At 36.0% G+C, this 144,179-nt stretch overlaps 10 protein-coding genes, 1 non-coding gene and 1 pseudogene across 11 annotated transcripts; 6 read left to right on the top strand and 6 right to left on the bottom strand.

The window, feature by feature from the left end:
- The first annotated feature begins 5,913 nt into the window (after nucleotides 1–5,913).
- Nucleotides 5,914–18,898, top strand: LOC116119112 (annotated as a pseudogene).
- A 13,115-nt stretch (nucleotides 18,899–32,013) lies between these two features.
- Nucleotides 32,014–32,505, bottom strand: LOC116119111 (uncharacterized mitochondrial protein AtMg00810-like). Its single transcript, XM_031405063.1, has one exon. The coding sequence runs from the start codon at nucleotides 32,503–32,505 to the stop codon at nucleotides 32,014–32,016; it is 492 nt and encodes a 163-aa protein (XP_031260923.1).
- A 6,587-nt stretch (nucleotides 32,506–39,092) lies between these two features.
- LOC116119110 (cation/H(+) antiporter 15-like) lies at nucleotides 39,093–41,888 on the top strand. Its single transcript, XM_031405062.1, has 3 exons — nucleotides 39,093–39,155; nucleotides 39,373–40,401; nucleotides 40,548–41,888. The coding sequence occupies exons 1-3, from the start codon at nucleotides 39,093–39,095 to the stop codon at nucleotides 41,886–41,888; spliced, it is 2,433 nt and encodes an 810-aa protein (XP_031260922.1).
- A 2,783-nt stretch (nucleotides 41,889–44,671) lies between these two features.
- LOC116119109 (cation/H(+) antiporter 15-like) lies at nucleotides 44,672–47,573 on the top strand. Its single transcript, XM_031405061.1, has 3 exons — nucleotides 44,672–44,887; nucleotides 45,176–46,189; nucleotides 46,293–47,573. The coding sequence occupies exons 1-3, from the start codon at nucleotides 44,672–44,674 to the stop codon at nucleotides 47,571–47,573; spliced, it is 2,511 nt and encodes an 836-aa protein (XP_031260921.1).
- A 1,806-nt stretch (nucleotides 47,574–49,379) lies between these two features.
- Nucleotides 49,380–57,347, top strand: LOC116119108 (cation/H(+) antiporter 23, chloroplastic-like). Its single transcript, XM_031405060.1, is given in 6 exon segments — nucleotides 49,380–49,595; nucleotides 49,884–50,897; nucleotides 51,001–52,257; nucleotides 54,911–55,055; nucleotides 55,058–55,902; nucleotides 56,211–57,347. Coding segments are annotated over 6 exon segments (4,614 nt in total).
- A 3,454-nt stretch (nucleotides 57,348–60,801) lies between these two features.
- LOC116119130 (5'-adenylylsulfate reductase 3, chloroplastic-like) lies at nucleotides 60,802–62,646 on the bottom strand. The gene is made up of 2 exons (XM_031405078.1): nucleotides 62,296–62,646; nucleotides 60,802–61,607 (listed from the first exon to the last, which is right to left on the bottom strand). Exons 1-2 carry the CDS (start codon nucleotides 62,325–62,327, stop codon nucleotides 61,145–61,147), a joined length of 495 nt encoding a protein of 164 aa, XP_031260938.1. The 5' UTR covers nucleotides 62,328–62,646; the 3' UTR covers nucleotides 60,802–61,144.
- Nucleotides 62,647–63,377: 731 nt separating this feature from the next.
- LOC116119125 (arogenate dehydratase/prephenate dehydratase 1, chloroplastic-like) lies at nucleotides 63,378–69,063 on the bottom strand. Its single transcript, XM_031405071.1, has 11 exons — nucleotides 68,582–69,063; nucleotides 67,827–67,894; nucleotides 67,584–67,676; nucleotides 67,149–67,349; nucleotides 66,048–66,128; nucleotides 65,857–65,952; nucleotides 65,189–65,266; nucleotides 65,018–65,107; nucleotides 64,865–64,932; nucleotides 64,331–64,412; nucleotides 63,378–63,699 (listed from the first exon to the last, which is right to left on the bottom strand). The coding sequence occupies exons 1-11, from the start codon at nucleotides 68,823–68,825 to the stop codon at nucleotides 63,643–63,645; spliced, it is 1,158 nt and encodes a 385-aa protein (XP_031260931.1). The 5' UTR covers nucleotides 68,826–69,063; the 3' UTR covers nucleotides 63,378–63,642.
- A 25,509-nt stretch (nucleotides 69,064–94,572) lies between these two features.
- On the bottom strand, nucleotides 94,573–95,248 carry LOC116119107 (putative germin-like protein 2-3). Its single transcript, XM_031405059.1, has 2 exons — nucleotides 95,227–95,248; nucleotides 94,573–95,093 (listed from the first exon to the last, which is right to left on the bottom strand). The coding sequence occupies exons 1-2, from the start codon at nucleotides 95,246–95,248 to the stop codon at nucleotides 94,573–94,575; spliced, it is 543 nt and encodes a 180-aa protein (XP_031260919.1).
- A 2,783-nt stretch (nucleotides 95,249–98,031) lies between these two features.
- LOC116119097 (putative germin-like protein 2-1) lies at nucleotides 98,032–99,986 on the bottom strand. The gene is made up of 3 exons (XM_031405049.1): nucleotides 99,881–99,986; nucleotides 99,041–99,056; nucleotides 98,032–98,548 (listed from the first exon to the last, which is right to left on the bottom strand). Exons 1-3 carry the CDS (start codon nucleotides 99,984–99,986, stop codon nucleotides 98,032–98,034), a joined length of 639 nt encoding a protein of 212 aa, XP_031260909.1.
- A 1,421-nt stretch (nucleotides 99,987–101,407) lies between these two features.
- LOC116119096 (putative germin-like protein 2-1) lies at nucleotides 101,408–102,432 on the bottom strand. Its single transcript, XM_031405048.1, has 2 exons — nucleotides 102,275–102,432; nucleotides 101,408–102,054 (listed from the first exon to the last, which is right to left on the bottom strand). Exons 1-2 carry the CDS (start codon nucleotides 102,387–102,389, stop codon nucleotides 101,519–101,521), a joined length of 651 nt encoding a protein of 216 aa, XP_031260908.1. The 5' UTR covers nucleotides 102,390–102,432; the 3' UTR covers nucleotides 101,408–101,518.
- Nucleotides 102,433–134,170: 31,738 nt separating this feature from the next.
- Nucleotides 134,171–134,277, top strand: LOC116119136. Its single transcript, XR_004126325.1, has one exon. It is a non-coding gene; the product is annotated as a small nucleolar RNA R71 (small nucleolar RNA).
- Nucleotides 134,278–142,338: 8,061 nt separating this feature from the next.
- On the top strand, nucleotides 142,339–143,259 carry LOC116119106. Its single transcript, XM_031405057.1, has one exon. It carries the CDS (start codon nucleotides 142,339–142,341, stop codon nucleotides 143,257–143,259), a length of 921 nt encoding a protein of 306 aa, XP_031260917.1.
- Nucleotides 143,260–144,179: the final 920 nt, after the last annotated feature.

Below are 144,179 nucleotides of genomic sequence, written 5' to 3'. Positions count from 1 at the left end.
GATCAGATTGGGAGAGAACACACACGGCTCTCCTTCCCCTCTTTTTCTTCTTCTTCTCTTTTGAGTTTTCATAATGGCCATGAGCAGCTAAATTTTCATAACTTGGTCGAAGGAAATGGAGGCCTCGAAATTAATAAAACTATGAGATCTAATCTGTTTTTAGTGTTCAATATATGCTTTGAGTATTGGATGTTCTTCTATGCCTATTTTCATGATTGTCTCATTTAATTACTATGAGGCCTACTAGTTTATTATTTGTTGCAATCTATCGCTAAATTAGATATCAAATCCGTAATTGTTTGATCCCTCTAATTTGTGAATAACTAAGAGTTAAGAATTTGCTACGTCTGGAATTATTAAATCTTAAGAAGAACATTCAACTAAATTAAATACAACCGCTTGTGTTTGTGTTGTTCAGCTTCATCGATCTCTTAAGGCTGCCACTAGATTAAACCTTTAGCGCTTGTCTTAGGGTTGTTCAGTAGTAAGATTAATTAGATCGCTTGTTTCCTAATTAACTGCAACTAAGGAGAGATAGGAAAATAGTTCCAACGGTGAATATTCAAAGTATGAATTGAAATATACTTGCATCGATGATCAGTTGTAGAATTCCGATGGTGGATGTTGACTTAGACCAAGGTTTGTTCTTTTGATTGATTTCGATAATTTCATTTGAATTGTCCCTTGGTTGTTTTTCCTGAATTTGTTTTCGTTAGACTCAAATTCCCCCCCCCCCCCCCCCCCCCATCCTTGTTCACATAGCATAAACTAGGCTAGACACTCTCCGTGGGTTGCACTACTACATGTATTCTTAGATTTTAATTTTGGTTGCCTACGAAAGCACACCAATATCATAGTAGAAGTATATTGAATCTGCGCTTATACAACTTATCATTGATAAGTGTGTACCAAGCTGACTTCACGCTGAGTGTTCTAGCTTTAGTTCTTTCTTCTGGCATTGTACCATCCCTTAGGTAGGCAAAAATTGCATCTATCCAACTGTATCGATGGCATGTTGCTAAGACGAATTCTTGTGGGGCAGAGATGCTTGGACTTGGGAGAAACTTGACTGGTATCGAGTCAGTCTTCTTTTGGTTCACTATACAGGCTAGGTGGGCTAAAGCATTAGCTATCGAGTTCTTCTCCCTTGGAATCTGAAGAACTGTGAAGGATCTAAACTGCTCGAGCTCGGATTTCACCAGCTGGAGGTAGGACGCCATCCTATCTTCCTTCGCCTGGTACTCCCTGGTAATTTGGTGGACTACAAGCTGGGAATCATTGTAAATTTTAATGGATTCTACCCCTATTTCTTTGGCGAGGCAGATCCCTAGGAGCAATGCCTCGTACTCAGTCTCGTTGTTAGAGGTGGCGAACCATAATCTTACTGCGGCTCTGATCAAGTTTCCCTCTAGACTTTCAAGCAAGAGCCTTGCTCCTGCCCCCTTCTTATTCGAGGAGCCATCCACATACAGAGTCTATTGCCATAGGTCATCGAGCCTTGGCTTCTACTGCTTGACTTCTTCCAAGGTATTTGCCCTTGGCAGACTTAATTCCCCTTCTAACTGATAAGAGAATTCTGATATGAAATTCGCCAAGGCCTGACCTTTGATTGTTGTTCTCAGGATGTACTTGATATCATGTTGACTCATTTCCATTGTCCATTGGATCAATCTACCCAATGTCTCGGGAATCTGCATTATTTTCTTCAAGGGAAAGTTGGTCAACACGTGAATGGAGTGTGCCTAGAAATAAAGTCGCAGCTTTTTAGCAGCGGTGACAAGGGAGTAGGCGAGCTTCTCCATTTTAGGTATCTTGTCTCCACATAGAGCAACCTCTTGCTCACATAGTATACCGGCCACTACACTCCTCCCTCTTCACGTACCAATGTTGCGCTGATAGCAGACTTTGATACCGATAAATACAGTAGTAGTGGCTCACCCTGGATGGGCTTTGATAATAAAGAAGGTTGTCCCAAATGTTTCTTTGACTCTTGGAAGGCTCTCTTGCACTCCTCTATGCACTTGAAACCTTTCCCTTCAAGGTCTCGAAGAATGGTAAGCATCTGTCTATGGCTTGGGAAACGAAGTTGTTAAGTACAGCCATGTGCCATGTCAAGCTCTATACCTGCTTTATGTTGGTCGGGTTTTTATATTTAGAAGAGCTTGAATCTTCTCTGGGTTGCCTTCAACACCCCGCTGATTTACAAGGAAGCCTAAAAATTTTACTAAGCTCACTCCGAAAGCACATTTTAGGGGATTTAGCTTCATTCTGTATTTTTTGAGGATGTCGAACATTTCCCCCAGATGCTCAATGTGACTTTCGGCGACATTTAACTTGGCAAACATATCGTCAACGTATACCTCCATAGTCTTTCCGATTTAGTCGGTGAACATCTTGTTCACCAAGCACTGGTAGGTCGCCCCAGCATTCTTTAGGCCAAATTGTATAACCCTATAACAATAAATCCCACGATCAATAATAAAGGAGGTATGCTCTTCATTGGGTTGATACATTGGGATTTGGTTATATCCCGAGTATACGTCCATGAAGCTAAGTAGTACATTTCCAACTGTCGCATCTACTAGTTGGTCAATCCGTGGTAGTGGAAAGTTGTCTTTTGGACAGACTTTATTCAAATCCATGAAGTAAACGCAAGTCTGCCACTTACCATTCGACTTCTTAACTAAGACTGGGTTGGCGAGCCAATCCGAGTACTTCACTTCCCTAATGAAGTTGTTGTTCAAGAGTTTGTCAACTTCTTCCTTCAACGCTTTAGAGTGCTCTGCATCCATAGACCTTCTTTTCTGTCTTATTGGCCAAGCTTTTGGGTCGATGTTCAGCCTATGACACATTACATCAGTGCTGATTCCCCTCATATCTGCATGCAGCCATGCGAACACGTCAAGGTTTTTCTTCAAAAATCCTACCAGATTATAGGCCATGTCTTTGCTCAAGCTACTGCCAATTTTCAATACATGAGTTGCATCTTCATCGTTGACACATCTTTCTCGTAGCTCTTCTGTCGGCCCTGCTGTGAGCTCTTCTCTATGGATGCAAGGATATATGGTATCCTTGAGAGACCTGGGGTTTGGCTCAGATTCTGTGATAACCATTGTCCTCGGGAGCGACCATTTTTGTGCAGCATTTATTGCCCGGTTGTAACATTGTATGTGGTCGAGCAGTCTACCACTAGGAATTCGGCCATCACCATCCTGATTTTGGGCTCTTCCTCTAGAGTCACAGGGAGGTCGATCATCCCCTTGGGAACCAGGCTGTTAGTGGTAAATCCATAGAGCGTCGAAGAGCACGCCCTTAGGTATCTCTCTGTGAACCTCATTCCTCGGAAAGCTCCCAAGAAAATGATGTTCACTGCACTCCCATTATCGACCATCACACTCAGATTTTGGCTGCCATTACGATTACATCATGATTATGGCAAGGGGATTCTTCACATTCTTCGATCGTGAACCCCACCACCTCGCTCTATTGTCTAGGCCGCTTTGGCAGCTTTTGTTCATAGCTCATTATCCAAGGGACCGAATATGTTCTAGCCTCTCGAGCATATTGCTCGCGAGCGCGCCTTAAGTTGTTCGCTATGTCAGGCCCCCTATAGATCATGCCTAACAGGACCTCATTGTTGGTGTTTGTCAAGGCTTGCTCGACCTGGTTCCAAACCTGGTTGTTTTGCTCGCCAATATTTTCGCAAGCTGGTGCCTCCTTGAAAAATTCCTTTAGGTGGCTCCTTCATATTAGGTCTTCGATGGCATCTTTCAAAGCCTGACACTCATTGGTGTTGTGCCCGATGTCCTGGTAGTATCAGCAATATTTTTGCTGATCATTTCTACCCGAAGCCCCTCTCATCTTTTCTGGAGCGGGCAATCTCTTTGCCTCATAGGAGCCTTTGTAGATGTGGGCTATGTCTTGAGCGTAGGTTAAGATTGGCACGCTGATGTTGATGATTCCGCTAGGAAGGTCAAGCGTCTCATGGGCAACCATGACCTTCGTTTTCACCCGCTTGTTGTTTCCCTAGCAGCCCGCGGAGTGCACCCTTTAACGTCGGGGGTGTCAATCGCCCCTTGGCACCAATGAGCCAAACTGGTCCCTAGCTAAAGTCCGACTCATCGAGGTGGGATCAATGACGCATGGCTAGTCAAAGTTCTGGGCAGTTGGTTGCTGATTTCTCATCTCAACCACATTATGTTGCATCGCCTGTGCAACCATAGTCTTGATCATTTTCACCAGCTAACCGTTTTCGGGGTTTGACGCTCTTACCCCTAGTTATTCGTGACATGCTGAGATGGCAACAATGGTGGTCAACACCTAGGGGCATCCTATTGCACCTCCTGATGGGTGGCCTACACATCTTCGTGGTTTCCAGTGGTGGTTTTTGATCTTGTAAGCACCATCGTGGGCTTGAAGTGGTTAGATCACTGTGGTTGTTTGCCGGAATTTCTGAGATGTTGGCAAAGGCCCTCCTTCTAGCGCCAAAATGCTGATACATAAATCTACACCAACTAGAGTGATCCGATCGACCTTGTCGAGATCGAAATTGATGTGTGCATGATTACGAATAACCAGCAATTGATGAATAATGAATGCAGTAATGTAAATGGCAAAAAAGGATTTTAAAGTGGTTTGGCAAGATGAACTCTTAAGCCTACGTCCATTGTTTTTTGTATTTGTTGTGTATGCTTACAATAGTAATTTTGGAGGATTTTTCAACCCTTTCCTCATCGTTTGAGCTGGTTTATATACAAAGTTTGTACAAAAGAAATAGAAAAATTAAAGGTATTACAATTAAATTGAAATGCAACTCCGATATTCTCGCGATTGGGTGTTGTGATTGCACAAGGATTACTGTCAATCTGATCCTTCCCGAGATATCTGGGATCTGAAGTTATCTGAGAATTGATTGAATGATCATTCGGATTGTTCGTGACTAGCTTATGTTGGGTCGAGCTATATCTCGATGAGCTTATGTTGGGTCAAACAATCAGTAGAGTAGGACTGATTGTAGGTCGAGCTATTACCTCGTAACTCTCCAAGCTTGATGGAAAAATCACACACCACAACAACCCAACATAAATTAATAAATACATTCAATATCAATTGTTTAATATTACAAATGAATATGTTGGTTTTTCTATTAGATTTTGAAAGTAATCGTATCAATCACTCAAATTTGACAAATTTATTTAGAATTATTTTAAACAGCGTTGTATTGTATCTATAGATGTGAATACTACGTTTTACCTCTGTATTAATAGATAATATTCTGCAACTTCAAGGACATGAGACACCTTTGCTTGACAAATAATTCTACCCTTAAATTAATGAGATCTCTTTTCTTTTCACATTACAATATTCTATATGTTGATTTGTCAGCATATACCCTCAGGCATATCATCATCATCAATATGCCGGCATCCATATTCCACAAACAAGAAGTCTTTGCGTGGTACAAATTGTTTCTCTCACACTCACCCCCCACCACAATTCAAATGCATTCGCTGGCGTTTTTTCTTCCCTTTTTCAATTGTTTCTATTTTCTTGTTGGAGGTTTAATCATCCATCACTCTTGTAAATATAACTTTTCTTTCTCCCAAATATCTATGCATTTTCACAAAAAAAATAGTACCATTTATATGAAAGAGAGCAATCAAAATCAATTTTTGTTGACTTCTCTTAATAATTAGTGCACACCACGAATAATATAATTAATTAAGCAGCCCTTTGAGTGAGTCCACAGCAGTTTTCAACAATCAAAAAGCTCTTTAGTCTTCGCTCTAGTTTATAATATTGCCGTGCTGATAAAATAAACAATGACCGATAACCACTGCATGAACATGTTATAACTTAAATATAAATTCACTTGAACATCTGCAATTTTTCAAGCTATCCTCTCTCCCAAAAATGGCTGTCTACAAAGCTAACAATCAGCTACTTCTCTATTTCTTTATGGTAATTATCTTCCTATCTCCCAAAAACCCTTTTACAAATGCTTTATCCTTCAATTTTTCCAGTTTTAGTTCTAATAATGATAACATTACTTATGAGAGAGCTTTCCCTCAAAACCAAGTTATTCAACTAGCTTCAAGAACCCCCATGATTGGCAGGGCAACATACTCCCAACCTATGCGCCTTTGGCACAACGCCACCGGAAGACTCACTGACTTCGCCATTCATTTCTCTTTCGTCATTGATTCTGATAACAGAACTGCATATGGAGATGGTATCGCCTTCTTTCTAGCGCCGCAGGGTTCAAAGATTCCAATAAGCGTCACCAAAGGAGGTTCTCTTGGTCTTACCAATGTTGGCGAGGAATTAAATTCAACATCCAATTCATTCGTTGCAGTGGAATTCGATATCTATAGGGAACACTTGGGATCCACCTGGGGAACATGTAGGTATCAACATCGACTCTATGAGATCAGTGAGCAATATAACATGGTGGGGTAATATCAGCATCAGAGATGGGCGAATGAATGAAGCATGGATCAAGTATAATGCTAGTACTCAAAATTTGAGTGTTGTATTCACTGGTTTTAGAGATAATGCCACTGTGATGCAATCAGTTGATTTTAAAATCGATTTGAGGCTTCATTTACCTGAGTTGGTTACTTTTGGCTTCTCTGCGGCAACTGGAAATGCATCTGCAATACAGACTATTAACTCTTGGGAATTCAATTCAAGCTTAGAAACTGATGAAGATTCCAATAGTCCATCACCATCAAGAAGCAGAACTACTTCTACTACTCCTAGTAGAAGTAGAAGATCTTAGTAGAAGTAGAAGATCTAGAAGAATTAAAAAATTAGGACTCGCAGTGGGATGGAGTATCGGTGGTGTTTTGGTTGTGGCGTCGATATCGGTTTGGTTTCTTGGCATTGGTAGGAAGAAAGAAGACGAAGAGGAAGAAGGAGAAGATGATAATGGCCTCAACGACATGGATGATGAATTCGAAAAAGAAATAGGACCCAAGAAGTTTTCCTACAAGGAACTGGCAAATGCAACAAATGATTTCAACGATGAAAACAAGTTAGGACAGGGATGTTAAGAATCAAACAGCAATACAACCAATTGCTCTGATACCATGTTAAAAATCGGAGGAGTAAAACATAAAAATAAAGAACAGCAATAACAATATAAAAAAGGCACACGATATTTTACGTGGTTCGGCATAACTCGCCTACATCCACGGATGAGAGGGTTTTCACTATAATAATATGAATACGATACAAGTGTTTTATCACACCATCAACCTAGTACCTTTACTTAGGCGGACATCCAGTTCCTATGGTGTTTAATACCCTTTGGTATTTACTCAATACCTGTAGTACCCTTACCTCAAAACACCTTGTATCCTCACATTCTCTCTTTCTCTTATTCCTCTCTCATTACCTTGAATTGGTTCTAACTCCCTTATTTATAAGTAAAATAAGACATTCTTATTCTACTATGATTCATATTCCTATTCCTAATAGAACTCTTATAATTTAAATCATTCTCTTATTTTAACTTAAAAAAAGTCCTAAACTAATTCTTCTTTCCTAGTAAAACTCAAAGTGAAAGGAAAACAAATATTCTTCAATTACAAATTCCTAAACTAGAAATTTGCCCAAAACTTAAATTCCTTTTCTTCTTGTTTGCCTTTTCTTCTTACTTGCCTTTCCTTCTTGATTGCCTTTTCTTCATCAATTACCAAAAAGTGTTCATATTCCAACAAGGGAGGATTTGGTGGAGTTTACAAAGGATTTTTGAGGGACTCCAACTCTTATATTGCAGTGAAGAAGGTGTCCAAAGGGTCTCAACAGGAGATAAAGGAGTATGCATCAGAAGTGAACATTATTAGCAGATTGAGGCATAGAAACTTGGTGCAACTTCTTGGTTGGTGCCATGAAAAAAAGGAACTCCTGCTTATTTATGAATTCATGCCCAATGGCAGCTTAGACTCCCAACTTTTCAAAGAAAACAGCTTATTAACATAGGAGATTAGATACAGAATCACTCAAGACTTGGCCTTAGGATTGCTATACTTGCACGAAGAATGGGAACAATGTGTGTGCATGGAGATATAAAATCAAGCAACGTTATGTTGAACTCAAATTTCACTGCTAAGATTGGAGATTTCGGGTTAGCGTGGCTTGTGGAACACTCCAAAGGGTCACAAACCACAGTTTTGGCAGGAACAATGGGCTACATGGCTCCTGAATGTGTCACAACCGGCAAGGCGAGCAAAGAGTCGGATGTTTACAGTTTTGGAATCGTTGCTCTGGAAATAGCTTGCGGGAGAAAACCGATCAACCCAAAAGCGGAAGAAGGGCAAATCTATATGGTGCAGTGGGTTTTTGATCTCTATGTGTTAGTAGAGCAAAAGAAACAAAGGAAAGCTGAAAACTGGGGCAAAATCTTGACTGACTTTATTGAATAAAAAATGGTTTCTTATATACAAGCAATAACTCTAGTTATATTTGAACTGAGTTGAAGTAAGCAAAACTAACTACTAACCAACTCTAACAACTAACCAATCTGATTAACCAAAATAACTTACAACCTGTTTTGACTAAACTACCCTCATATTTGCAATACCCCCTCAAGTTAGAGGGTGGTAAAGATCTAGCACCCCTAACTTGCACAACAAATGATAATGAAGATACTTGGCAAGGGCTTTAGTCAAAATGTCAACAGGCTGTTTAGAGGAAAAGATATGGGCAGTGCTGATGAGTCCCTTCTTAAGCTACTCCCTGATTATATGGCAATCAATGTCAATGTGTTTGGTTCTTTCATGGAACATGGGGTTGGAACCAATGTGGTTGGCTGCTTGATTGTCACAATGTAGAGGAATAGGAAGCAAACTAGACAGACCAAGTTCGTTGAGTAGCTGAACAATCCAAAGAATTTCACAAACCGTAGATGCCATAGCCCTGTACTCAGCCTCTGAAGAAGATTTGGAGATGATGTATGATTCCCTTACTACTTAAAAGGTCATGACAACCTTACTGAAGAATTCTAAACCATTATCACTTCTAATGCATTTAAGAACCAAGTGGTATTGTGTTTGAACCATTTGAAGGAAGTGTTTAAGAGTGATAAAGGTATCGGATTTGAATTGCATGAGAAACAACCTAGTGACCCTAGAATGATCATCAACGATTGTGAGAAAGTATCAGGCATTCCCATGAGTAGGTGTTTTATATGGCCCCCCACACATCCATATGTAACAAATCAAAATTTTGCTTAGAATGTGAAGTGCTATGAGGAAAAGGCAACCTGGTTTGTTTAGCTAGAGGACACACGGGACAATGAAATGAGGGTAATGCAGTGTGTTCAATAGACTTAGACAATCTAGGATGAACAAGTGGCAAGGTTGAATAAGACACATGTCTTAACCTTTGATGCCATAATGCAAATTTGTGAGATAAAGATGTAGTCATAAGTGAAACAGGAAAAACAAGCTTTTTATTCAATTGCAAATCATGAGGTACAGCTTGTGATGAATGTAAAACATTACAAGCGGATTTATTCAACTTTCCTAAAGACATAAGGGATGAAAATGACAATTTTGGATCATAAAAGTAAAGGCTTTGACTATGCTTACCAATCCCCTTCAACTTGCCATTGCAAAGATCCTGAATGAGACAAAAATCGGGATAGAAAGTAACGAAACAATTGTTAGAAACAGCAAGTTTTGAAACATAAAGTAAATTGTGATGAAAATCCGGGACATGTAAGACATTTGAGAAGTGTAGGTTATCATCTAGAACAACAGATCCTACATTTCTAACATATGTTTTTGTTCCATTTAGTAAACCTACAAGGTATTTGGAAGAAGGTTCTACGGCAGTGGAATATTTCAACATAGACTGATTAAAAGTCATGTGATCAGTTGCTCCAGTATCAATTATCCAGTTATTTTCATCAAAATAAGATAACAAGGCCACAGAATTACCTGCAAATTTTGCAGTTGAAGGCGATACATTCTCCTTCCCAGCAACTAAAGAATTTGAGTATATTGTTCAGTAGTCAGAATTGGTCCAATTGCTGCATCAGTGTTTCTAGTATCAGATTTCCCAACATCTAACGACTCAAAGCTCTACACTTGATAAGCCGAAGCTTTTGATTTAGAAGTCTTTCCCTTTGTGAATTGATAGTCAGGTGGATATCCATTCAGCTTATAGCAGGTTTCATGCTTATGTCTAGGGATGTGACAAAACTCACACTCGATATATGGTTTTTTTCCCTTATACTTTTGTCCTTGACTTTGCCCTTTACCATTTCCATTATTATGTGCATAAAGTGCAGTAGACACTTCTGAATTCAAATTCACTCCATCCATAATTTTTTTATTCTCATCCTGATTGACAACAGAATAAGCTTGTTTCATTGTCGGTAAGGGATTCATAAGCAAGATTTGACTTCGAACCATGGAGTAGGAATCATTCAGCCCCATCAAAAATTATAAGACCTTTTATTGATTCAAATGCTCCAAATAGGCCTCTGTCGAAGCACTATTAGGTGTACGTGAGCTCACCAAAGAATCAACCTCATCCTAAAGTGACTTGAGCTTATTATAGTAAACGGCTACCGTAGTGGTTGCTTGGGTTAAATTCACAATTTCATGATGAAGAGCAAACACTCTAGTTCCATTCACTTTGTGGTATTGTTCTTTCAAATCTTGCCAAAATTGTGCAACACTTGTTGAATAGACTATTCCATCAAAGATTTCCTTTGACACCGAATTAAAAATCCAAGCAAGGACCAATGAATTACACCTCTCCCATTGTGGAATCAAGTGAGAGTGTACAGATGACTTAGTGCCGTTCACTTTGTGGTATTGTTCTTTCAAATCTTGCCAAAATTGTGCAACACTTGTTGAATAGACTATTCCATCAAAGATTTCCTTTGACACCGAATTAAAAATCCAAGCAAGGACCAATGAATTACACCTCTCCCATTGTGGAATCAAGTGAGAGTGTACAGATGACTTAGTGCCGTTCACTTTGTGGTATTGTTCTTTCAAATCTTGCCAAAATTGTGCAACACTTGTTGAATAGACTATTCCATCAAAGATTTCCTTTGACACCGAATTAAAAATCCAAGCAAGGACCAATGAATTACACCTCTCCCATTGTGGAATCAAGTGAGAGTGTACAGATGACTTAGTGCCGTTCACTTTGTGGTATTGTTCTTTCAAATCTTGCCAAAATTGTGCAACACTTGTTGAATAGACTATTCCATCAAAGATTTCCTTTGACACCGAATTAAAAATCCAAGCAAGGACCAATGAATTACACCTCTCCCATTGTGGAATCAAGTGAGAGTGTACAGATGACTTAGTGCCGTTCACTTTGTGGTATTGTTCTTTCAAATCTTGCCAAAATTGTGCAACACTTGTTGAATAGACTATTCCATCAAAGATTTCCTTTGACACCGAATTAANAATACAAACTTATGATATTTTATTTCTTAGGCTTTATTTCCATTAATCCTATTGATTCAGGGGGCATAAGGTTTTGGAATGAGATATGGAATCTTAAGACTAATGGAAAATAAAAATTCCAAGTGTAGTATAATTTTAAACTGAACAATTTGAAAAAAAAAAAAAAAAAAAAAAAAGTTTTTACAATTAATAAGTGCTTTTTTTTTTTTTAATAAAAGCACTTTTCATGACACTGCATACAAGTATTTGTTTAGAAAACATTTCAAAAAGATTTTGTGAGTGAAGAATCCTTTTTAGAAGATAAACCGGCCCGTATGGCTTATGATACTTTAAATAAGTAAAAATAATTTTAAATTATTGGGTGACTTAAATAACTAGAGTTCTCGTTTTATTTGATTATTGAATTCTTGAAATGATGCATAGTTAATACAATTTCCAACTATCTGTTATAAACTCTTATGTCAAGATCATCGATACAATATATCTGGTTACAAACGAATCTTACAAATCCAATATAACAGTTGATAATCAGTTTATAATGAATTCATTATGAAGAAAAATTCATTAAACACCAATTGTCATATTGAATTTGTGAGATTCGTTTGTTAGCGTATTATTGCTCTAAATCTATATACTTTAAGTTTTTGATTGTTTGTTTGTTTTACAAATTATCACTTATTTTTAAATATTCACTTACAAAAAAGAAGGAAAAATTTTTGTAACCTAGATCTAAACACCGAAATTTTTTAAAGAACACATTAATCAAGTTTAGACCTGGCAAAACGGGTGGGTGGGCCGGGTCAAACGGGTACGGATCTTTATACGGGTTGATATATATGGGTCCAATATTTTGGACCCGTGCCCTACCCTATATGGGTATGGGCAGACCTGTTTTTCCCTCTCCAGATTTTAGTTCTTACATTTCACCCCTAATAGTTTTCAATTATAACAATTACACCCTCAAAATTCCCGTAATTTTTATTTTTTACATTTACACCCCCTAAATTAACTACTCTAAATTCAGTTCAATTAAGAATATAAACAAATAGGAACCAAAATAAACAAATAACACATAAACAAACAATAACATATAATACAAAACTACAAATACCAACCAAAATAAACAAATACAAAATCTCTAATACAGTGAATCAACTCAGGATCTTGAATAATATTCAAAAATCCTAACTGATCACTCACCACCGTGGTTATTTGATGCCACATTGATTATTTTATTCAATTGGATAGTTTAATTAAGAGCATTAAATATCGACAAATATGATGCAAACTAATATACTCTTTTAAAAACATTTAATCTATTATAAAATTAAGTTATGAAAGCAGTAATTAGTATATATTACTACTCTAATAATAATTATTGAAATTAAATATTGACTAATGATAATAATAATAAAAAAGTTTTAATTAGTTTAGTGGTAATTGATGAGTGAGTAACCAATAACCATTTTGAAATATGTAACGTAACGTAGTAGATTATATAACAAAAGTGAGTACAAAACTCACACAAAATTTCATTTCTCTTCTCAAAATTTGCGGATTCTGAACGAATAACTTCCTCGTTCTCTGCGCCGCTTTTATCGCTTCCCGATACAAAACTCATCGCTCTCACTGCTAGTATGCTACAGAGTACAGACACTGACTCCATTCTCTTCTACACAAATAAAACTTTTTATTTCATTGAAAATATCCCCCGAAATGCGCCTTTATTTCTTGCTTGTACTATCAGTTCTTGTTTTTTTTAGAGTTTTTGATTGCTGTGCGCTCTGTTCTTGAGTTATATAAGAGACTCTTGAAGAGTTTTCTAGGGTTGTTAATGATGGATTGTGCTTTATTTCTCAAGTCTTTGACTCAAGGGACTGATTTCGGATGTGGGTTTTTGGTGTTTGGATGTTTCTCCCAAGTTTTTAAACTTTTGGGGTTGGTTTTGATGTTCTGTTTGGGGTTGAAATTTTTGCAATTTAGTTTGCCTGGGAAGGGTTTGGTTCAATTTTTATGTGATATTAGAGCGAAATCGAGTGAAAGAAGTAATGGGTTGTGTTCACAAATTGGTTTTGGTGAAGAATTTTATGCAAAGATTGTGTCTTGCAAATGTGGTCCATTGAAGTTCTTGGACGACTCAAACTCAAAGTCAACAATTAATATTGTTTCAGAATCAATGGCTGATGATCAAGAAAGAGAATGTTGTGAAGAAGATGAAATATCCGATGAAAAATCACTAAGAAAATTGGTCAAAATCGACAGGCAAAGAGCCAATGTGGCTTATATGGAGCTTGAAAAGGAAAGAATGGCATCAGCATCGGCGGCGGATGAAGCCATGGCCATGATTTTGAGGCTACAAAGTGAGAAGAGTTCAGCAGAAATTGAAGCCAATCAATTCCGGAGACTGGCGGAGCAGAAACAGGAGTATGATAAAGAAGTCATTCAATCGTTGCAATGGATTATAATGAGACATGAGTCTGAGAGGGGTTTGTTGCAGGAGAAATTGAAGATTTGTAAAGAAAAGTTGAAGCAATTTGTGAAGGATGATGATGAAATGGATGAATTTGAAGGAGTTGATTGTGCAAGTACGAGCATTTTCAAGAATTGTGTTGTGGATGATGAGATGATTGGGTCATTCTAAATTGGAATGGATTGTTGAGTATAGTAAGTTTGTTGTTGTCCATAGTAAATTCAATATGTATTTGATGTACATTTTTTTTTTTTTCTTTTTTTTAGCCGAAGTGTCTAGGTTGTTCATCTCAACTAATTCTTTGGACCTTAAAATTAAAGATCGAGTAAGACTCAAGTGTAGGGATGTATACGAGCCGAGTTGAGTATCTCGGTACTCGAGCTCGGCTCGTGATGAATAGTATCAAGCTCAAGCTCGAGCTTAATTGAACTTCAATACTTGAGCTCGAGCTCGAGTTCAAGCTCGCGAGTGTGAAGGGGTACTCAAGCCTGATCTTTTTCACATTTTTAGTCTTTCAAAATAATTTTTATTAAAATTACCTTTTGGTTTTGAACCATTCAACACGCATGTTACTGGTGAGCACATGTCATCAGAAATTCACATTTCACACCTTCTCTCTTCTTCACTCTGCTGTAGAGATTTCTAAATTTCCTTCCTTTTAATCTCTCTCTCTCTCTCTCTCTCCAAACAAAATCCGACACCAGATCTTTCGTTGGTTTGCTTGAAATTACTTCGTATCTTTTAATCTGATTCTATATCCACTGTTTGAATTTATACTCCTTCAAAGAAACACTTCGCTTTATGATCTCGTTGCGTCACTATTTTTTTTTTCCTGTTTTTGCTCCCCTGTTGTCCTTTAGTTTTCTCTGTTTTGATTCAGCTTTATTATTTGTTCTGAAAATGGCCGAAATAGTTGCTACTGTCGTGAGTGTTGTGAGTGCTGTTATCGATGTTGGCAAGTGCTTTGGGCGTCCATTTATGTACTTGTACAACTACAAGACCAACTTTAGCAAACTCAAAAAAGATTTTGGGAGGCTCAAGGTAGCAAGAGATGAAGTTAAGCTTAAGGTTGATGCTGCTGAAAACAATGTGGAAAAGATCAAACAGACTGTTACGGACGACGGCGTGACTCGTGAGTTGTGAGTGATTGATTTACGTCGAATGGCAGAGGAGAGTTAGTACGAAAAATCGCAAATGCCTTTTACTTTTTGAGTTTTTGTTTCAGCTTTGAAAAATTGAAATGGGTTCTGCACTTCTGCGTTTTTGTCTATATGGGTGCTATTTACAATTTTAACAACTTAAAAATAAAAAAACTTTTGGCGCCCCAAAATATTTGGATCCAGATAACTTATTCTTGGAATCATTTTGACATCCATACTTATAATTGTTTTATCCAAAGTTTAAGTTATGTACAAGACTGAAATTATAAAGTATTAAATTTATCAAATAATAAGTCAAAGACAGCAAAACCTTCTACTTTCTAGGGAGGGTTAAATTGAGATCGTGATTTACCAATATTCAGAGATGAGGAAAGCAGTTTCTTCATATATAAATATAAATCAATGAGTGTTTTCGATTGGGATCTAAATAGAAATAACTCCACTCTCTCACATCTTACGGCACTGAATTTCCTGCTACTCTAACCAAGTTGGCTGTCAATACTTTTTAAATTTTTCTTAAATAAGAAAGTCAGAAATATTAGATTATAATGAAAACCTATTAATTTACAGTAAATGTTTTGCACCGTTACAAGTTCTGTAAATGTTTTATACTCATTTATTCTTACATATATATCTTGCCCCAAATGCAACTTTCAACAATACATTATCATATTGTAAGAAAATAATTTAATTGTTAATTATTTAGTCTGATCTAAATTGTTTAAATTTATGACAATAAATGATGTTATCCAGAGAAATAATGGATTAATTAAATAAAAAATGTGAAATATTGGCCACATGAACTCAAATTACGTAAATGTTAATGTATGTCGAATTCATATACATGATAGATGGGTTCTCAATGTATTACAAAGATGCTTTTAAATTGTGAGAATGTTTTTGTGCTATATAAAGTAAAACATCAAAGCCTTGTCTCTTAACCGATGTGAGACTTTAACACCAACACTAAATTTTGGATATTATAACAAAACTGAAGACTTCCACATCTTCTAAATTTGTGTATATTTGGGTCAGGCAAAAGCATTAATAACTGGTTCTTCAATTAAGGAGTTTCCTAAATCAATAACAATATGAAATGATGAATAAGTTCCCTTTCATTATTTCTACTCCAATGCTTAGTTATAAAGGAATTATAGAGTTAAAATGAAATTAAAACCCACAAAGCAAAACCAATATGACTTCATTTACTACTCCGATCCGGTACAAGAAGACTTAATTTAAAATCCTAAAAATTGTATGAAATCTAAAAAATAATAATAATAAAATAATAACAGTGGCAACGATATATATATATATATTGTAGCTAGATGTGGATCAATCACTTTTTTCTCTAACTTTTATTGATTTTTTTTTTTTTTATATAGGGTGCTTGGGCTAGTTTACATGTATCTCATTTAATTTTTCAAAACTTTAGAATATCCATCAAATAAAAATTTTAATGACCTTATTATATTCGAAAAGAACTCAAACTCAAAACTTTTTTAAATATCCCAAAAAATTACAATCAAACTACTTTTAAGAATTACAAGGTTGTTAACTTTCATTGACTTTGATGTTAACATTATCCGTTTAATTAATCTACATAAAGACAAATTCAGGTCACGTGCTAGCTCCTTGCAGTTGAAGCCATTAAGCCAAGATTACTTTCATGACAAAAGTTAACAGGGATAAGGTTTTATAATATATATGCACAGTTGCACATGTTCATTCTCTGAGAGAATCTCTCATCTCTCTTATTCCAGTAGGCAACAACTTTGCACTATCAATATAAATAAGGAAAATAACTAAAAATATTTTAGTAAATTTACATATTATGTTACATTATTAAAGAAAAATCATCATGTTATATTAAAGATATTATATTAAAGAAATATGAATATCTTTTAGCTTATACTAAATAAAACTTAGATCTATAGATAGAATCTATAAGCATCATTTGTAACTTTATTTAATGTTTTATAACATATTTATGTAAACAAGAAACTCCAATCCCATCAAAATTTCTCACATTTCTCACTTAAACTTATATAGAAATAAAACAAGTAAATCTCAATGTTCGAAAACTGGACCTGGCCTTGACTCGGTCAAGGCCTTGATTCACCGTTTGACTAGTTAAACCGACGGTTTTCGATGGTTCAAAAGTTTGAAATCATACAAAAACACTCCTTAAAAATACGTATAGTTTCTGAAGGTTTGAAATCTAGCAAATACACTCTGTGTTGTTTGGGGTTTGACTTTTCTAGCCAAATTCTGGCTGATTCCAACAGTCAAAATTCAATATGACACCACCACATGTACCACTGTCTCCTCACTCTACAAAACCCTCTAACCCGAAAATTGGGCCCCCGTTCGTCAGTTATGACTTGCGAACACTCTGCGATTGGATTGATTTTTCGGCTAAATTTCGAATGATTCCGACATAAAAAATTCAATTCAACACCAAACTAAACAACCGGCCTCCAAATCTACAAAACCCCTTTAACCCTGACACTTGGTGGCACCTCGTGCGTCAGTGATAAGATTATGGATTAAGTAAACAGTAAAAAATATATATATATATATATATATATATATATATATATATATATATATATATATTACCTGACAAATCTGATTGAAAAGAGAATATATAAAAATTAATTATATATTTATGGCAATTATATTCTTAAATAATACTAATTATTCTCTATTGTTTAGAGCATTAAATATCGACAATATTGATGCAAACTATGTTCCATCAAAGATTTCCTTTGACACCGAATTAAAAATCCAAGCAAGGACCAATGAATTACACCTCTCCCATTGTGGAATCAAGTGACAGTGTACAGATGACTTAGTGCATGTACCATTAACAAATCCTAGCTTGTTCTTAGCACAGAGAAACATTGTCATTGCCCTACTCCAGATGCCGTAATTTTCAGAACCAATCAACTGTTCTGAAACCAATACAGATCCTGGTGTGTCTGATGGATGTACGTAAAGCGGTGAGTTGGAGTCAATTGAGGGAATATTTACCCCTTCTGTCGAATTCACCATAATATCTCTTAAACTTCAAAACTCAAGTTGGATCAACTAAAGACTGTGAAATGTGAAATTTAAGAACAAGAAGAGAAATTGACAAACTCAAAGCTTCTTCGAATTCGTCTAAGATGCAGGAATGGGCTTTAATTGACCTGAGTTTTGATCTGAGAAGCGAAAGTTCGATGCTCTGATACCATGTTGAGAGAGCAAAAGAAATAGAGGAAAGCTGAAAACTGGGGCAAAATCTTGACTGACTTTATTGAATAAAAAATTGTTTCTTATATACAAGCAGTTACTCTAGTTACATTTGAGGTGAGCTGAAGTAAGCAAAACTAACTACTAACTAACTCTAACAACTAACCAATCTGATTAACCAAAATAACTTACAACCTGTTTTGACTAAACTACCCTCATATTTGCAATACTATGGAAGTGAAAAGCCAGTTGAAGCAGCTGATCCAAGACTGAGTAAAGAGTTTGATAAGCAACAAATGAAGCGGTTAATGATTGTTGGGTTGTGGTGTGCTCACCCGGATGAGAATCTCAGGCCTTCATTAAGGCAGGCCAATCATGTGCTGAATTTTGAAGCTGAATTGCCGACTCTCCCTCCGAAGATGCCTGTGCCAACGTATTTTTCTCCTCCGTTTAATGAGAAGATGATTTATGGTGCCACTGACACTTCAATAAGCCAAAACCAATCTTCAGGCTATAGTTACAGCACCAATTCATCACAGTTTACCTCATCTTGTGCGGCGTCTGCTTCAGCATCCCTTTTGTGCACTCGCTAAATTTATTGTATATTATTTGACTATAAATTCTTCCTTTATTCATCAACCAAAAAAACGACCTTCATTCTTGGTGTAATGAAATTTAATTTTCTGTTGTATTATTACAAATTATTATTTCATGTATATTTCAATAAGATCAATTCGTGTAAGTTTTTCTCGATCGGTTCCAATTAGGATACACATATTACAATTGTGAAGGGCTTAATGTTGAATTAATGGTTGGAACTCATTATTAGGCATTAGCTTCAACTTTTAATTATATAGTTTCTTCCTTGATTATTTAATTCCTTTCCTTTTATCTTTTTTCTGTACACTTGGGACCCCATTTGAAGCTTCAATTTGCTTTCTATCTTTGTCCTTCCTGGGTAACTGTATAGTCTGCACATCATGTTTGAGCGGTTTCAAAGTCTGTTTTTTTTTTTTTTCTAAGCTTTGTATGGGTGACTTTATGTAAAGTTTTTGTAAGTATAGTATTACTTTTAATATATTTCATTAAGAGAACCTCAATAAAACGAATTAGTTATACCCAATCATGGACAATCTCAAATTATACTGTCTCATGTATTGATATCCTATATATTACATTATAATAATTACATGTGCATCAGATTTTACATCAAGAAAATGGTTAATTTATTAGTATCTTGATTTATTTTAGAACTATTTCCAAAAACTAAAATCCAATTCAAAAATTCGAGTTACATTTTATAGGTTTTAAATTTTGAAAATATAGTTGACATAATATTTAAAAATGGTTTTCCATAATATTCTATGTTTATAAGTTTCATGCTAATTTTTAGGATTGCATCCTAAAACTAGTTTATAACTCATTTCAATCAAACTTATTCCAAACTTGATATTTCAAGTGAGAGAAAATATCAAATAATTTAGCAATAACATATAAGTAAAGACATGATACATTAAATAATATAATGACGTCAAATATAGATGGTGATGCATCAATTACAATTAGGATGTAAAATTTAGGATAAGTCCTGGAATGAACAGGAGATCTCTTGTTTTGCAAAAATAAAAAACTTTTAAATTTAATATTGTACATGATTTGGTCATATTGAGATCTCTCTTGACTTTGATATAGAATACGTGTATGTTTCTTTTATTTTAGGTAAAAATTAAATTAAAAGGGGATCATGGTCTTCTTTTATTTTTTTGACCTCTTATATTATTCAATAATCGAGGCTTTAAAATTTTTCATAAACTTATCTTATTTACATATCTTATTTTCAAATTCATAAGTGAAGAAGCTGATAAAAAAATCAATTTGAAGTAGTTGTGGTGGTTAGGGTTTTCTTTTGTTTTAAACAAAAGGTATATATTATATGCTTATATAATCTTGGGCGAATGGGGCAAGTCATGGTCAAAGCTAGCATTCTCATGGCTGCCCCAAAATATTTTGGATCCAGATAACTTATTCCTTGGAATCATTTTGACATCCATACTTATAATTGTTTTATCCAAAGTTTAAGTTATGTATACAAGACTGAAATTATAAAGTATTAAATCTTCTAAAATAATAAGTCAAAGACAGCAAAATCCTTCTACTTTCTAGGGAGGGTTAAATTGAGATCGTGATTTACCCAATATTCAGAAGATTGAGGAAAGCAGTTCTTCATATATAAATATAAATCAATGAGATGTTTTCGATCGGGATCTAACCTAGAAATAACTCCATTCTCCCTCAATATCTATACGGCACTGAATTTCTTGCTACTCTAACCAAGTTGGCTGTCAAAATACTTTTTAAATTTTATTTCTTAAATAAGAAAGTCAGAAATATTAGAATTATAATGAAAACCATATTAATTTACAGTAAATGTTTTTGCACCGTTACAAGTTCTGTAAATGTTTATATCTCATTTATTCTTACATATATATCTTGCCCCAAATGCAACTTTCAACAATTACATTATCATATTGTAAGAAAATAATTTAATTGTTTAATTATTTATGTCTAATCTAAATTTGTTTAAATTTATGACAATAATATGATATTATCGCAGAGAATAATGGATTAATTAGAATAAAAATGTGAAATATTGGCCACATGAACTCAAATTTACGTAAATGTTGATATATGTCGAATTCAAATACATGATAGATGGGTTCTCAATGTAATACAAAGGTGCTTTCAAATTGTGAGAATGTATTTGTGTTATATAAAGTATAAAACATCAAAACCTTTGTCTCTTAACCGATGTGAGACTTTAACACCAACACTAAATTTTGGATATTATAACAAAACTGAAGACTTCCACATCTTCTAAATTTGTGTATATTTGGGTCAGGCAAAAGCATTAATAATCTGGTTCTTCAATTAAGGAGTTTCCTAAATCAAATAAAAATGATGAATAAGTTCCCCTTTCATTATTTCTACTCCAATGCTTAGTTATAAAGGAATTATAGAGTTAAAATGAAATTAAAATCCCACAAAGCAAACCAAATATGACTTCATTTTACTTACTCCGATCCGGTACAAGAAGACTTAATTTAAAATCCTAAAAATTAATCGTCTACAGAGGCTGAGTATCGATCACTTAGTCAGGTTGCCACTGAAGTAGTGTGGATTCAAAATTTGTTTAAGGAGCTTGGAATTCAAATCAGTAATGTTCCTATCATTTGGTGTGATAATATGAGTGTTGGGCACTATCATCCAATCTTGTTTTTCATGCTTGAACAAAGTACATTAAAATTGATGTGCACTTTGTGAGAGACATGGTTACAAGAAAGCTATTGTTTGTGCAGTATATTGCTTTAGAATATCAAGTTGCTGATGTGTTGACCAAAGCTCTTCCTAGTGCTCGTTTTGCAATGTTAAGAGACAAATTAAATGTCACAGATAGATTACCAACTGATGAAGATAGTACTAGAATTATACAGCACAATGTGGATACAAAATAAGGTCTTCAAGTTGCTGCAGATGATGTGTACTGAAGATGGTTGTTTGAGTTACTGAAGTTGGTCTATAATATTGAAGTAAAGTTACTGGAGTAGTGATATGTTGGCTGTTGGACAATTGTAGGGCTTGCAGTGCTTGAAGTGCAGGATTTGCAATATTTTGAGATGGTTTATGATGGTGAATCTCTGTTGTGTCTAATGCTGTAAGTATTTTTGGTGGTGTCTTTCTTATAGTCTAAGTTGAAATGTTAAGGGGTGTTATTGCATTGGTTTGCAATGACTGGTGTATTGAAGTGTTGATTTGCAGTTTTGTAATGATTGAAGTATTGGAGTGTTAATTAAACAAAATGTGTAGTTTGGTTAACAGGGGAATGTTAGTGCAAGGTTGTTAAATGCATAGTTTGGTTTACGGAGGAATGTTAGAGTAAGGTTGTTACTTGGTTAAGTAGTTTAGGTTAAGGAGGAGTATTAGGCATATTGTGTTAAGCAGGAGTTTTTTTCTAATATCTAGAAGTAATGAGGGGACACAAAAACGATGTCCCTTTGCATTGTGTATATAATAACAGAGTTACTATTATTTTGTAACTGACTCAGTTAATACAAACATAATTTTTCTTCGTATTTTCTCTCTGTTTTTCACTGAATTTTTCCCGACTTTCTCTAGAATCGTCACTTTACAATTGTTTTAATGAGTGAAAACACAAGAACGCCGAGTTTGTGTACAAAACAGAATTGAGACTCCGGAGAAATCAGAGGATGGGTCTAGAGTCTTAACAGAGGCGAACATAGTAGACTGTAGTCTGTAATTACATGGGTATTTCTTGCGTTACAGGACATTAGAATTATCCAATCCATGACCGGCAACTGCAGGACCCCATGACCATGAATCACTTTTTCTTGTCCTTTTAAAACTAAGAAGAAAAAAATGAGTGGCTCTGGGCCGCCCTCAAAAGGCAAAGGAGTCAGTCAACAGGGTATTTTCTGTACAGATATTTCCACCTCTCTTCTCAAACTCTCAATTATTATTCTTATTCTCTCATCAGGCTCTCAATTATTCTTTTACTTCTTCAAAACTATTTTTTTCCCACGTAAATTACTTTACTTATCAACCTAATTAATTTGTATAAAATAATCACATATTAATTATTATTCACGTGCTCATCAGGATATTATTTATACAGATCTATGGAGAGAATGTAAACATGGAGTTGACTGAATTCACATAGAAGAACGAAGATTAGGATTGGACTCGTTCTTTATTTTTCAAAAATGAAGACTAAGAAAATACAAGCTTAATTAATTAAATAATCGGTTTTACAAAGGGTATCTTTTTCCATAGTTACATTTCGATGCAATAATCCATGCCAAGTTACCGATGAGTTGGCTTGACTTAGACTAGATCCCCACACGGCCACACCCATCCCCTCCAGTAGCACCACTTTGGGTATCTTTTAGATTCTATTTACTTAAAAGAGAATATTATATTATTGGAAATTGAAGATTATGGAGAATATTAAGGGAAATATATTTGATTAATTAAAATAAATTGATAGATATATTATATTGATATGTTTGATTGAGAAGAATATATTGAATGATATATTATATAGATTACTTGTCCTTTTTTAAAATATTAATATAATATTATGGTTTATTATTAGTATTTTTTTAACCCCTAATATTTTGGAATTTAGCTAAACACCCCCATAATAAATAAATAATAACAAAAGACCTTAGCCATCCAAGCCACTGCCCATGGTTATGGTCGTAACAGTGCATGATTGACTGGATCTGACTAGTCGTGTGCCGTTATGGCTGTTTCTAGCCATATCTCTCGTAAAAAAACAACTAGATTGGCACACAATTAGCCAAATCCGTCAAGTTGTGTGCCATTGTGATGTCGATTGACAGCCCTTGATGATTGTGGCCAGATCTGACCACCACCCTTATGTAATTTTTTTAAAGTCCAAGGGTATTTATGTTCTAAAAATTTGTATATAAAGATAAAATAGTCCATAAATATATTTGTAAATTGTTTTCAATAAAGGATACTATTATTCAAAAAATTTAATAGTTAAAGGTAAAATTGTAAAAAAAATATAATTATCAAATAAAATATCTAAGAAAATGAGAGTAATTAGATTATTTTTTATATAATCAATGTAATTATTATTAATTTTAAAAGATTATTAGAATCTTATATTATTTAGTATAATCCAATATAAGATGATATTATATTAATAATTATGAGATTATCGCAATCACACCCTTAGTTTAGTTTCCTACTGTAGACTCAACCTTAAATCACATCAATCATTCAATCAACACTCCATGGTTTCAATGAATCATGATGGGCTATAAATTCACTTGGGGTGGGTCTACCGATATTTAGCCTTTTTTTTATTTAATATTTTTTTAATGTTTTGAATAAAAGTTAAAGATAAGTGTTGTGTTTCCTTTTTCATTTTTTATGCATTTTTTGTGTAATAAATGTAAAAGTCTATAATTAGTCTTCCTTTTCATTAATTTGTATAAACTTTTGCGTGGTTTTATCTCTGGTTTGAGAGTTTTATTACTATACATTTATTATTATTTTTTTCTGCAAATTGTGAATAGACATACATCATATCAGGTGACATTTGTGAAAAAATAGAGGACCCTGTGCAATAAATTTCATGAGACACTTTGATCTTGATGAATATATCTAGCAGTAACAGCCCGATTGAATTCCAGATTGGGTTTCCTTCTTGTGTTTTATACTAATGAACCCTTAAAATAATTTGCTTGTCCTTTCCTTCTTGTGCATTATATACTAATGTATTCCTTTCTTCTTCTCTACTACAAAAACAAAGGGTATACTTTTTGAGAAATTTCCTTGCACCTTCTACACTAATAAATTCCATTTCGTCCAAAGAGACATCTTATTTTATGTTTCAATAACAAGAATAATGAGTGTTGGCCCGCCCTCAAAAGAGTCAGTAACACGGTATTTATTCTCTTATCTCTCATAATCCGCTTACCAACTCTCTCTCAATCTCTACTCTTGTTTTTTCGGTGTCAAGGTAAGCTCAATACTGGAAATCTACTTCTTTTAATTTCATATTTACATTTTGATGTATGTTTATAAGCATCTTCATACCATTTTATTCATTTTCCATTAATTTACACTGGATATAATAGATATAGATTCTGTTAACTGGTCTTCAAACCATTTTACACTTCTTTAATGAAAGGATAATTATTGTAAAACATATGCACCATCAATATATTATTTTTTAATTTTTAATTGGGCTTATGTTCATAATTAAATTGATAAATCACATTTTTCATGAGAGATATAATTAAACAAGTGTAAAAAAAAAAATGATAGGAAAAATGTTAACAAAATGGGGTATCCTACTTCTTTATTTCTTCAAAACTATATTTTCCCATGTTATTTCTATAAAAATTATAACTATGTCTCTACTTATTCTCTTATTCTCTCATAACACCTCTCAAATTGTCTCGAAAGTTCAATTCTTAATGTTCTTGGTTTGTTGATTTGGTTTTCAATTTCATAATAAAAGGAGGGTTTTACAAAGGGATATATCTTTTTCATATTTTAATATTTGGTTTGTTGATCAACTTTACTTTCCCTCAAGATTTATGAAAATGTTAAAGGAATCTGTATCAATTCTCACAAAGGGTATATATCTTTTTCAATTCATTTTGATGTATTAATTTATGTTTAGCAGTATCTTCATATTTCTTATTAATTCCTATTATCTGTTGATTAATTACATATAGATATAACATAATATCATGAGTATAATCAAGCTCTCCGTCTGTCTCATATTCTTCTCTTTGTATGACAGCTGTAGGAGAATTCATGGATCGAAACTCGCTCAGTGCGTTTCTCTGTAGGTTAGTGAACAGACTGGAAGAGCCATCCCGGAGTTGAAGCCTAGCAGCAGTTTCAGGGCAAAAGGGCTTATTTTTAAAGCTAAACCAGTGGAGTACTATGTTGCGGATTTTCATGGAAGCTAACGACTTTGAGGAAAACGAGAAGCTACGTCGAACGTGGATGTGAAAATATGGCTGGATATGTCAAAGAGTTGGTGATGATGTGGAGGAGATGCTGGATGATATTTCAAAACAAGCTCACGCCTCAAAATGTGGCTCAAACTCAGAATACATGGGCAAATAAGTTTATTAAGGGCCTCATTCCTACTTGTTTCACAAGTTCGAATACAGTGCTGTTGTGTCGTTTGTGATGATAGTCTGATTTCCAGAATAATTGATCTAACTAGCCGATTGGAAAAACTCAATACCAAAAGACATGCCGCGGGACTACCAGTGTTTTGTACAGCTGTAGGTTGCTCTATGCCGGATTCCATAACCAAAACTATTCATGGGCGAGACAAAGATAAAGAGAAAATACTAGAAATGGTGTTAAGAGATGAAGAGGTGATCATGCCAACTTTAGAGTAATACCATCATTGGCACAGTAGGAGTTGGAAAAACAACACTCGCTCGACTTGTGGATTGATAAGGCAGTGGAAGACTTCAAACCAAGAGCCTGGGTTTCCTACGAAAGTTCCAATATTTTCAGAACTGCAAGGCCATTCTAGAGTCAGTCACTTGTAAATCGCAACCTAAAGGATTTAGATGAAGTGCTTGTTCAAAGAAAGAAGCAATTTTTGGGAGGAAATTCTTGTTGTCTTAGATGATGTTTCGACAGAGAATTATGGTTTGTGGGAGACTCTAAAGTCTCGTTTATGGTGGAGCACCGGGAAGCAAGATAATAGCGACCACTGCAGAGTAAATATTGAATTCCCAGTCGATCTCAATACAACCTTATACATTAGAGGTAATGTCAGATAAAGCTTGCTGGTCCGTCTTTGAAATGCATGCATCTGATTGGAAGTGTGTTTATTTACGATAATTCGTGAAAAAGTTATTCATATGTGTAAAGGCTTACCTTGGCAGCGTGTATTCTTGGTGGCCTTATAAGATTTAAGGATGTTGATGAATGGGAATGTATTGAACACTAAAATATGGGATTGACAGATAGTGAGATTCTTCCGTGCTAAAGTTAAGCTACCAACATCTTCCTTTATGGTTAAAAAGATGTTTTGTTTATTGTGCAATTTTGCCTGACGATTATGAATTTGAAGAAAAGGAACTTGTTCTTCATGGATTGCAGAAGGTCTTATTGGCGGACAATCAGAGGTGAGCAAATGGTGTGTGAGCAATTGGAAGATAGAGGCAGTAGATTTTCCAAGATCTATTGAAAAGATCTCTTTTTGAACATTCAAGTACTCATGGTTCTAAATATAGAATGCATGACCTTGTGAAAACTATGGCCCGATGGATTCATGGAGAAACAGATTTCCGATTAGAAGATGTGTTGGGTCAATGAGCAACCAGAATGTGCTAACAAAAATACATTTGAATCATCTTCATGATGTTGACAACTTACGAACATTTATGCAGGACTCCTATGTAATGATGACAGTCATCACATCACTGATGCGCTTCTTTTTATTTGCTACCAAAGTTTAAAAGATTAAGGACACTATCTTTGGAGAAACATAATATTATGAAGTTACCCAGTTCCGTTGAAGGTTTGAGATATCTAAGATATGTTAACCTCTCCAGCACCATGACAGAAAGTTACCTGATTCAATATGTTCATATTGAGTTTGCAAATTTTGCTATTAAGGGATTGCTCTCATCTGTAAGTTGCCTTCCAATTTGAGGAAATTGATCAATTTATGGCCTCTTGATATTACCACGTGTCCATTTACTCAGAGAAATGCCAACACAGGAATGAATTGGAATGTCTTAGAAATTACCAATTTTATTCTAAGCAAAGGGTTAGGCTCTAATTTGAAGGATTTGGAAAACTTTAAGTTTCTTGTGAGCTTTACATTTCAAGGTTGCACAGTAACTGGTTCACAAGATACAAAGGACTCCATATTAGTTGATAAGAAGGGCCTAAAAGTGTTGGTACTAGAGTGGGGCTCTCAATTGGATGACACACCAGATGGTTGGTGGAAGAAAATGTACTGGCCAATCTACAACCTCACCAAAATTTAGGGAATTTACAATTAGAGGCTACGGTGGCCTAGATTTTCATCTTGGGTGGAGATCCAATGTATTCTAATTTAGTGGTCTTAACATTGGAAAGATGTGAAAAATGTACAGTATTGCCTTCGCTGGATGGTTGGGCTCATTGAACACCTACCATCAAAGAATGAAGGGGATTAGAAGGATAGGTTCTGAGATTTTTGGAAAAGATTGTTCACGCCTTTTAAATCGCGGAGACTCTTTGTTTTGAAGATTTGAAAGAATGGGAGAATGGATCCGTTGAAGAAAATGAGCATGTTGAAATATTCCCTCGCTTGCGTGAGCTATCCTTATGAAATGCCCAAACTCCTGGAAAACTACCTAAACATCTCCTTAGGTCGTTAGAGAAACTTAGAATTCGGAATGTGCACAGTTAGAGGTTTCGTTCCCAAGCCTCTCCCCGTTTTGCAACGCAGAGGTAGATGGATATAAGATGCATTGCGGATGGATGGCAAATCTAACCTGGTAAGGTTGCATTTTCTGGAACGATTTATATTTTAATTTCATGGCAATATACGCTCTTTCTTACTAAATAACATTTTATCTCTTGTCTGTTTGAAATAACTATCCTCAAAAGGAGCGGTATGCTGTCTACCTATTGTGAAGATGACTCCTCGACTTCTGACTAAGGTCGGAGTTCACAAGTTCTTAAGGTAAGGTTTTCATTTTCTGAACTTTTTTTTTAATCTCAATAAATGCTGTTCCTATTGAATTGAATTTTTGGTTTATATGTTAGTTACTGGAACATCTACTTAGAGACTTATTTGATAGATTGACCAATGATTAGTTTGATATAGAAGTTAATTACTAAGTGAAATATCCAGAAATCTGCTTGCAAATCGGAGGGAATGTGACTTATATCACAAGTTATTCCAAAACAAGTTTTGTATTTACACTCAAACTTTTGATTTTAGTGAATAATGTGTTACTCTACTCTAATGAATCACATGCTTTTTTGAGGAACACAACCAGTAAAAGACTCTGTTTCCTTTTTCATTTGTCCATAGCATTCATTATGTGATAGCCCTTTGGCGATTATGCTGCTGTGTTTGTTGCTGGCTTAGGAATGTGTTTGGTTTTTAAATTTTCATGATGAATATTCTATTAGTCTTTTTAGGGGTTGTTTTCATTTTAATTTATCAGTTCTAATATGTTGATTGAACTCTCCGCTGGAAATGCTGACTAAGTTGAATGAATATAATAACTTGTTGTACCAGAAATTTGACAGCTGAATATAATACAAATGGGAGGGCACTTGTGCTAAATCTAACTTGTTTCTCTATCAAGTCTGTTCATCCATCCGCTGAAAGGCGGTTTAGTGAGAGTCAGTAATGTGCCTATCATATGTGCTAATGTGATGTCCCATGAGTGGTTGATTGTCTGTTTATCAATTATAGATTTTTTTTTTTTTTTTATTGGTTCTTATTATTTGGACATGACACTGTACATGTTAGTATTACTTTGTCTTTGTAAAGAGTGTTTTCCCTCTATTTGGCTGAGTTTTAACACTGAGAGACTTGAGAGTTGTGCCATAAGAGATCATCACCTTAAATGTGTGATCAGGCCGGATCCAGTCATTACATTGTGGTCTCTTCAACCATGTGTTGTTTCTAATTTTCTCAGTTCTCTTCGACCTTGAAATTAATGGCAATGATTCATATCTTATATTTTAATCCATCATCTGTAATTTAACTGTCTTATTACTGTTTATCTATGCAGGCCTATCTTATTGGAGACACAAAGCTAGGATATGAACTTCAATTGGAGCAAGGCAACTAGTGATGGCTATTGTCTGTCTGTTTTTCTATTTGATGAATAAATCAACAACACACTTGTGATGAAATATTGTCTATTTTTGTGTTTGTCTTAATAATGTAAAACACTCTGTTGTTCATTTTCATTTCACCTTCACGATTATATATCTGCTTGTTTTTGTTTATGGATAAGAAGTTTTGATGATATTATTTCAGTCTTTTTTAATATTAATTTATTAGATGCTATGTTAATAAGGCAAATTTACTGTTCTGTGATTACTAGTAACTTCACGTTTTCTTTGTTACTATACATTTGCAGCACTAATTTTTTCTGCAAATTATGAATGGTTCATGTATCATTAAACATTTTGTGAGAGTTTGTGCCATAAGAGATCATCACCTTAAATGTGTGATCAGGCCGGATCTAGTCATTACATTGTGGTCCCTTCAACCTTCTGTTGTTTCTAATTTTCTCACTTCTCTTCGACCTTGAAATTAATAGCAACGATTCATATGTTATATTTTAATCCATAATTTGTTATTTAACTATCTTATTATTGTTTGTTTATGCAAGCCTATCTTATTGGAGACGCACAGCTAGGATATGAACTTCAACTGGAATAAGGCAATTAGTGATGGCTAATATCTGTCTGTTTTTCTATTTGATGAATAAGTTAACAGTGCACTTGTGATGGAATATTGTCTGTTTTTGTGTTTGTCCTAATAATGTAAAACACTCTGTTGTTCATTTAATTTTTTTTATCAGATGGTATGTTAATAAGGCAACTTTACTGTTTTGCGATTACTGGTAATTCACATTTTCTTTGTTACTATACATTTGCAGCACTAATTTTTTCTATAAATTATGAATGGTTCATATATCATTAAAATTTTTGTGGAGAAACAGGGGATCCCCTAAGCAGGAAATCTTCCATAATGAAAAACTAGAATCGGTTTTAATGCTTTTTACAGCTTCTAATCTAAAAAACAGTTTTTAAATTTTATATCAGACACATTTTCAAATATTAAAAATATTAAAATAGAGCTAAAAATTTTGAATCGTATTTAAGTTTTCGAAAATTATTTTTGAAACAAAAATCAAATATAAGAAGTTTTTATGAGCCCAGACTTCAACATACACAAATATAATACAAATGGCAGCGGATTAGCACTTTATGTAATGTGCTAGTTTAGATGGTATTTAGATTTCTTAGTGGCAGCTTTTTCCTTCTTTATTATGAATATTGTTGCTCTCCCTCCTCCCGTTCTTCCTATCATACATTTGCAACACTAATCTTTTTCACAAATTATGGATGATTTCCACTTTGGCAATGGACGTTTGTTAGAGATCCCACATCCACTAGGCACACTCAAGCCAAGCTATCTAGTTTATAAAAAGGGGTAATCCTCCCATTCAATAAGATCTTTTGGATAAGGAGTTAGGCCCAAAAACCAACAAGTGGTATCAGAGCCAACCCAGATGAGCTGAGTGATTGACCATTCAAGGCATGACCCACAGTATGAGTTTGACCTCAAGCTATCTAGTTTATAAGAAGGGGAATCCTTCCATTCAAAAAGGTTTTTCGGTGAGCAGTTAGGCCCAAAAACCAATAATGTTTTGTTCATTGTTCATATTATATTATGAAATTGTTGAGAGAGCAAAAGAAACAGAGGAAAGCTGAAAATTGGGGCAAATATCAACTGACTTTATTGAATAAACAATGTTTTCCTTATATACAAGCTTAGTAACTCTAGTTACATTTGAGTTGAGCTGAAGTAAACTAACTATAACCAACTCTGACAACTAACCAATCTGATTAACTAAAACAACTTACAACTTGTTTTGACTAAACTACCCTTATATTTGCAATACCTCCCCTCAAGTTGGAGGGAGGTAAAGATCCAGCACCTCCAACTTGTACAACAGATGATATTGAAGATGCTTGCCAAAGGCTTTAGTCAAAATGTCTCTAGGCTGTCCAGAGGAAGAGATATGGGCAGTGCTGATGAGTCATTTCTTAAGCTGCTCCTTGACTATATGGCAATCAATGTCAATGTGTTTGGTTCTTTCATGGAACATAGGGTTGGAAGCAATGTGGTTGGCTGTTTGATTGCCACAATGTACAGAATAGGAAGCAAACTAGACAGACCAAGTTCATTGAGTAGCTGAACAATCCAAAGAATTTCACAAACCGTTGAGGCCATAGCCCTATACTCAACCTCTGAAGAAGATTTGGAGATAGTAGCTTGGCGTTTGGATTTCCAAGAAATCAATGTAGAACTAAGAAACACACAGAATCCAGTAATGGATTTTCTAGTCATCAAACAAGACCCCTAATCAGAGTCACTATAAGCTGATAAATTCAAGGTGTCAGTAGCAGGGAAAAATAAGCCTAAACCTGGAGCTGATTTCACATACTTTATCACCTTGAGAGCTGCCGTCATATGTGATTGCTTGGGTTGGTGCATGAACTGACTTAAAATGCTAACTGAATAGCTTAGATCAGGCCTGGTCATGCACAAACATAAAAGTTTTCCAACCAATCTCTGATAAACAAAGGGGTCATTAAGCAAAGGATCAGTACCAGAAGGAAATTGACTACCATATGCTACCGAAGTAAGTTTCAAATTGGACTCCATTGGAAGAGCAGAGGGTTTTGAGCCAGCCAAACCAGATTTAGAGATTAATTCAAGTGCATACTTCCTCTGACATAGGCTGATTCCTTTAGAAGATCCAGCCACTTCAAGGCCTAAGAAATATCTCAATACTCCCAAGTCTTTTAGCTTAAATTTGGACTTGAGAAACTCCTTAGTTTGATCAATCATGGCGTGATTATCTCCAGTTATTACAAAGTCATTGACATACACTAATAAGATGACAATATGAGATTGATCTTGTCTACAAAACAATGAATAATCTGACTTGGATTGTTGGAATCCTCCATCCAAAAGGGCTATGGTTAGTTTATAATTCCAGGCTCTAGAGGCTTGTTTCAAACCATATAAAGACTTATGAAGCTTGTATACCAGGTCTTGCCCCCCTTGCTTTGTAAAACTCTGTGGCAATGTCATATAAATCTCTTCTTGCAAATCACCTTACAAGAATGCATTGTCAACATCTAATTGGAAAAGTGGCCAATTATTCATGGAAGCCAAGGCCAAGATGGTCCTAATTGTAACCATTTTCACAACCGAAGAGAAAGTTTCAGCATAATCAATACTGGCCTACTGTGTATATCCCTTAGCAACCAAACGTGCCTTGTATCTTTCCAATGTACCATCAGCCTTGTATTTGAGTTTATAAACCCATTTACAACCAATAGGGACCTTGCCATGAGGCAAAAGTACTAAAGACCAGGTTCGATTTTGCTCTTAAACCTAGATTTGTTTATCCATGGCTATCCACTTCGGGTCCTTGGAAGCTTGGGAAAAGCTTGTGGGTTCAACCAAGGATAGTTTGGATAAAAAAGCCTTATAAGAGGGTGATACATGATTATAAGAAACAAAATCAACAATGAGATATTTGGAAAGATGTGCTGAAGTATTTGGAGGTAATGTAGGACAAATAAAATCATTAGTCCAAATAGGAGGATGAGACTGTTGGCTGGACCTTCTTGGAATAGAAGAAATTGGAGTTTCAACATGATGAGATGGATCTGAATGTGAAGGATCAGACCCTAAACAAGGAGTTGAAGGAGATACAGGGGAAACAATAGGAGTTGGAGGAGTTGATCCTTGATCATCAGGGGAATAAGTGTCTAAAAAAGAGGACTGATCAGACTCTAGAACTAAGAAATCAGATTCAAGAGGAAAAAGAACTTGGGAAGACTTAGGTAAGGCAAAAGGAAAGATGCGTTCATAGAAAACTGCATCTCGGGTGACAAAGATAGTATGAGAGGATAAATTGTAGAGAATATATCCCCTTTTTGTAAGAGAATATCCTAAGAAAACATTAGGAACAACTCTAGGGGATAATTTGTCCTTAGAAGAAAGGATTGATGCATAGGCCAAAGATCCAAAAACTCTTAAATGATCCAATGTGGGAGGTTTTTTAAAAAAATGCTTCAAAGGGAGACAAACCTTTAAGAACAAGTGTTGGCAGTTATTAATAATATAGACTGCAATTTGAACACAATAACCCCAAAAATGAGTGGGAATGTGAGATTGAACTTTCAATGCCCTAGCAACCTCTATAATGTGTCTATGCTTTCTCTCAATAATGCCATTTTGTTGAGGAGAATATGGACAAGAGCTTTGATTTACAATTTCCTTACTACTTAAAAGGTCATGACAATCCTTATTGAAGAATTCTAAACCATTATCACTTCTAATGCGTTTAGGAACCAAGTGGTATTGTGTTTGAACCATTTGAAGGAAGTGTTTAAGAGTGATAAAGGTATCAGATTTGAATTGCATGAGAAACAACCAAGTGACCCTAGAATGATCATCAACGATTGTGAGAAAGTATTAGGCATTCCCATAAGTAGGTGTTTTATATGGCTCCCACACATCCATATGTAACAAATCAAAATTATGCTTAGAATGTGAAGTGCTATGAGGAAAGGGTAACCTGGTTTGTTTAGCTAGAGGACACACGGGACAATGAAATGAGGGTAATGTAGTGTGTTCAATAGACTTAGACAATCTAGGATGAACAAGTGGCAAGGTTGAATAAGACACATGTCCTAACCTTTGATGCCATAATGCAGATTTGTGAGACAAAGATGTAGTCATAAGTGAAACAAGAAAAACAGACCTTTTATTCAATTGTAAATCATGAAGTACAACTTGTGATGAATATAAAACATTACAAGCATATTTATTCAACTTTCCTAAAGACATAAGGGAAGAAAAAAACAATTTTGGATCATAAAAGTAAAGGCCTTGACTATGTTTACCAATCCCCTTAAACTTGCCATTGCAAAGATCCTGAATGAGGCAAAAATCAGGATAGAAAGTAACGAAACAATTGTTAGAAACAACAAGTTTTGAAACAGAAAGTAAATTGTGATGAAAATCCGGGACAGGCATGTAAGACATTTGATAAGTGTAGGTTATCATCTAGAACAACAGATCCTAAATTTCTAACATATGTTTTTGTTCAATTTGGTAAACCTACAAGGTATTTGGAAGAAGGTTCTACGAGAGTGGAATATTTCAACATAGACTGATTAAAAGTCATGTGATCAGTTGCTCCAGTATCAATTATCCAGTTATTTTCATCAAAATAGGATAGCAAAGCCACATAATTACCTGCAAGATTTGCAGCTGAAGATGATACATTCTCCTTTCCCAACAACCGAAGAATTTGATTATACTGTTTAGCAGTCAGAATTGGTCCAATTTCTGCATTGGTGTTTCTAGTATCAGATTTCCCAACATCTAACGACTAAGAGCTCTACACTTGATAAGCCAAAGCTTTTGATTTAAAAGTCTTTCCCTTTGTGAATTGATAGTCAGGTGGATATCCATTCAGCTTATAGCAGGCTTCACGCTCATGTCCAGGGATGTGACAAAACTCACACTCAATATATGATTTTTTTCCCTTATACTTCTGTCCTTGACTTTGCCCTTTACCATTTCCATTATTGTGTGCATAAAGTGTAGTAGACACTTCTGAATTCAAATTCATTCCAGCCAGAATTTTTTTACTCTCATCCTGATTGACAACAGAATAAGCTTGTTTCACTGTCGATAAGGGATTCATAAGCAAGATTTGACTTCGAACCATGGAGTAGGAATCATTAGCCCCATAAAAAATTGTAACAATTTTTGTTGATTCAAATGCTCCAAATAGGCCTTTGCCAAAGCACTATCAATTATAGGTAAGCTCACCAAAGAATCAAGCTCATCCCAAAGTGACTTGAGCTTATTATAGTAAACGGATAATGCAGTGGTTCCTTGGGTTAAATTCACAATTTCCTGATGAAGAGCAAACACTCTAGTCTCGTTCAATTTGTGGTATTGTTATTTCAAATCTTGCCAAACTTGTGCAGCGCTTGTTGAATAGACTATTCCATTAAAGATTTCTTTTGACATCAAATTAAAAATCCAAGCAAGGACCAATTAATTACACCTCTCCCATTGTGGAATCAAGTGAGAGTGTACATATGACTTAGTGCATGTGCCATTAACAAACCCTAGCTTGTTCTTAGCACAGAGAGAGATTGTCATAGCTCTACTCCAGATGTCGTAATTTTCAAAACCAATCAACTGTTTTGAAACCAATACAGATCCTGGTGTGTCTGAACTCTGATGGATGTACATAAATCGGTGAGTTGGAGTCAATTGAGGGAATATTTACCTCTTTTGTCGAATTCGCCATAATATTTCTTAAATTTCAAAACTCAACTCGAATCAACTAAAGACTGTGAAATCTGAAATTCAAGAACGAGAAGAGAAATTGACAAACTTAGAGCTTCTTCGAACTCGTCTAAGATGCAAGAATGGGCTTTAATTGACCTGAGTTTTGATTTGAGAAGTGGAAGTTCGGTGCTCTAATACCATGTTGAGAGAGCAAAAGAAACAGAGGAAAGCTGAAAATTGGGGCAAATATCGACTAACTTTTATTGAATAAACAATGTTTTCTTATATACAAGCTCAGTAACTCTAGTTACATTTGAGCTGAGTTGAAGTAAACTAACGGTAACCAACTCTAACAACTAACCAATCTGTTTAACCAAAACAACTTACAACCTGTTTTGACTAAACTACCCTTATATTTGCAATACTTATAATATGGAGTCCAAGAGTTATGATGCAGATAGATATAAAGGATTCAGCAAGTTAAAAGAATCTCGTTCGACTTTCAATCTCAACACGGTTTGCCAGGATGCCCATCATCCAATACACAGGAGAGGTTTTCTTTTTCTTTTTTTCATTCAGTTCTATAACTCTGTTTGCTTTTAAGTATTTAGATTTTCTTAATTTTCTCAATGCCATAAAATTGTCGATGGTGTTTCATTCCTTGATTTGAGAGAAGATGATAGTTAGTACAGAACAATAGTTTATTATTTAGAATTCAAGGAACCAAAATTGGTGTGTTTTGATGGTGTGTAATTTATGCTTATAGTGATTTTTTTTTTTTCTTTTTGAAAGAATCCCTAGTCCAACATCTCTCTGTCCCTACAACATAACTTTCTCATCATCATCCTCTTCATTAGTTGCTAAAGTTGATGTATGTAAGAACAAACATATATTAATTTCATTTCAATCAGCTCAATTCTCGTGCCATATATATTATCATAGTTAATATGGATACTTTCTTTTTAATGTAATTATCATATAGGCTACCATTCTCTCTCTCTCTCTTTTAACCGGGGGGGGGTCTCCAGACAGATTACTTGCATCTCAACTAATTCCTCGGACCTTAAAATTAATGATCGGGTAAGCTTCCAGTTGTCATCCTTATTAGTAGCTAAGATGAATCGAACTTAGGATCTCTTGAGTAATACATCAAAGAGTTCTAGTTGACCATTGGGCCACCTAACGATAGTTTAGGACTTTAGGCTACGATTATGGTTGGCCTGACTGTATTTTGGGATATTAAATATTTGGAATATGGAGTTTGAGAAATGGAGTAATCATTTGCTTATTTGGGGCTGAATTACTAAATTTTTGTTTGAGGACGTCCACCGTAAGCACAGGGAATAGAAGAATTATTATTCCATTTGATGTTGGGGGGCACTCATATATTTAAAAACACCAATGGGGTGCAGGTGCTTTGCTTTGGGTTATAACCTTAACGATTACAAGCTTTCCTTAACTATTTGAATCACCGTTTATTTATTTATTTTTAAGAATCACTAAAATAATATTTGATATTTAGTTTAATAACATTTCTGATTAGGAATGTTACAGGAAGGTACATGTTATTGACAATTACCATTGTAATAACCTTTCTAATTATGGATGTTATGGGAAGGTTTATATTACGTGACAATTACTTGAAATTTATATATATTATTTTTGTACAAATAGTTTGTACATATAATATGTAGCTCCATAATTTTTGTGATAGGAAATATAACTTTATCCAATATAATTCAATAGATAATGATAAAAAACGTGGTATAATGCCATAGAATTTTGAGGAGATAGTAACAATTGCAACCAACTGCAGTATTGATATCAGCAGCTTAAAAAAGCACAAGCGCCTAGAACCATAAAAGCTTCAAGTTTATTTAAGAGTTAACGAGTTTTTTCCATCTAAATAATGGTTACCTATAGACTTTTAAAATATCATTTTATTATCTAAATTTATATTCTGGAGATGAACAGAGAGAAAATTCGGTCTAGACTGTTAGGGCTTTTGAAGAGGAGAGATCGATGAGTCTTTCAGTGGTACAATATTAGATTTTGGTAGTTGGGATTGGTCGGAATTTGACTAGGGGGGAGTGACTACGTAAACCCTAATAGCTTGATTGCTGGTGATTTGCGGGGCCGACAGGAGTGGGTTTTGAGGGGTTTTGTAAGTGATGATCGAGGAAAAGAATCGTGGAAGTATAGGGTGACAACGATGCCAAAATCGGAAACAGAATATAAATTTAGATAATAAAATAATATTTTTAAAGTCTGTAGGTAAGAAATTGTCATTGAATCATTATTTGGATGAAAGAGCCGATTACTGTTTATTTAATTACTTTTATTTTTTATTTATTTTTTAAGGTAACGTTTCAACTTAAAAGTTTTCATTAATTAATTTTAAAAAATTAATTAGTTGGATTGAACTTGATGAAGTATTAAATTTCTTAAAATATATTAATTTGTTATTTTAAAGTCGGGATATATTTTAAAAAATAGTAAAAACTACTTGTAGAAAGTAAATAACTTTATCTAAAATAAGTGTCTAGATTGTATCGGGGTGGTTGAAATGTAAGGGTAGTTCGAGTTTTTTATTTTTTAATGGTGTGACAGATAATTAAGAAAATTACAATGTGTGGAAGATAACATCTGATGTATACCTACCACATGTAAACTGTAAAGTGAAGAGTTCACTTATAAACATGGGAGTATGTTGTATTTGTACCAGTTGTATTCAATACTCCTTCAAACGTTTTTAACTTCTCTTGTCCATTAAACCATTTCAAACTCTCCATTGCCCCCAAACACTATTATCTTCTTGCATTTTGATCTACTCCATTTTCTCTTCAAGATCTCTCCCATAGCCATAGTTCGTTCGTCGTTGAGGTGACCGCCGTGGAAAATATATTAGTTAGAACAGGTGAATATATAGGATGGTAGAGAAAGCTTACTACGGTGATTACAGAATTTTTAGAAATGAGAACAGATACGAATTTAAAGTGTGTTATATGGAATATGTATTTACTGATGACACCCCTTGGAATAGTCAGAACCCTTTCATGCGACATCTCCCTATCCTTACCATGCAAATTTCTCTTTTCATAATCATAATGCACTTTTTCATGATCCTCCTCAAACCTCTTCGTCAGCCTCGTTTTGTTTCTCAGCTTATGGTAAGTGCAACATCTCAGCTCCATCCTTCTGCTATATGTTATAATTTTGTTATTAAACATCAATACCTCATGCAAGTTCATTCATCTTTTTCTTCTTGCATATGCATAGATTGACACTTGATGCTTAAAATTCTGCGTCGATTCTATCAATGTTCAAGATTTAATTGGGAAGGTTAACAATTATTTGACACGGTTATTTCTTTTCCTGGGTATATAGGCTTCTATTCTCGTTGGCCCAACTTTGCTAGGGAGTATTTTTTATTGGGAACGTGATCCTTTTAGATGGATGAATCTTTTCCCATACGAGCAGAGCATGTTGTTAGAGTCATACGCCAATTTGGGGGTCACTTACTACATGTTCTTGGTGGGGTTAGAGATGGATCTATCCAATTTAAAGCACACGAGAAAGAAATCATGGAGCATCGCCTTTGTTGGATTTTTTATTCCATTTGTTGTTGGGGCAATCTTATACTTTGTACCTCTTGTAAATGACCGGCCGGAACGAGATCAAAATTATGTGGGTGCTCTGTTCTGGGCTATAACTCTGAGTATCACAAGTTTCCCCGACGTGGCAAGAACACTTTCAGATGTCAAGCTCCTCCACACAGAACTTGGCACAATTGCCTTGAGTTCCGCTCTCATTACTGATATCTTGACATGGCTATTTCTTGTTCTGGCAATTGTTATTTCAGATGAGAATCTTCATAGCATAACTTTGTCATTAGTTCCAATATTTTGCTTTATAACAGTCTCCTTCTTTGGATTGCATCCACTCATTACTTGGATGTTACAGCATACCAAAAACAAACAAGGCAAATTCAGCAATAAATTAAGCGATACCCTTATATATATCATTCTCATGGGCGTGGCTGTTAGTGGATTCATCACAGACGCGTGTGGCTCACATTCACTGGTGGGTGGTTTTGTATTTGGACTTATCATACCAAAAGGAGAGTTTGCCATTGAGGTTATGGAGAAAACAGAAGAGTTTGTGAGTGGAATTTTGTTGCCAGGCTTTCTTATCTGCAGTGGGATTAGAACAGATTTTCGTAATCTGGTAAAAGAAACTAAATGGTCTTCTGTTGGGATGATCACAACTATTGCTACCTCCGCAAAAATTGTAAGCACTCTTGTCGTCTCTTCATCTTTTCGCATGTCATTGAAGGAAGGTTTGACTCTTGGAGGTCTTATGAACATTAAAGGTGTATTTGCACTCGTAGTTCTTAATGAAGGCCGGAATTTGAAGGTATATGCACCTCACTTTTTTTTATTAATTAATATTATGCAGTAAGTGATAAGGTAAATGAAATTAATTTCACATAAGATTGTGAATGAAATTAATAATTATGCTCTAAATATTCAATTGTAACATACATATATCTTTTATTGCAGACTTTGAATGAGGTATATATGGTGGTAATGGTGTTCATAATTTTGATGATGACATGTTTGGTTAGGCCAATACTGATGTTAATCAACTGCACCAGAAAGCATTCAAGTCATAACAAGCTAAGGACCATACAGGCAAGTAAGCCAAATTCTGAACTCCGAGTTCTCACATGCATTCATTCAGGTCAGAATATCTCTGGCATCATTCATCTCCTTGAAGTTTCCAATTCCACTAGAGAATCCCCCATATGTGTCTTCGCTGCCCACCTCGTTGAGCTCACTGAACGAGCGTCAGCCATTTTGATTTTGCACGATAAACTCAAGACTAGCACCACACCCAGCTTAAGTCAAGGAAAGTCACAGCCAGACCATTATATCTTCAGTGCCTTTGAAAACTATAAGATCGGCAATGAATCAGTTTCTTTTCATCCACTCTCGGTTTTGTCACCTTACACAACTATGCATGAGGACATCTCCAAGGTCGCTGAGGATAAGGCTGTGACAATAATTTTAATTCCATTCCACAAGCAACCAACTGCTGATGGTGGGTTGCAAGGTGAAAACAAGACTATAAAGTATGTTAACAAGAACTTATTGGCTAAGGCACCATGCTCTGTTGGCATACTCGTTGATCGAGGCCTAGGATCATCCAAACTTTCCAAGTCATTATCGAGTGACAAATTACCGGAGCTCCAATTAGCCATGCTCTTCATTGGCGGGCCTGACGACCACGAGGCTTTAAGTTATGCTTGGAGAATGGCAAGAAAAGAAGGCGTCATCTTAACGGTGGTACGGTTTCGACCAAGTATAGATGGAAAAAACAATGAAAATGAGAGTTGTTATTCCATCAAGGAAGATGAGAATAAAGTAGAGTTTGATGATGATGATTATATTAATTTGTTCAGGTTCAAATCAATGTATGACAAATCCATAACTTATCTTGAGAAACGGGTCAAAAGTAGTAATGAACTTGAGAAAGCCATTGGAGAACTATACAGTAATTTTGATCTGTATATTGTTGGACGTGGTCGAGGAGTAAAGTCACCATTGACAGATGGACTTATAGATGGGGGCGACAGTCAAGAACTGGGAGTAATTGGAGACACATTGATATCATCCAAATTTACAGCGCATGCATCAGTTCTTGTGGTGCAACAATCTGCTTCAAGTGAAATAATGGATGATAGCTCGCCGCCATCAGAAAGCAACTTCAAACAAAAGAAATGGGCTTCGCCAGTTTTAAATCCTGAGTATGAAGCCAAATACGGCAAAGAACAAGAAGAAAGACTTTTAATAGGTAGGATTTGTAGACATGGACTCCACGAGGAATCAATAAAAATGTAGATATGCTTTAGGTGATGTATATATTAAGCACAGACAATTTTGCTATAGATGCAATTTATTTATAGAAGAACATTTTTGAATTCCTTGAAATTTAGTCTCTTTTACCCTTATTACGGTCTTCAGAACACATGATATTTATTTTCTCATATTCATACGTGGTATTAAGTTCAAATATGGAAATAATTAATAGAAACATATACTTTTTATAATTATAAAATTTTAGATTTTGAAAGACATTTTTAGATTTTAAATATAATTTAGGAACCAAACTTTATTAAAATGCCATCCTACTACCCATATTCGTTTTAAAAATGTTTCATTTTGTAGTTATTTCTATAAATTTTAAAAAATAATGAGTTCAATTACAAAAAATATTAGTTAAAAAAATTAGAAAAAAATTACCTAATATATTTACAATAATGGTACGGACACCGGGATTTTTACACCGAAATATTGTACCGCCTACGTGTAATACGCCTCTGATTTTTTTAACAATTTTTTTCTAGTGAACGGCCGTCCATCAAATTTGGACGACCGTGCACTCAGATGGACGCCCGTCCATATTATATGGACGGACAAGGGACGGGCGTCCCCATTTAAAGGACGTCCGTCCCTAATTAAAATACAATAAAAATTTTTTATAAACATTAGGGACGGTCATCCATCCGTTATGGACGGTCGTCCATTTATTTTGGACGGGCATCCGCAAATAAGGGACGCCCGTCCTTAACCAAAATATAAAAATAAAAAAAAAATAAAAATTGGGATGGCCGTCCATAAATTTTGGACGGCCGTCCCTTACGTTTGGATGGACGTCCATTAGGAATGGACGCTAGTCCCTTACGAGTGGACGCCCGTCCATACTTTTAAAAAAAAAAAAAATATAAACCTCTTATTCTTTGTCTTCTAAACCACTTGCAGTCCTCTTCTAAACCAGCTTCGTTTTCTTAAAGCTTACACGCACGCGAACTGCGAACTATAATAGGATTGCAAACTGCAAACTGCGCACTTCCTCCCCCCCGTGGTGAACTCGAGCTGGAAGACAGCCCTCATCCCAGCCCAACGGAAGCGTATTGCACTCTGGCCACTATCTCCTGCAGCTAACCTTGTCGTACCCCACAGATACGATACCAACTTTGCATAGCTTCTTCGCCATTTTCATTTTGTTCTCAGCCCCGAACAGGACCCAGCTTTGCTCTCTTTCTGTTCATCCATTAATGAGCAAGATGCTTTTCTTTGCCATAATGATGAATTGTCTAGACCCAGCTTTGACACTTGCATGTGCTTCTGACTATAGGGATCTGTTTACCCTTCCTATGTTACCAAATGAAAAGAAGAGAGCAACTGCTGCTAAATTTGAGCTTGCTTCATTGTACGGTGGGCAAAGTGATTAGCTAGCAGTCATAGCAGCTTTTGAGTGCTGGAGGAATGCAAAACAGAGGGGTCAAGAAGCACGGTTTTGTTCTCAGTATTTCGTCTCTTCAAGCATCATTAATATGCTGCTTAATTTCAAATTATCATTTAAGAAAACTGAGGATTGTCCATAGCAGCCGTTACAGCAGCCACTGCTGCGTATTCATCTTCAAGAAAGAACCAGCAGCAGCCACTCCTTGTTTCATTTAAAATGTTTTTTTTTTTTTTTTAAAGTATGGACAGGAATGGACGCCCGTCCAAACGTAAGGGACGACTGTCCAAAATTTATGGACGGCTGTCCCAATTTTTTTTTTATTTTTTATTTTCATATTTTGGTTAAGGACGGGCGTCTCTTATTTGTGGATGCCCGTCCAAAATAAAGGGACGACTGTCCATAACGGATGGACGGCCGTCCCTAATGTTTATAAAATTTTTTTTATTGTATTTTAATCAGGGACGGGCGTCCTTTAAATGGGGACACCCGTCCCTTGTATATGGACGCCTGTCCATATTATAATATGGACGGACGTCGATGTGAGTGAACGGTCGTCACTAGAAAAAAAATTGTTAAAAAAATCAGAGGCATGTTACACTTAGACCGATATAATATTTCGGTACAAAAATTCCGGTGTCCGTAGCATTATTGGTGTCAGCATGTTGAAATTGCACCGACGTCAGGCCGTTTGACCAGTTTCCGGTGGAATAATAGCAGTTTAATAGGTTGTAAATTATATTAAAATAGTATCTTCAATATTCAATTGAAAGAGGTGACAGATGCAATGAATTGTGATTTTTGTTGTGGTAACAATGTGTTACGGGAAGCTGTTAAGACGGCTGCTTAAATGTCAATGATACAGAGGTTTGTTTTAACTACTAACTGCGGTTCACTAATAGGAAGGAAAACTTATCTGGTCTTCATTGTCGCTTGTTACCAACAGTTTTGGCCACCTGATCAAGACCAGTTTTTGTATATACAGTTTTGAAAAAAAATTATAATTAACCAGTACTCATTACAACTATTCTATGTAATAATCTACAAGATGGTGAACTAAAAGTTTGAAAACATAGTCAAAACAGCAAGCAAAACCGTAGTAACGACAGGAGCAGCGAAAAGAGCAAAGGCTGCGTATAGCCGTACAATAATACTTAAATAAGTTTAACAAATCTTTCTAATAAATAAGTTGATCATGTTGGACCGTACTTGTAGAATCAAATATCCTCTTCAGTATCTCTTTTATCTCCTTGTCTTTCCGGAGACAGTTTCTCTTCAAGACTGATCTCTGCAAGGGCTATATATTTATAATCCATTATTGACGGCTCCGGCCGCTGTGAAACATTATAGTTAGAACCAGTGAAGTATAATATACAGGATGAACAATTTCAAACTAAACGGCTCTAGACAAGATATACAAGTATGTTCCATCAAATATGTTGCCTTAGATGACACCCCTTGGACTATTAATAATTCTTTGGTTGATCATATTCCTGTCCTTTCCACGCAACTTGCTGTTGTGATATTCATCATGCGCTTTCTCATGATTGTCCTCAAACCTCTTCACCAGTCTCGTTTTTCCGCTGAGCTTATTGTAAGTGCTCTCTCCTTCTGCTATATATATAAGATCATAGTGTGTTTAAATATCAGTGCATCATGAACATGTTCATTAATTCATCTTATATATATATATATATATATATGAACGCATACATTATACATATATATTAGTATTTAATACTCATCTTCTCTAGCATATATAAATGTTAATGCAGGAGTATATCACTCGCATATGTACCCGATACTCAAGATTTAATTAAGAAGGTTAATTAATGATTAGCTGACGTTTTTCATTTTTTTTTTTCATGGTATATACATATAGGCTAGTATTCTGATTGGCCCATCTGCACTTGGGGGATTCACTTTTTGGAAATTCGAGGCTCTTAAATGGATGAATCTTTTTCCCTTCGATCATAATATGTTATTGGAGACTTTCGGCAATTTGGGGGTGACTTACTACATGTTCTTGGTGGGGCTGGAGATGGATCTATCAAATTTAAAGCATACGGGAAAGAAGTCATGGAGCATTGCAATTGCTGGAATTTTGGTTCCATTTTGTGTTGGGGCATTATTATTTTTTGTACCTATTCTTAGAGATATGAGCCGAAGGCCAAGTGCTACCGGTGCTGTGTTCTGGGCTATAACTCTAACAATCACAAGTTTCCCCGACCTGGCAAGAACCCTTTCAGATGTGAAGCTCCTCCACACGGAACTTGGAAGAACTGCCTTGACTTCTTCCATCATTACTGACATCAGTACATGGATTCTTCTTGCTATGGCAATAACCCTTTTTGGTGAAAGTCGTCAAAGCATAATTTTCAGAACAATTCCAATTATTAGCTTTGGACTGTTCTGCTACTTTGCATTGCGTCCGGCCATTGCGTGGATGATACAGCGTACTAAAAACAAACAAGGCAAAGTAAGCGACAGGCAAGTATATTTCATTCTTACGGGCGTGCTTCTTTGTGGATTTATGGCAGACGCGTGTGGCTCGCATTCCCTTGTTGGTGGTTTCATGTTCGGACTAATCATACCAAAAGGAGAGCTTGCCATTGAAATTATGGAAAGAACTGAAGAGTCTGTGACTGGAATTATGTTGCCAACCTTCATTATCACTAGTGGGCTTAGAACCAATTTTGTTTATCTACTAATCAAAGCTAAATGGCCTTATCTGGTGATGATTTCAATTATAGGTTCATTAGCCAAAATTGTGAGCACTGTTTTCGTCTCTTCAATTTTTGGCATGTCACTAAAAGAAGGTTTGATTCTTGGTGGTCTTATGAACTCCAAAGGTGTTTTTGCACTCATCGTTCTTAATGAAGGCCGGAACATCAAGGTATATATACTTTGTTTCTTTTACTAATAGTGATATGTTAGCTTGATAGATTATTTCACTTTGAGCTTATAATTAATATATTTTCTATGTTTTTTTATCGCAGGGTTTGGATGTCAATTACATGGTTACAATGGTGTTAACAGTTTTATTGATGACATGTTCGGTTGGGCCAATGGTAGTCTTAATCAACAAAACCGGAAAACATTCGAGTCAAACCAAGCTAAAGACAATTAAGGCAACTAGCCCTAACTCAGAATTCCGAATTCTCACATGCATTCATTCTATTCAGAATCTCTCTGGCATCATCCGTGTCCTAGAGATTTCCAATGCCACTGAAAAAGTCCCCATATGTGTCAACGCTGTCCACCTTGTTGAGCTCACTGAACGTGCTTCAGCCATGTTGGTTGTTCATGATAAACTCAAAACTAATACCCTATCTCGCACAACAAGTAGTGAAAAGGTACATTCAGACCATATCTTCGACGCTTTTCAAAGTTATAAGATGGGGAACGAATCATCCTTTGTGCATCAACTCACGGTCTTGTCACCTTACACCACTATGCACGAGGACATCGCTAAGCTTGCGCAGGATAGGGCTACCACGATGATTTTGATCCCATTTCAAAAGCAACCAACTGCTGATGGAGGCTTTCAATGTGACAACCCTTCAATAAAGGAAGTCAATAGACATTTGTTGGCTAAGTCACCATGTTCTGTGGGCATACTCGTTGATCGTGGACTTGGACCAACCAAACAAGGCAAGCCAGTATTTGGAGGCAGATCACCGGGGCTCCAATTAGCCATGATCTTCCTTGGTGGGCCTGATGACCACGAAGCTTTAAGTTATGCATGGAGAATGGCAGGAAAACAAAGCGTCACCTTAACAGTGGTACGGTTTCGGCAGCATCAGGCACAAATCATGCCAGAAAATAAAGACAATGATGAAAATGATGAGGACTCTGTAGGGACTAAAAAAGAGTTCGATGATGATTATATAAATGAGTTCAGGTTCAAATCAATGTGCGACCCATCCATAATTTATCATGAGAAAGTGGTGAATAATAGTGAGGAACTTGAGAAAACAATAAGCGAACAGTATAATAACTTTGATCTGTATATGGTTGGACGTGGTTTAGAAGTAAAAACTCCATTGACAAAGGGACTAATTGATTGGGGAGACTCGAGTACGCTGGGACCAATTGGAGATACATTGGTATCATGCAAATATACTGCACATGCATCACTTCTTGTGGTGCAACAATCTCCTTTCGCAAGTGATGTTAGCTTGCAGCGTTCAAAGAGCAAGTTTGAACAAAGGAAATGGGCTTCACCGGTTTTAAATCCTGAGTACGAAGCCATTGTAAATGAATCAATCAAAGGCTGAATTCTAGACATCAAGTTCAAGGATGTAGAGAAATTTATTGTTATCCAATCTGTATTTATGTTCAATTATTATTACGCTAGAAGCTTTGATAATTTTATTTGTCAATAGTAATTAAAAGACGAACGAAATTGTCGTTAATATCATTTCAATACTGACATTAATTTTGTTTCTCAAATTAAGTGCTGTGCATTTCTGATCAAAATACAGCCTTGGTAATTGTCATATATTTTCTTAGTCCCATATTCTGTTAATTGCTCTTTTTAAAGATAATTAGTACATACAAATTTAAGAGCAATATACAGTTTGTATTAAAGATTTTGAAGAGTCTACACCAAAAGTCCACTCAGTAGATGGATTCTGTTCATTTCTTGGCTGTCCATATTCATTTTGGGTCTGATACCAATGGAACGAAATAAAGTCTAAAACGAAATTAAACACAGTGCTGGAGGAATGCAAAACAGAGGGGTCAAGAAGCACGGTTTTGTTCTCAGTATTTCGTCTCTTCAAGCATCATTAATATGCTGCTTAATTTCAAATTATCATTTAAGAAAACTGAGGATTGTCCATAGCAGCCGTTACAGCAGCCACTGCTGCGTATTCATCTTCAAGAAAGAACCAGCAGCAGCCACTCCTTGTTTCATTTAAAATGTTTTTTTTTTTTTTTTTAAAGTATGGACAGGAATGGACGCCCGTCCAAACGTAAGGGACGACTGTCCAAAATTTATGGACGGCTGTCCCAATTTTTTTTTTATTTTTTATTTTCATATTTTGGTTAAGGACGGGCGTCTCTTATTTGTGGATGCCCGTCCAAAATAAAGGGACGACTGTCCATAACGGATGGACGGCCGTCCCTAATGTTTATAAAATTTTTTTTATTGTATTTTAATCAGGGACGGGCGTCCTTTAAATGGGGACACCCGTCCCTTGTATATGGACGCCTGTCCATATTATAATATGGACGGACGTCGATGTGAGTGAACGGTCGTCACTAGAAAAAAAATTGTTAAAAAAATCAGAGGCATGTTACACTTAGACCGATATAATATTTCGGTACAAAAATTCCGGTGTCCGTAGCATTATTGGTGTCAGCATGTTGAAATTGCACCGACGTCAGGCCGTTTGACCAGTTTCCGGTGGAATAATAGCAGTTTAATAGGTTGTAAATTATATTAAAATAGTATCTTCAATATTCAATTGAAAGAGGTGACAGATGCAATGAATTGTGATTTTTGTTGTGGTAACAATGTGTTACGGGAAGCTGTTAAGACGGCTGCTTAAATGTCAATGATACAGAGGTTTGTTTTAACTACTAACTGCGGTTCACTAATAGGAAGGAAAACTTATCTGGTCTTCATTGTCGCTTGTTACCAACAGTTTTGGCCACCTGATCAAGACCAGTTTTTGTATATACAGTTTTGAAAAAAAATTATAATTAACCAGTACTCATTACAACTATTCTATGTAATAATCTACAAGATGGTGAACTAAAAGTTTGAAAACATAGTCAAAACAGCAAGCAAAACCGTAGTAACGACAGGAGCAGCGAAAAGAGCAAAGGCTGCGTATAGCCGTACAATAATACTTAAATAAGTTTAACAAATCTTTCTAATAAATAAGTTGATCATGTTGGACCGTACTTGTAGAATCAAATATCCTCTTCAGTATCTCTTTTATCTCCTTGTCTTTCCGGAGACAGTTTCTCTTCAAGACTGATCTCTGCAAGGGCTATATATTTATAATCCATTATTGACGGCTCCGGCCGCTGTGAAACATTATAGTTAGAACCAGTGAAGTATAATATACAGGATGAACAATTTCAAACTAAACGGCTCTAGACAAGATATACAAGTATGTTCCATCAAATATGTTGCCTTAGATGACACCCCTTGGACTATTAATAATTCTTTGGTTGATCATATTCCTGTCCTTTCCACGCAACTTGCTGTTGTGATATTCATCATGCGCTTTCTCATGATTGTCCTCAAACCTCTTCACCAGTCTCGTTTTTCCGCTGAGCTTATTGTAAGTGCTCTCTCCTTCTGCTATATATATAAGATCATAGTGTGTTTAAATATCAGTGCATCATGAACATGTTCATTAATTCATCTTATATATATATATATATATATATGAACGCATACATTATACATATATATTAGTATTTAATACTCATCTTCTCTAGCATATATAAATGTTAATGCAGGAGTATATCACTCGCATATGTACCCGATACTCAAGATTTAATTAAGAAGGTTAATTAATGATTAGCTGACGTTTTTCATTTTTTTTTTTCATGGTATATACATATAGGCTAGTATTCTGATTGGCCCATCTGCACTTGGGGGATTCACTTTTTGGAAATTCGAGGCTCTTAAATGGATGAATCTTTTTCCCTTCGATCATAATATGTTATTGGAGACTTTCGGCAATTTGGGGGTGACTTACTACATGTTCTTGGTGGGGCTGGAGATGGATCTATCAAATTTAAAGCATACGGGAAAGAAGTCATGGAGCATTGCAATTGCTGGAATTTTGGTTCCATTTTGTGTTGGGGCATTATTATTTTTTGTACCTATTCTTAGAGATATGAGCCGAAGGCCAAGTGCTACCGGTGCTGTGTTCTGGGCTATAACTCTAACAATCACAAGTTTCCCCGACCTGGCAAGAACCCTTTCAGATGTGAAGCTCCTCCACACGGAACTTGGAAGAACTGCCTTGACTTCTTCCATCATTACTGACATCAGTACATGGATTCTTCTTGCTATGGCAATAACCCTTTTTGGTGAAAGTCGTCAAAGCATAATTTTCAGAACAATTCCAATTATTAGCTTTGGACTGTTCTGCTACTTTGCATTGCGTCCGGCCATTGCGTGGATGATACAGCGTACTAAAAACAAACAAGGCAAAGTAAGCGACAGGCAAGTATATTTCATTCTTACGGGCGTGCTTCTTTGTGGATTTATGGCAGACGCGTGTGGCTCGCATTCCCTTGTTGGTGGTTTCATGTTCGGACTAATCATACCAAAAGGAGAGCTTGCCATTGAAATTATGGAAAGAACTGAAGAGTCTGTGACTGGAATTATGTTGCCAACCTTCATTATCACTAGTGGGCTTAGAACCAATTTTGTTTATCTACTAATCAAAGCTAAATGGCCTTATCTGGTGATGATTTCAATTATAGGTTCATTAGCCAAAATTGTGAGCACTGTTTTCGTCTCTTCAATTTTTGGCATGTCACTAAAAGAAGGTTTGATTCTTGGTGGTCTTATGAACTCCAAAGGTGTTTTTGCACTCATCGTTCTTAATGAAGGCCGGAACATCAAGGTATATATACTTTGTTTCTTTTACTAATAGTGATATGTTAGCTTGATAGATTATTTCACTTTGAGCTTATAATTAATATATTTTCTATGTTTTTTTATCGCAGGGTTTGGATGTCAATTACATGGTTACAATGGTGTTAACAGTTTTATTGATGACATGTTCGGTTGGGCCAATGGTAGTCTTAATCAACAAAACCGGAAAACATTCGAGTCAAACCAAGCTAAAGACAATTAAGGCAACTAGCCCTAACTCAGAATTCCGAATTCTCACATGCATTCATTCAATTCAGAATCTCTCTGGCATCATCCGTGTCCTAGAAATTTCCAATGCCACTGAAAAAGTCCCCATATGTGTCTACGCTGTCCACCTTGTTGAGCTCACTGAACGTGCTTCAGCCATGTTGGTTGTTCATGATAAACTCAAAACTAATACCCTATCTCGCACAACAAGTAGTGAAAAGGTACATTCAGACCATATCTTCGACGCTTTTCAAAGTTATAAGATGGGGAACGAATCATCCTTTGTGCATCAACTCACGGTCTTGTCACCTTACACCACTATGCACGAGGACATCGCTAAGCTTGCGCAGGATAGGGCTACCACGATGATTTTGATCCCATTTCAAAAGCAACCAACTGCTGATGGAGGCTTTCAATGTGACAACCCTTCAATAAAGGAAGTCAATAGACATTTGTTGGCTAAGTCACCATGTTCTGTGGGCATACTCGTTGATCGTGGACTTGGACCAACCAAACAAGGCAAGCCAGTATTTGGAGGCAGATCACCGGGGCTCCAATTAGCCATGATCTTCCTTGGTGGGCCTGATGACCACGAAGCTTTAAGTTATGCATGGAGAATGGCAGGAAAACAAAGCGTCACCTTAACAGTGGTACGGTTTCGGCAGCATCAGGCACAAATCATGCCAGAAAATAAAGACAATGATGAAAATGATGAGGACTCTGTAGGGACTAAAAAAGAGTTCGATGATGATTATATAAATGAGTTCAGGTTCAAATCAATGTGCGACCCATCCATAATTTATCATGAGAAAGTGGTGAATAATAGTGAGGAACTTGAGAAAACAATAAGCGAACAGTATAATAACTTTGATCTGTATATGGTTGGACGTGGTTTAGAAGTAAAAACTCCATTGACAAAGGGACTAATTGATTGGGGAGACTCGAGTACGCTGGGACCAATTGGAGATACATTGGTATCATGCAAATATACTGCACATGCATCACTTCTTGTGGTGCAACAATCTCCTTTCGCAAGTGATGTTAGCTTGCAGCGTTCAAAGAGCAAGTTTGAACAAAGGAAATGGGCTTCACCGGTTTTAAATCCTGAGTACGAAGCCATTGTAAATGAATCAATCAAAGGCTGAATTCTAGACATCAAGTTCAAGGATGTAGAGAAATTTATTGTTATCCAATCTGTATTTATGTTCAATTATTTATACGCTAGAAGCTTTGATAATTTTATTTGTCAATAGTAATTAAAAGACGAACGAAATTGTCGTTAATATCATTTCAATACTGACATTAATTTTGTTTCTCAAATTAAGTACTGTGCATTTCTGATCAAAATACAGCCTTGATAATTGTCATTTATTTTCTTAGTCTCATATTCTGTTAATTGCTCTTTTTAAAGATAATTAGTACATACAAATTTAAGAGCAATATACAGTTTGTATTAAAGATTTTGAAGAGTCTACACCAAAAGTCCACTCAGTAGATGGATTCTGTTCATTTCTTGGCTGTCCATATTCATTTTGGGTCTGATACCAATGGAACGAAATAAAGTCTAAAACGAAATTAAAATTACAATAATAACATAAACACAAACAAATAATAAAGAAAAAAAAGTAATATATATGATTTACTATGGTCCACCCAATTAACATGTTATGTCCAATAAAATCAATATTATTTCAATACTGTCTCAGTTCTCTCGTTTATAATGAATGAATTTATCATATTATTTACTATCACTCATTACAAAGAAAAAATATGTTTATATATTCCGTTTAAATGACTAAAATCTTATATTACAAAGATTCTCATTTCTAAGCTTAAACCAAATAAAAAATTAATAATTTAAAGAAAATTTTCAACGGTTATATATGAAAAATGCCCAAACCACCTACGGGTCAGGAGCATTACCCCTTGCACCCCACCCACTCACCAAGATCCCCTTCAACGGGATCCTCAAATGCGTCTACATGACCCATTATAGTTGAAATAGTCGACAACTCCAACACACTAGCAGCCGACGTGATACATTAGATATAAGCAAATTAAGAATGGTGCTAAATACGCTATTATCAACTGCACCCCGTTATCTAAATACAATCAAACACTACTTTAAAATTGATTTTAATATTTTCATGATTAACCACTTACTTTCTCAAAACAAATTTCATTTCATGAGTTTACTTTATAATCCTCACTTTCATTAAAAATTTTATCTGAAGAAGACAATAACCTACATAAATTTATTACTTACTATACTTGCAAAGTCATATTCTTAAAATATCTTGTATTTTGTTTTTATTTTCTAAATCTATCTCCTCGGTTGAAAAAGTGCTATAAGAACATCTCCAATGTTTTAAAGAACACCCTTCATATAAAATAAAGAACATCTTTATTCCTTTCTAAATATAAATGTTATGTGTGATTTTTCTGTCAAGCTTGGAGAATTGCGAGGTTATAGCTTGCCGAGGAACCTACCCGATTCAATTGATTGTCCGACCCAATATAAGCTTGTCGAGTTGTAACTCAACTTAGCACAAGCTAGTTGTGACCAATCCTCACAGATGTTCAACCAGCTCACAGATAATTTTAGATCTCGGGTATCTCGGAAATAATCAGATCGACATCAATCTTTGAGCAATCACAGAACCCAATCGCGAGAATATCAGAGTTGCATTTCAAATTTATTTGTAATCCTTTTATTTTTGCTATTTCCTTTGTACAAAATCTGTATATAAACCCCCTCCAACGATAAGAAATGAGTTAACAAATTGTTCTAAGATTGTTATTATAAGCTCTCACAGCACATATAAAAACAGTGGATATAGGCTTAAGAGCTTAACTTGCCGAATCACTTTAAAAGCTCTCTTGCCATTTACTTTACCGTATATATTGTTTATTCTTTGCTGGTTATCCGTAATCACACACGCATCAGTTCTGATCCCATCAAAGTCGATCGATTCACTCTAATTGGTGTATTTTTACATCAACAATAAATAACAAAATTTTTAATAAAGAGAGAATTAATAAATAAAATACATAGAAACTTGTAGTTTATTACTTAAAATATAGATAGAGAGTTAAAATTTGACTCTCCAGATGTAGAGAGTCAAACTCATTTTTTAATTTATATTTAAAAGATAAAAGTCTTTTAACTCTTATTTTTATAGATAAACTCTTTATAATAAAAAGTTTGGATCATATAAAGAGTAGAGATACTCTAATTGATAGATATGCCGCAAGTCTTAGACTCTTGAAGCAGTCTCTCCATCGCCTTTGTTTTTGCTGCTTAATCCCGCTCCACCAAGGCACCAATACAATTTGAGAGTTGCTTCTACTTTTCCATAAGAATAATAATTAATATCTTTAAAATATTAATAGAATAGGGTGCTTTATGTCTAAAGTAATTCATCTTTAATCAAATATATGATTCATGATGGCACTAGCAGGTGATCCTGAGGAAAACAAAATCTAAAAGATAAATTTGGTATCTTCTTTTCCCATTTACAGGGGATTGACAAACAAGACGGATAAATGTTAGTCACGTTTAGCTCAGCGGCCTTAGCCTGTTATAGTAATAACAACCGCTGCAACTGCAAGGAACAGACTGCGGACAACCATACAATTTTACTGATTACCTCTTTTTTCAAGTCTTTAACAATCTGAGTTGTCCTCCCAACTATACCCTATATATTCTCACTACTTACCCATTGGTTCTCAATGATTCTCCTCTAAATTCTCTCAACATTAACGTTCACCAAGAGCAAAGAGAAGAGGCATCAGCTGTGGAACAATGCCGGACTATTACAACAGCGGAATTTATACTATAACAAATACTTGTTATTAGAGTCATTTTCCACTTTAGGGCTCACTTACTACTTGTTCTTGGTGGGGCTAGAGATGGACATTCCACTATAAGGCACATGGATAAGAAGTCATGGACCATTGCCATTATAGGAACCATTTTCCCATTTTTTGTTGGTGCAAGCTTATACTATTTACCCATAATTCAACAAAAGGATGTAGTGTTAGCTCCTCTTGGTGCTTTGTTCTAGGCTATAACCTTAACTATGACAAGCTTCCCAGACCTCGCCAGGATCATTTCAGATTTCAAACTTCTCCACACGGAAGTTGGCAAAATTGCCTTAAGTTCTACCATCATTAACGATATTAGTACATGGTTTCTTTTTAATGGAACAATAATCACATCTAATGGTATTGGTTACAGAGTGGCCATAATGACAATTCCATATATTGCCTTTGTAGTAATCTGTGTGTTTGTTTTGCGTCCAAGCATTGGTTGGTTCATAAACCGCGCCAAAAAGGAAGGAGGCAAATACAGTGATACGCATGTATATTTCATTCTCATTGGCGTAGTTATATTCGGATGCGTTGCAGATGCATGTGGGTTGCATTCCCTGGTTGGTGGTTACATATTTGGACTAATTATCCCAAGAGGAGAGCTTGCCATTAATGTTATGGAAAGAAGTGAAAAGTTTGTGACTGGAATCATGTTATCAAGCTTCCTTATTTGCAGTGGACTTAGAACCCAATTTGATTACAAAGAAATTCAAGCTAACTGGGAAACTTTGATTTGTATTATAACTGTTGCTACATCTGCAAAGATTGTGAGCACTTCCATTGTCCCTTTGTGTTGTTGCATGTCTTTAAGGGATAGTTTGACTCTCGGAGGTCTTATGAATACCAAAGGTTTTTTGGCACTCATCGTTCTCAATGAAGGCCGGAGCATGCTGGTAACTATCTATATGTATATGCTTCCCTTAAATTTATTAATTAATCACATCAGAATCAATGTTAGTTGTGCAGCTAACGTCTATGTGACCAAAGAAATCATTTATTGACTAAGCATTTTATCAATTAGAGCACCAGGGTCACCAGAAAATTTACTTTTTGGACAAAAAAATTTGACTTGTTCACACATATATTTGGGCTTCTGATTGCAGGCTTTGGACAATATGTCAATGGCTATAATGTGTTAACTATTCTGTTCATGACGGGTTTGGTAGGGCCAATGGTCTTCTTAATCAACTGAACAAGAAAGCGTCCGACGCGAAACAAGCTAAGGACTATACAGGGAAGTAGTCCAGACGAAGAACTCCGAGTCCTCACTTGCATTCATTCAATCCCAAATATTCCAGGTATCATCAACCTCCTCCAAGTCTCCAATTCTACACAGAGATCCCCAATCTCTGTCTTTGCAGTCCACTTAGTCAAGCTCACTAGAGCTGCCCCATTGCTTATAGTTCACGATACACCTGACAACAATTCAGGTCGCGGAAACACGAAGTTAGACCATATCATTACAGCCTTTAAAGACTATAAGGACATGAATGAAGCAGTCTCCGTTTATCCACTTACCGCTGTATCGCCTTACCCTACTATGCACGAGGACATCTTTAGGCTTGCAGAGGACAAGGATGTCACAATCATTTCGATCCCATTTCACAAGCAAGTAACTGCTCACGGTGAGTTGCAGGATGACCACCATCCAATAAGGGATGTGTACAGAAACTTGCTAGAAAAGGCACCATGCTGCGTGGGCATACTCGTTGATCGTGGACTTGCATTTCACATAAGCTCAAATGTATCAAGTGGCAGGCGAGAGCATCGAGTCGCCGTAATCTTTATTGGTGGACCTGACGACTAGGAGGCCTTAAGTTGTGCATGGAGAATGGCAGGGACAATGCGCGTCACCTTAACTGTGGTGCGGTTTCAACTAGCAAAAGATCCGGATGTAGATGAAGTGGCAGAAGAGAAGGTGACTATGAAGGGATCTGATGATGAATACATCAACGAGTTCAGGTTCGAGTCAATGTTTGATGAATCAATAACTTATCATGAAAAACTAGTTCAAAATAGTGAAGAACTTGAAACAACCATAAGAGAACAGTACAATAGCTTTGATCTTTATATAGTTGGACGTGGGTTAGGAGTAAAATCACCATTGATAAAGGAACTAATAGAGTTGTGTGACAATCCAAGGCTGGGGCCATTGGGAGAGGCATTAGTATCATCCAGATATACAGAACATGCATCAGTTCTTGTGGTGCAACAATCTACTTCGGGTGGAGTGGATGCTAGATTGCCCCATCATAAGAGAAAAGTGATTAAAAAGGATTGGGCTTCTCCCATTTTAAATCCTGATTATGACACCACTGTGCAGCGAAAAAAACGGTGATTAATGATGTTGTTATGACGTCTTCAGTCACATGATAGGTGAGTTATTAGAGGTATTATCTACTTTGAGTCATATATTAGATTGTTAGCAGATCCGCTTAGTTTTGTCTTGAAAATGCACTTTTGGGTGATGAGAGTGTCCTTGTGCTATATAAGTGACCAATGCCCCATACGAGGGGCTTAGGAGATTTGGCATGAGTACAAACCGGTATGCTTAATTAGCCTAGGTAAACCTGGGCCCTCCTTCTAGCATCATCTATTGTTATGTCGTCTCCAGTCACATGGTAGGTGGGTTTTAAAGGTATTGTCTGCTTTAGGCCACAGGTTGGACTATTGGCAAGCCTGTACAGTTTTGTCTAAAAAAGATGCCTCTAAATGATGAGAGTGCTCTTGTGCTATATAAACAACTAAGGCTCTCGTCTCCTAGCCGATGTGGGAGTTTGACATTAACAAATGGTTTGTTCAAGCTCTCAACAATGACTTATACATTTTTCTTGATGATATTTTTACAATTATATATATATATTTGGAAGTCATGGATGGTCTTAGAAATTAAAAAGGAAAAAATATTGTCAATTTTGTTTAATGATCATGGAAAGAGAGCAGAATTGTTTTAGAAAGAAATGAGTTATGCATTTGAACAACTAAATACTTGAATAGACTTCTCAATATTACCGTAATTAAACCCACGAATTAGAGTGAGTTGGACCCCACGGTTTGGTGTTATACAGTTTATAATCTCTACCATACCTTCTTTTACTGATACAAAGCTGCTACTGAGTACTGATGTTACCAAAACTTATTTTATTCTTCTTGAAAAGTCTGTTTCCGGGTCCAAAATCCCATGGGCTTTCTTCTTGTGATTACACAAGGCCCGCTATGAACCTGGCCACTGCCTGTTAATGGGCCCTATATTAACAATTGATATTTCACGTTGACTGGATTTGTTCCATCATTGGAGCAATTTCTTTGGCTTTTGTTTTTTAGTTTCTCGTTTCTGCTTCAATAACATAAGAAATCCTAAAGAGGCGTAATTAGATAAACTTTGTATTTATTAATAAGAGTTATTATTATTAAAGTTTCTCACATCATCATCTCTGCAATCCTAAAAAGTGGCCATAGTTGGGTAGCTAGAAAAATTTGAGGTCAAGTTTTCTCAGGTTTGTAAGATGACCAATCCTAAAGAATTCTCAGTGTAATGTCAGTAATTGCTTCCGAGTGTCAAGAATTTATAAGGCATCTCCACTCTAACGCCATTTTGGTGTAAATGACGAAAAAGATGGTCTTCAATCCAGCATCAAATATTACACCAATTTGGTGTAAATATATAGTGTCACGTCAAATTTGGTATAACATTGTTCATGCACATCAATTTAGAATGGCACTGTTCAAATACTATAATTTTTTTAAAATTTTTATTATCTGTATTTATATTAATTTGATTATTATTTATATTAATATTTATAATAATAAATTTATAATAATTATATAATTAAAAAAATGATGAAAAATTAAAAATAAAACTTTACTCAATACAAATATTAAACTGCAATAACTCAAAATAAAAATTAACACTAATTTAAAAACACTAAAATTAAAAGAAAATACAACATAAACTAAAATAACAATTTAGTATTCAAGTATTTTTTTTATTTTTTATAATCTACCGGAATACTATATATATATATATATATTTTTTTTGATGGCATTTTATATTAGATATAATATTTGTCTATATTAAATGTAATGTTTATTTGATTTAATAAATGTTTAATTTTATTAAATTAGTATAATTTTTAAAGTAATTATTATTTAATAAAAATATCATTCTTAATATTTAAGAAATATATATATATATATATCTATATATATATAATAATATATATATTATATATATATATATATATATATATATATTGAATAGATTATTTGTTGATTATAATAGAAGAAAAATAAAAAATATTTTTTTTTGTATAATTTTGTGTAATAAGTTAGAGATGCAATAGTATTTCACTAACAAAAATTACTAATTTAGTGTTTGTGGTTAGGGAAGGTATAATGCAGCCTTCTTACATTGGAATCGCCCCTTAGAATCTTCTGTAATTATTTCCATTAACATGGACCAAGTTTACTGAAAGCTGGATTACTTTAAGGGGGCGTTTGGTTCAAGAATGTTAGATTATTGGGAATGTTGAATTACTGGAAAGATAGATTACCTTGAAAGATTATTGGGAATCTTTAAGAAAATGTGTTTGGTTAGTTGGTAGGTATGTTATATTAATTGGTTGGTTATAGGAAATAAATTGGTGGTAGTTATTAAATTACTAAATTGTCCCCTTTACAAATATTAATATAATATTATTTTTATTATTAATTTTTGAATAATTTCTTTTAACCCCCAATATTTCAGATTTAGTTAAAACACCATTGCTTATATAAAACTTTAATTTATTACGAAATCATCCCCGCCGCCTGCCGCCACCGCAGACCACCGCCGGAAGTCTCCGAAAGTCCCCATCAGTAACTCACTGTGACCAAGAGGCTTCGATATAGCCGTTTCCGGCCATATTGATGACCGAAAACGGCCATAGCGATGACTCCCGGAGCCTCCCACCAAAACTCGTTCTTTTTTAGGGACTCCGGCTAGTTTTCCGAGGCGGTCCGTGGTGGTTGGCCGTTGTAGACGGTGGTGGTTGGGTGGCAGTGGTGGTGGTGGCTGAGTGGCAGTGGTTGCAAATTGTTTTAAATTCAAGGACATTATTGTTCAAAATTTTAGTTAAATAAGGGTAAAATTGAAATAAGATATTAATGTAAATTTATTTTAAAATGAGAGCATTATTGTCCAAAATTTTCATTAATAAGGGATAAAATTATAACAAAAAATGATAACCCTGATAATCTCAGAATACCTAAAAAAATTGAGGTAATCAGATTACCTCCAATATTACCAATAGTAGTTACTATTAGTATTTGAAGATTATCGGAATCTTATATTACTTGACAATCAAACGTGATAATCAAGTAATATCAGATAACATTACCCCAATAATCTGATATTACTGCCAACCAAACGCCCCTAATAATTGTTAATTGATTAGAGTGATTTTCAAGGTTACAGCGCCTTGGTGCTTACTGTAGTTACAAGTGTAGGGTAAGCTCGGTTGACCCCACGCATTAAGAATTGGGTTAAAGTTTAGCTAAAGTCATTGCATTGGTAATAGGTATGGGCGGGTTTCATTAACTCAAAACCTGACAGAAATTACAAGCATATGCCTTATGTTGACCATGAGATTAAAAGAGAAAAGATAAACTGAATTCCAAACAACAAATACATTCTTATGTAAGAATTCTTGTGACCTTATATATAATCACAAACAAAGAAAATTGAATTTTAAGGAAGAACTCTTCTCGTGATGAATATGAACATCCCTATTAAGGATTATTCCAAGAAAAAAAAAAAAAAAGGCGAAGGCAAAGGTAGGCACATAAGTCACAAAATAAGAAATTTTGAAGTTCAAGGGAGAACTCTTGTTGTAACGAACATAAAGTTCTATCAAGGATACTCTGATATTGACCCTTATGGTCTCAGTTTGCCTTCAATGTCACCAAATAAATGTTGAAGAGGAACTCTTCTCTTCTCCTCTCTTCTCACCTTATATGCAAGAACACAGTATCATTATTAATGAGCATACTGCCAAGAGTAGTGATAGCATGAAAAACTCATCAGTACCAACTCACTGCTCCCTATATATGCTTTGCGCTCATTGATCACAGTTTTCTGCAACTTAAGGAGTGGCATCAATGAATGCTAGAGGAATGGCCCGGGAAGGTCCCAGCAGCAACTCCCGCTTGCAAGCACCAGTAGATCATGCATGGCTTGCGATCAGTGAAGACAAATAACTGAAAATGCAAACTATTAACACCCACATTCATGGCCTGAAGGGAATTCCATATATCATGGCATTGGCTGCCAATGCCACCATCCATTCCTTCAAATGAATGGTCTATTTGACCAACCAGAATGTCGGCTCTGGTACCTGGAGAGAGAACTTTTCTTTGGCAAGCTGTCCAAGAAGAGAGGCAATCTTTCCAAAACGAGAACAAACAGTTTTTTACCAGAAAGAACTCGAGCGCATTTGGGAATGTGTAATAAGAAAACCTGAAAGTCTCCGGCTTCACCCTCCCAGTTTCCAGGCTAAACATGCTGATGAGGCAACAGCTTAGCCATGAATATTCTATTAAAGCCACATCCTCAGTTCTACTGCAAGAAACAAACATGCTGATCAGGGGGACTGGTTGTTAAGACTTTACTCATCATCTTTTTTATTAGATTTTCAAAGAATTGCTCAGAGATTTTACAATGAAAGCTCTATTGTATTAAACAAAATCTAGTCTTTACCTGACTGCATATTATAACTTCTAGGGGGAAAAAAAATGGTCTTATACACTGCTCAAGAATCTAAAAGTTCTCAAGGGCCGATAATTTAAAAATTCTCTAATTTTTTTTTTTTTTAATTGATAATTTTACCGAGAAAAAATTTCTAAAAGGACAGCAATAACAGTTGTCAATTGTCATTGATCTGATCCAGTCACGAGGCTCACAAAAGATAGTTGATAAAATGACAAAACTTAATTTAACTATTGATTACCCTTTCTCCTTTAAACAAAATCAATAAAATCTAGTCTTTTCTTCCTCTCTTTCCAAGACATTCTACAAAACTTGTTCTCCAATTCAATTACCAAAGTTAAAAATGTTTCATTAAATCAAAGTTTTAAAAATGATCAGATCTGGTAATGCACTTAATTTTGACAACTCATAATAACGATGAATATCGATTCTATACCAAAACCAAAGTTACCCCCACCAAACTGAAACTACTTAGAACCTAATATAAACTCCACAAACTTGGAGATGAATATACATATAAAAAAGAAAGAGATAAAAGTACCTGAAATTATTAAGAATATCATTTCCAAACATCCCCGCTATGCTTTACCCACTCAAAATCCTCACCCTCTATTCTCAAGTACTGGAAAATATCACAAATAAGCAAAATCCATAAATGTGAATATATTTAACTCACATGTCAGGAACGAATATTACGCGTAGATGGGCAACTCAGATGTTCAGCATCTTATTCGAGCCGTTGCCCCTTCTACATTGTTGGTATGTTGTAAGGATGCCCATGAACGTACGTTAAATAGTGACTCTGGAAAAACCGAAAAAGTGATGAGTTGGAGGTTCAATGAACCTGGTCACTCTCGCATTTGCAATAGCGTATGGACACTGTTTTGAGGAATGATGAATTGATGATCCCTATTTCCCTTTGAAGGTTTATTTTGCATATTTTTGTTCTAAAGTGAAAGGTCACGAATACGATCAATGAAGTGGATGGTCAAGATCACTTGGTGAATTGGCTTTCGGCCTTGGTGATGATGACTTATGAGAAATAGTTTTTTGTCAAATATTCTGTCACTGTGGGAGATGTTTGAAGGCTGCTATTGATTTAACTTTACTGAATCTGTCAAACGATTAATTATTGTGAGAATCATATAATAAGATTTCTTTTTTTAACAGTGAAGTCATACACATCCTTTTAGGTATGAGATGTAAGATAAAATAATTGAAATAATTCACATGCTTTTAGGTATGTAATTTTTTAAAGTTTTAAACCATGTGACACTGCTTAAAGTGGGAATAACAGTTCGGCGACTGGGCGGGGACCCTGGATGATGTAAAGTGTCAACTAATTGTCTACTGTTTTTTAAAGCTGGCGCAAAGCAAGTAGCACTCTTTATTAACATTTGTATAACCTTCATAACAACTTCAGTTCCCAATTAATTGACTGATATCTCATTTTCCAATTCACATTTAGATCAAGGAATCAAAAAATATGGCTTAGTACTTAGAAATCACAGATCACCTAACAAGTGCAGTTTCCCAGTGGCTTCGAGCTACGTGAACAATTTACAAAATTAGAATAAAAAAAATAAAGATACAAGTACAGTAACATAAGTTACTCACTCTGTCTCTCTGAATAAGACTCAGTGCTGTAAGAAACATTATACTAGAGCTTGCAAGATAGGATCTAAAAATTTTAATCATGTAAATAAGCCCATAAATTAACAAACTACTACAAGTTGTCCCTTGCAACATAATCACTATCCTTCACTTCCCCAGAATTCCAATGGCTTGAAACAGTATATTCTATGATTTGGCATCAATCCACCAATACTACGCTTTTGATTTACACGATGAAAAATGTAAAGAGGGGAAGACGCAAAGGGTACAACAGCTAGGAAGTTGTATCTGTTGGATAACAACCAAGCACACGAAGAAATGTTGCAAATTCCTGCAGAGAAAATAGGAATGAGTTAATATGCTGCCGTCTCTCATATGGAGAGAATTGCATATCACTAGAACCAAATATCATTATAAAAAGTTATTAGAAGTATAAGAAGAGGACGGTGTAATGATCACAATAACCCCTGGCAGCAATAAAAATACTAAACCAGGAATCCACTAATTATTAAACAGCAATGAATTTAACCAAATAATCATGAGATATTTAACCTTGCAAAACATGCAGTATAATTTCTTTATAAATTACTAATAGTTCTTTTTTTAATTGACAACAGCTTTAACTGATATGTGAAAAATTGCATCATGGATCATTTGAATTTGGTGATGTTAAGGTTAGTGCTCGACAAGCATGGGTTCTACCTGCCACTGGCTGAGTTCGGCAAGTAGCCAAGCATAAAGATGTGAGAGACCTTAAACAAGATCATGATTTCAACCCAGACGGGCATACTGTCAGCTTGACAGAACATTCTGCTCTAAAACCTTTGAATATAAAATGCAATAGATGCCTGACCAAAACCCTTAAGATTTTAATTAATGGTAATAAGGGACTTCAGAGTCATAGATCAAAACCCCTATTAGGAGGCACAATTCATAAAGTAAGAAAATGATGAAGAACAAACCTGCAGATGTCCTAAAGCACTTTGTGCACGGGGCTCAGCCATTGAAGCCTCAAAATCAATAAAGAAAAGATAGTCGAAGTACCTGTGGGAACAACAGTGATGTCATCATAAATCTCAAAAGAGTTTTTGCCTATACCTATTTAGTTATTTACACTGATGTGAGTGAACATGAATTTTATACAATAAAGGTAGAAGTTTCTTAATCCCTTCTATTTTTTTTCCTTTTAAACATTAGATTTCAGACTGGGGGGTTAAACACCAAAAGTCAAATATAATTGTAATATATCAGACATAGGACTCTTGGAAAAAAATTCTTCTGCATCTGTATAACTGTTTGCACTATTTCACAAATTATTGTCTTTGTGCCAACAGTATTATACATCTGAAAAATTGACTCTGTTGGTTTATCTGAGTTGCCAAGGTGTCAGTTCTGTATCCAATGCAATGATGCTTTTGCAAATCAATCAAAATACAACTTAACAAATTATTTACATTAAAGAATTTAACTGAAACAACTGAAAAAATAATGCTCACTTGGCACTCCCATTGTTAGAGTCATCAACTAGTCTCAATGGTCGCTTTCTTTGCGGCCGGCTTTCAATCTGACATTGAGTAGAGATTTAAAAAAAGAAAAAAAATATTTCCATCACATCTTTAAAATAAAATTGAACTCTTAATCCTAATTACCTTTGTTAAACTTATGTCCCTCAATGCAAACACTGCCAAGGCTTTAAACAACACTCCAGGGCCTTCGTCTAAAGCAAACACGATGCTGGTCTACAAGTGAGGACAAGGATATTAAACTTTGGTAAAACTGAGGAAAGATAATAAAATGATAATGGTAAACTAAAATCTCACCTTAAAGGGCTTATCAGTCCTTGGAATTATCGGATCCCTTGCAAGTACAAGGAAACGAGTAAGAAAATCAGGGTCATCCTGCAAAAGCCATGTAATTTAAGCAAAATAAGTATCATTTTCCTATGAGGCTTAGCTATTTATAAGTAGCATTCAAGAAAAGTTACACTGAATTTCATACTAATAAATCTTTGTCAGTGTCAATATGTATAAAAGAATAATAACAAGCATAGTAGAACAAGTTTAATTGTTTTGACATCTTTTCTTTTCCATTTTACTATTTTTTTGGGTTGGGAGAAGGAAGAGGTGAAGGTAGAGGAGATGTAAAAGTGCACTTCACTTTGCTAGTTTAAGTCATCAATCAAGAATAATTGCTTCAACAAAGCGAATGGCGATTGGGAATATTATAGTAAAGTGGGTAGTTCCTCAACCAGACTGAAGGCCCACTGTATAACAGTGTAATATAACAAGTTTATGAAAGAAGCCATATAGAATATAGAGGCTTGGGTTGACTTTAAACATTTCACTCCGCATTTTATGAAAGAATAACAGTGTAATATTACAAGTTTCTCTCTTTAATTTCTTTTTCTTTTTTCTTCTTTTAGTCCTGTATCTTCATAGTCAAGTAAATTAGAGACTTCAATCAGATGGGAAACTGCAGCAAAACTAACCTGGATTTTAGTTGCCAGTATATTAAGCCCATAAATTTCTGCAGCTCGAGCACTTGCAATAACACCAGCATCTCTCAGGCCACTTGTCGCTACACACTAAATCAAAATTCATGAATAACGTTAAAAAGGAAAATTCCTTGTTGATATATGAAAAGCTAAAATACATTGTTAAAGAGATATCTACAAATTACCTGAGCAGCACCAGCTGTATCATCAACATTTTCTCTGGCAACTCCTAACTTACTCAGGAAAACATCACTTGTATCAAGTAACTGCAATAAAAAAAGTTTTCAACTTTTAAGACTGCAACGCTCATCAAATTATCTATCGAGCCTTGAAAAAGATTCAACAAAAGACAGAAAAAAATCCACTATCTGTTTTATGTCAAGCAGTGCATGGAGTAACTTCTGATATAGCAGTAAAAGCAAGACGAGTAGGCGGATCGACTCATGAAGTTCCCATTGAAATAGGATCCGCACCGATTTTCCATTTCTTTTGGATGACTACTCGCCCCTTAACTCCTACCCTGTGGCAACATCTCTTTAATCCGTGAAAGGGCTACCATTCAAGGGGAGACGGATTACTTCCTCTCTCTCTTAAATCTCCGCCCTAGGTAAGATCCCCGCCCTACGGGGCACTTTCTATGAGATAGGAATAATTCCTTTATCCATCCCCTCAACAGTCTAAAATATTTAAAACTCCTATTGAAGGAACAATCAAGATCTAATAACACCATATTTTTTAATATTTAGAAACATGTGAAAAAACTAAAGCAAACAACTTCCATGATCATGCAAAATGTGATCAGGTGAATGGGCTATAGGCACAACAAGGCATTCCTTATTATGTAATGCTGAACATACTTATTTTTATTCTTTTTTCTGGCCAATATATACCTACAGTCTAGACCTTCAACTCCTGCAAAATTCTTTTGCTTAAAGCAACAGTGTAAACCAAATCTGAAGTTCAAACATTTTATAACTTTTGGGTTACCCAACTCCAAGTTTAGGGAAGTTATATATTAAATTCACATCCACAGTAATAAAAGAAAAATAGTGTCATCTCCCACTGAGGAACTCATTAAATTACCAAATTAATTAACGTCCTGCTGGAATAAACACTAGAAGCTGATTTTAATATATAGATCTTCTAGGAGAAACGTTAAATTACCCAATTTTATGACAGCTCAGCCATCTGATTCTAAATCATCCTGGGTATGCAAAAACACAAGATAAGTCCCAACCCTCTCTTCCTTGAAGAAACAAGAAAGAACGAAAAAGCGAAAACCTAACCTGTGGATGGCTTAAAACACGTTTTAACTGCTCTGCTCTGATACCTGGCAGAGCCAGCAAGCAGACGTTAGCAAACAACTGAACTTCACCAACAATGTGGAGCCGGTGACGAAGGAGTAAATCATAGTTGCGATGGATGCTTCCACCGAATGAAGTCTCAATTGGAAGAACTGCTTTATCAGCAAGCCACAGTTCAACAGCCTGTCCAGAGAATATAAGTACTTAGAGGCAGTACACAAATACCTAATAAAAGGATACTTTTTTGTTCCTGAAAATTCTTGTGCAGTGGAATTGTGTAATTTCCAAAATTTCAAATAATCAAATAAGTATTAAGTCCACATGTCATGGTGATGATAGTAGAAAAATACAGAATGATTACACTTCAATGCAAAAGACTAATTTCTGCCAAAATCTATGACAGATATCATACTAAACCTTAAATGCATCTTCAAATTCATTACAGGGTACAGTTTCACATTTTGGGTAGGATTTGATAGCAGCTTCCTCACTGCATGAACCTGGTAAACCCTGCAACACAATATAGCCAACATAAGAACAATTGAAGATGAAGGAAAAATACGCGAGAGCAAACAAGGTAATGGATTTTGTAACCACTTGCATTTCCTTTCACTCTTTTCTGGGCACTACAAACTAGCAACTGTTGAATGATCATCTCACCTTAAATGAAATTCGCACTTTTGTATTACTATTGGGAGTCACAGTAAGATCAGCTACGGATAATGGTTCTGCAGTTTACCAGTGAAATTGAAAGCAAGAAGACACAAAAAATTAGACTGCGAATCAGAAAATTTTCAAGATATAATTCCATGATGAAAATGCCGAAGTAAGTCTACAAAGATACTTAAACAAAACTTAAGCTGAATGTTGGAAGAAAGGAGGGGAAGGAAATGTGCATTTGAAAAGGAAGGCGCAAATTCTGTTCTTTTGATTTTCTATTTTTAAAATGTAAATGACATCTGTAACCCTTTATCCACGCACACACAAAGCTATTTGATTTTAATTTTGATTCGCCAAATTTCTTTCTCAAAGCCGTTTTGATGCAGTTCGATTCTATAATCAAGATTTTCAAGTCTGTGTGACGGTCAATAAAATTTTGACTTTTGAACGAAGTTATAATTCTACCATTCCTATGAGAGAGGCAAATCACTTTTATCATCTCAATTCTCAAATACTTTGATTCCTTAATTTTGGAATTCCTTTATTGATTTCCCCCTTATTGAACATACATTAAGCACTACAACTTTACGAGCAATCAGCCATAAAATTTCATGAACGAAAATGCCAAGACATTATTATATCCTTCCAACAAGCCTATCAACTAAAAGCAATACAGAGAGCTAAATTTTCACGATTCATACCAGTGAACCATATAAAATGAGCTAAAAATGAAAACTGAAATGTTAAAAACTCACTTGGCAGCGAACTTAAATCCTTGTACAGTTTTCTAGAAACATCATTTTCAGTTGCTGCTTTTCCCAGGTTCTCATCTTCAACAGACCTTATTGTCCTGTGACCCGACAAACCCAAAAACCCGCCAAAACACACCCATTTACGCGTGGTATTTGTATTATAATTCTTGACCGGATTGAAAACAAACCCAGATGGTTTACACCCAGAATCTCCCCAGCTCAACACAGCAACACACTTCAAAGCCATGATCAAAACACAGAACGTATATACGTTACTGTTTTCTCAAAACAAAAATCACGTAATGCAAAAGTTTTATTGGGAATTGAAGTGTCGGTTGAGAACTTCTGTCGAACACATGAAACAAGTTAGGTAAGATGAAATGAGAATGTGATTATTGTTGTGGGTAGAGGTGGTGTGGTGGTTGTTGATTAATGGATTAATCTTTACAAGTTATTTGGATTGTTACGGATGGGGACGTTGTTTAGACTTTTTGACGAAGAATGGATCAAACTATTATAAGTTTGAGAGCTTTCTTACAAAAGATTTTACTCATTTAGTCAATCAATTCCGAAGGTTACTCTGCACTACCGTCCACTGAAGCCGTTCAATTCGACGGTCAGATCATTATATGTTTGGAATTGTTAAAATAGGATTCGAAGCTGAAAGATAAATTTTATATTGACAATAATATGATTACAAGAAAAAGAATATTGAGTTTTGAAAATTCGTATTCAAACTACTTGTTAAAGTCCTTAACCTTTGTTTTCTTTAAAAAAGAGGAAATAAGACCAACCGAGCAACTAAACTAAGGCCTAAGGCCTTAACTCGTGAGTACGAGATAATATAGAGTCAGAACCACGCTTCACGCATGACCCTACTCAAAATTGTTCTCTGTTGCTCTGTGAATGTGATCCACAGGACCACATCCACTAGCTAGAGAATCAGTAGCATTAGGGGCAATCTTTGCCGTTCAATAGTGGGTGGGTCCTCCATTTATATCATTCGTTCAGTTCTCTGCACTGGTGATTATGTAGTAGAGATCACAATTCATAATGAAGGCTATAACAAGAATGGACCAGTCAGAATGTGGGACCATGTCTCCAAAAAAATATTGGATCGATTCGGATCAACGAGCCCATTATATTCAAGCCCGATTTGCTCTAGACTGAGACTCCACCTGTCCAGCAATAAGCCCCTCCAACAATTTCTCTTTCTAAAATGTGGTCCCTTAGTCCTCGGCTGATAAAAGTCTGGCGGAATTTAAATTTTAAATTCTTACCCAATATGTAGATGATTAGTGAGAATGGTCTTGGTTGAAGCTGCGCTGGACTTAAGTGGCTTAGGGTGCATTTGTTTCACAATTTTCCCCCTATCCTATAAAAAATACACATTTATTTTCCTATTCTGAAAATATTATTATATTTTATTCAATTATTTTATAAACCCCTTAGATCTGTTAATTTAACAAAACACCCCAATTTTTTTTTTAGAAATTGACAAAAACACCCCCACTAACCCACATTTATCAGATTCTGGCCATCACTGCCAGAAGGTGACCGAAATCTGGTATAATAGCGCACTATTGGCTGGATTTGGTCGGTATGCACCGGTTTAGCCTTTTCCGACCAGGTCTACCTACGACCAAAGATCTTGCTCGAGGGCAAGATCTTTGGTCGTAGCTAGTCGTCAACGACGGTCAAGATATGACCATCGTTGACCATCAACGATGACTATATCTTTAGCCGTCGTTGACGACCAAACCCAGCCAGATTTGGTCATCGTTGACCATCAACGATGACCATATCTTTGGCCGTCGTTAACGACCAAACACGACCAGATCTGGTCGTCAATGGCTAGATCTGGCATTTTCCGGCCAGATCCACGGTGAATCTGGCCGGAAAAGGCCATATCGGTGCACAACTGGTCAGATCTAGTCGGTCGTGCGTCGATACGGTGACTCTGGCCACCCTCCAGCAGTGGTGGCCAGTTGCTAGTATTTAATGGGTGGGTGGGGATGTTTTTGTTAATTTTCAATGTTTTATTACAGTGGTGTTTAGTAAATTAACAAACCTAAGGGGTATTTTTGTTAATTTTTAAATCCTACCTCTTAATAACCACCTAATTTTACTTTTTAAACAAAAATATTATTCTAAAAAGTATCAAAATAATAAACCAAATGCACCCTTAAAAACTCTACTAACGTTGTCTTTGCTCCCAGGGGTATTTAGGGGGCTTTTGATTAAAAGACCATGTAAAGTTCAAATTTAATTAAAAGGCTATGAAATTTTAAAGTCTTAACTAAATAGCTTTATTATTGATTAAGAGTAATTAAACATGATTAGTGTGCTTAATTAAACATATTGTGTAATCTTTTAAAAATTATACTATGTCCCCAAAAACCCGAATTTGTTGCAAACAAACCCAAACCCAAAACAAACTCATTTGCCTCCTCCCTCCTGCCATTAACGCGTCGGAACTGCCCTCCCCTGGTTGCTATTTCTTCTTAGCTTCATCAACATTTTCTTCTTCCTCTATATATTCTTCTTCGTTTACATCTTCTTCTTCCTTCGCCATTATCACCTTCTTCTTCCTCTGCCATTAACATCTTCTCTGCCAAAGATCTGGCTCCTCCTCTTCCTGACATTTTCTCCAGGTATGTGTATCTCCTCTTTGCATTTTATATTTCGATTTACAAAGATTTAATAATGGATTGGGTTTGGGTTAGGATTTTGATTGAGTTGTTTAGGTTTGTTGAGTTGTGTTTAATGTAATGCAAGTTGAAAGGAGTGAAATGTGTTGATTATTTTCTTGTATTGTGAGTGGCTAGGGGTGGTGGCACCGATTATAGGTGGAGATGATCGAAAATATGTTCTAGATCTGATGGATCGCTTAAGCGATTTAGTATATCGCTTAAGCGATCTGGTATGTCTGGTATAATGCAGTAGACCAGATCGCTTAAGTGATTAGGTATATGGCATAAGATCGCTGAAGCGATATGCTATAAGTTTGGTATATGGCAGCAGATTGCTTAAGCGATCCGGATTATTTATACCAGATCGCTAAAGCGATATACTGGATTTCTTAAGCGATCCAGTAAGCGATATACTAGATCTCGTAAGTGATACACCATATCGGTTAAGCGACTCTACATATGTTTTTTAAAATCTATCAACCCTTAATATATTGGTTAATAATTTTTGTTTCTTGCATTATAGGTACTTGGCTATTATCAGACATGAGACATATTGTTTTGGGTGTTGAATATTTTGGTGAGTGGGTGGAGGAAGAAAGTAGCTGGAAGTGGATTGGGAAGAGCAAAGAAGTTATACCAATTGTTGTGAGCTCAGAGGTTAGTTTTGATAAGTTGATTGATGAAATAATTAGAAGAGGTGATTTGAGTTGCTCACGTAGTGATATAGTTGTGAAGTATGTTTTAAGCAGAGTTCCTGAACATTATAAGGTACCCCCTGCTGTATTAAAGTCGGATGAAGGTGTGAAGTTATATATGCTTGATGTGGGCGATAATGGTTCAAGGCCGATTTTAAGGGTTTCTTTTGTGGATAAATCGTTGGAAGTTGGTTCAAAGGAAGGGATAATGAGGAAGTTGGTGGAGAGAATGTTGGTTTTAATTTTAACTACGAGGGCATTGATTTGTTTGTTGAAAAATCAAGAGTAGGCGGTGATTTGGGTGGTGAAGAAGACACTGCAGAAGAGGTTGGTCATGTGGGGCAGAATGAAAATGTGGACGAGAAGGACCTCGTACATGTTCCCGCAAATGTAGATATTCCTATAAATATATATTATGCAGAAGGTGTAGTTTGTGAAGAAGAGAACACTATGATCGTTTATGTAGGTTTAGAGGTGGCAATTACAAGTAGTAGTGAATCACCTCATATTTTTATTGATGGATCAGACCTGCGGGTAGGGTATTTATTTGACAACAGGGAGGAAGTGGTGAAAAAGCTAAAACTTGTTGCCGTGAGAGGTAATTTTGAGCTTATCACCAAAAAGTCTAATTCATCAGTAGTGACGGTTGCATGTCATGACCAAAAGTGCAAGTGGCAGGTTTATTGTAGAAGGTTGGCAGAGTCCAAAAAATTTATTGTTAGCATACATGTGGGTTGACACATATTTCAGGCGAGCATTGACAAGCCTTCGCTGATGTTATTAGACAGTTTATCAAAAGTCAGTTTGTTGAAGGAAAAGGTCTATCTCCTAAGGACATTCAAAGATTTGTGTGCACAGAGTTAGGATGCGATGTCAATTACTGGAAATGCTGGAAAGGGAAACAACATGCACAAGATTTTGTGAAGGGCACGCCAGAGCATGGGTACGCAGTATTAGAAGCACACCGTTATATGCTTGAGTTGATAAACCAATGTAGCAAGACAGCTTTGAAGTGGGACACAAATATAAGGTTTAAATGCTTTTTTTGTTGCTTACGGTGTTGCCATAAGGGGTTTTGTAAACATGAGAAAGGTGTTGGCTGTTGATGGTTGCTTTTTGACGGGAAAGTATGAAGGTACATTGTTGGTGGCCACTATACATGACTACGAGAATCACATATATCTCATTGCATGGTGTGTGGTTGACTCTGAAAACGACAAGTCGTGGAGCAATTACTTACGATAGTACCTGACAGTGACGAGTTGTGCATAATATCCGATAGGCACAACTCTATAAAGAAGAGGATTGCCATTATTTACCCTCAAGCATATCATGGATTCTGTATGAGACACCTTGACGAGAACATAAAACAAAAGTTTAAGTATGTTGGCCTTATTCAAACATACTACATGGCAGCAAAAGCTTATTGAGTTTATGAGTTCGAGGAGCACTTTCGACAAATCCGAATCAAGGATGATAGAATTGCTAAGTATCTTGAGCATGATGTTGGTTTTGAGCGATGGAGTAGAGCTTACTTTCATGGAAGAAGGTTAGATGACATGACCAAGAACATAGACGAGTCCATAAATTCGAAGTTGTTAATAGAAAGAGAGTTTCCAATTATTGCCATTTTTGATGCAATCTAGAGGACATTGTCACGGTGGTTTCATGAGTGTTGTACGAAGTCAGATAATTTTCCTACAACCCTTGTTCCGTCAGCTGAAAAATTATTACAAGAATGTATGGAACTGTCAAATGCAATGTTTGTCTATCCTCTCAATGCTCGAGAGTTCACCGTATGTGACTATGGTCCGGATGCCCTAGTTAACCTTTTTAGTAAAACTTACAACTGTAAAGTGCTTGACATTCAACGTTTACCTTGTCCTCATGCATTAGCAGCATTGAAACACCAACGTAAACTAGATTTTGGTTCAAGAATTTACACAGAAATTTGGTCCCCTTTCTATATGGCAAACCACTACATGTTGACTTATAAAGAAGTGATATATCCAGTTCCTCTAGAAAAGGAGCGGGTGGTGCTGCCAGAGTTGTTTGACATTATCATTCATTCGCCATTCAAGAAGACAGAAAAGGGGAGAAAAAGAGTTAAGCGCATTCCATCAGCTTGTGAGGTTCCTCGGATGATGAATAAGTGTTCAATTTGCAAGCAACTTAGCCACAAGAAAAGCAATTGCCGGAATCGATCACATACAGATCAAGAAAATTAGGTTTGAATCGATCAGAAAAGCAAACAAGCAAGCAACCTTCCATTAGATCTGCAGATAATAGTAGATCATTGTTATCTGTAGATTTGAATAGTAGATCGCTTAAGCGATCAGTTTTTATTTGTAGGTCGCTTAAGCGATTTGCTACTTAGATCAGATTTGGTGAACACCAGATCGCTTAAGTGATCTGATGAACTTATTATGTTTCTCTTAGCTGTATGTTAATCTTTTTATAATGCATTAAATTGATTTTATGTCCTTGAATTTCTAGCTATGCCATCAAGAAAAAAGATGAAATCGAGAGAGTTGCCAAGGCCAATCGTTGACGACTTATTAGTGAATCGAGAGAGTTGCTTAGGCCAATCGTTGAAGACTTGTTATTTTCAAATTTTTATGTTGACAATTGGATATGAACAACGGTTCTTGCCATCACAATAAATTTTTCAGCACAATAGCTATAACCTATAAATGTGCAATACTCTCTGTACAAATAGCATTCTTCTAAGTGGTTATTCAAGCACATATTAGAAGAGAGTGCTGATTTTTCCACTGCCCTCGCTCACTCACTCTCCTCTTCTTTCTCCATCTCCAAAACATGTTTTAATTCAACACTGCATGGGTTCATTCAAATTTATTTAAAAAATGTGACCTAAAATGAATTTATGTTTTTTTAATTAAACCGTATTTCTTTAGAAAATGAGTAACGATTAAACTAAAACTAATTGCATTTACTTAATTAAACACCTAAAAGCACTTAAAAATCAAACAAAAAGTTTAAATCTAAAATTTAAAGTTTAAATCTAAAATTTAAAATTTAAATCTAAAATTTAAATTTACAAAAGTGTGAGGACATTACATTTGTGTTTTGAGAAGCTTGAATAAATCATCATTTATATCGTATTAAGTAAAATTAATTACTTTTCATTTTCACCCATTTTAAAAAGGGTTTAAGTAAAATTTCTCATATTACCTCTGTAAGGCACTAATTGCTACCCAAAAAAGTAAGATAGGCAAAATAAATATTATAAAAATAATGTCGTGTCAAATCAATCAATTTACTGAATAGTCACGAGTGAGCTGCAAAAAGCAGCACCAAGCCCAAGCTTACTACGATTTTCAGTTTCATTTGAACTTTTTGACTAAAGTAAATCTTCAAAAAGCTTTTTAATATTTTATAAAAGGTTTTATGACAATTTTTAAAGGGGTTTTTATAATTTAATAGAGGTATCATGCTTCTGAGATTGTTAGGGCATTTGTACAGGATCGCTTAAGCGATCTTGAATTTGAGAAGGAACAGTCAAGTACAAAGAAAATGACCTTGGTTGCAATGGTTCGAGGCGATTTTAAGGGTTTCTTTATGGATAAATCGTTGGAAGTTGGTTCAAAGGAAAGGATAATGGAAGTTGGTGGAGAGAATGTTGGTTTTAATTTTAACTACGAGGGCATTGATTTGTTGTTGAAAAATCAAGAGTAGGCGGTGATTTGTGGGTGAGGAGGACACTGCTAGAAGATGTAGTCATTTGGGCAGAATGAAAATGTGGAGAGAAGGACCTCGTACATGTCCCGCAGAGATTCCTAAATACATATTATGCAGAAGGTGTAGTTTGTGAAGAAGAGAACACTATGTCGTTTATGTAGGTTTAGAGGTGGCAATTATAGTAGTAGTGAATCACCTCATTTTTATTGATGATCAGACTGGGGTAGGTATTTATTTGACAACAGGGAGGAAGTGGTGAAAAAGCTAAAACTTGTTGCCGTGAGAGGTAATTTTGAGCTTATCACCAAAAGTCTAATTCATCAGTAGTGACGGTTCATGTCATGACCAAAAGTGCAAGTGGGAGGTTTATTGTAGAAGGTGGCGAGTCCAAAAAATTATTGTTAGCACACATGTGGGTTGAACATATTCAGGCGAGCATTGACAACCTTCGCTGATGTTATTGACAGTTTATCAAAAGTCAGTTTGTGAAGGAAAGGTCATCTCCTAAGGACATTCAAAGATTTGTGGTGCACAGAGTTAGGATGCCATGTCAATTACTGGAAATGCTGGAAAGGGAAAAACATGCACAAGATTTTGTGAAGGGCACGCAGAGCATGGGTACCAGTATTAGAAGCAACCGTTATATGCTGAGTTGATAAACCAATGTAGTAAACACTTTGAAGTGGGACAAGAATAATAAGGTTTAAATGCTTTTTTTGTGCTTACAGGAAAATTAACTATTAATTTATTATTTTTTAAAATTAATTAAATTTTTAGAAACTTACTAATCAACCCCTAAAAAATACTAAAAACCCCCTATAAAATTTTGTTTTGCCCCCAAAATATAAAAAAAATTGAGGGGGAAAATAAAATTATCCAAACCCCATGGGACCGGTCCTGGGACCGGTCCCAGGCCCATGAGAAAAACCAGGACCCGGACCAGGCCTCAGGCCCATGAGTGACTGGTCCCATTTGGGAACAGTCCCAAACGGGCCCAGGCCTAGGCCCGCAAGGGACCGGTCCCTTGCCTAGCCCTACGCTGGACTTAAGTGGCTTAGGGTGCATTTGTTTCACAATTTTCCCCTTATCCTATCAAAAATACATATTTGTTTCCATATTCTGAAAATATTATTATATTTTATTCAATTATTTTTAAACCCCTTAAGTCTGTTAATTTAACAAAACACCCCAATTTTTTTTAGAAATTGACAAAAACACCCCCACCAACCCACATTTGCCGGATTCCGGCCATCGCTGCCAGAAGGTGGCTGAAATCTGGTATAATGGTGCACTATTGGCTGGATTTGGTCGGTAGTGCGCCGATTTAGCCTTTTCCGGCTAGGTCTACCTACGACCAAAGATCTTGCCTAAGCCGTAGCTAGTCATCAACGATGGCCAAGATATGACCATCGTTGACCATCAATGATGACTATATCTTTGGCCGTCATTGACGACCAAACCTGGCCAGATTTGACCATCGTTGACCATCAATGATAACCATATCTTTGGCTGTCGTTAACGACCAAACACGACTAGATCTGGCCGTCAATGGCTAGATCTATCCTTTTCCAGCCAGATCCACAGTGGATCTGGCCGGAAAAGGCCACATCGGTGCACGATCGGCCATATCCAGTTGGTTGTGCATCGTTACGGTGACTTTGGCCACCCTCCAGCGGTGGTGGCCAGTTGCTAGTATTTAATGGGTGGGTGGGGATGTTTTTGTTAATTTTCAATGTTTTATTACAGGGGTGTTTAGTAAATCAACAAACCTAAGGGGTATTTTTGTTAATTTTTAAATCCTACCTCTTAATAACCACCCAATTTAACTTTTTAAACAAAAATATTATTCTAAAAAGTATCAAAATAATAAACCAAATGCACCCTTAAAAACTTTACTAATGCTGTCTTTGCTCCCAAGGGTATTTAGGGGGCTTTTGATTAAAAGACCATGTAAAGTTCAAATTTAATTAAAAGGCTGTGAAATTTTAAAGTCTCAACTAAATAGCTTTATTATTGATTAAGAGTAATTAAACATGATTAGTGTGCTTAATTATGATTAATGAAGTATTGTGTAATCTTTTAAAAATTATACTATGTCCCCAAAAACTCAAATTTATTGCAAACAAACCCAAACCCAGAACAAACTCATTTGCCTCCTCCCTCCTGCCATTAACGCGTCGGAACTGCCCGCCCCTGGTTGCTATTTCTTCTTAGCTTCGTCAACATTTTCTTCTTCCTCTATATATTCTTCTTCGTTTACATCTTCTTTTTCCTCTGCCATTATCACCTTCTTCTTCCTCTGTCATTAACATCTTCTCTGCCAAAGATCTGGCTCCTCCTCCTCCTGACATTTTGTCCAGGTATATGTATCTCCTCTTTGCATTTTATATTTCGATTTACAAAGATTTAATAATGGATTGGGTTTGGGTTAGGATTTTGATTTAGTTGTTTAGGTTGTTGAGTTGTGTTTGATGTAGTGCAAGTTGAAAGGAGTGAAATGTATTGATTATTTTCTTGTATTGTGAGTGGCTAGGGCTGGTAGCACCGATTATAGGTAGAGATGACCGAAAATATGTTATAGATCTGATGGATCGCTTAAGCGATCTAGTATATCGCTTAAGCGATCTAGTATGTCTGGTATAATGCAATAGACCAGATCGCTTAAGTGATTAGGTATATGGCATAAGATCGCTGAAGCGATATGCTATAAGTTTGGTATATGGCAGCAGATCGCTTAAGCGATTCAGATTATTTATACCAAATTGCTAAAGCGATATACTAGATTGCTTAAGCGATCCAGTAAGCGATATACTAGATCTCTTAAGTGATATACCACATTGCTTAAGCGACTTTACAGATGTTTTTTAAAATCTATCAACCCTTAATATATTGGTTAATAATTTTTGTTTCTTGCATTATAGGTACTTGGCTATTATCAGACATGAGACAAGTTGTTTTGAGTGTTGAATATTTTGGTGAGTAGGTGGAGGAAGAAAGTTGTTGGAAGTGGATTGGGAAGAGCAAAGAAGTTATACCAATTGTTGTGAGCTCAGAGGTTAGTTTTGATAAGTTGATTGATGAAATAATTAGAAGAGGTGATTTGAGTTGCTCACGTAGTGATATAGTTGTGAAATATGTTTTAAGCATAGTTCCTGAGCATTATAAGGTACCCCCTGCTGTATTAAAGTCGGATGAAGGTGTGAAGTTATATATGCTTAATGTGGGCGATAATGGTTCGAGGCCGATTTTAAGGGTTTCTTTTATGGATAAATCGTTGGAAGTTGGTTCAAAGGAAAGGATAATGAGGAAGTTGGTGGAGAGAATGTTGGTTTTAATTTTAACTACGAGGGCATTGATTTGTTTGTTGAAAAATCAAGAGTATGCGGTGATTTGGGTGGTGAGGAGGACACTGTAGAAGATGTTAGTCATTTGAGGCAGAATGAAAATGTGGAGAGAAGGACCTCGTACATGGTCCCGCAAGAGATTCCTATAAATACATATTATGCAGAAGGTGTAGTTTGTGAAGAAGAGAACACTATGGTCGTTTATGTAGGTTTAGAGGTGGCAATTATAGGTAGTAGTGAATCACCTCATATTTTTATTGATAGATCAGACTTGCGGGTAAGGTATTTATTTGACAACAGGGAGGAAGTGGTGAAAAAGCTAAAACTTGTTGCCGTGAGAGGTAATTTTGAGCTTATCACCAAAAGTCTAATTCATCAGTAGTGACGGTTACATGTCATGACCAAAAGTGCAAGTGGCGGGTTTATTGTAGAAGGTTGGCGGAGTCCAAAAAATTTATTGTTAGCACACATGTGGGTTGACACATATTTCAGGCGAGCATTGACAAACCTTCGCTGATGTTATTGGACAGTTTATCAAAAGTCAGTTTGTTGAAGGGAAAGGTCCATCTCCTAAGGACATTCAAAGATTTGTGTGCACAGAGTTAGGATGCCATGTCAATTACTGGAAATGCTGGAAAGGGAAATAACATGCACAAGATTTTGTGAAGGGCACGCTAGAGCATGGGTACGCAGTATTAGAAGCATACCGTTATATGCTCGAGTTGATAAACCAATGTAGTAAAACAACTTTGAAGTGGGACAAGAATATAAGGTTTAAATGCTTTTTTTGTTGCTTACAGTGTTGCCATAAGGGGTTTTGTAAACATGAGAAAGGTGTTGGCTGTTGATGGTTGCTTTTTGACAATAAAGTATGGAGTACATTGTTGGTGGCCACTGTACATTACTGCGAGAATCACATATATCTCATTGCATGGTGTGTGGTTGACTCTGAGAACGACAAGTCGTGGAGCAATTACTTACGACAGTACCTAACAGTGACGAGTTGTGCATAATATCCGATAGGCACAACTCTATAAAGAAAAGGATTGCCATTATTTACCCTCAAGCACATCACGGATTCTGTATGAGGCACCTTGACGAGAACATAAAACAAAAGTTTAAGTATGTTGGCCTCCTTCAAACATACTACATGGCAGCAAAAGCTTATTGAGTTGATCAGTTCGAGGAGCACTTTCGACAAATCCGAATCAAAGATGATAGAATTGCTAAGTATCTTGAGCATGATGTTGGTTTCGAGCGATGGAGTAGAGCTTACTTTCATGGAAGAAGGTTCGATGCCATGACCATGAACATAGCCGAGTCCATAAATTCGAAGTTGTTAATAGAAAGAGAGTTTCCAATTATTGCCATTTTTGATGCAATCTAGAGGACATTGTCACGGTGGTTTCATGAGTATTGTACGAAGTCAAATAATTTTACCACAACCCTTGTTCCGTCAGTTGAAAAATTATTACAAGAATGTATGGAACTGTCAAATGCACTGTTTGTCTATCCTCTCAATGCTCGAGAGTTCACCGTACGCGACTATGGTCCGGATGCCCTAGTTAACCTTTTTTGTAAAATTTACAACTGTAAAGTGCTTGACATTCAACGTTTACCTTGTCCTCATGCATTAGCAGCATTGAAACATCAACATAAACTAGATTTTGGTTCAAGAATTTACACAGAACTTTGGTCCCCTTTCTATATGGCAAACCACTACATGCTGGCTTATAAAGAAGTGATATATCCAGTTCCTCCAGAAGAGGAGCGGGTGGTGCTGCCAGAGTTGTTTGACATTATCATTCATTCACCATTCAAGAAGACAGAAAAGGGGAGAAAAAGAGTTAAACATATTCCATTAGCTTGTGAGGTTCCTTGGATGATGAATAACTGTTCAATTTGCAAGCAACTTAGCCACAATAAAAGCAGTTGTCGGAATCGATCACATGCAGATCAAGAAAATTAGGTTTGAATCGATCAGAAGCAAGCAAACAAGCAAGCAACCTGCCATTAGATCTGCAGATAACAGTAGATCGTTGTTATCTGTAGATTTGAATAGTAGATCACTTAATCGATCAGTTTTTATCTGTAGATCGCTTAAGCGATTTGCTACTTAGATCAGATTTGGTGAACACCAGATCGCTTAAGTGATCTGATGAACTTATTATGTTTCTCTTAGCTATATGTTAATCTTTTATAATGCATTAAATTGATTTTATGTCCTTGTATTTCCAACTATGCCATCAAGAAAAAAGATGAAATTGACAGAGTTGTCAAGGCCAACCTTTGAAGACTTATTAGTGAATCGAGAGAGTTGCTTAGGCCAATCATTGAAGACTTGTTATTTTCAATTTTTTATGTTGACAATTGGATATGAACAATGGTTCTTGCCATCACAATAAATTTTTCAGCACAATAGCTATAACCTATAAATGTGCAATACTTTCTGTACAAATAGCATTCGTCCAAGTGGTTGTTCAAGCACATATTAGAAGAAAGTGCTGATTTTTCCACTGCCCTCGCTCACTCACTCACTCTCCTCTTCTTTCTTCATCTCCAAATCATGTTTTAATTCAACACTGCACATGTTCATTCAAATTTATTTAAAAAATGTGACCTAAAATTAATTTATGTTTTTTAAATTAAACCGTATTTTTTTAGAAAATGAGTAACGATTAAACTAAAACTAATTGCATTTACTTAATTAAACACCTAAAAGCACTTAAAAATAAAACAAAATGTTTAAATCTAAAATTTAAAGTTATAGAAGTGTGAGGACATTACATTTGTGTTTTGAGAAGCTTGAACAAATCATCATTTATATCGTACTAAGTAAAATTAATTACTTTTCATTTTCACCCATTTTAAAAAGGGTTTAAGTAAAATTTCTCATATTACCTTTGTAAGGCACTAATTGCTACCCAAAAAAGTAAGATAGGCAAAATAAATATTATAAAAATAATGTCGTGTCAAATCAATCAATTTACTGAATAGTCACGAGTGAGCTGCAAAAAGCAGCACCAAGCCCAAGCTTACTACGATTTTCAGTTTCATTTGAACTTTTTGACTAAAGTAAATTTCAAAAAGCTTTTTAATATTTTATAGAAGGTTTTATGACAATTTTTAAAGGGGTTTTTATAACTTAATAGAGGTATCATGCTTTTGAGATTGTTAGGGCATTTATACAGGATCACTTAAGCGATCTTGAATTTGAGAAGGAACAGTCAAGTACAAAGAAAATGACCTTGGTTGCTTAAGCGGTATAGTCTATCGCTTAAGCGATCACGACTTATTTGCACAGGATCGCTTAAGCGAAGATGACATTGCTTAAGTGATCTTGAATTTGAGAAGGAACAGTCAAGTACAAAGAAAATGACCTTGGTCACTTAAGCGACGTAGTCTATCGCTTAAGCGATCATAGCTTATCTATACAAGATCCCTTAAGTGAGAGTTGACATCGATTAAGCAATCTTGAATTTGAGAAGGAACAGTCAAGTATAAAGAAAATGGTCTTGGTTGCTTAAGTGACATCGTCTATTGCTTAAGCGATCACGACTTATCTGTACAAGATCGCTTAAGCGATCTTGAATTTGAGAAAGAACAGTCAAGTACAAAGAAAATGGCATTGGTCGCTTAAGCAACGTTGTCTATCGCTTAAGCGATCACGACTTATCTATACAAGATCGCTTAAGTGAGATATGACATCGCTTAAGCGAGCAAGGCTAATTTCCTTTTGTACTTAGAATAATCATTCTCAAATACACAATCGCTTAAGCGATTTCAAATCTTGCTTAAGTGATCCAGTATAGATAAGTTGTGATCACTTAAGCGATAGCCTACATCTCTTAAGTGACCAAGGCCAATTTGCTTTTTGTCTCCTCAATCTTTGGATATTGTGCACGTTTGAGTGAGAAATTATATTCCATATTGTGGGTTAGCTCTAAATTCAATCATAACCATCCATATTTGTGAAATGAGGTACGTTTCTACTAACGTGTTATACTAGTGTGCTATGACATTCATTCATGTATCATACGGTTGTTCACTACTTATGTAGTTGTTATATTTTGATGATGTGAACGCCTGAGGTTTAAATTAATGCTAATGATCTTCTTATGTGGCCTTAATATGTGTTGATGGAATTAGATTGTCAAATAATCCTTTTTAATTGGCCTTAATATGTGTTAATAACCGATGTCGATTAAGCGATCAAGGCTAATTTGCTTCTTTTCTCCCAAATCTTGTGATGTTGTGAACATCCGAAGTTAACATTAACGTTACTTAATATAGGGTTAAAAAAAAATAATAAACAGATCGCTTAAGCAATCCTGTATATATAAGCCTTCGTCGCTTAAGCGATATCTTGAAACACTTAAGCGACCAAGACCAATTATTGTCAAAATCATCCTCAAGTGCACGGTCACTTAAGTGATGTCATGGCTCGTTAAGCGATTCAGTATGCATAAGCCCTTGGTCAATTAAAGAGTACCATAAATCGCTTAAGCGATGAAGTCCAAGGTAGTATCAAGATCATCCCTAAGCGCACGATCATTAAGCGATACCAGACATCGCTTAAGCGATCCACTAATTTAGCCTTCGTGCTTAAGTGATACCAGACATCGCTTAGCGATCAAGTCCAGGCAGAATCAAGATCATCCCCAAGTGCATGATGCTTAAGCGATAACAGGTCTTGCTTAAGCGATCCAGTATATTTAGCCTTCGTCGCTTAAGTGATACTAGACACGCTTAAGCGATCAAGTCCAAGGCAAATTAAAATCATCCCCAAGTGCATGATCGCTAAGATATCTAGTATATTTAGCCTTGTCGCTTAAGCGATACTAAATATTGCTTAAGCGATCAAGTACAAGGTAGAATCAAGATCATCCCCAAGTGCACGATCGTTTAAGCAATTCCATGTCTTGCTTAAGCAATCTAGTATTATTAGCCTTTGTCGCTTAAGTGATATCATATAGCGCTTAAGTGATCTAGTCAAAGGCAAATCAAGATCATCCCAAGTGCCCGATAGCTTAAGCGATTCATGGTCTTGCTTAAGCGATCCAGTAAATTTAGCCTTTGTCGTTTAGTGATACCATACATCACTTAACCGATCTAATTAAAGGCAGAATCAATATCATTCCAAGTGCATGTTGTTTAAGCGATTCCAAGTCTCGTTTAAGTGATCTAGTATAGGAAACCCTTGACCGCTTAAGCGATATCATCCATCGCTTAAGCGATCATGCCAACACATATTAATTTCATCTTTTCTCCTCAATTTGACAACCTATTGCACTAACACATATTAATTCCATCTTTTCTCCTCAATTTGCAAACCTAATTACATCAACACATATTAATTCCATATTTTCTCTCTATTTGCATCAAACATATTAATTCCATTAACAGATAACTAAATAAACTCAAAGTCAAAAAAGGGAAAGAAATATGAATTGCTCATTTATAAATCTAAAATGTGCCAATTACATGAAAATACAACATTATACACAAGAAATAAATGTCCTAAAGCAACCCAAAATAACAGTAGCGTCGGCAACCTCCATCCTCTCTCTTCATCATTGTCTTCAGCCACTTCCCTATCTTCTAAAATTATCCAGCACCCCTTCAGCATCAGCAGCAGCAGTAGCCTCTTCGTCCTCTTCTATGACACCCCTTCTAACGTTTTCCAGCCTTGGCCTTGGCCTTGGCAACAAAGCATACATAACATCAGTTTAATGCACCACAACCCAATTATCAATAGCCTGACGTCTAACAACACTAGCTGATCCAATTCAAGACAACCCAATTATCCATATAAGAAATGCAATTCACATAAACTACAAAACTCTAAGTCTAACTTCTGTACTTGTTGATGACAACATCAACAATGACTTGGATTGAGTTCTACTCAGTCAAAAAGTTGATAATTTTCATGGCGTGTTTCACAATCCTAACAGCTATAAGTAGAATTTGTATTAATAATGAAAACAACATTAGATCACTTGGACGACAACACTAATCGATGACTCAATGGTCTATGCCTACAACATCACCAACAAACACAAAATAAAAGAACTGGTACATCAAGAACTGGTATAGATTAGTGATCATAAGCATACCTTCTATAGTAACTAAGGGATCCATATGCCTGTGGAAGCACTCAACAGCCAAGCGCTCCCCAAAGTTACTCATTGTATCGTCATTCAAGCTATCCTTTGGGGTGTTGGTCATGTCGAACTTAATAAATTTTAGTGCATATGCCCCGCAATCAGCATTACAATAGGAAGAAGACTTTATATTAGAATAAGCTTATTAAACAATTGTATTATGTAAGTTTTATACAAAATTTATCTTGCATCATTTGTCAGGACGGAACAAGCTTGTGTGGCCACTTTCCCATTAGTAGTTCATCACTTAAGTACTGAAACATTCCGCTGTCTTGCAACAACTACGAGAACAATATACATAGTGGCTACATCTTTGCGTCCAACTGTCTCTCCTAACATATACTCAGGTTGCAATCAAGAATCTACAGCAAGCCCTCCTCCAGTAGCTAAACGACGGTTATCCAATGCATATCCTTGATGTTCACGATGCAGTATACTCTTTTCACCTTTGCCCAACTGTTGCCATATTTGGGCATTCCCCCCCGTACATATTGCATCATCCTCTCATCAAACCAAAAATCAGTAAGGACACCGTTAAACTCCTCTACGGCTATTCTTTTCCACTTGCCTCCCCTTGTTACACCTCCACCATTGACCTTTTGTCATTAATGTCTCATATGTACTTACTAGGCTTTGGCCAAAGGATAAATCGATGATGACATAGTGCGGATACAAATTATCACCATTAGTGTTTTGTTGCAACCTCATGAGTGTTAATACCTCATCAATGTGCTGCATCAAATCAAAACAATATGATAAGTGTCTATTCAAACACCATAGAACTGTTTTTTCTTAAGCAATATGTTTTTTTTTTTAACAAATCGCTTAAGCAACCTCCTAAAAAAATAGATTGCTTAAGCGATTCAGTAAACAATACTTCATGGAAAACATAAGCAAAAATAAGGAAAAATACAGAAAAATGACTCACCAAGTCGTCGAGCCACCTGTCCATTGTCAACATTTTTTCAAACAACTCCCAGGGATAATCCCTTTCTTTCTCATTGTAATAGGCATAAAATAGTTTTTTCTTTTCCTGATCTATTGGCCTATACAAATCAACCTTTAACTCCTTCGTTTTCACTTCCTCCGCCTACCTCCTCACTCTTTTCCATTTTCACTTCTCAACTTTCACGGACTTCCTCCTTTTTTTTCTTCGTTCTTCTCTTCTTTCCATACGTTACTGCAGTGTAAGGAGATTTTACGTGCTTACTTTTTGGGCTCTCTAAACTATGCTGAGGTTGCACTTCAACCACTTTCAATACCCTACCAACTTCCTCCTCCACCTTATCAACTTTCTCCGCCACCATTTTCATCCAGTCTTCCATCTTCTCAAACCTCTTATAAATGGCAGTTGTAAAACTGTCAAAGAGACTTTTTATAAGGTCAACCATCTTATTCTCCCGAGGCCTCGGAAAATCGATACTTGTTGTACCGGTTTGCCAATAGGGTGGAGGCGTACGAACCTCTTCCTCCTCCCCCCCCCCCCCCCCCCCCCCCCCCCCCCCCCCCCCCCCCCCCCCCCCCCCCCCCCCCCCCCCCCCCCCCCCCCCCCCAGCGACTGGAGCTTCATCCTCCTCGGCCTCAAACACATGCTCAAGCAGTGGCCCTGCAGCTACAGTCAAATGCATGACCCTTTCTAGGTCTCGCATTAGGTGGTCTATCTCCTTATCTGTTACATCGTCTAGTGGTGCGAACAATGTAACATACTATACTCCCAATTCACCCCTAGTAAGGGTGAGGAAGAGATAGACAAGTCCCTACAATAAGAAAAAAAAATCAATCAAATTTAAGCCACATTTAAAAGCAAGTGCATATTCAAAAGATTAATCATTTAATCTTACCTAAGTCACTTGAATTTCCATTTCTATTATGTCATAGTCCCAATGGGCACACTTCTCAGTGTGCCACTGCAACTTCCTAGGAAATTGCAGTGGCTCATCCAAAGTCTCCTTCCTCACCCCCCTTAGCCAGGACAGGGATGACCTCATACATCTAAGCCTATATTGTAAAAAAATAGTCCATATCATAATTAAAACACATATAATATTGATGGAATTAGATTGTCAAATAATCCTTTTTAATTGGCCTTAATATGTGTTAATAACCGATGTCGATTAAGCGATTAAGGCTAATTTGCTTCTTTTCTCTTGAATCTTGTGATGTTGTGAACATCCGAAGTTAACATTAACGTTACTTAATATGGGGTTAAAAAAAAATAATAAACAGATCGCTTAAGCAATCCTGTATATATAAGCCTTCGTCGCTTAAGCGATATCTTGAAACACTTAAGCGACCAAGACCAATTATTGTCAAAATCATCCTCAAGTGCACGGTCACTTAAGTGATGTCATGGCTCGCTTAAGCGATTCAGTATGCATAAGCCTTTGTCACTTAAATGATACCATACATCGCTTAAGCGATGAAGTCCAAGGTAGTATCAAGATCATCCCTAAGCGCACGATCACTTAAGCGATACCAGACATTGCTTAAGCGATCCACTATATTTAGCCTTCGTCGCTTAAGTGATACCAGACATCGCTTAAGCGATCAAGTCCAAGGCAAAATAAGATCATCCCCAAGTGCATGATTGCTTAAGCGATTCCAGGTCTTGCTTAAGCGATGCAGTATATTTAACCTTCGTCGCTTAAGTGATACTAGACATCGATTAAGCGATCAAGTCCAAGGCAAAATTAAGATCATCCCCAAGTGCACGATCGCTTAAGCGACCCAGTATATTTAGCCTTTGTCGCTTAAGCGATACTAGACATTGCTTAAGCGTTCAAGTACAAGGTAGAATCAAGATCATCCCCAAGTGCACGATCGCTTAAACAATTCCATATCTTGCTTAAGCAATCTAGTTTATTTAGCCTTTGTCGCTTAAGTGATATCATACATCGCTTAAGTGATCTAGTCAAAGGCAGAATCAAGATCATCTCAAGTGCACGATCGCTTAAGCGGTTCAAGGTCTTGCTTATGCAATTCAAGGTCTTGCTTAAGCGATCCAATATATTTAGCCTTTGTCGTTTAAGCGATACTATACATCGCTTAACTGTCTAATCAAAGGCGGAATCAAGATCATCCCAAGCGCACGATCGCTTAAGCGATTCCAAGTCTCGTTTAAGTGATCTAGTATAGGAAACCCTTGACCGCTTAAGCGATATCATCCATTGCTTAAGCGATCATGCCCAACACATATTAATTTCATATTTTCTCCTCAATTTGACAACCTAATTGCATTAACACATATTAATTCCATCTTTTCTCCTCAATTTGACAACCTAATTGCATTAACACATATTAATTCCATCTTTTCTCCTCAATTTGACAACCTAATTGCATAAACACATATTAATTCCATATTTTCTCCTCAATTTGACAACCTAATTGCATAAACACATATTAATTCCATATTTTCTACTCTATTTGCATCAACACATATTAATTTCAGATTTTCTCCTCAATTTGACAACCTTTTTACATCAAAACATATTAATTCCATTTAACAAGATCACTAAATAAACTCATAGTCAAAAAAGGGAAAAAAATATTGAATTGCTCATTTATAAATCTAAAATGTGCCAATTACATGAAAATACAACATTATACACAAGAAATAAATGTCCTAAAGCAACCCAAAATAACAGTAGCGTCGGCAACCTCCATCCTCTCTCTTCATCATTGTCTTCAGCCACTTCCCTATCTTCTAAAATTATCCAGCACCCCTTCAGCATCAGCAGCAGCAGTAGCCTCTTCGTCCTCTTCTATGACACCCCTTCTAACGTTTTCCAGCCTTGGCCTTGGCCTTGGCAACAAAGCATACATAACATCAGTTTAATGCACCACAACCCAATTATCAATAGCCTGACGTCTAACAACACTAGCTGATCCAATTCAAGACAACCCAATTATCCATATAAGAAATGCAATTCACATAAACTACAAAACTCTAAGTCCAACTTCCGTACTTGTTGATGACAGCATCAGCAATGACTTGGATTGAGTTCTAGTCAGTCAAAAGGTTGATAATTTTCATGGCGTGTTTCACAATCCTTATAGCTATAAGTAGAATTTGTATTAATAATGAAAACAACATTAGATCACTTGGCCGACAACACCAATCGATGACTCAACGGTCTATGCCTACAACATCACCAACAAACACAAAATAAAAGAAGTGGTACATCAAGAACTGGTATAGATCAGTGATCACAAGCATACTTTCTGTAGTAACTAAGGGATCCATATGCATGTGGAAGCACTCAATAGCCAAGCGCTCCCGAAAGTTACTCATTGTATCGTCATTCAAGTTGTCCTTTGGGGTGTTGGTCATGTCGAACTTAATAAATTTTAGTGCATATGCCTCGCAATCAGCATTACAATAAGAAGAAGACTTAGTATTAGAATAAGCTTATTAAACAATTGTATTATGTAAGTTTTATACAAAATTTATCTTGCGTCATTTGTCGGGACGGAACAAGCTTGTGTGGCCACTTTCCCATCAGTAGTTCATCACTTAAGTACTGAAACATCCCGCTGTCTTGCAACAACTACGAGAACAATATACATAGTGGTTGCATCTTTGTGTCCAACTGTCTCTCCTGACATATACTCAGGTTGCAATCAAGGATCTGCAGCAAGCTCTCCTCTAGTAGCTAAACGACGGTTATCCAATGCATATCCTTGATGTTCACGATGCAGTATATTTTTTTCACCTTTGCCCAACTGTTGCCATATTTGGGCCTTCCCCCCCCGTACATACTGCATCATCCTCTCATCAAACCGAAAATCAGTAAGGACACCGTTAAACTCCTCTACGACTATTCTTTTCCACTTGCCTCCCCTTGTTACATGTCCACCATTGACCTTTTGTCATTAATGTCTCATATGTACTTACTAGGCTTTGGCCAAAGGACAAATCGATGATGACACAGTGTGGATACAAATTATCACCATTAATGTTTTGTCGCAATCTCATGAGTGTCAATACCTCATCAATGTGCTGTATCAAATCAAAACAATATGATAAGTGTCTATTCAAACACCATAGAACTGTTTTTTCTTAAGCAATATGTTTTTTTTTTTAACAAATCGTTTAAGCGACCTCCTAAAAAAACAGATCGCTTAAGTGATTCAGTAAACAATACTTCATGGAAAACATAAGCAAAAATAAGGAAAAATACAGAAAAATGACTCACCAAGTCGTCGAGCCACTTGTCCATTGTCAACATTTTTTTAAACAACTCTCAGGGATAATCCCTTTCTTTCTCATTGTAATAGGCATAAAATAGTTTTTTCTTTTCCTGATCTATTGGCCTATACAAATCAACCTTTAACTCCTTCGTTTTCACTTCCTCCGCCTTCCTCCTCACCTTTTTCCATTTTCACTTCTCAACTTTCACGGACTTCCTCATTTTTTTTCTTCGTTCTTCTCTTCTTTCCATACGTTACTGCCGTGTAAGGAGATTTTATGTGCTTACTCTTTCGGCTCTCTAAACTATGCTGAGGTTGCACTTCAACCACTTTCAATACCCTACCAACTTCCCCCTCCACCTTATCAACTTTCTCCGCCACCATTTTCATCCAGTCTTTCATCTTCTCAAACCTCTTATAAATGACAGTTGTAAAACTGTCAAAGAGACTGTTTATGAGGTCAACCATCTTATTCTCCCGAGGCCTCGGAAAATCGATACTTGTTGTACCGGTTTGCCAATAGGGTGGAGGCGTACGAACCTCTTCCTCCTCCCCCCCCCCCCCCCCCCCCCCCCCCCCCCCCCCCCCCCCCCCCCCCCCCCCCCCCCCCCCCCCCCCCCCCCCCCCCCCAGCGACTGGAGCTTCATCCTCCTCGGCCTCAAACACATGCTCAAGCAGTGGCCCTGCAGCTACAGTCAAATGCATGACCCTTTCTAGGTCTCGCATTAGGTGGTCTATCTCCTTATCTGTTACATCGTCTAGTGGTGCGAACAATGTAACATACTATACTCCCAATTCACCCCTAGTAAGGGTGAGGAAGAGATAGACAAGTCCCTACAATAAGAAAAAAAAATCAATCAAATTTAAGCCACATTTAAAAGCAAGTGCATATTCAAAAGATTAATCATTTAATCTTACCTAAGTCACTTGAATTTCCATTTCTATTATGTCATAGTCCCAATGGGCACACTTCTCAGTGTGCCACTGCAACTTCCTAGGAAATTGCAGTGGCTCATCCAAAGTCTCCTTCCTCACCCCCCTTAGCCAGGACAGGGATGACCTCATACATCTAAGCCTATATTGTAAAAAAATAGTCCATATCATAATTAAAACACATATAATAGAAAAAAATATAATAAAAAGCTATTAATATTTACTTGCATTGCCGATGAAAAGCCAAACAAATTGTAAGTGCTTGGTCTCTCCTTCTTGACATATCGGCGGTGCTTTATTGGCCATGTCTTTTCTGCGCAAGGAATCAATGACTAGCTAAAATGATAACCTTCCCCACAGATAAGCATTAAAGAACTGCTAGTTGCTTGCAAACCGTACCCAATCCATATTAATAGCTATTGTTGAGTCACAAGCCATTAGGATAGAACGCAAGAACCATACTAGACATATCTTAAACTTCTCTGAAGAGGTATACCCCTCTTCTCCTAACCTCTCCTTTAAATCACGTGCCCCAAAAAAAAAAGCCTTTCTAATAAAGTTTTCGGCTGCCCTACTCTTCTTTGTTCTCTCTTCCACTTCTGCTTCTAGAAATGCCCCACATTTTAGGCCAGTCATCAAGGCAAATTCCATCATCCCAAAACGTAATGGCTTCCCATCCACCATAAACCACATTTCATTTCTTTTTTTGCTTTTAATTGAGTGCAGAAACGTATAATGTGTTGCCTGCCCCCAAAATGCCTTATTCTAATTATCTCCTATGTCCATAAAATGACCAAAACAACAATATTTGAATTGGTTCATACCCCTTTTTTGTTCACCTAAAATCTCCTTTATTCTTGTAAACACTTGCCAGCTTGACTTAATCGTCACCCATACGGGGAAGTATGGTATCCTATCAATTACAACCTCCAACCTATAGTCTTTATAATTTACGCTTCGGAAACATTGCACAATCGATATAGACTAAATATCAACAAAAATAGAAACCAAAACAACCAATAGGCTGCCAATTTGGGGGATATGGGCTTCAAGGGCATCGGGGAGTGGGTGTTTTTGCTTCGAGAAGACCAAGGAAGCCAATACGGGCTCTACAGAGGCTGTTGTGGCAGGTTCGATGGCTAGAGATGGATGGGGATGGCAGGAGGGGGCGAAATAAGGGGGGTTGGGGGATGCCCTACATATTGTAGGGCTAGTCACGAATAGTTGCAAACCTCCTATACACAACCTTCCTACAACCTCCCTTGCCTTCCCCTATCCTTTGGAACCCAAACAACGGAACTCCCTCGATGCCTGCCAACTGCTCGACAAAACCCCACAACCACCCTAACAATCAAAACCAACTAAATATCCCCCAACTTCACACCAACAAATAATTTTTTCATCAAATGGTAAGAAATGTACCTTTTCTTCATCTTGTTCCCCGTCCTTGCCTGAATTTACGCTGATGTCCTCCTCTTCAAAACCATTTACAGATTTTGCTGTCTATTCTTGTGCCGCTGTCGTGTCTTATGCTGCTGGACCACCTTCACTCATCAGAAGATCCATCGAAGCATCTTCTTCGAAAACCTTTGAATAGCCGCCGCCGTCAGACTCTAGAATTTGTAGTGTGGTTGGGTTTTCCTCTGATTTGTTAATGTTAGCCATGATTTGTTGTGTAACTAACAAGGAAATGAAGATTAAAGAGCAAAGATTTGTTGGAAATTGGGAACTTTAATGGCCGAAAATCGCAAGAGAGATGGGATGTTTTCGTCGGTCGCTTTTTTTGGGTGGCCTCCTTTAATTAATCGATTTTGAAGGGTGGTCGTTTTTTAATTTTCAAAATTTAAATAAATTTCCATTAATTTACTATTACCCGTATGTTTCAATCATTTCACTCTAGCCCATTTTTGCACGTTTAGTTATTCTTAAGTGTGCCACGCCAATTTTTCAAGGTTAAAAAAAATGCAAAAAAATTTCAGGGTCATTTTCTTAAATGCAAACTTGGAAGGTCTAGCCAGTTAAATTTCCTCGGGTATTTAGCTTGTAAGTTACTTTCCTAGTGATAATTGAGAACAAGATGTCTACAAAATTATTAGCTCATTTATTTATAATTTGGAAAAGTAGAAAATGCAGTTCTTGCTGATTTCTTTTGTAATAACTCATGGTATTCCTGGTAGGGGTTTAGATGAGTTAGGAATATTTCTATTCCTTTGGATGCATTATTTTGAAAATTTTGATTGCATCTTGTTTCATCACTCGGCACTTGGTACATATCCATTTAAATTATGCGCATTGATATTTGTGTTAACTACCTTTGAATGGTTGAGCGGTTCGATAGAAGCCTCTTGAGTATATTACTCAAAAGGTCTTGATTTCAAGTCCCTTCTCAGGTGCTAATAGTGGTAACCATTGGAGCTCTTACTCATTTGGTAGTTCCAACTCGGGAGATTAGTTGAGATGTGGATAAGCTGGCTCAGACACCTCTGATCATTAAAAAAAAAAAAAAAAAAGATATTTGTGATTTTAATCCATCAGAATTTTATCATATACCAATAGTAAGCATGGGATTTATTTTGATTTTATACTACCATAAGTCGATACTAATCATCTAATCCCATAACATTATTGGACTGGCATTTAAACAATTCCCCATATTAAATTGTAGTGGATTTCTCTTATTCGTGCATATAGACGGGTTAATTATGGCGAACCATGAAAATATCGTATCTTTTTATACGGTGTGATTTTATTCCCATGTTATTAATTTCGTATGTATTTTTTTCGCTGCACAATCTCCTAACAGTCATTAGGGTTTAGAGGACTTGTTTTTCTCTATTATTTAGTAGTTCTTGTGACAACTTGATTCTTTTGAACCTAACCTAGCGTTTGTCCTATGGTAGGTTGGCTTTTTTTTGTATGGCCCTTGTATAATTCATTAATTAATTACTTTTTTTCACGTTAAAATAATTTTTTACCTAAGAAATTCAAACATTTTGTTTTAAAACGAAAATTTTGAGATTCTCTTGATTAAATGATACATAGTTCTTTTAAATAAAACAAAATTTTAATAATCAAAGTGAAACGGATAATTCTGACTATAATAAGATTTTTTACAGGAATTAGAAGTTCACTCAATAATCAACAAATTGAAATTGCTGAACATACATTCAAGCCAAACTTACAATTAAAAACACAAGTAAACCAATAATTTGTATCATACAAATATTCTTTGAAATTTATCTTCCAACTTTGCCCTGTTGGTTTCTTGAGGCTCTAAAACTTGGTTTGGAGTTGATCAACTATGTTCTTGATCAATTGGAATGCCTTGCTGAGAACCTCACCAGCAATGGTAGGATTTGATCCAAAAACAGCATTAGCAATGGTGATAACACCTGGGTTTTGGTTGCGTAAACCAGCAATGGCTCCCACATTTCGTTGGAAGTGTACAAGTCCGATTGGAAATACAAACACATCTCGCTTTTTAAGGACTTGTGTGATGAGGCGATTCTGAGGGTTTGATGTGACAAATCCAACCTCAAGAGAGCCTTTAAGGACTGTCAGGATCTCAGTGGCTCTGGGGTGTGTGTGGGGAAGGTTGATACCCCATGGTGCAAAGTCAATCTGCAGCATTGAGATCCTAAGAGTGTTGAGCCCTGGAAGCTGAGCCATAGAGACAGGGGTGACTCTGGACCCAACTTGGTTTGAAGTGTTGCCAGGAATGTGTAGCCCGCTAAAGGAGAAATCACTGGCTTGAACAAGTGCAGAATTCTTACATGCTAAGCCATTTATTCTTGCTGCCAAGAAACACGCAAACAAACAGGAAAGTTTAAAGTCAGTTTGCAAGCTATTAGCACGTGTGTTATGAGATGCTATAAGAGCATAAATGTTACACTAAGATAGTAAGATAGATGGAATATAATGAAATACCCGGAGGGGGCGTTTGATTCATAGAATGTTGGATTACTGGAAAGATAGATTACCTTGAAGATTATTGGGAATCTTTAGGAAAATATGTTCTTTCGGCTGCCCTACTCTTCTTTGTTCTCTCTTCCACTTCCGCTTCTGGAAATGCCCCACATTTTAGGCTAGTCATCAAGGCAAATTCCATCATCCCAAAACGTAATGGCTTCCCATCCACCACGAACCACATTTCATTTCTTTTTTTGCTTTTAATTGAGTGCAGCAACGTATAATGTGTTGCCTGCCCCCAGAATGCCTTATTCTAATTATCTCTTATGTCCATAAAATGACCAAAACAACTATCTTTGAATCGGTTCATACCCCTTTTTTGTTCACCTAAAATCTCCTTTATTCTCGTAAACACTTGCCAGCTTGACTTAATCGTCACCCTTACGGGGAAGTATGGTATCCTATCAATTATAACCTTCAACCTATAGTCTTTATAATTTATGCTTCGGAAACACTGCACAATCAATATAGACTAAATATCAACAAAAATAGAAACCAAAACAACCAATAGGCTGCCAATCTGGGGGATATGGGCTTCAAGGGCATCGGGGAATGGGTGTTTTTGGCTTCGAGAGGACCGAGGAAGCCAATACGGGCTCTACAGAGGCTGTTGATGCAGGTTTGATGGCTAGAGATGGCTGGGGATGGCAGGAGGGGGCGAAATAAGGGGGGCTGGGGGCTGCCCTACATATTGTAGGGCTGGTCACGAATAGTTGCAAACCTCCCATAAACAACCTCCCTACGACCTCCCTTGCCTTCCCCTATCCTTTGGAACCCAAACAACAGAACTCCCTCGATGCCTGCCAACTGCTCGACAAAACGCCACAACCACCCTAACAATCAAAACCAACTAAATATCCCCCAAATTCGCATCAACAAATAATTTTTTCATCAAATGGTAAGAAATGTACCTTTTCTTCATCTTGTTCCTCCTCCTCGCCTAAATTTGCGTTGATGTCCTCTTCTTCAAAACCATTTATAGATTTTGCTGTCTGTTCTTATGCCGTTGTCGTGTCTTATGCTGCTGGACCACCTTCACTCATCGGAAGATCCATCGAAGCGTTTTCTTCGACAACCTTTGAACAGCCGCCGCCGTTAGACTCTAGAATTTGTAGTGTGGTTAGGTTTTCCTCTGATTTGTTAATGTTAGCCATGATTTTTTGTGTAACTAACAAGGAAATGAAGATTAAAGAGCAAAGATTTGCTGGAAATTGGGAACTTTAATGGCCGAAAATCGCAAGAGAGATGGGGTGTTTTCGTCGGTCGCTTTTTTTGGGTGGCCTCCTTCAATTAATCGATTTTGAAGGGGGTCGTTTTTTAATTTTCAAAATTTAAATAAATTTCCATTAATTTACTATTACCTGTATATGTTTCAATCATTTCACTCTAGCCCATTTTTGCACGTTTAGTTATTCTTAAGTGTGCCACGCCAATTTTTCAAGGTTAAAAAAAATGCAAAAAAATTTCAAGGTCATTTTCTTAAATGCAAACTTGGAAGGTCTGGCCAGTTAAATTTCCTCGGGTATTTAGCTTGTAAGTTACTTTCCTGGTGATAATTGAGAACAAGATGTCTACAAAATTATTAGCTCATTTATTTATAATTTGGAAAAGTAGAAAATGCAGTTCTTGCTGATTTCTTTTGTAATAACTCATGGTATTCCTGGTAGGGGTTTAGATGAGTTAGGAATATTTCTATTCCTTTGGATGCATTATTTTGAAAATTTTGATTGCATCTTGTTTCATCACTCGGCACTTGGTACATATCCATTTAAATTATGCGCATTGATATTTGTGTTAACTACCTTTGAATGGTTGAGCGGTTCGATAGAAGCCTCTTGAGTATATTACTCAAAAGGTCTTGATTTCAAGTCCCTTCTCAGGTGCTAATAGTGGTAACCATTAGAGCTCTTACTCATTTGGTAGTTCCAACTTGGGAGATTAGTTGAGATGTGGGTAAGCTGGCTCAGACACCCCTGATCATTAAAAAAAAAAAAAAAAAAAATATTTGTGATTTTAATCCATCCAAATTTTATCATATACCAATAGTAAGCATGGGATTTATTTTGATTTTATACTACCATAAGTCGATACTAATCATCTAATCCCATAACATTATTGGACTGGCATTTAAACAATTCCCCATATTAAACTATAGTGGATTTCTGTTATTCGTGCATATAGACGGGTTAATTATGGCGAACCATGAAAATATCGTATCTTTTTATACGGTGTGATTTTATTCCCATGTTATTAATTTCGTATGTATTTTTTTCGCTGCACAATCTCCTAACAGTCATTAGGGTTTAGAGGACTTGTTTTTCTCTATTATTTAGTAGTTCTTGTGACAACTTGATTCTTTTGAACCTAACCTAGGGTTTGTCCTATGGTAGGTTGGCATTTTTTTGTATGGCCCTTGTATAATTCATTAATTAATTACTTTTTTTCACGTTAAAATAAATTTTTACCTAAGAAATTCAAATATTTTGTTTTAAAACGAAAATTTTGAGATTCTCTTGATTAAATGATACATAGTTCTTTTAATTAAAACAAAATTTTAATAATTAAAGTGAAACAGATAATTCTGACTATAATAAGATTTTTTACAGGAATTAGAAGTTCACTCAATAATCAACAAATTGAAATTGCTGAACATACATTCAAGCCAAACGTACAATTAAAAACAAAAGTAAACCAATAATTTGTATCATACAAACATTCTTTGAAATTTATCTTCCAACTTTGCCCTGTCGGTTTCTTGAGGCTCTAAAACTTGGTTTGGAGTTGATCAACTATGTTCTTGATCAATTGGAATGCCTTGCTGAGAACCTCACCAGCAATGGCAGGATTTGATCCAAAAACAGCATTAGCAATGGTGATAACACCTGGGTTTTGGCTGCGCAAACCAGCAATGGCTCCCACATTTCGCTGGAAGTGTACAAGTCCGATTGGAAATACAAACACATCTCGCTTTTTAAGGACTTTTGTGATGAGGCGATTCTTAGGGTTTGATGTGACAAATCCAACCTCAAGAGAGCCTTCAAGGACTGTCAGGATCTCAGTGGCTCTGGGGTGTGTGTGGGGAAGGTTGATACCCCATGGTGCAAAGTCAATCAGCACCATTGAGATCCCAAGAGTGTTGAGTCCTGGAAGCTGAGCCACAGAGACAGGGGTGACTCTGGACCCAACTTGGTTTGAAGTGTTGCCAGGAATGTGTAGCCCGCTAAAGGAGAAATCACTGGCTTGAACAAGTGCATAATTCTTACATGCTAAGCCATTTATTCTTGCTGCCAAGAAACACGCAAACAAACAGGAAAGCTTAAAGTCAGTTTGCAGGCTATTAGCACGTGTGTTATGAGATGCTATAAGAGCATAAATTTTACACTAAGATAGTAAGATAGATGGAATATAATGAAATACCTGAAGAGGGCGTTTGGTTCATGGAATGTTGGATTACTGGGAATGTTGAATTACTGGGAATGTTGGATTACTGGAAAGATAGATTACCTTGAAGATTACTAGAAATCTTTAGGAAAATATGTTTAGTTAATTAGTGGGTATGTTATATTAATATGTTTGGTTGAGAAGAATAAATTGGTGGGTATGTTATTTAAATTACTGAATTGTCCTCCAATTAAATATTATTATTATATTATTTTTTAATATTATTATTATTTGGATTACTATAACCCCCCTACATTTAAAAACTTAGCAAAAACAACCCCATAATAAAAGTTTAAAAAATCAACAAAACACCCCCCACCAACCCAACCACTGTTGGCTACTAGTAGCTGGCAACCTAACGGCTCATGGAAGGCCGAAAATGGCCGCTGTGCGCTGCTATGGCAATTTCCAGCCAGATATTTAGCCGGAAATGGCCAGATCCGTCGATCTGGCAGTCAACGGCTAGATCGATGGCCATTGACGGACACAGACGTGGTTGTTAACAGCCATCGGTCTGGCCTTTAGCGTCCAAATCGACGGATCTGGCCATTTCCAGTCAGATATCTGGCCGGAAATGGCCATAGAGGCGCACGACGACCATTTTCGACCTTTCGTGCGTCGTTCTGACGATGGCGGCAGCTAGCCGTGGCTGTGGTTAACGGCATTAGGTGGTTGGGGATGGTGGCTTGGGTGGGCTGTAATTTGTTTTGAATTCAAGGGTAATTTTGTCCAAAAAATTAATTAATTGGGGTTGAAATAGTAAAAGTTATATTCATGTAAATAAATTTAAAAATAAGGGCATTATTGTCCTAAAATTTTATTAATAAGGGATAGAATTGTAACAAAAAAAGATAACCCTGATAATATTAGAATACTTAAGAAAATAGAGGTAATCAGATTACCTCAAATATTACCAATAATAACCACTATTGGTATTTGAAGATTACCGATATTTTATATTACTTGACAACCAAACATGGTAATCTTGTCGAGTAATATAAGACCACTTAACTCCAGTAATATCAAATACCCTAACCACTATTGGTATTTGAAGATTACCGATGTCTTATATTACTTGACAACCAAACATGCTAATCTTGTTGAGTAATATAAGGCCACTTAACCCCAGTAATATCAAATACCCTCAAACCAAATGCTCCCCAAGTGTTACGATCTGCAACGCAGAAATCCTGCAGGGGTTTTGGCTCAAGTTCAAAAGCGATGTGATAGCAAGCAAGAACCAATATCTCGCTGAAGATGACAACATTTTTCGCCATTTTGAAACTACTAATCTCTCTAAGAACAATGGCCAAAAAAGGCAATATAAAGGAATTTGAGAGATGATGAACAAACTAGCGTTCGTTGGTGGTCAATATTTATGGAGGTACCGCATGAGGAGTTTCTGACTTTGGTGCATGAAGCTATTTTATTTTTTTTAAAATCCTGTTTGAGAGTTGCCGTCCAATCATATTGAAGGGTACTGTTTTCTGAATTGGTCATCTTTCAACATATATATATTCAATATTCTATGAGTTGGTGCATAGCCGGCTGGGTTTAAGAAATGAATGATTGCATATAGTTGCATGTAAATACTGGCGAAGAAATTATCATACTTGTTCCAAAGATAAGCAGCAAGAACTAGTGAAGGAGCGGCCCCACCAGGGTGCGGCCGCCCTTAACGGGATATTCTTATGTCAGCAACAGAAGCTTCATGATTATTTTTGTCTTCATATGATTTCATGTTCATTTTATTTCGAATCAAATTACTTACTATTACCAGTCATGCAAAACTTTACGTCCTTGGAATATTCATCTGTTTCTGATACTGCTGTAGAAACCAGGTTAATATAAAAGGAGTTTCCCCCAAATCAACAGAGTTGAGCTCAACAATATTGTAATCTGTAAAGATCACTTTAATCACAGATATTTAGCATAGATTCATAGTTATTCAAGGAGGTGATATAAGGAAAACCAAAATCGGGTTGATTTAGGATTCATACAGCTTTTAAGTACATCACTAGTTCTCTCATGTTGCTTAAATTTTAGTAGTACTGTTACATTAATCACATCTTAATTAATTTGTCTTTTCATGGCCTTTCATATATATATATATTATCTGTTTTGATCCTGAAATATTAACAGATCGAAGTGTTATCTTTACGACTAAAACAAAATATTGGTCATTCTCAATCGAATCAATCTACTGTTATCTTCCTTGTTATCTTGGGCAGCTAATTAATTGACCATGCATGAACTGGCATCCTTTATCATCATTTTGTATTCTACCTGCTATCACATGATGACATGAAACCTCGTAGTTAATTGAGTTGCCTGATTATCTTAAGATATTGGCCTGTTCATACAATCAAATTAAAAATTAACTGAATCATGCATCGTCTTAAATCCTTTATTGGCAATTACATTATAGAAGGAATAATCTGGAAAGATTCAAGAGAAGGATACTGGATTCATTTTACATTTTTTCTTTTCTCAGTCTCGACGATAAAAAAGCAATTTATAAAAATTAAAGGGATATGTTATTAAGGGAGACGTAATTAAACTTATCTCTCACAATAAGATATAATGTTGTACAAAAACTTTAAAAAGAACTAAAATTATGCAAGATATAATGAAGCTAAGAAAGAAAATTTTCATTAATTCATGAACCAAGAACAATCAACACTGGTAAGAATTCATCAACCAACTTACATAAAGAAGAACAAAAGGCAAATAAAGAATGTCAGATTGTCACACACAAAAACAATATATCACAAGTATTTAATCTGTCAACTGCATTGATTTATCGCCGCTAGAACTGTGACTGAATTTGATCTACTATCTTCTTGTCCACCTGGAAAGCCTTGGTGAGAACATCGCTACCAATAGGTGCATTTGATCCGAAAACAGCATTAGCAATGGTGATGACTCCTGGATTTTGGCTGCTTAATGCAGCAATAGCTACTGCATTTTTATTTCCCACATTGCGTTGGAAGTGAATGAGTCCAATTGGAAATACAAACACATCTCCTTTTTCAAGGACCTTAGTGATGAGGCGATTCTCAGGGTTTGAGGTGACAAATCCAACTTCAAGAGAACCTTCAAGAACTGTCAGGATCTCGCTGGCTCGGGGGTGAGTATGGGGAGGGTTGATACCCCAAGGTGAAACGTCGACGCGCACCAGTGAGATCCCAAGAGTGTTGAGACCTGGAATCTGTGCCACACTGACAGGGGTGACCCTCGACCCAACAGGGTTTGAAGTGTTGCCTGCAATGTGAAGCCCACTAAAGAAGAAATCATTTGCTACAACCGTGCTGGGGTTTTTGCAGGCTAAACCATTTACTCTTGCTGTCAAACAACATATGCATATTAAAAGTGAGAACCAAGTAATTAATACCCTGTTTGACTGATGCAATGACCAAAAATAATTAAGCATAACTCAAAATAAGCTGCTAAAATCTATAAGATAGAAGTGGGGCCTAAGCTGTACCGAAGATAAAAGAGCTAGCTTTACGTATTAATTATTATGGCAGAGTAAAGTATAGATTTAACTCATATATAGTAATACCTGAACTATTACGGTCTGCAACGCAGAAATCCTGCAAGGGTTTAGGCTCAAATGCAAAAGCAAGATAGGTGCAAGTGAGAGCCACCAAGCTCAACAAGAGAAATGTTTTTGCCATTTTATAGTAACACACTAATGGAGAAAAACAAGGACCAGGTGAAAAGAAGAATAAAAGGAGAAAGGATTTCTGAGCTATGAAGCAAAGCTCTATGAAGTTCCTTGTATATATAGTGGTTGGCATGCAATTAAGCTTCACGAATTTAAGAGCATGCCATTAATACTTTATCGTTTTCGCTGTCGCCTGCATGCCGAAGCGCGTCCACTAAGGGATTTGCTTTTGAACATAGTACATGCTATGTGTATATGGCGAATTCAGATAAAAGGAAGAGCCGGCCGCTTGGATTAAGCCAAGAAATTGTCATGCCTAAGGCTAAGAGACTTGACCATCCGAACTAAAGGATTTAGTCTTGTACAGCTGGATTGCAATTAATTATAATTTGATCATTCTGCTGAATATATACATATTATTGCTGTTTTTCCCATATTGTCTCATAGATCCTGGTAATTGACTCAATAGGAACACAACAACATTACAAATGATTCAGCTCATCAAATACCGATAGAGACATAATATACGGTGCCTAGTCATACTGAACCAGCTGGCCAATTGTCATTTTCTCATATTTGCCAAAAGAAAATATGTGGTGAAATTCGCATCAATAATTTGAGGTACAAAAATATAATTCATACGATATTTGAGCGTTGCACCATTTCAGAGATAAGTTTTGTACTGGGAAGTGTGTTTTCATTATTTTTACAATGGTGCTGACTTTTATTTGTTGCAAGCCCTTATATTAACTATATTGTGTACACACAAGGCAGCAAACTTTAAGCCTATCTCTATAATTCTTTGTTCTGTAAGGTTAATTACATAAGATTCTCCACTCTAAATGCTATTCAACTTCCCTTATATTCAGGTTTATGAAGGCTATTTTAATTTCTATCCACTCCTAATTAAATATCAAACACAATGATCCTCACGCAAAAACACAATGACACGTCTTGATATACTGTTAAAAGCTTTACAAAGATCTCCTGAATCTCCGATAAATTAAATAAAATTTTCTATTCCTTCCACCCAGACCCACATCCCTAATCTAAACATGCTTACAGTGAAAGGGTGAAATTTATAGTAAATGCCTAAACGACTAAGCACCCGGCTTTTACCTGTTGAAAATAACTATAACAAATCTAACCAACGATGTACTAATTTAATTTGCTTCTTATGATGTATGTTGTCCTTTTCTTGAGGAAAAAAAAAAAAAAGCATGTTATCTCCAAAGGGTTTGCTTGACAGTCAAAAAAATTTGTTTTTTTCATTAATTTCTTAGGTTTTAACCTTAAGGTCACCTACCATATATGTGATTACCTTGGAGTATTAGATTTGTAGGGCATTTAATGAGTCCCAAATATTAGTAGATTGGGTTTGTAGGGTATTCAATGGGTCTTAAAGATTAGTCGAGATGCCCCGCAAGTTGGCCAAGACCAAATATTAATGGATTGAATTTGTAAGGTATTCAATGGGTCTTTAAGATTAGTCAAGGTGCCCCAAAAATTGGCCCAAACAGTCCGGTTATCTAAAAAATAAAAAGCATAAAATTTCTTTAAGAAGGTAGTGTCAATCCAATTTATTAAAAGAAAATTAATTATCATGGCTAACAATTTTTAGGACAAAGGCTGGCTTTTGTCTTCGAGATTATTTATTTATTAAAAGGAAACCAATAATCGAAACGGGTTGTCCATTAGTGGGCTGACTTTAATCTGAAGTTTACTCTCATTGTAATTTGTACATAGAAGGCAGCAAAAGTTTAAATAGATCTGCTAGCTAGGAGAACCTGAATTGGGGCTATATATAATCCAATGTATTTTTGAGCTAAACTTATAGATCTCTTGCATATTCTAATTCTGAATAAGTATATTTAGTTAAAGCATTCCAAAAACTTATAAATAAAAAATCTAACTTTTAAATTAACTACCTTACCTGAATAATGTTTATACTAGAAAATCCTCTAACTATCGACTAAGGATGATATGGATAACAAGTGTATTGCAAAAAGTGTACAATAAGTAAGCATTTGGTTTGGGGTCATAAAAGATAGTACCGATAATTTATCTTTTAATCTGACAATTACCATGTTTGGGTGTCAAGTAATAAAAGGTTTTGATAATCGACCAATACCAATAATGATTACTATAAGTAATATATATAGGGGGTAATTCGATTATTGTTTAAAAGGGTGTTATTTTTTCATTACCTGGGTAATCTACTGTTCATACCAATTTTATCTTTAATTAATAAACATTTTGACACAAATGCCCTGATATGTCTACTAAATAACAATTATCCCAAATGTGCAAAATGACCTCTGTAACCTCATATATTATTTTTTTGGATAGAAATATCCTTAATATTTTCATGAATAATACCCAAAATACCCCCAACTACCTAAGACGACTGACGACCATTGGCCACCACCAGCAGTTGTCAGAACAGCACACGACCGGTCAAATCTGGTAGGCCGTGCACCGATTTGGCCATTTTCGGCCAAATTGACAAATCTATGGCTATTAATGGCCATAAATATGGTTGTTAATGGCCAAAATAGATCTGGCCGTTCTTGGCCAGATCCATGACCGTTAATGGCCACAGATCTAACTGTTAATGGCTAGAATAGATCTGGCCATTTCCAGCTAGATCCACATTCATTTGGCCCTTTTTTGCCTTCGATCTAACTGAAACGGCTAGATTGGCACACAAACCACCAAATCTTATCGGTCGTGCACCGTTCTTGTGACTGTTGGCAGTGGCCCACGGTAGTGGCTAGCGGCCGGTAGTCGTCTTGGGTAGCTATGTTTATTTAGTTAAATTTTTAAACTTTTGTTATTTGAGTGTTTTAGCTAAATTCTCAAATGTGGGGGGTGGGGGGTTACAAGTAATGCTCTAAATAATAATAATACTATTAAAAAAGAAGGGCAATTCAATAAAAACCTCTCCGATAATATTTTATTCCTTCCAATCAAACCTATTAATTATTTATACTCACTAATCTAACCAAACAATTTAATATAATATTCTTTCATTAATTTTCAAGATAATCTATCTCAGTGATAATTCTATATTTTCAGTAATAAAGAATTCCCTGAACCAAACACTACGTGGTAACATTTGATTTTGACTCTATGTAATTGACCATGGGCTAGCTGCCAAGAAATCATTCGGTGCTTTATCCTAGTTAAGACATGCACGGTAATTGATAGATAATCGTTACCCTCATCTGGGATTTGGTTTCAGTAATTCATCATATTGGAGAAACACAATTTTGTGTGTGAAAAGTTTGGGGTTGCACCTACTTAACCTAACTCTAAAATTTTCTTCAATAATTTCAAATAGCTTTAGGACTTATAATTGAGCCCTGTGGTCTGTGGGAGCCAAGTCCCACAAAAAGCTGCTTCTTTGTTGTCAATATACAACAATATCTTTCTTGTTTGTCAATGCTTGTTGTGCAGTTTGGTGATTCCGGATCACCCAAGTGGCTGCTTTTTAAACTTAGGATCCATATTGGAGAACATGATTACCAAACCCTGTCATTATTCGTCAATTATTGATTTTAAATCATATATATATATATTATCGTAACTAGTCCAACTTCTTAAATCACATTAACAAAAGCATGATCTAACCAAAGTGAAAGTGAATGATTACCACAAATCTATATTGAGGTTTATTAAGAGTCTTACACGTTCAAATCAACGAAGTTCAAACGAGACTATATTACTGTAGTCGGCACATCAATATACATACAATTTTTTTGGTGACAGAGATATCTTGTGCAACTTCGAATAATCGATAGATCAATATTATTTAGGCAAATTCGTCTCACTCGAGTAGGTAGACTCATGGAACGCATTGACATAGTTAGGACTTGGGTAGATAAAATGATAGTCAAGTCAATCAAGGTGCATCATACCTGCTTATTACGTGGAGCAATACTATTAGTTGGTGCTTACGTGGAGCGGTGGTGGTATACACATTAGATAATGGATTGATTGTCAAATTTGCTTACGTTCATAAACACAAAAACAGTTTCTCAAGTGGTTCTATAAATCAATCTATTTTGCTTCCCCTTATGCAGCAAATGATGTGGACAGAACAAAACGCCTAGTTCATATTTTTATATATTTAGGCAGCCAGCAGATACCTGCAAGAAAAAGGCGAATCATCATCAAAAAGAAACCGCTCATCTCTCAATTTCTGTGACGTCCACCTCTTAATTATTCGTACATAGAGAAGGAATATCCTCTTTCCTTCTTTCTTTCTGTATGTATCTTCTAGGTCTCTGCGTAAAGATGAAGAGAGGCTTATGTGAAAGGAGGAACTGGAGGTGGTATCGGAGCGATTGGGGAGAGTTGTAAACGAAGATGAAGGTATTGGCGCGCCTCAACGTAAAGACGTGGTTAGATGGTTGTATTAGCCATTTATTTTCATTGAGCCGCGTCAATATCTCCTTTTGCACCTCTCTCCCACATGTTCTAATTGGCTTCAGAATTAATTTCTGGTTCTAGGTATGTTACTCAAGCTCCTTATATATCTTTCTCACCACCCATTTCAATAGCTATTATATATTTACTTGTGTTCTATATATACGATCACTTATGGGCACAAGAGATATGTATGCGAGAATGTTAATTTCATGAGTGAATTGCCGGAGCAGGATAAGAAATTATGTCTGGCTAGAGAGATGAGAATAGTGGAGAAGCGGTACCCTAGCTCCTATTTCTTAATTGACAACTCTTTGGTTCCTTTTAGCTACCTGTTTGCATGGTTATTTCATCTCATAACAGTACTTAAAGTTAAAAAAGTCTCAATAAGAATCGTAAGGTCTGCGTTATGTACCTCCCCCCTTATACTTTTTTTGTTCTTTCACAATCGTCCTCTTCTAATTGTCTTCAAAGAGACACAATAATGAGCAGCACTTAATTACAATTGAGGTGATAAGAGCATGATTTTTGTTTTCGTCATCTAGAGGGTAGGTAACAAAGGCGAATATACTTTTCTCTCCACTTCATTCTGTCATCTTAAGTTGGGTGTAAAGAAAGACGATCAAATAGAAAGCCATCAACCCAGAAAAATAAGCTTTACTCAATTAATTAATTTAAAGCTGCAAGCTCTGGGAACCGACGTCAAACTGCAGGTGCATCAATGCAGGTGCAGCTTAATTTAATTGCACAGTTCTTGCTATAAAAAAGTATGAACAACTTAATAAGAAAAAGCCTTGTTGAATCCTGGTGTGCATGTTTCGCGTGGTACCTTTCTTTATTATGTCAGAATCAACAAATGGACCACCAAGATCAATTCATATATTTCAGCTAGCTATTACCATTGACTAATAAATAGAATATACACACGTCTGTTTGAGATTTTTTTTTTCGGATCCTTCAGTTTTGTAGATATGTATTGATAAAGGATAGAAGACAGGGAAATATAAAGTGAGGAAAGACAATACGAAGAAGTTACAAATACTCAAGGATAGATAACTGTTAAGATATTTATTATAGAGAGTGAGAGAGAGGAGAAGGAGACAAAGAAAATGAAGAAATCGTCAACCTCTAACTAAGCTAGCTGGATTGGCCGGAACCATAACTGCAAGTTTATTGGGACCTACCATCCTTTACTTTCAGTTGGGTTGCATTAAATTCGATTCCTTCTTCAGCCCTACCAATTAGTACTTCATCTTTGTGAATTATGATGTTTCTCTTTGTAATTGTACAGTTACATATTAGAATTAGATATATGGTAGAAATTTAAATTACCTACCTAGGGTTTCTTTTTTTATGGCCCAAGAATTAATGCTCAAAGCTCAATAGTTGTTGTAGATAATGATATCTTCGAATCACAACCCTAGCCACTTCTACAGTTACACCGAGTCAAATTAATGTTAGTTGATTTTTTAATATGGTTAAGAGAGTTATTTGGGTATATAAATATATTAATACGCTATAAGGCTTCTTGATTGAACTGCAAGAATTATATGATCTACGATGCCATCAATATAGGATGAGAATATGCATCATTTTGAATGAGAAGAAAATTGATGATACTAATTACTATTCTTAATTTTAAGCTTTGTGTTTGATTGTTCTTGAAAATGAGTAGACGTAACCAATAACAATGCACGCATACAGAAACAGTAGTTGCAAGAAGATGCTCTAAAGTAAGTAGAGGTGGATAAAAACAGATTCAATTAATAATTTCCACAAAGCATTAAATAATGTTACGCAAGGTCTTACCTATATTCCTGGGCAATAACGTCATAAAAGCATCATAAATTCGTCACTGCTAAACCTGCAACATTAATGGCTATGATTTATGAAGAGCTGTTTGGTTTGGTTTTTGTGGGTGATGACGAGGACCATCCGTTTATTATTTATTTTCATTTATCCTCTTTATTTGATTAATTTCCAAATATTTTCTCCCACTTTTGTCTTCACATTTAACATTTCATAATCAGGAGACCCACTTAGCAGATAAGATTGGATTTGGGTAAATCTCTCATTCATTTTTTAGCAATGCGATATATGTTCAAAGCATCCATTATTTTAGAATTATGTAAGCAACCTAACAGTCTCGTGTCTTCTTCAAAAGTTAGCTACTTATCCTAGTCAAACCCTTTTGTTATGGCTTATATATATATATATATATATCTGTGCACTATATCTATATGCAACCAAGATTTATCGACACCACTAACAAGTTTTCCATCTACGATTATAGAAATTCTTAATTAATACACTGAAACCTAGCTTCAAATCTCACAAAATAAAAGAATCAGAGATAAGTTTACTTTTTTAATATAAAAAAAGAACAAATATTATGGATCATGACTTGTAGATGTGTGTACATTTCTTATGTTGAGTGGAGCAATATTTCTTTCTCTTTTTCAACAAGTGGAGGTAGTATGAGATTCCAATTCCAATGAATCAGATTTGAGACTTAGATTTTCCTATCTTCGGAAAATAAATAGTTATAATCTGATGATTCAATCCATATAACCACTCAACTCTCAAATTATGTATCTGGCAACCAATTTGAGAACGTTAAAAGGCATTGATCTCAATTGGATAAAAAAAACCGGCGCATGGGCCAATATTTCTAGTGTAAAGTCTATATATCAAACACATTATAAATTGTTGTGCAAAAATCAGTCACCAACCACAGCAAGGCATCAGCCACCAATTAGGATCCAATAGCAGCAAGAGCCAGAGAAATACAAGTTGTCATCAACTCACCTTGATAATCAACATCCATCTTAACTTAGCTATCAAGTTAAAATCTAGATTGTTGATACTCTCCACCTGTTACAATAGGATCAAGAGTAGCCCGTCAAGTAATCATCACTTTGAAGTTGGCTAAATAGCATCCTGTTATGCCAAAAAATACTCTGACATCAGCACCACCAATTAGAATGAGCTGCTAGTCCCATCAATGAAAGTTCAACAAGAGTTAAAGGACAAAATAACATTAATTGTCAAAACCAAACCGACCTAAGCTGTTATTAAGAGCATTTATATCAATCATATCCCATTTTAAGATAAAGATTAAGGAGGGGTCCCCACGTATTCCCACAACTTCCAAAAGCACTCATTATATCGAGCTCAAAGGTATAAATAGGCACCTCTCTTCATGGAAGAGGGGGTTGGGCATATGAGATTTGGACACAAATTTGAGCTTCAACCATTATTTTTCTCTATAAACAAAACATTACTCCATCTTTGTAAGCCTTAAAGGCGATATCATAAAAATAGTCAGAGAATAATAAAATCACAGTGGATGTAGGATTTACTTCAAGCATCTCAATCACCATAAAATTTTTACGTCTTTGCATACTACCGTGAGAACAGTACCCACTCAACTCTCATAAGCATTCACGTGTAATTTTTAAGAATTTCTTAGCACTTTGCACGTGCGAAGTCGTTGATGTCAAAATCTAGCATCAACAGTTTGACGCTAGAGGAATGACATGATTCACACCAACTCTTCATGTTTTTCTAGCAAGTCTCAACTTCTTCAACAACTTTCAGTTTCTTTTTCTAGAGTCATGTTATCAGATGTGAAAATATGAGCCAGATAAAGTTTGAATATTCCAAAGCAGTAAACACAAGAATTGTAGCCCTTTGAGTTAGCTTTCTGATGGTCTAAGAATCATCCAAATTCGAGATCTGCAACTCAAGTTATCATCAAAATATTGAAGCTTGTTCTAGATCAGAGTTCTTAGATATCGCGGCGAGATCACTCAGATTGCGCGCTCAAATCTCTCAGATCAGAAAGAGCTCTCTAGGTCCCAAGCTCTCGAGCTCTCAAAGCGTTTAGATCAATAAGATCACGTGTTTCCCAGAGCTTAGATCATTCAAATCACGCGCTTTCGAGCGTTTAGATCATTCAGATCACGCGTTTCTAAGCGTTTAGATAAACCATATCACGCACTTTCGAGCGTTTAAATCAATCAGATCATGTGCTTTCGAGTGCTCAGATCAATCAGACCACATGCTTTCGAGCACTCAGATCAATTAGATCATGCGCTCACGCGCTTTTGAGTGCTCAGATCATGTGCTTTTGAGCACTCAGATCAAGCACTTCCAAGTGCTTAGATCACGCGCTTTCAAGCGCCCAGATCGCAGGCTTCTGTGTGCCTAGATCACCTGATCGCAGCAAGCATAATTCAAGCTCTTTAGTTCGAGACTGCAACTTATGGTGTGACAACCATTCAGATAAAAAAAAACTTGGGGGGGGGGGGGGGGGGGGTGCTTTTATGATACCAAAAAATACACTGACATTAGCATCACCAATCAGAATGAGCTGCCAGTCCCATCAATGAAAGTTCAACAAGAGCTAAATGACAAAATAACATTAGCTATCAAAACCAAACCAACCTAAGCTGTTATTAAGAGCATCTATATCAATCCTACCTTATTTTAAGATAAAGATTAAAGAGGGATCCCCATGTGTCCCTACAACTTGCAAAAACATTCATTACATTGAGCTCAAAGGTATAAATATGCACTACTCTTCATGGAAGAGGGGGCTGGGCATATGAGAGCTAGACACAAATTTGAGCATCAACCATTATTTTTCTCTATAAACAAAACATTACTCCATCTTTGTACACCTTACAGGCGATATCAGAAAAATATTCAGAGAATATTAAAATTACAGTGGATGTAGGATTTGCTTCAAACATTTGAACCACTATAAAAACCATACTGTCTCATTTATTTTTACGTCTTTGCATACTAATATGAGAATAGTACCCCACTCAACTGTCATAATCATTTATATGTTATTTCTAAGACTTTCTTAGGACTTTGCACGCCTGAAGTCGTTGGTGTCAAAATCCAGCATCAACACATCCTATAAAAGAGAAGGAGAACGAAGGCATAAGGAGGATAGGCACACTTTCGAGCTTAAGCTATTATTTTTCTCTATAAACAAAACATTACTCCATCTTTGTATGCCTCACAGGCGATATTAAAAAAACAGTCAGAGAATAATAAAATAACAATGAACGTGGGACTTGCTTACAACATTCGAACCACTCTAAAAATCTCTTGTCAAATTTTTATTTATGTTTCTTCAAGCATATAGCATCCCTGCACCATAAACACTCACCATAATCACTTCACATGTAAACTCACGACAGTTTGTTTGTGCGTATTTCATTGATGTCAAAATCACACATCAACGTAAATAAAGGGAATTTGTTAACCTGAAAATCTGAACAGGTTTTTCCAATATATAATACCAATTTTCTAATTTTAATGATTCTGTATGGGCCTTCACTGGGTAAATCACAGAGTGGTATGTTTCAAGGGTAAGTAGGCCTTACCTTTGGATAGTGATGACAATGGGCCGGGTCAGGACCGAGTACTCCTTGGCCCAGGCCCAAGCCCAACCTCATGACATAGGCCCAAGCCCGGCCTGAGCCCACCACGTGTATGATAGGCAAAGCCCAAGCCCAGCTTGACGGGCTTTTTATAACCTCAGGCCCAACCCAAGCCCGCCTTTTTTTTATAATTTCAATTTTTAAATATTAATAAATTTCAATTTTTTTTTATATTTTTAATTTTAGAAACAGTTTTTAAATATTAATTTATTTTTGAATACTTACCAAATATATAAGTAACATTCTACAAAATGCATTCATCCATTTTTAGAGTATAACATAACCATTGAGCAACAAGCAAATTGAGATAGTAAAATCTGAACAAATACAAAACAATAAACTCTATCACAAATTTTTAAGCTGTTGTTTCCTTAAGTTTTGCAAGCTCCAGTTGGGTAAGTACACCTTTCTGCAATTATAAAATACATAAGAAGCATGCAACACATGAAAGACTAAATATCTAACCAATTGCATGCCTATTCTTTGTCATCATTATTCCTCTTCTTCCTCATCAGTGTCATCAAAAAATGTCAAGCATGATTGTTGACCTAATAAGAATGCAAAATATACATTAACGACAATAAGACAAATACATTAAAGAAATAAAAAATATACATTAAAGACAATAAGACAAATATGTTAAAGAAATAAAATTTTGATATAATCACCTTTTATATCTGACCATAACCAATTTTGAGCACACATCAATGCTTCTAATGTATCTGAATGAAGTTTGTTGCGATGTGGGCTTCCTACCTTCCCACCTGTGCTAAATATAGACTCAGAAGCGACTGTGGAGACAGGAATAGCAAGGATGTCTCGAGCAATAGAAGAGATGATTAGATATTTAGGCCCATTTGCCTTCCACCAAACCAATATGTGAAAGTTAGGAGTGCCAGGCAATAGTTTCTCCTCTAAACAAAAATCTAGTTCTGACTTTCCTTCCAGAACAATTGATTCTTGTGCAATATACATCTCAAAGTCACAAACGGACCCATCGTCCTCACTACAAGGACTATTAGTCTGAAAAGAAGGTGCTACATTGGGAGGAGGTTGACTACTTCCTTGCCTGGTACTGATTAAATAAATCTGATAAAAATCCTTGAATTCTCAGAATATGATATTTACCATCAACTCCATAGATTTGAGGAAAAAAATAATCTAACGATTTCATTTTGTATCTAGGATCTAAAAGACTCGCTACCCCCAAGACACCGTGAATCACATCCCAATACTTGCTAAATTTTTCAAGCATTTTTGCTGCCATATTCCTTATCAAATCATTCCCACATCTGAGCCAGCTAGACAATGCAATTCTAATTTCACAAACTTTTGGGAAATAAATATTAGATGTCGGATATTTTGTTCCAGAGAACAAGTTTGTGGTAGCATAAAATATTTTCAACTTTGAAAAAACTTGTTCTGCGAACTCCCATTCCTCTCAGTTGGCACCATCTATATTGTGGCTCACGAAGCTTTAAATGAAAAAACACATCTTTGTAAATGAAAGCAGTTTCAAGCATTAAATAAGTTGAGTTCCAGCGAGTCTTACATCAAGAGCCAACTTCTTTGTACTTTCGATGCCTTCTTGACGTGATGCTTCAACAAATTTTTCTCTCTTTTAGGAGATGTTGACCATAAGCAACACTCTCACGGAATTCTTGCAATTCTTGTCCAATCACCGATAATCCATCTTGAACAATTAGATTTAGAACATGCGCACAACAACGCATATGAAACATGAACCACATAGCATAAGTGAGGCACTTGGAAGTTCGTTCAAGATATCTCAACAACTGCATCATTGGTGGAGCAGTTATCAGTGTCAATGTCGATAACTTTCTATCAATATTCCACTCATAAAAGCAGTCCATCAATGCTGCAGCACGCACATCTCTAGTATGTGGGCAAGGCACATACAAATCTGCAACATTAATTATACATAAAAAATAATATTAATATAGCTACAAAACTTGTATTAAAAATAAGAATGATAAAACCTTAAAATAATACCTTATGAGTCGACTTTGGAAGACCTAGTTGTATCGATAAGTGTGCTGTGATCATCATATATCCTTTGTTTTGATTGCTGGCAGTCCACAAATCCGAAGTGATAGCAATCCTACTCCGTTTTTGTTTAACAATTTCATTATCTTCTTCTTTTCTACATCATAAATCTGGAATATGTCTTTCTTAATAGTGTTTCTACTCATAACCTTAAACAACGGTTGCATGTTGTTACAAAATCTTCTAAACCCGTAATGATCACCATGCTCAAAGGATATTCATGTAGAACAATCATCATTGCAAGGTCCTTCCTCGCCGACTCTTGATCAAGCTGATGCGAAGTTGAGGTCATTTGTGACTTTGAACTTGAATCCTCCCCCAGGGCATCGACAAATCTTCTGTGATACATCTCCATACTTTCACCTTGGACAGCTTTTATAATGTGAATGCAAGTGCCTTGTCCCATTTTTGGGACCACCAGCAAGTTGTTTACGACAATAGTTACACTCTGCTTTATCCTTGCCATCACTAGGGGTGAGCGGTTTCGGGTACCCTCCATTTTTCAGGAGAACCAGAACCGAAACCGCACAGTGCAGGTTCCCAAAAAGGAACAGGAACTGGAACCACACAGTGCAGATTCTTCAATTCAAGGAACCGGAACCTAAAATGCAGGTTCCGGTTCCTTTCAGGGGTACCTTGTAAAAATCAATTACCCCGTATTAGTTTAAAAAATGACAAAAATACCTTAAAAGTTTACAAATACACCCCTAACAAATATACTATTTGGGTTAGGATTTAATTATAATGTAATATTATAATTAATTAAATTGTTAATCATTTAATTAAGTATTGTAATATTGTTTATAATAGAATGTTATAATTAATTAAGTAATCATACCATAAATTTATAATGTAATGTTATAATTAATAAAATTCTAATAATTTAATTAGTATTGTGTAAATTAGTAAATTACTAATGTTTATAATATAATGTCATAATCATTAAGTAATCATTTAATTATGTAATGTTATTTAATTATATGTCACTATAATAGTATAATGTAATGTTATAATGATTAAGTAATCATACTATAAATCTATAATTTAATATTATAATTAATTAAATTTCAAATCATTTAATTATATACTAATGTTTATAATGGAATGTTATAATTGATTAAGTAATTATATTATAAATATATAGGTATGTTATAATTAATTAAATTTTTAATCGTTTAATTAAATAATTAATATATAGTAAATTACTAATGTTATAATGTAATGTTATAAATTTACTAATTATGTAACCATCTAACTATGTAATGCTAATTAAGTAAGTGATCATAATATAATGTAATATAATAATATTATATTAATTAATTTCTAATCATTTAATTAAGTAATGCAATAAATAATAATGTAGTAAATTATTAATATTTATAATGTGATGTTATAAATTTATAACTAATTAAGTATCATTTAACTATGTAATACTATAATTAATTAAGTGATCAAATATATTGAATGTAATAATGTTATAATTTAATTAAGTAATATTTAACTATAATGTAATATTTAATTAATTAAATTTCTATCAATTTATTAGTAATCATTTATTTATAATGTAATGTTTAATTAATGTTTATAATATAATATCATAATCAATTAAATAAAATCTAATTAGTAATGTTTAATTAATTATGTAATCACTAATCTACTATAATGAAATAGTGATATTACAATGAATTAATAATCATACTATAAGTTTTAATATAATATTATAATTTATTTATTTAAATACATATTATTAATTATTAATCATTTAATTATAATGTAATGTTACATTATTATATAATCGTACTATAAATTTATAATATAATGTTGTAATTAATTAAATTTTTAATCATTTATTAATATTATGCTAATGTTTATGTAGTAAATTAGTAATTACTACTATTATATATAATGTCATAATCAATTAAGTAATCATTTATTATTGTAATGATATAATTAATTATATAATCACTATAATGTAATGTTTAATGAATTAACTATTAAGTAATCTACTATAAATTTTTAATATAACATTAATTAATTAAATTTTTAATCATTTAATTAAGTTTGTATTAATGTTTATAAAAAATGTTATAATTGATTAAGTAATTATACTATAAATCTATAATGTAATGCATAATATTAAATTTCTAATTATTTAATTAAGTAATATATTAAATGTTATACCTTTAAGCCAATTGATTAAGTAGAATCAATTAATATAATGCATAATTAATTATACTATAAATCAATTAAGTAATGTTATAAATTATAATTAATTAAGTAATCATTAACTATAATGTAATTATAATTGATTAAGTATGATATTAACTAGTATTAAATTTATTATGTTATCAATTTCATATAATTAATTAATAATTACTATTTATTATAGATTACTTAGAACTTGATAATTGAAGTAAATAACTAAATATATTATTACTCAATCAAATATACTATTTTATTCAAAATAATTCTTTTAATAGCATTAAAAATATAAATAATTTTAATTGGATCAAATTCCAATTATTCACTTAATTAATCAAAACTTTAATATAATGTATTTAATATATTAAGCTTTTAAATGGTGTAATTTATATGTAATAAGTATAATTGTATTCGTATATTTATTTAATTAGGTTATTCTAAAAATTTAACTTTTTTCTATTTTAATTTTTTTATATGTAAATAATAGAAACCCTCCATTATTCATATTTCACAAATATTTTATTGTAGTCCAGGTTCCAAACAGTTTTCAAACAAGTTCCAAAACGGTTCCAAACAGGTTCCAAAAATGGTTCCAAACCGGGTACCCCCTACAGGTTCCAAACAGGGTACCTTTTTTATAGGTTCTCTGGTTCCTCCACACACAAGAACCGAAACCGAACCGCACAGTATCGGTTCCAAAAAATTGGAACCTGAACCTACCCGCACAGTACCGTTGTTCCAGGTAGGTTCCGGTTCCGGTTCTGGTTCTGACCCCCCGGTTCCGGTTCTACACGCTACCCGTGCTCACCCCTACCATCAACTTTAACTTTCTTGAATGTTACCATACAACTGATTTGTCCTTACAGTATTGCTGCAACTGTCAACATCATTAAGGGGACCATCTTCTTCATGTTTTTATTCTTGTATCATCAATTGGAGATTGAATTTGATTACTTCCAATCAGATCCGAGTCGACATTTTTTTTGATGAGTCAGAAGGTAGATTCATCTCCTCCTCTAAGCTTTTTCGTTTACCAAGTAAAGAGTTTGAATTGACATGTTGAAACCTAAAAGAATAACAAAAAGTATGAATATCAATAAACAATTCATACTATCATCAAAAAATCAAACATACCGATCAATAGTACTATATCCCCCAAACCACACAAGCACATAGATGTATATTACTAATGACTATAGAACAAATTTAACATGTTTTCTATCAATTTCACAAATAAGCAATGTGTTTGGTAAGAATCATGGGACCTCACAGGTTTGTTAGGATGCAATTTAATACCTTCTTGTTTCTAGTAGTAGTACTGATCTTGCGGTGGTTACATATGAGTACAAATAAATAAGCCCATTTCTACTTAGAATATGTACCCATATTACATTTTTTTTTTTTTTTTTTTTTTTTGGAAGACATCAAAACATTATGATTTTCCATGTCTGCAATGCCATGATCAAACTATAATTTAAATGTTATTTTAAACATCAAATTTGGCATAGTTCTTAAGATCCCGTTGATGCTTTACTCAAAATGCACTTCCTCTCTTAATTGAAGCTATTTCCGCAAATAATTTAAGCATAAGTAGCAATTAAAACTACATAATATTTTATTATACTAACTTTTCAGCTGTGCATAATATGTTATGGTGAAATTCACTTTATAAGTTGAACCAAACCCATCTAACTCATTTAAAGGCAAACACCTCTGTAAGCTAACTAGCAGAACATGCTTAAATTTTATGTTTTTCTTTTGGCCTACAAGAGAAAATTAAACGGGCATCATTCATTTTGCATCGGTTAACATTGTATCCAATCCATTTAAAGATCAGAAGACAACCATTACATAAGTCTTCAGATTGTATTTTAGTTAAATAGAAACGATAGCTTCAAACAATTTGACGCAAACAAATTAAGAATCTAATATGATACCACATGTATGCCAAATCTCAAAAAATTAAAGGCAATTTTAACATGTTAAACCTTCAATTACATGGTGAAGCTATTATCGATTTAAAACTTTTATTTTCTGTTTCACAAACAATAAAAAGGGAAATGAGGCAAAACATGTGCTGGCTATGATTTTTTAGATTTTGTCAAGTTGAACAAATTTAATATGTAGATTAGACAAACAGAACTCACAAAAAATTTGAAAGTTATCAATTGTTCATCAGTGAAACTATAAGCCTAAAGCTCAGAAATCTAGGTTAGAAACTCAAGAAACAACTATAACACTTAATTTATGAGGAAAGGTCATAAAAGAATTCCAAACATAAGAAACATAAGACTCCACTTGGATGATTGTCTCAATATTCTTAGGCCAAGAAACTCAAGTGTATATGCACAAGCCTAAAAGACTTAAATTTACACCACCTGACTAAAACACTACTATCCATTTAGCCCTACTATGTCATACAACCATCTCCAGTGAGAAAAGTATATTACACAGTTAATAAGCCTCAACCACACATAGATTACATTTAGCACAAACAACAAATATGTTAAAGCCAAAATACTATAAAACTAGAATAACAAATAACGATGTAAGTCTAAATCATCTGTGATTTATAATCCCAAATATTTTTGATCAGTACAAATAATTTTCATGTGCTTTAAATTAAAAAATAATATGCATATCTTTCAGCTTTATCACAAACTTTCCTCATGATATCATTTGATTCTCTTTGCTGATTTCACAAATAATGTAAAAACGATTAGGATTCTTCCCATGGAATTGTCCATTAGTGCATCCTTAACCCATACGCTTTAGTAAAGCCTCTGTAGTGTCAGTAAGCACTATCATGGCCAATGTTACTCTTAACTTGTAAATGAGCATTATTGTTCAGTTCTTTTCTATTTATTTTGACTAAAATTATAGCCATCAAGGTCTAGCTAGCAAGACTAGAGACCTGAAGAACAACAAGTAAATTAACAAACCATGTCCACTTCTTAACTTGCTAACTAGAACCAAAGTTCAGGTAAGAAGTGTTAAAATGGGTATAGAGTTCCATGTATTTTCCTTTTCAACAAGCCAATAAAGAAGACAAATTCAAAAATGACTTAATATAAATCAATCATAGAAATACATAAAAAAAAAAAAATTCAAACATCAATAAGTAATGTAATGAGAGCAGAAAACATTTCATTCAGCAAAAAAGCAGAAATTGACATGAAATGCCAGGGTTTCTCTAAAAGGCTATTGGTCCGCCAAAAAAATAACAACTTAAGAGCAGAATTAAAAAAGTTTGCGAGTCATATAATTAACAGGATGTACCAAAATTGAAACCATATGTGGCCATCAAAGCTTTATTGACAATGATAATTCCAACAGATGTGACAATGTGAAAATGGCATAAAATTATATTGCTTCTCTTTATTTCCCAACAATCAACATCACACACAAACAACACACCAGGAAAAATCCAAGGAAAGGAGAAAAAAGGGGGGAAAAGAAAGAGCACAAACCAGATGGAGATGGAAGAGTGACGACAAGATCTCTAGTGATGACGAGACCGACGACGTGAGATACTACGGTGACGGCAAGATCGACGATGTGTAAGACAATCTAGAGATCGGATTGGATATATGATGATGGGAGAATAATTGGAATGGGTATAGGGGTGTAGTTTTAGTTTAGGGAATGGATAGAATTGAGGTTAGGGTTTGGTAAATATATTTATATATATATATATATATATATTATATATGATATATATATATATATATAATATATATATGATAAAAATATATAGAATATAGGGTAAATTCGTAAAATTAATATTAAAATTTTTGGGCTGGGCCTGAGATATATCCATGCCCTGCCCGTTCCCAGGTGGGGCCTTAAAATGAAGCCCGGCCCAGCCCAAGCCCAAGCCCAAGCCCAAGCCCCAGCCCAAGGGCACCCGAAAATGTCGCCCATTGCCATCTCTACCTTTGGAGCAAGATTAACAAAGCTAGCCTATAAATAAAGACCTGCCCCAGCTCCCCAGTTGCAATGGCCCACGGACTCCATGTCTGTTTGAACTTTGAACTTGGAAATAACAAAGTGATATAAATTTATGCACCCCAATTCATATATCACCCTACTTCAACCAATTTCAACTCAACCTAAGCTAGACTTCACTTGCAACACCCTAACACAATTCGGCTAACACTTTACAAGCACACACAATCATTATAACACTTTAGAACAATACCTTTTATCAAGCCTCAATCACACAAACTCATTCCACTTTGATACACAAAACAAACTTGGAACACAACAAAACAACCAACCCGAAATGTGAGATGAATGGTAACCAAGTGAGATTAATTTCACAAGATAGATGACCAAGGATCAATCAAGCCTAAAGGAACTCTACCAGTTTGAAGGATCAATCCATCACAGAAGTTTTGCCGACTTGGGTAAAGGAACTCAAGAGAAAACAATTCTCCAAACAAGAGAATTACCCTAGCAAAATTACATGAATATTACAACAAAATATTACACAAAAATATTAAGGGATAATTCCTCACCATACAATATCAAAAGTGCAAGACATACCCATTTAATGACATGGATAACCTTTTCTTAAATTAAGGATCTATGCCCCTAATCACAATTTTCTTGAATTTCCTTCAACATTTGAACCAAATAGCATCCACAACTTGGGCTTGGACCAATGAAGCTTCTTCCCACTTAATCTCCACGGCTTCGGCTACAAAAAAGGGCTTGGGTTCAAAAAAAGGGCATGTACCATGTCTTGGGCCCTTAACACCTCTTGGACAAGTTTGTGAGCTTCCTTGAGTGCTTGGGTCGAGTGTTGTCCATCTTGGGGTCCTTGAATCTTCAATGAACTCTCTTTCATGTTTAAGGAACATAATGGGCTTGGATTCTCATCATCCTCCTTGGGTTGAGAAGGATTTGTCCTCAAATCTGGAAGTTTCCCATCTTCCAAGTATGGAGACAAGTCTCGAATGTTAAAAGTAGCCGATACATTACCAAATTCAAAGGGTAAATCGACTTTATATGCATTATCCTCAACTCTTCTAAGGACTTCAAAGGGACCATCGGCTTTAGGGGCTAATTTGCTTTTCCTCTTGGAAGGAAACCTTTCATTTCTCAAATGAACCCATACAAGGTCACCCAGTTGGAAAATGGTGGGTTTTCTATGTTTGTTGGCTCTCTTCCTATAGGCCTCATTGGACTTGGCTATTTGGGCCCTAATTGATTCATATAGCTTTTTCATAGACTTGGCCTTCTCCTTAGCATCAATGTTCGGTTGGATATCAAGGGGTAGGGCACTAAGTTTTATGGGAGTGATGGGATTAAGACCATAAAGATCTTCAAATGGAGAATGGTTAGTGGTATGTAACGCCGACACAGAGGTATGTAATTTAATTTATGTTTTTATAGCCCTTAGTTGATTTTTGTTAAAGTTATTGTAAGAGAATATGAAGAAAATGCCTTAAAACTTGCATTAAGGGTAAAATGGTCTTTTCACTCAAAATTAGTTGAAAAAGTGGGGAGTGAAAAGAGAGAGAATTTCATGTAAAATGCAATAAAATGAGGGCATTATGGTAATTGATTTAGGGACATAGATGAAATTTTCAAGAAAGTGTAAGGGCAAAATGGGAAAGTATGTTTATAAAATAAGATATTAAGGGTTTGAAACCCTTATTTCTCTCAAATTTTCACTCAATTTTCCAAGGATTTTTGANCTTTCGATGCCTTCTTGACGTGATGCTTCAACAAATTTTTGCTCTCTTTTAGGAGATGTTGACCAATAAGCAACACTCTCACGGATTCTTGCAATTACTTGTCCAATCACCGATAATCCATCTTGAACAATTAGATTTAGAACATGCGCACAACAACGCATATGAAACAATGAACCACATAGCATAAGTGAGGCACTTGGAAGTTCGTTCAAGATATCTTCAACAACTGCATCATTGGTGGAGCAGTTATCAAGTGTCAATGTCGATAACTTTCTATCAATATTCCACTCATAAAAGCAGTCCATCAATGCTGCAGCAAGCACATCTCTAGTATGTGGGCAAGGCACATATACAAATCTGCAACATTAATTATACATAAAAAATAATATTAATATAGCTACAAAAATTTGTATTAAAAAATAAGAATGATAAAACCTTAAAAGATAATACCTTATGAGTCGACTTTGGAAGACCTAGTTGTTATCGATAAAGTGTGCTGTGATCATCATATATCCTTTGTTTTGATTGCTGGCAGTCCACAAATCCGAAGTGATAGCAATCCTACTCCGGTTTTTGTTTAACAATTTCATTATCTTCTCTTTTTCTACATCATAAATCTTGAATATGTCTTTCTTAATAGTGTTTCTACTCATAACCTTAAACAACGGTTGCATGTTGTTACAAAATCTTCTAAACCCGTAATGATCAACCATGCTCAAAGGATATTCATGTAGAACAATCATCATTGCAAGGTCCTTCCTCGCCGACTCTTGATCAAGCTGATGCGAAGTTGAGGTCATTTGTGACTTTGAACTTGAATCCTCCCCCAGGGTCATCGACAGAATCTTCTGTGATACATCTCCATACTTTCACCTTGGACAGCTTTTATAATGTGAATGCAAGTGCCTTGTCCCATTTTTGGGACCACCAGCAAGTTGTTTACGACAATAGTTACACTCTGCTTTATCCTTGCCATCAACTAGGGGTGAGCGGTTTCGGGTACCCTCCATTTTTCAGGAGAACCAGAACCGAAACCGCACAGTGCAGGTTCCCAAAAAAAGGAACAGGAACTGGAACCACACAGTGCAGATTCTTCAATTCAAGGAACCGGAACCTAAAATGCAGGTTCCGGTTCCTTTCAGGGGTACCTTGTAAAAATCAATTACCCCCGTATTAGTTTAAAAAATGACAAAAATACCTTAAAAGTTTACAAATACACCCCTAACAAATATACTATTTGGGTTTAGGATTTAATTATAATGTAATATTATAATTAATTAAATTGTTAATCATTTAATTAAGTATTGTAATATTGTTTATAATAGAANAGAAAGAAAAGAAAAGAAAGGAAATAGAATAAGAAATAGAAAGAAGAAAGAAAATGCATTTTTATGCATTATTGCACATGCAGTTCATTCATGCATATTACCATGTATTCCATCATGGTTAAAAAGAATAGAAAGAATAGTAAGAAAGAAAGAACAAAGAGAAGGGAAGAACAAAGAGAATTAGGAAGAAAGAAAGAACAGTAAGAATTAGAAACAGAGAAAGAAAGGAGAAAGAACTAAGAACGAAAGAAAGAAGAAGAGAATTAAGTAAGGAAAGAACCAAAAAAGGAGAAGAGATAAGGGATTTACTTACTGAGCATTTTTGTGCTCACCCCGTTGTTTTTCCATGTTTTGCAAGAAATAGGTCAGCAGCGATCGGAAGGAAGTCGACAAGCGGAGAGAATTGGCATTACTGTCCACTATTGCTAAGTTTTTGTACTTGTTATTTTTGTATATGTGAAGAATTATATTTTATAAGTAAAGAAAAAATTTGGGCCCAACTATTTTTCATATGCTAAGTATGTATATTTTTATTGTATATGTTCTAAAGTATACTAGTAGAAATAAGTCATTACATGGTAGCACCAGGGAACGGATTATAGGCAAATTTGGCATGGGCTAACTTGTTGTCCCAATCTCTCAAACTCTTGCTCACCAAGGTCCTAAGGATGGTTTCTAAGGTTATATTGGTGACTTCGGTTTGACCATCAGTTTGGAGGTGATAGGAAGTGCTAAACAAAAGATTGGTTCCCAACCTACTCCATAAAGATCTCAAAAAAAGGCTAAGAAATTTAGTATCCCTATCCGACACTATACTCCTTGGCACACCATGGAACCTCACAATTTCTTTGAAGAATAATTCAATCACATGTGATGCATCATTGACAGGCTATTCGCAAGTGTACAAAATCGTACAAGTAATAAAGCTCGAGTAAACGAGTGTCAAATCCCAAGAGAACTACCTACCAATTACCAAACTAGTCTATTTTATTGCTATTTGACGAAACATAATTTTATGAATGAATTTAATGAAAAAGAAAACAAATTAAAAACTAAACAAAACCAGAATTTTATAAATACTTTGGTATAAAGATCAATATGGCTAAACCCTAGGGCACATATTTCACACCAATTTAATCCTATGTATTGACGATTATTACTAACTAATTAAGCTTATTCTAAAGACCAAACTCCCTAATATTCCCCTAACTTTCTCTCAAACAATTAATGAATTAACCCTTAAACAACAACCCAAAATATCTCTAAGTTGGATTTAGAAGCTAGAGATCATTAAGTTCTATGGAATTTACTAGAGCCTCATAGATCGTGGTAACCTATCTCTAGTATTCGCTCAATCTATGGTTTTATTACCTTAGACAAATCAGGTTTCATCTCTCGATCTCAACCCAACCCATGATATCATTCAACCCTCGGATCCTTAAGAATTGAAATCATTACACACAATAATAAAACTTAGAATTAATGCTCAATAAGAAATCAATAAAGATAATGTCAACACATATTCATAAATTGGGTACATCTTTAGCCCTAGAAAAGAGATTTAGTTCATAGTTGCAATAATAAAAACCATCATTGTATTCAATAACATGAGTTCAAGAAAGAAAAATATAAACACTTCTCTAATTGTTGAACAAGAACTTCAAGAATTCCGATCTCCAAAATAGTAGCCGTCCTTCTTCCTTCTCTCCACTCCTCCAAAACTACTTAAAGACCCTTATTTATAGTGCTAGGGTTTTCATCTTACTTAGGAAAAAGTTAAATGCCTCAACCCATTCAGATTCGGATTAGGATAATGCATTAGCCTAACAGGCCCGTGACCCATTGCCGCGGCGGTAAGAATAGTCACTGCGATGATCATTCTTTCTGTCCAATGAGTCCATTATCTTCAGAATTTGGCAAAGTCATCAACATGAATCTGTAGCTCTCTGAATAACCTTTCCAACGCCACTAGAATCGTCAAATTCCAATTTCTGCAGCTCAAGTTATGATAGAAAAATCGAAGCATGCTCATCTTGAAGGATTTCCAGATTTTACGTTGTATCTTCGACGTGTCACAACTTTCTCGTTTCAACTCTGATTCTTGTACCGTTTGTTCCTACGCGTCATGAATTCCATCGACATCATTCTTTTACCTTCAAATATCTGTTTGAACCTGAAAATACTCAAAATACTCCCGTGATCCCATAAAAGGTATTTATGAAAGAATTAATTCAAATTCCACAATTTAAACACATTTTTCCATAAATAATCCAATTAAATCACTAACAAAATATAGACTTTCAAGCTCTTATCACAACCCCGAACCAGTTTTTTGCTAGTCCCTAGCAAACTAAGCGGTAAAATAAGTCTCTAAGCTTGAAAATAAAACAACCAATTAAAAACCTATATCTAAACTATCCTAAATCACTTTCGTAGATTGACACGATTGCATTTAGCATATGCAACAAGCCTTTAAACCCCTAGGTGGCCCTAGTTGGACGAGTTGTTTAGGCTAGGGTATGAGTTCATGAAGGAACGACAAGAGAAATTAACAAAAATAAATTAAGAGACTTAATTTTTATTCATTCTTATTACTAACAAACACAACACTTCCCTTTTTCACTTAGTATCTTCCCAACCTTTATCTAGCTCTTTCTTTTTGACAGTAATATCAACCCATTTGCATAATTCCCAATCTTTACAAAGCTTTTCATTTCCCACTTTTCTTTCCCTTCTGATTTTTTTTTTTTTTAAAGATAATACTTATAACAAGAAGAAAATAGAAAACACACACACAACCCCACTGATCTTACAAGCACTCCACAACACCCAACCAATCTCTTCGCATAAACCTGGGTTGTGGCAAAACTACACATCCTCACCAAAACTCGTACTAAGTTTGAATAACAATTAAGTCTCTTAAGGATAAAATGGGTAAGAATGTGCTATAGGCTCATAATCAGGGTAGGGTAAAAATTAAGTTCAAAGAAAGAAAAACAAGGCTAAATTGTGTTTAAAAAGCTCGAAGGGTTAACTAGCGATGACAATAAAGAGGGTCGGCTTGAAAGGCTCAATCGGTCCAAAAACAGCCTAAATCATTTCCTAAGTGCTGTGAACTCTAGGATTTCGCCTTGAGTGGTTGTCAAATGAGTTCTAGAATTTGTTGAGATCACAACAATGTTCATGAAAAATTCACACATAAAACTTCTCTAAGTAGGTAAACTGAACCACTTTCAATCCACACATCACTAGGGTCTCACACTAAATGTCATTAAAATTCACAAACATCCATAATTAAAGGCAAAAATTAATGTCCTCCATTAGTTACATGTTATTGCAATTACATTCCTATCATAGACATATGAATTCATCCAAGAGAAAAACTCACAACATAAAAACAAAAGAAAAAAAGCTGCTCTCTAAATCCATATCCATAAAACAAAATTCTGCTCAAAGTAAATTCCTAGCCCCAACCATAAAGTCGACATTGTAAAAAAAAAAAAAAAAAAAAAAAAAAAAAAAAAACGTTACCGCATTCCTCAATGTAAGAAGGTTGTCCAATTCGTATGCGCCAAATGTGTTCTATAAAAAAACACACTAAACGGACCTTGTCGGCCATCATTGTTATGCAAAAAAAAATAATTAATGGATACAAAGAGCATTAACAATAAAGATGGAATAACAGTTCACAATGACTTAATGAACAAACAGTAACAAAATGCAAGTACACATGAAAAAAAAACAAACTACACTGACAACAAAAACACAACTGAAAATTTTAGGGCTCCAACAGTTGCACACTCTTTACTCCTCCATACTGTCCTCAGAATCATCATCAGGAGCATCGCCTTGCTCCTCATCCGCTGGGTACATAAAATCAGTTCATTCACACCCAGACGCTGCTATTCCAGATGACCAAGTTGCAATCTTTGCATCTCATATTGCACTCTCATTTGCCCACTCATCCATGTCATCCAGGCTTCTTAGCGATTCTGTTGCTTTCTCAACTTATCAATGTCTTCATTCAACTTCGATAATTGATCTCTTTGGGATAGCTTCGTCGATGAAGAGGCTTTGGTCTTGGATACTACCACTCTGCCCCCACTGGTGAGATTTTGCATAAATTGCATTGTAAGATGTACTCCTTACGGGATTAAAACTTCTTTAGAATTCAAAGGCACTTGAGCTTGCTTACACAATTCAGTAATCAGTTAAGGGAAGTAAAAACAAGTCTTGTTACGCTTTGCTGAATGGGTAATCTCTTGAAAAATAATCTCACCCACATTCATCCTCATTTTGTGGTGGATAGCATACATCAAAATTGCCCTAGCTTTGCTAAAAGTGCTCATGTGCTTTGAGGAAATCAATCTAGAGCAAACAAAATATAACCACATGCGCGAAATTGAGTCCAAAAACTTACTTTCAAAACGGATGTGTTCCCTAGCCACAATAAACCATGTAGCTTTCCCTTCTATCAGAAAATTAATCATTGCGTCATAATCCACTTCTTGCTTGTATGCGGCATAAGCATCCTCATCTATCTCAACTTGCGGCAGCCCATAAAATTGATTAATAGCGGTTGCAGTAAATACTACTTCTTTACCTCTTACCATTGTCCTCCCGTCAATGCTATCAGGAACGTTGGCATAGAACTCTTTTACTACAGAGGCAACAACAGGAGCCGGGGGTTCTTTGCAAAATATCTGCCAACCTAGAGCTTGAATTACATCAGTGATTCCCCCAAAATCTTTTGTAAACACCAGCCCTCTTTCTTCAATAAATCCACCTAGTTTCTTTGCAAAATTCTCATATCTCTCCTGGGCAGCTTGACTAACAAACCAGACATCATGAGAGGCCTACCCTTTTCCTTTTTCTCTCCTATCACTGTTTGGCTTTCTTTTGGGTGTCATTATAACTCTTTCCCACTCAACCAATACCAACAATTAACTCAATTTCAACACCCAACGAAAATCACTACAAACTCCCACAAAATTACAACTTCTCTTATTCAATCAAAGCAACAATCACGAAAATCACCACAAACTCCCACGAAATTCAAATCAATTTCTCCCAATCTTCAACAACCAACGAAAATCACCACACACTCCTACGCAATTCAAATCAATTGATTCCAATCTTCAACAATCAAAATTACAATGCAAAATGGGTGAGAAACACTTACTTGAAGATGATTTTGTCCAAATGTGCCTTGAATTGCTATGAATTATCTCAATTTTCAAAAACCCCCAAATTTTCTTTTTGGAATCCTAACTTTGATTTTGTTTTGAAAATCCCACTTACTCCCTTTGATTTGTGAAATGTGATGTGAAATTGAGTGTGTTAGTGAGCAATGGAGTATAAATTAAAGATGGGTTGAAGGAATTATGAAGAAGGGAAAAAGGAATTGGTGAGGAGAAAAATTGTGGAAGTGAAAAAAGATGTAATGAAAATTTTGTTAAGGAAAAGAAAGTCAGTCTGATATAAATGTGATATCGCGCTTGGAGTTGTGCGATCGCTGCGGCGATTGTGCATTTCATCTTGGATGTGCACTGGAATAACGCTCGCTGCAGCGATATCTTCGTTGCTGCGGTGAGTGTGATTAAAAACCAATCCCTTCTGTTCGTGGGCGAAACTCACGCTCGCTACAGCGATGGTTTGTATCGCCATGGCGAGCGTGATGTTGAAGTGTTTATATTTTTCCTGAATGTGTTTTTCCCATAACCTGACAAAGAAAATCAAAACATCTGAATTAATGAACTAAGAATAACGCAAAATCATAACACACACACAAAAAAAAAAAAATACTAAAAATAATAAGATACAAATAAAAATAAATAAATAAAAACCAAACGGAATCAAAATCTTGGGTTGCCTCCCTAAAAGCGCTCGTTTCTATCGTCAATGAGGATTTTGAAGAAAAATTGAAACCCTCTCGTCTTCATTCCCATTCTCAATATAAGGTTTCAATCTTTGGCCGTTAACTTTGAATGTTCCCTTCGTCGGGTGGTGAAGCTCTATCGCCCCATGCGAAAACATGCGATGAATTATGAACGGGCCAGACCATCTTGAGCGCAATTTTCCAAGGAAAAGTCGTAGTCTTGAGTTAAACAACAACACTTTGTTGCCCTCCTTGAATTCCTTGTTCATGATATGTTTGTCGTGCCACTGCTTAGTCTTTTCTTTGTAGATTCAGGCATTCTCATATGCAGTATTGCGAAACTCTTCCATCTCATTGAGTTGCAGTAATCATTTTGCTCCTACGGCTTCTATATCAAAGTTCAGAAATTTCATTGCCCAATATGACCTGCGTTCTAACTCTACTGGCAAGTGACAAGTTTTTCCATAAACCATCCTATAAGGCGACATTCCTATTAGTGTTTTGAAGGCCGTCCTATATGCCCATATGCATCATTAAGCTTGGTTGCCCAATCCTTTCGAGAGGTGCTTACTGTCTTTTCCAAGATTCGTTTCAACTCCCTATTGGATACTTCTACTTGGCCACTAGTTTGAGGGTGATATGGGGTAGCAACTCGATGTGTAACCCCATACTTACTTAACAATGTTGCGAATTGGCGATTGCAAAAGTGAGAACCATCATCACTGATAATGGCCCTTGGCATGCCAAACCTTGGAAAGATATTCTTCTTCACGAACTTGATAACTATGCGAGCATTGTTTGTTGGCAATGCAGCAGCTTCCACCCACTTTGAAATATAATCTACAGCAACCAAAATAAAACGGTTAGAAAACAAGGAAGGAAAAGGTCCCAAAAATCTATTCCCCACACATCAAACAATTCTACTTCTAGGATATTATTTAAAGGCATGGCATTTCTCTAAGATATGTTCCCAACCCGTTGACACTCATCACAACTCATAACAAAATGAAAATCATCTTTAAAAAGAGTTGGCCAGAAAAATCCTGATTGAAGAACTTTAACGGCGGTCTTTGTCGAACCAAAATGACCACCAACTTCCATCGAATGACAATGACGAAGAATATTCGTCATCTCTTCTTCTGGCACACATCTTCTTATCATTTGGTCGGTGCAATGCTTGTACAAAAATGGATCCTCCCAAAAGTAGTACTTTAAATCTGCAAAAAATTTATTTCGTCTTTGGAAGTTCATTCCAGGAGGCAATACTTTCTGTGCCAAATAGTTAGCAATATCTGCAAACCACGACCCTTCTTGAATAGCAAACAATTGCTCATCCGGGAAGTATTTGTTGATTGGTTTTTCTTCCTTTCGAACTTCTTCATTGGACTCTAATCGGGATAAATGGTCAGCCACTTGATTTTCTGTTCCTTTCTTGTCCTTAATCTCCAAGTCAAATTCTTGTAAAAGCAATACCCATCGCAATAATCTTGGCTTGGAATCTTGTTTTGCTAGGAGGTACTTCAATACAGCATGGTTTGTGTACACAATAACCTTGGTACCTAGCAAATAAGAACGAAATTTATCAATAGAGAATAGTACTGTAAAAATTCTTTTTCAGTAGTAGCATAATTTAACTGTGGTCCCGTTAAAGTCTTGCTGGCATAAAGCGTAATCACTCGCATCACACATGAGTTCAAAAGGTAGTTCCCAATCGGGTGCAACAATAATAAGAGCAGAAATTAATTTTACTTTTAAACACTTAAATGCATCTAAACACTCTTAACTAAAATTAAAAGGAACATCCTTAGCTAATAAATCACAGAGAGGTTTAGAGATTTTAGAGAAATCCTATATGAATCTCCTATAAAAACCCGTATGCCCAAGGAAACTTCTGACAGCCTTCACTGAATTTGGAGGTGGTAGTTTGTCAATGACTTCAATCTTCGCTCGATCCATCTCAATTCCATTCGCGGATATCCGATGACCTAACACAATCCCATCTCGTACCATGAAATGACACTTTTCCCAATTTAACACCAGGTTAGTGTCAATACATCTCTGCAAAACATTAGATAAGTTAGTCAAACAATCATCAAAAGAATCTCCAAAAATAGAAAAATCGTCCATGAAAACTTCAATGGACTTCTCAACCATATAAGAGAATACTGAGATCATGCAACGTTGAAAAGTTGCAGGAGCGTTGCACAAGCCAAAAGGCATTCTTCGATAGGCAAATATTCCGTATGGGCACATGAAAGTCATTTTCTCTTAATCTTCTGGTTCTATAGCAATTTGATTGTAGCCTGAATATCTGTCTGGGAAACAATAGAACATATGGCCAACTAACCTCTCCAACATTTGATCAATGAATGGCAATGGAAAATGGTCCTTATGAGTCGCGAAATTCAGTTTGCGATAGTCAATACATACTCTCCTTCCCGTGACTGTTCGTGTTGGAATCAGCTCATTATTATCATTACGGACCACTGCCATTCCTCCCTTCTTTGGCACTACTTGGACTGGACTTACCTATGCACTATCCAAAATTGGATATATAATTCCTGCATCTAAGAGCTTCAATACCTCATTCTTGACCATTTCTTGCATTGATGGATTCAATCTTCTTTGTGTTTGGACAGTAGGCTTATAACTTCCCTCCATCAGGATCTTGTGCGTGCAAATTGAAGGACTGATACCTTTTATATCTGCAATTGTCCATCCAATGGCCTTCTTGTATTTTCTCAATATGTGTAGCAACTTTTCTTTCTCTACAACACTCAAAGAAGCATTAATAATGACTGGAAAAAATTTACCCTCTTACCTTAAATGAGATGGTAGTTGCTTGAGCTCAAGTGTAGGTACCTTTGTGATTGGTAAAGTGGATTGGGACACCACAACTCCAATTTCTCTGATTGATTTAGCTTCAGGACGAACCAAGGGTGGTAGAGAATTTGAATATCTAAAACACTCTCTTATCTCTTCACTATTAACTTCATCCTTATGATCTCTAGAATTCATCAAACAATTCTCTAAAGGAAAATGGGGTAGCTTTCTTCAAAATTCTGCTCCACTATGGTGTCAAAAACATCAATCTTAAAACATGAGTCTAATTCAGATGGACGCTTCATAGATTCAAAAACATCAAATTCTACTTGCTCATCTTCTTCCCTTAAGATTAATTTCCCTTGGTGGACATCTATCAATGTTCTACTGGTGGCTAGAAAAGGTCGTCCTAAATTTAAAGGTATTTCCCTATCTTCCTCCATGTCTAACACTATAAAATCTACTGGAAAAATCAGTTCGTCTATCTTAATCAAGACGTCTTCTACCACCCCCCTAGGATATGCTATCGATCGATCAGCTAATTGGAGTGACATGGTGGTTGGCTTCACTTCTCCTAATCCAAGCTTCCTGTAAATGGAAAACGACATTAAATTTATACTTGCCCCTAAATTACATAAAACCTTATTAAAATAACAACTACCAATAATACAAGGGATAGTAAAACTCCCTGGATCTCGTAGTTCAGGTGGTAGTTTCTTTTGAATCAGCACGCTGCATTCCTCTGTTAACATAACTTTCTCATATTCCTCAAATTTTCTCTTGTGCGTGAGGATCTCCTACAAAAACTTTGCATATTTCGGCATCTGTTCTAGCATATCAACAAAAGGGATATTAATATGTAAACTTCGAAACATATCAATAAACATACCGAATTGCTTATCAAGCTTTTGATTCTTCAACCGTTGTGGGTATGGAAGGGTTGCTTGGCTCGAAGAAAGTTTCTACTCAGATGCACACTCGCCGCTGCCACCAGTATCATCGCCGCGGCGATTGTCTTTCTTGCTGACGAGCTTCTCCATATTTTCACGATTGTTATGGCAATGAATTTCATCGCCACAGTGATCGGTCTTCTGCTCTTCCCTCAAATCTTTCTCTTGTTCTTGCTTCTGTTTTTCACCCTCTGCATTTTCCAGAATTCGTCCACTCCTCAAGGTGATTGCATGCACTTGTTCCTTGAGGTTCTTCTCTGTATCGCTCGGCAAAACTCCTTGAACTCTTCCTACTAATATGTTATGAATTTTCCTAATTTGAGTCTCAAGGTTCCCAATAGAGGCTGATTAATTTTTGACAAGGATGGCAGTCTTCTCAAAACTCTTGCTTGTCTATTCAATGAACTTGGTAAACACATTCTCTAAGTTAGATTTTGGCTCTTGAGTTTGAAAAACAGGAGGTTGTTTTTGCTCATTGTTGTTGCTTCATGAAAAGTTCGGGTGTTTCCTCCATGCTGGATTGTATGTGTTGGAATATGGATTCCCTTGCCCCCTTTGAAAATTATTGACATAGTTGGCTTGTTCAGGTTGAGCAACGGGTTCCCTTCTTGACAATCCTTGGATGAATGATTTCCTGCACAAAGGTCACATGTTAGAGAAGAAGATTCAATTGCATTTATTTTTAACACATTACCTAATTGCTTCTGGATGTTTGAAAGTTGAGCAGCCAATGCAGTGTAGCTGTCAACTTCGTGCACTCCCGCTGATTTCCTTGTTGAAGTTCTCTCTGAAGTCCTCATATAGTTATTGTTCGCCATCACCTCAATCAAATTGTATGTTTCCTCTGGTGTTTTATTGTTCAAGGCTCCCCCACTTGCAGCATCAATCATAGCTTGAATAGTTGGTAACAACCCTTGGTAGAACGTTTACACTTGCGACCAGATTGGTAAACCATGGTGAGGGCACCTCCATAAGAGATCCTTATACCTTTCCCATGCTTCATACAATGACTTCGAATCTTATTGGTAAAAGTTGATAATCTCACTCCTCAGCTTGACAGACTTGGCAGGTGGAAAATATTTAGTGAGGAATGCTTGAGCTAACTCGTTCCATGTTGTGATGCTCCCAGATGGCAAAGAAATCAACTAAGCCCTGGCTTTTAGAATGGGAAAAGCCTTAGCCTAATAGCTTCATCGGATACTCTATTATGCCTGAATGTGTCGCATAACTCCAGAAAGTTTGCGATATGCAGGTCGGGATTATCATTAGGTAACCCCGCGAATTGGACCGATTGCTAAATCATTTGAATAATTGTTGCTTGATCTCAAAATTATTCGCTTGAACTGGTGGTCTCCTAATGCTAGAATAGCACTCATTAATAGTAGGACTAGAGTAGTCCTTCAATGCTTTTTGAACCACTGCTGCTCCACCCATTGCATTTCCTCCTAAGGTATTCTCATTCTCATTCTCTTGATTTCCCATATTGGGATTCACAATTCCTGTGTTAGCCATTGATTTTTCAAAGTCAGCTTGCTTCTTTTCTTTCCTCAATTGTTTAGCCGTTCTCTCAATCTCAAAATCTAGTGGATTAAGATCACCAACACCTCTTGAACGTAAACTCTCCAGATTCAAGCAAACAGCAACAAACAAAACAAACAAAAATAAAAATAAAAATTAATTTCTAAACAAAAACAAATCAAATCAAATTAGCAACTAAATATTTCGTATTGATATTGGTAAAACAAAATAGTTCCCCGGCAACGGCACCAAAAACTTGACAGGCTATTCGCAAGTGTACAAAATCGTGCAAGTAATAAAACTCGAGTAAACGAGTGTCGAATCCTAAGAGAACTACCTACCAAGTACCAAACTAGTCTATTTTATTGCTATTTGACGAAACAGAATTTTATGAATGAATTTAAGGAAAAAGAAAACAAATTAAAAACTAAACAAAACCAGAACTTTATAAATACTTTGTATAAAGATCAATATAGCTAAACCATAGGGCACAAATTTCACACCAATTTAATCCTATGTATTGACGATTATTACTAACCTAATTAAGCTTATTCTAAAGGCCAAACTCCCTAATATTCCCCTAACTTTCTCTCGAATAATTAGTGAATTAACCCTTAAACAACAACCCAAAATATCTCTAAGTTGGATTTAGAAGCTAAGAGATCATTAAGTTCTATGGAATTTACTAAAGCCTCATAGATCGCGGTAACCTATCTCTAGCGTTCGCTCAATCTATGGTTTTATTACCTTAGACAAATTAGGTTTCATCTCTCGATCTCAACCCAACCCATGATATCATTCAACCCTCAGATCCTTAAGAATTGAAATCATTACACACAATAATAAAACTTAGAATTAATGCTCAATAAGAAATCAATAAAGATAACGTCAACACATATTCATAAATTGGGCTACATCTTTAGCCCTAGAAAAGAGATTTAGTTCATAGTTGCAATAATAAAAACCATCATTGTATTCAATAACATGAGTTCAAGAAAGAAAAATATAAACACTTCTCTAATTGTTGAATGGGAACTTCAAGAATTCCGATCTCTAAAATAGTAGCTATCCTTCTTCCTTCTCTCCACTCTCCCAAAACAACTTAAAGACCCTTATTTATAGTCCTAGGGTTTTTATCTTACTTAGGAAAAATTTAAATGCCTCAACCCACCATTCAGATTCAGATTAGGATACTGCATTAGCCTAACAGGCCCGTGACCCATCGCTGCGGCGGTAAGAATAGTCGCTACAGTGATCATTCTTTCTATCCAATGAGTCCGTGATATTCAAAATTTGGTAAAGTCATCAACACAAACTTTGTATCTCTCTAAATAATCTTTCCAACGCCACAAGAATCATCAAATTCCAATTTCTACAGCTCAAGTTATGATAGAAACATCAAAGCATGCTCATCTTGAAGGATTTCCAGATTTTACATTGTATCTTCGACGTGTCACAACTTTCTCGTTTCAACTCCGATTCTTGTACTGTTTGTTCCTACGCGTCATGAATTCCATCGACATCATTCTTTTCCCTTCAAATATCTGTTTGAATCTGAAAATACTCAAAATACACATGTGATCCTGTAAAAGGTATTTATGAAAGAATTAATTCAAATTCCACAATTTAAACACATTTTTCCATAAATAATTCAATTAAATCACTAATAAAATATAGACTTTCAAGCTCTTATCAATCATTGGTTTTGTTACATGCAATAAAATGTGCCATCTTAGAGAATCTATCAACAACAATCATCATGGAATCTTTACCTCTTTGGGTTCTCGGTAATGAAGTCCATGCTTAAGTCTTCCAATGGTTGGCTAGGAATGGACAATGGAGTGTACATCCTCGGCTTGAAATGACTTTTAGTTCTATGACAAACCCCACATCTTGCCACTATGGATTGGACATCCCCAATCATCTTCGGCCAAAAGAAATGATCATTAAGAATCTCCAAGGTCTTGGTAACCCCAAAATGACCCGCAAGCACTCCTCCATGCACCTCACTCACAAGCAATTCTCTAAAACTTCCTTGAGGCATACATAACCTGTTTCTCTTGAACAAAAATCCCTCTTGAACCACATAATCTTCAAAACTCCCCTTTGAACACTTAGCCATGATTTTGGCCATTTGTTCATCTTCCTTGTAATGCTCATTCATTATGCTAAACCCAAGTACTCTTGCATCCAAAATAGAAAGGATGGAGTACCTTATTGACAATGCATCCGCCACTACATTAGTGCTCCCTTGTTTGTACTTGGACACAAATGAAAAGGATTGAAGGAATTCAACTCATTCGGCATGCCTTGAATTCAATTTATGCTGCCCATTAATAAACTTGAGCAGCTTGGTGATCCGAATGTAGCACAAATTTGTTTAGGCCTCAAATAATGACTCCACTGATCTAAGGCTCTAATAATTGCATAGAACTCCTTATCATAAGTGTTGTATCTCCTCCTAGAATCATTGAGCTTTTCACTAAAAATTGCTAATGGCCTTTTATCTTGAGTAAAGACTGCCCCAATTCCAACTCCACTAGCATCACACTCCACTTCAAACACCTTAGAGAAATCAGGTAGAGCTAGAATGTGTGCTTCAAAAAGCTTTTTTTTAATCACCTCAAAAGCATCTTTTACCTCCCTTGTCCACTCAAAATCCCCCTTCTTTAAACATTCGGTGATGGGTGACATTAGAGTACTAAAGTTGGATACAAATCTCCTATAAAATGAGGCTAAACTATGAAACTCCTTACTTCACTAATGGTTTTAGATTTGGGCCAACTCCTAATTGCATCTACCTTTGATTGATCAACATGATTCCCTCTCCCGAAACTACATAGCCTGGGAAGATTACCCTCTCCATGAAAAACTCACACTTCTCCATCTTTGCATACAATTTTTGTTTTCTCAACACTTCAAACATTTGCCTAAGATGGTTTCTATGTTCATCCTTATTATGGCTATACACCAATATATCATCAAAATAAACAACAACAAATTTTCCCAAAAAATGTTTAAGTACCTTACTCATCAATCTTATGAAGGTATTTGGTGCGTTGGAAAGGCCGAAGGGCATAACCATCCATTTAAAAAACCCTCATTTGGTCTTGAAGGTTTTTTCCACTCATCCCCTTCTCTCATTCAGATTTGATGGTACCCACTCCGCAAATCGATCTTAGAGAAGATGTAAGAACCATGCAACTCATCAAGCATGTCATCAAGCCTAGGTATGAGCTACCTATACTTGATTGTAATGTTGTTGATGGCCTTACTATCCACACACATCTGAAAACTCCCATCCTTTTTCAACACCAATAAAGCTAGAACTGAACAAAGACTAATGCTCTCCCTCACATACCCTTGACTAATTAGCTCATCCACTTGCCTTTACAACTCCTTGGACTCCGTTGGATTGCATCTATAGGCTAGTTTGTTTGGTAAGGGTGCTCTGAGTAGCAAATCAATGTGATGTTCTATTCCCCTCAAAGGTAGCAGCCCGAGTGGTAACTCCTTAGAAAAACATCCTCAAACTCTTGTAGTAACAGTTGGACTAGGGGATGGGGTGCACTCTCATTACTTTGTTTTCTCTTGGCAATAAGCAAAACCAGGATGTGTTTGTGTTTGTGTTTGGTGATGACCTTCTCTATTTGATTGCCATTAAGGAATAGGTTCTTTTGTGAGGTTTCGATTTTGAGTGGTGTAAGTGTGGGAAGTGTTTGATGGGGTGGTAAAGGGTTTAAGGTGATGGTTTTTTTGTTGAACCTAAAGGTGTAGGTGTTATTCCTTCCATCATGGACAACCTCCCTATCATATTGTCAAAGCCTCCCTAGCAACAAATTACAAGCATCCATTGGTATTACATCACACAACACTTCATCCACATATCTCTTGCCTATGGAAAAGGGAACTACAACTTGCTTGGTAACACTAATGGTGCTTCCATTGCTCAACCATTGTAATTTGTATGGGTGGCTATGATTTTGGGTGGAAAGCTTCAATTTCTCAATAAGGTTGGTGGAAGCTTCATTAGTACAACTTCTACTATCAACAATAATTGAACATACCTTTCATTTGACGATGCAATGGGTTTGGAACAAGTTTCCCCTTTGTGCTTCGGTAGAGCCAACTTGTGCATGTAAAACCCTCTTCAAAATCAATGCATCACTAACATCAGCTTCTTTAACAATCTCCTCACCATTCTCAGATTATTCCTCCTCACTCTCTTCTTCTTGGATGGCTTCTTCAATCTCTTGGATCTCTTTGATTGACATTATTCTCTTGTTGGGACAATTGGCTTGGAAGTGTCTATAGTTATGACATTTAAAACATTTATTGTCCTTCAAATCCCTTCGGGTGCCTCTTTGAGTCACAAATTGTGGCTTTTCCTTGGGTGCTTCATTCACTCTATCATTGTCCTTGTCTTTGTTAGAGTTGACATAGGGTTTGGAATAGGATGGGGATCCTTTGTAGGAGTTCTTGCCTTTGAAATATGGTTTTGGGGCTGGAAGTTTCAAACTTTGTAGTTGCTTCTCAATCTTGTTGGCTAACTTGCACACATCTCCCAAGGAATGGTAAGGTTGCAATTCCACCTTGTGAGCTATTTCTCCTTGTAAACCTCTCAAGAACCTAGTGATGGTTTGCTCCTTTTCCTTCGGAATATCACTTTTCATCATAAGGCCCTCAAACCCTTTTATATACTCCTCTACTTCCTATCCCCTTGCTTAAGATTGTACAAACTCAAGTAGAGATTCTTGTCAATCTTGCTTGTAATTATCGGACAAGAATCTCTTTTTCAACATCCTCTTCAATTTATCTCATGACCTTACTCTAGTCTTTCCCTCTCTTTTTCTTTTCTTTCTAGTGTTTTTTCTTTTCTTTCTAGTGTTTTCCCACCATAAGGAAGCATATCCCTTGAACTTTAGAATAACTACCTTACATTTCTTCTCATCTGAATACCCCTTAAACTCAAATACTCTCTCAATATCACTCAACCAATCAATGATAGCATTAGGGTCTAGACTACCTTCAAATTCAGGAAAATCTATTTTGATACCCCTATCATCATCAATTCCTCTCCTCCTAGGTGCCTCAGATTCACTAGAGGAAGCCTTAGTACCTCTTAAGTTTTCCATATATAATGGGGTCCTAATGATGGTTCTTTGGCGGTAGTGTGATCGACCTTCTCGTTGGGGCGGTTGTGGGGTTTCTTCAAGGGTGGATTTGGATTGGGATAGATTAGCAATGTCCTTAGACATGTTAACCATCAATTCTATCATGCTAGACATTTTCTTCTTTACATCATCAACTTCCTCTTGGATTTTTAGGTTGGCACACTCTCATGGTGGTAGGGGTGAAGTTGGGGAGGAAGTGGTCTTGTTTGCCATGAAAATTGGGTGAAGCTATTGTGAGCAGTAACTTCGGGTGAAAAATGTCACTTTGGAATAGTGAAATAATGTTATTTGAGGTATGAAGGGTGAGAGGATGAAATTTGCATAATTTGGTTTTGGGAAATAGTAATCTGTGAATAGTAATATGTAAGGTTAATAAATGGTGTTTATGTAGATGGTTAGTGTTTAGGGCTTTTTGATTGAAATGTGATTGGTTTTGGTTGAATTTGGATGGAACTGGTTAGGTTTTGATGAGGTGTTAAGTTGGTGGTTAGGGTTGGTACTTGGAATATTGTTTAATGAAAAAGAAAAATTTTGCACAAGAAATGGCAATTGGATGGCTTGTCCGAACTACACACACTTAACACTTCCTTACAAATTTTTTTTTTTTTATCAATCACAACTCCAATAATCACAAATTCAATCCACAACCATAGCTTTGATACCAAATTGATATGAATTTATGCAACCTCAATTCATATATCACCATACTTCAACTAATTTCAACTCAACCTAGGCTAGACTTCACTTGCAACACCCTAACACAATTCGGCTAACACTTTACAAGCACACACAACCATTGTAACACTTTAGAACAACACCTTTTATCAAGCCTCAATCAACACAAACTCATTCCACTTTGATATGCACAACACAAACTCGGAACACAACAAAAGAAACCAACCCGAAATGTGAGATAAATGTTAACCAAGTGAGATTAACTTACAAGATAGATGACCAATGATCAGTCAAGTCTAAAAGAACTCCACCAGCTTGAAGGATCAATCCACCACCAAGTTTGGCCGAACCTGGGTAAAGGAACTCAAGAGAAAACAATTCTCCAAGGCAAAATACTATTCATGCAATATTCAATGTCTACCTCATATTATGATAGAGTGGCCTTTAAATAGGCTTTACAAAATAAGGGAATTACCCTAGCAAAATTACATGAAAATTACAACAAAATATTACACAAAAATATTAAGGGATAATTCCCCACCATACAATATCAAAAGTGCAAGCCATACTCACTTAATGTCATGGACAACCTTTCCTTAAATTAAGGATCTATGTCTCTAATCACAATTTTCCTGAATTTCCTTTAGCATTTGAACCAAATAGCATTCACAACTTGGGCTTTGACCAATGAAGCTTCTTCCCACTTGATCTCCATGGCTTGGGCTACAAAAAAGGGCTTGTGCCATGTCTTGGGCCCTTAACACCTCTTGGACAAGTTTGTAAGCTTAAGTGCTTGGGCCGAGTTTGTCCATCTTGAAGTCCTTGAATCTTTAATGAACTCTCTTGCATGTTTAAAGAACATGATGGGCTTGGATTCTCATCATCCTCACCGGGTTGAGAAGGATTTGTCCTCAAATCCAAAAGTTCCCCATCTTCCAAGTATGAAGACAAGTCTCCGATGTTAAAAGTAGCTGAGACATTACCAAATTTAAAGGGTAAATCGACTTTATATGCATTATCCCCAACTCTTCTAAAGACTTCAAAGGGACCAACGGCTTTAGGGGCCAATTTGCTTTTCCTCTTGGAAGGAAACCTCCCTTTCTCAAATGAACTCATACAAGGTCACCCAGTTGGAAAATATTGCCGATACCACTGGGACATCAGACACAATGCCAACGAGTGACAGACTTTGAAGGATGCCATTGAAGACCATATACGAAGGGGCTACCTAAAGGAATTTGTTAAGGAGGCACTAGCTCGCGAATATTAACTAGGTTTGACAAGCTCTGGCCAATGCCAACAATGATATTCCAGTGGGTATGATCTACAGGGGTCCTGACATAGCGGGAAGCTCAAGGCACACCTACGAGCAATATGCTTGCAAGGCCAAAACAGATTCGGTCCCTTGGATAATGAGCTACGAACAAAAGCTGCCAAAGTGGCCCAAACTAGAAAATCAGGTGGTAGGATTCACTATTGAAGAAGACGAAAAATTCCCTCGCCATAATCATGATGCGATCGTAATCGTAGCCAGGATTGGTAATGCCAAAGTGCTAAGGGTGATGGTTGATAATGGAAGTATAGCAAACATCATCTTCTCGGAAGCTTTTTCGAGAGATGAGGTTCATGGAGTAGGACTTAAGGGCGTGTCCTTAGCCATTCTATAGATTTACGGAGGACAGCCTGGTCTCCAAGGGAACGATCGACCTTCCCGTGACTTTAAGGGCAAAACCTAAAATCAGGATAGTAATGGTTGAATTCTTAGTGGTAGACTGCCCAACCACATACAACATCAACCTCGGAAGACTGATCTTAGATGATTTGAGCGCAGTCACATCAGTGCACTGCCAAGCAATGAGGTTCTTGACTCCCGGGGGAGTTGCGACAATTAGAAGTTGCAGAAAAGAATCTCAAAAATGTTACAACTGGGCCATAAATGTTTCACTAAAATGGCCGCTCCCAAGGACAATGGTTATTACAGAATCTGAGTCGCATCCTAGACCTCTCAAGGATACCATAAATCCTCGTATCCATAGAGAAGAGCCCGCAGTAGGGCCGACAGAAGAGTTGCGAGAAATATGTGTTAGCGAGGAAGATCCAACTCGCATACTAAAGGTCGGCAGCAGCCTGAACAAAGGAATGACTGATAATCTAGTGAGTTTTCTGAAGAAAAACCTCGACATGTTCGCATGGGTGCATGTAGATATGCTGGGGATCAGCCCCAAAGTAATGTGTCATAGGTTGAACATCAACCCAAAAGCTTGGTCAATAAGACAGAAAAGGTCTATGGATGCAGAATGTTCTAAAGCGCATAAAGATGAAGTTGACAAACTTCTGAACATCAACTTCATCAGAGAAGTGAAGTACCCAGAATGGCTCGCCAACCTAATCTTGGTTACGAAGTCAAATGGCAAGTGGTGGACTTGCATCGACTTCACAAATTTGAATAAAGTCTGTCCCAAAGACAGCTTTTCATTGCCACAGATCAACCAGTTAGTAGATGCGATGATTGGAAATGTACTACTCAACTTCATGGATGCATACTCAGGATATAACCAAATCCCGATGTATCAACCCGATAAAGAGCATACCTCCTTTATTACTGACCATAGGATTTATTGTTACAAGATTATGTCATTTGGCCTGAAGAATGTTAAGGCGACCTACTAGCGCTTGGTGAACAAGATGTTGGCTGACCAAATTGGCAAAACTATGGATGTGTATATCGACGGCATGCTCGTGAAATCAAAGGTTACTGAAAGCCACATTGAACATTTGGGAGCAAATACAAAATGAAGCTCAATCCTTTAAAATGTGCTTTCAGAGTAAGTACGGGAAAATTCTTAGAGTTCCTTGTAAATCAAGGAGGTGTTGAAGCCAACCCAGAGAAGATTCAAGCTCTTCTAGATATGAAAAGCTCGACCAGCATAAGGTAGGTACAGAGCTTGACAAGGCATATGGTCACACTCAGTAGGTTTGTTTCCCGAGCCATAGACAGATGCATACCATTCTTTGAGACCTTTAAGAAGAAGAAGGGTTTCAAGTGGATGGAGGAATGCGAGAGAGCCTTCCAAGAGCTAAAGAAACACTTAGGACAACCTTCTTTGTTATCAAAGCCCATCCAGGGTGAGCAACTACTGTTATATTTGTCGGTACCAAAGTCTGCAATCAGTGCTGCATTGGTACGCGAAGAAGGGGGAATGCAGTGGCTGGTATACTATGTGAGCAAAAGGATGCTCGATGCTGAGACGAGATGCCCCGAAATGGAGAAGCTGGCCTATGCCCTTGTCATTATCGCCAGGAAGCTGCAACCTTATTTCCAAGCGCACTCTATTCATGAGCTGACAAACTTTCTGTTGAGGAAGATAATGCAAAAGCCCGAGGCATCAGGTAGATTGATCCAATGGATGACAGAAATAAGTCAGCATGATATCAAGTACATCCCGAGAACAACAATCAAAGGTCAGACTTTGACAGATTTCATATCAGAATTCTCATATCAACTAGATAGGGAAATTAGCCTGCCAGGGTCAAATACCTTAGGAGAAATTAAGCAGCAAAAGCTAAAGGTGGACTCTCTATGGCAGTGG

This window comes from Pistacia vera, unplaced genomic scaffold (genome assembly GCF_008641045.1).
Source record: "Pistacia vera cultivar Batoury unplaced genomic scaffold, PisVer_v2 Contig873, whole genome shotgun sequence".
In the NCBI taxonomy this organism is placed as follows: Eukaryota; Viridiplantae; Streptophyta; class Magnoliopsida; order Sapindales; family Anacardiaceae; genus Pistacia; species Pistacia vera.
This window is presented reverse-complemented; position numbering and strand designations above follow the sequence as displayed.

Coding starts and splice junctions, on each gene's coding strand:
- LOC116119111 (XM_031405063.1), bottom strand. CDS start 32,505: ATGATTGATCAAACTAAGGAGTTTCTCAAGTCCAAATTTAAGCTAAAA.
- LOC116119110 (XM_031405062.1), top strand. CDS start 39,093: ATGCACTTTTTCATGATCCTCCTCAAACCTCTTCGTCAGCCTCGTTTT. Junction 39,156..39,372: donor GTTTTGTTTCTCAGCTTATG/GTAAGTGCAACA, acceptor CTGGGTATATAG/GCTTCTATTCTCGTTGGCCC. Junction 40,402..40,547: donor ATGAAGGCCGGAATTTGAAG/GTATATGCACCT, acceptor CTTTTATTGCAG/ACTTTGAATGAGGTATATAT.
- LOC116119109 (XM_031405061.1), top strand. CDS start 44,672: ATGAACAATTTCAAACTAAACGGCTCTAGACAAGATATACAAGTATGT. Junction 44,888..45,175: donor GTTTTTCCGCTGAGCTTATT/GTAAGTGCTCTC, acceptor ATATACATATAG/GCTAGTATTCTGATTGGCCC. Junction 46,190..46,292: donor ATGAAGGCCGGAACATCAAG/GTATATATACTT, acceptor TTTTTATCGCAG/GGTTTGGATGTCAATTACAT.
- LOC116119130 (XM_031405078.1), bottom strand. CDS start 62,327: ATGTTTGGAAATGATATTCTTAATAATTTCAG. Junction 61,608..62,295: donor GATATTCTTAATAATTTCAG/GTACTTTTATCT, acceptor TGTTTCTTGCAG/TAGAACTGAGGATGTGGCTT.
- LOC116119125 (XM_031405071.1), bottom strand. CDS start 68,825: ATGGCTTTGAAGTGTGTTGCTGTGTTGAGCTGGGGAGATTCTGGGTGT. Junction 66,129..67,148: donor GTGTTTTAAGCCATCCACAG/GTTAGGTTTTCG, acceptor TTTTTATTGCAG/TTACTTGATACAAGTGATGT. Junction 65,953..66,047: donor ATACAGCTGGTGCTGCTCAG/GTAATTTGTAGA, acceptor ATTTTGATTTAG/TGTGTAGCGACAAGTGGCCT.
- LOC116119107 (XM_031405059.1), bottom strand. CDS start 95,248: ATGAATCAAACGCCCCCTCCGG. Junction 95,094..95,226: donor GAATCAAACGCCCCCTCCGG/GTATTTCATTAT, acceptor GTTTCTTGGCAG/CAAGAATAAATGGCTTAGCA.
- LOC116119097 (XM_031405049.1), bottom strand. CDS start 99,986: ATGGCGAAAAATGTTGTCATCTTCAGCGAGATATTGGTTCTTGCTTGC.
- LOC116119096 (XM_031405048.1), bottom strand. CDS start 102,389: ATGGCAAAAACATTTCTCTTGTTGAGCTTGGTGGCTCTCACTTGCACC. Junction 102,055..102,274: donor TGCAGACCGTAATAGTTCAG/GTATTACTATAT, acceptor GTTGTTTGACAG/CAAGAGTAAATGGTTTAGCC.
- LOC116119106 (XM_031405057.1), top strand. CDS start 142,339: ATGGTTGAATTCTTAGTGGTAGACTGCCCAACCACATACAACATCAAC.